The following is a 144,179-nucleotide window of genomic DNA, read 5'->3' as shown; positions in this document are numbered from 1 at the left end:
AATCCTCTGGTACTCATCCTTGTTTTTATACACATATACATGTAATGTATGTAAATATACAACAGTGTATTCAGGTTGGCATCACTACAAACACCAATAACTAATTCAGCAACAATATGCATGTATGTTTCCAGCGCTATCTTTAGAAGCTGCTATCTAATTTCCTTGGGATAGATTCACGGAAGTAGGATTGCTAGATTACAGTTTCTATGTACTTTGGATATTAATAGGCATTGCTTGTTTACTTCCAGTAGACTGTAGCTCCATGCCTATCCCAAGCAGCAATGTGTGAGACCCCATTTCTTCCTCACAGTCTCTGCTCAGAGCAGATATGATAGTTCCTTTTGATGTTTGCCAGTCTGGTGAATGCAAAAAGATCCCTCATTGTTATTTTAATTTGGATTTCTATGACTGTCAGTGAAGTGAACATATTTCAAGCCATTTGCATATGCCCTTCTATGAGTCGTATTTTGGTATAATTTGCTCTATTGGCTGTGATTTGGTCTATTTGTCAACTTCTAATTTCTCTGCACAGTAAAGAAATTAACAATTTAAATACTGTTTGAGCTACATTTCTATAAGTATATTGTTATCTGTTATATCTTTTCCAAGATGCATAACCTAGTTTTTTGAGGAATAAGTTACCATACTACACACTGTGAAAGTTACTGTTTTGGGTGCACAAGCCACTCATTGGTTTTTAAGTAACAGGCTTTGTAACCATCCCTGCTAATCTAATTCTGGAATATATTAATCACCTGAACAAGCTGCTGTCTTCCCTGGAAGCCACAATATGTTTCCTGTCTCTATGGATTGACCTAGTCTTGCTATCTCATAGAAACAAATCCTATAATATATGGCCTCTTTTTCTGCTTCATTCATTTAGCATGTTTTAAAAGTTCATCCACATTGAAGCATGAACTCTGGCCTGAGCTAATCACAGTCTGTTGATTTTGCTTCTTCATGTCTTACTCTGTAGATATATGACTGTTTCCACCTTTAGAGTGGATGGAATAGGTCTGCTATGAGCAGCTGGATTACTCTTTACACAAACAGGCTTTGAATTGGTTATGCACCAGAAGACTGCATCATGACCCTATGTGTAACTCTGAGTAACTGTTTCCAGGGTGGCTCCACTGTTTCCTGCTCCTCTAGTGTAGAGAGGCTACAGTTTCCACTTGATTGTCCTTATTACTATAGTTTCTTTTGTATGAAAATGAGAGCTACCTCCCTTATTAGATGTGAAATGGTATCTCATTGTGGGTTTGATTTGCATTTATTTACTTACCTAATGGTATAAGTATAGTTATTGGCGATTTGTGTGTCTTCAATGGAGAACTAGCTGCTCAAATCTTTTCACCTTTTGAGACTTTATTTTCACCCTTAGATTGAAGCATGTGTTCTATCATTGAGCCATAACCCATTTTTAAACTGGATTATCTTTGTTAGTGAACTACAAAAACAGTCTTTATATATTTATATATTATAGATACTATATGATAAATATTTTCCCATTCTCTATTTGTCTATAATGTCTTGATAATGTCCTTTTGAGGAAGCAAGATTTATCATTTTGGTAAAGTTTTTTTTGTTTTTTTTGTTTTTTTTTTTTGTTGTTGTTGTTTTGGTTGACTGCAGTTTGTTTGGTTGGTTTGGCTTGGGATTTTTTGTTTTTGTTGCTTTGTTTTGCTTTGTTTTTTATTTTGATGCTTTTAATTGGAGTTCTTTTAATATTTAAATATGAAAAAGTGGAATAATATTTATTATTTTTTTACACACACAAAGGTCTAAGAGATGAAATGTGCAGAGAAAATGAGCGCCTGTTCTATCCACAGTCCAAGTCTGGCTAAAATGACAGCCAGCCTTCCTTCTTTCCAGCACCCATAGGGGTATCTGGTGGCTGGTTTATATAATAGCATAATGGATTTTGTCAGTTCCACACTGTTTACATCTCTTAGACATTTCCATTCTTTAAAAAGAGAAGTCCTTAATGGTAGGGGTGCTCACTTCTTTCCCACAATGGGCATGTGAGAACTTCCTTAGGGGCGATTTACTAAAATAATAGAGTGGAATAGCCTTCCACATGGCTGTACTCCAACATAAGAATGAAAGCAGGAAATAAGTGGGAACGCTATGAAGGGCACAGGTGCAACTAGGGTCACTCCATAAGAAAAGGACAAAGTTCCCACCAGGTTTAAATAGGTCAATGTGCCAATGTTAAAAAGGGGGGGGGGTGCATAAGAGTAAGAAGTTCAAGCCATCAGCAGTTCAAACATAACTGAATTTCAAAGTGCTTCCATCAGGACAAAAACCGTGTCAACACTCTGGATCTTTCCAGGAAGTGGGAAATGCCCCTTGCATTCCTCCCGACAGACCTGTGTTAGGCCTTCAAAGTTTCTGCCATTGCTACAGTTGCTGTTACTGATCCATTTGTATGGTTTCTGTCTCAAAGACAATAGGAAGAACCCAGATCATGAAGGGAGTGGTCCTAATCCACAAAGCTGCCCTAGAAAGAACTATACATCTTCTGAGCCAGGAAGAACAGGAGATCAAAGGTGATCAAGGGTAGCACTGGTAGCAGACCAGATCCGCTGCAGAAACATCTCCGTTAGAGCCCAGAGTCTCTCAGACAGGCTCTCATCTAGCTCATCTAGGCATCCTTTTCCAGCTCCTTCTCAGCCTTCTCCATCTTGGATTTTTGGAGCAATTTATCAGGGACAGAGGATCCGAGCACAAGCTACAGCAACAGCTGGGGTCATGGCTATAGGACCCGGTTGGTCAGCTGTGTTTTTGACATCATAGATTTCATTTTAAGAAGCTAGTTTTACCATCCAGGAGCCCACAGGGTTCAGGAACAGTGGAGCAGCCAAGACAGGGTCCTTCCAGCCACCATCTGCACCCAGGAGCTGGGAGTGTTTTGCAGCCCTCTGTGCACAGGTCCAGCCAGGGGAAAGCTGATTTCCAGGGAGTGCTGACACAGACTTAAAGGCCCACATGAGGGACAAGCTCAAGCCAGAGACAGCATGACCAACTAACACCAGAGATAACCAGATAGTGAAAGGCAAGTACAAGAACCTTACCAACACAAACCAAGGCTACATGATATGCTCAGAACCCAGCTCTCCCACAACAGCAAGTGCTGGAAACCTCAACACACTGGAAAAGCAAGATTTGGATTTAAAATCACATCTCATGATGCTGATAGAGGACTTTAAGAATGACATAAATAACTCCCTTAACGAAATACAGGAGAACACAAGTAAACAGGTAGAAGCTCTTAAAAAGGAATCAAAAATCCCTTAAAGAATTACAGGAAAACACAATAAAACAGGTGAAATAATTGAACAAAACCATCCAGGATATGAAAATGGAAGTAGAAACAATAAGGAAATCACAAAGAGAGACAGCTCTGGAGATAGGAAACCTAAGAAAGAGATCAGGAGTCATAGTTGTGAGCATCATCAACAGATTACAAGATATAGAAGAGAGAATCTTGGGGGCAGAAGATACCATAGAAAACATCTACACAATAGGGAAAGAAAATGCAAAAGGCAAAAAGCTCCTAACCCAAAACATCCAGGAAATCTAGGACACAGTGAGAAGACCAAACCTAAGGATGATAGGGACAGAAGAGAGCAAAGATTTTCAACTTAAAGGGCCAGTAAATATCTTCAACAAAATTATAGAAGAAAACTTCCCTAACCTAAAGAAAGAGATGCCCATGAACATACAAGAAGCCTACAGAACTCCAAATAGACTGGACCAGAAAAGAAATTCTTCTTGTCACATAATAATCAAAACACAAAATGCATTAAACAAAGAAAGAATATTAAAAAGCAGTAAGGGAAAAAGGTCAAGGAACATATAAAGGCAGACCTATCAGAATTACACCAGACTTCTCACCAGAGACTATAAAAACCAGAAGATCCTGGGCAGATGTCATACAGACACAAAGAGAACAAAAATGCTAGCCTAGGCAACTATACCCCACAAAACTCTCAATTGCCATAGATGGGGAAACCAAGATATTCCATGACTAAACCAAATTTACACAGTATCTTTCCACAAATCCAGCCATTCAAAGGATAATAAATGGAAAACCCCAACACAAGGAGGGAAACTACACCCAAGAAATAGCAAGAAAAATATTCTTCTTCTAACAAACCAAAAAGAAGATAGTCACTTGAACATAATTCCACCTCTAACAGCAAAAATAACAGGAAGCAACAATCACTTTTCCTTAATATCTTTTCATATCAATGGACTCGAATCCCAAATAAAAAGACATAGGCTAACAGACTGGATACATAAACAGGACCCAACATTTTGCTGCATACAGGAAATTCACCTAAGTGACAAAGACAGACATTACCTCAGAATAAAAGACTGGAAAACAATTTTCCAAGCAAGTAGTCCCAAGAAACAAGATGAAGTAGCCATTCTAATATTGAATAAAAGTGACTTTCAACCAAAAGGTATCAGAAAAGAAAAGGAGGGACACTTTATACCCATCAAAGGTAAAATCTACCAAGATGAACTTTTAATTCTGAACATCTATGCTCCAAATGCAAGGACACCCACATTCATAAAAGAAACTTTGCTAAAGCTCAAAGCACATATTACAAGTCACACAATAATAGAAGACTTCAAAATCCCACTCCCATTACTGGACAGATCATGGAATCAGAAACTCAACAGAGACACAATGAAACGAACAGAAGTCATGAACCAAGTGGATTTAACAGATATCTATAGAATATTTTATCTGAAAGCAAAAGATTATATCTTATTCCCAAGCACCTCATGATGGCTTCTCCAAAATTGACCACATATTTGGTCACAAAACAGGCCTCAATAGATACAAGAAGATTGAAATAATCCCATGCACCCTATCAGATCATCTTGGACTAAGGCTGGTCTTCAATAACAACAAAAATAATAGAAAGCACACATACACATGGAAGCTGAAGAACACTCTACTCAATGATAACTTGGTCAAGGAAGAAATAAAGAAATAAATTAAAGACTTTTTAGAATTTAATGAAAATGAAGCTACAGCATACCCAAACTTATGGGACACAATGAAAGCAGTGCTAAGAGGAAAACTCATAGCTCTGTGTGCCTCCAAAAAGAAACTGGGGAGAGCATACATAAGCAGCTTTACAGCACAACTGAAAGCTCTAGAACAAAAAGAAGCAAATTCACCCAAGAGGAGTAGAAGGCAGGAAATAATCAAACTCAGTGCTGAAATCAATCAAGTAGAACCCAAAAGAACTATACAAAGAATCAACCAAACCAGGAACTAGTTCTTTGAGAAAATCAACAAAATAGATAAACCCTTAGCCAAACTAACCAGAGGGCACAGAGACCATAGCCAAATTAACAAAATCAGAAATGAAAGTGGCAACATAACAACAGAAACTGAGGAAATCCAAAAAATCATCAGACCCTACTACAAAAGCCTATACTCAACAAATCTGGAAAATCTGAATGAAATGGAAAAGTTTCTAGACAGACACCAGGTACCCAAACTAAATCAGGATCAGATAAATGATCTAAACAGTCCCATAAACCCTAAAGAAATAGAAGCAATCATTAATAGTCTCCTAACAACAACTACAAAATAATAAAATAAAAGCCTGGAACCAGTAGGGTTTAGTGCAGAGTACTATCAGACCTTCAAAGAAGACCCAATACCAATACTCTTCAAACTCTTCCACAAAATATAAACAGAAGGATCACCACCTAATTTGTTCTATGAAGCCACAAGTACTCTGATACCCAAACCACACAAAGACCCAACAAAGAAAGAGAACTTCAGACCAATTTCCCTTATGAATATTGACACAAAAATGCACAATAAAATTCTTGCCAACTGAATCCAAGCACACATCAAAATGATCATTCACCACAATCAATTAGGCTTCATCCCAGGGATCCAGGGATGGTTCAATATAAGGAAATCCATCAAGGTAATCCACTACATCAACAAACTCAAAAAAACCCACATGATCATTTCATTGGATGCTGAGAAAGCTTTTGACAAAATCCAAGACCACTTCATGATAAAAGTTTTGGAAAGATCAGGAATTCAAGGCCCATACCTAAACATGATAAAAGCAATATACAGCAAACCAGTAGCCAACATCAAACTAAATGGAGAGAAACTTAAAGCAATCTCAATAAAATCAGGATGTCCACTCTCTCCCTACCTGTTCAATATAGTACTTGAAGTCCTAGCCAAAGCAATTAGACAACAAAAGGAGGTCAAAGAAATACAAATTGGAAAGGAAGAAGTCAAAATATCATTATTTGCAGATGATATGATAGTACACTTAAGTGACCCAAAAATTCCACCAGAGAACTCCTAAACCTGATAAACAACTTCAGTAAAGATACAAAATTAAATCAAATAAATCAGTAGCCTTCCTCTACACAAAGGATAAACAGGCTGAGAAAGAAATTAGGGAAACAACACCCTTTACAATAATCAAGAATAGTATGAAATATCTTGATGTGACTCTAACTAAGCAAGTGAAAGGTCTGTATGGCAAGAACTTCAAGTCTCTGAAGAAAGAAATCAAAGATATCAGAAGATGGAAAGATGTTCCATGCTCATGGATTGGAAGGATTAATATAGTAAAAATGGCCATTTTTCTGAAAGCAATCTACAGATTCATTGCCATCCCCATCAAAATTCCAACTCAGTTCTTCATAGAGTTAGAAAGATCAATTTCCAAACTCATTTGGAATAACAAAAACAAAAAACAAAAAAACCAAGGATAGTGAAAATTATCCTCAACAATAAGAGAGCCTCTGGGGAATCACCATCCCTGACCTCAAGCTGCACTACAGAGCAATCATGATAAAAACTGCATGGTAATGATACAGTGACAAGCAGGTAGATCAATGGAATACAACTGAAGACCCAGAAATGAACCCACACACCTACAGTCACTAGATCCTTGACAAAGGAGCTAAAACCATCCAGTGGGAAAAAAAGACAGCATTTTAAACAAATGGTGCTGGTTCACCTGGAAGTTAGCATGTAGAAGAATGCAAATCAATTCATTCTTATCTCCTTGTACAAAGCTCAAGTCCAAATGGATCAAGGACCTCCACCTAAAACCAGATATCCTGAAACTAATAGAAAGGAAAGGGAGAAGATTCTCAAGCACATGAACACAGGGAAAATTTTCCTGAACAGAACACCAATAGCTTATGCTCTAAGATCAAGAATTGACAAATTGGACCTCATAAAATTGCAAAGCTTCTGTAAGGCAAAGGACACTGTCAATAGGACAAAATGGCAACCAACAGATTGAGGAAAGATCTTTACCAACCCTACATCTGATAGAGGGCTAATATCCATTATATACAAAGAACTCAAGAAGTTAGACTCCAGAGAACCAAATAACCCTATTAAAAATGGGGTACAGAGCTAAACAAAGAATTTTCAACTGAGGAATATTGAATGGCCGAGAAGCACCTAAAGAAATGTTCAACATCCTTAGTCATCGGGGAAATGCAAATCAAAACAATCCTGAGATTCCACCTCTCACCAGTCAGAATGGCTAAGATCAAAAACTCAGGTGACAGCAGATGCTGTTGAGGATGTAGAGAAAGAAAACTCCTCCATTGCTGGTGGGATTGCAAGCTGGTACAACCACTCTGGGAATCACTTTGGTGGTTCCTCAAAAAATTGGACATAGTACTACCTGAGGACCCAGCTATACCACTCCTGGGTATATACCCAGAAGATGATTCGACATGTAATAAGGACATATGCTACACTATGTTCATAGCAGCCTTATTTATAATAGCCAGTAGCTGGAAAGAACCCAGATGTTCCTCAAGAGAGGAATGGATACAGAAAATGTGATACATTTACACAATGGAATATTAGTCAGCTATTAAAAACAATGAATTCATGAAATTCTTGGGCAAATGGGTGGAACTAGAAAATATCATCCTGAGTGAGATAACCCAATCACAAAAGAACACACATGATATGCACTCATTGATAAGTGGATATTAGCCCACAAGTTCGGAATACACAAGATACAATTCACAGATCACATGAAGCTCAAGAAGGAAGACCAAAGTGTGGATACTTCCATTCTTCTCAGAAGGATGATCAAAATACCCATGGGAGGAGATATAGAGACAAAGTGTGGAGCAGAAACTTAAGGAAAGGCCATCTAGAGACTGTCCCACCTGGGGATCCATTTCATATACACTTACCAAACCCAGACTCTATTGAGGATGCCAACAAGAGCTTGCTGGCAGGAGCCTGATAAAGCTGTCTCCTGAGAGGCTCTGCCAGTGCCTGATGAATACAGAAGTGGATGCTCACAGCCATGCATTGGATGGAGTACAAGGTCCCCAATGGAGGATCTAGAGAAAGGACCCAAGGAGCTAAAGGGGTTTGAAGTCCCATAGGAGGAACAACAATGTGAACCTACCAGCACCCCCAGAGCTCCCAGGCATTAAACCACCAACCAAAGAGTACACATGGAGGGACCTATGGCTCCAGTCACATATATAGCAGAAGATGGTCCTATGGGATATCTGTGAGAAGAGAGGCCCCTGGTCCTGTGAAAGATCGATGCCCCAGTGTAGGGAAAAGCCAGGACAGGGAAGTGGAAGTGGGTTGGTTAGTGAGCACGGGGGAGGTAGGTTAGGATGGGGGGTGGGGGTGTTGGAGGGGAAACAAGGAAAGGGGATAACATTTGAAATGTAAATAAACAAAATACCTAATAAAAAAGAAGCTAGTTTTAATCCAGGATGTGAATACCCATATTTTCTTTTATGATGTTTCTAATTTTAGCTTTAATATATAGGCCTCTGATCTATTGTGATTTAATTTTCATATTTATGGAGTGAGGTGGGGCTACACTGTCATTCATTGGTCTGCACGTGGGTATCCAGCTGTCCCTATATCATGTGCTAAAAAGACAATTATTTTCATATCTTATTACTTTGGTGCCCTTGTTGAAAAACAGATGACCAAAGGTTTGTTTCTAGACTCTCCACTCTGCCTCTGGACAGCATCTTTGTCTTGCTGCTGCCCTCACAGGAAAGACTGTAGGTAGATTCCTGGTAGATGCTGCTTATACGGGAGTCTGTATTCCATTACCAATTTGCTCTTCATTTTTATCACAAGAGCATGTTGGAAATTTTTCTCAAGGATTTTTTTCTGCCTCTCTAGAGATGGGCTTTTTGCCTCTTATTCTATTAAAATGATATCACACTTGGCTTTTATATGCTAAGGTAACCTTGCATTCTTAGGATAAAACTTATTGTTTGGATTTTGTTTCTTTAATATTGCATTTTTCATTTCTGTGACCAAACACTTCCTAAGATGCAAAACAGGGAAGTGAAAGTTGAGTTTTGACTCACAGTTCAAGAGATGAATTCCATCTTGGCAGAGAAGGTATGGCAGCAAGAGATGCCTTGCTTGTATCTCTGTGTATCATGAAGCAGAAAAAGAGGCGTGTGGTCATTCTACACTTCTCCCTTTTTATTCAGTCCAAGATTCCAACCCATGAAAGATACAACCCACATGCAATAAGGCTCTCCTCTCCTCAATTAAGGTTCTCTGAAAATTCTCTCACTTACACACTCAAAAGTGGGCTCTCATTGTTTCTTTAGCCAATCAAGCTGATAATCACAATCAACTGTTCCACCATCCTCTGAATCAGTTCACCCCATAGTATGTATCATTCTAGAAATATGTCCTTTCATAAGTTATTTGGTTTATTCATCTACAATTTTTCTTGATATGTATTGATAGTAAAACCTGTTTTATTATCTAAGGTTAATAGTAACGCCCTATATTTTTAAAACTTACATTTTGTACTGGCTGGTTTTGTGTGTCAACTTGACATAAGCTAGGGTTATCAGATAAGAAAAAGCCTCAGTTGAGGAAATGTCTTCATGAGATCCAGCTATAGGTGTTTTCTCAATTAGTGATCAATGAGGAGGACCTAGCCCATTGTGGGTGGTGTCATCCTTGGGCTGGTAGTTCTGGGATCTATAAGAAAGCAAGCTAACCAAACAAGGGGAAGCAAACTAGTAAGCAGTATCCCTCCATGGCTTCTGCATCCACTCCTGCCTCCAAATTCCTACCCTGTGTGAGGTCCAGTCCTGACTTCCTTTGATGAGGAACAGCAATGTGGAAGTGTAAGCTGAATAAACCCTTTCCTCCCCAACTTGCTTCTTGGTCATGATGTTTGTGGAGGGATAGAAATCCTAACTAAGTCACATTTCATTGTGTGTGTACATATGCATGTGTGCATGTGTATGTCTGTCTGTCTGTGTATATTGTGCATGTGTGTATCTGTGTGTGTGTGTGTGTGTCTTCTGGCTTTATTTGGCAGAGTATTCAGTGAGTGTCTGTTAGGTGTGTCTACATAGTGTTAGTTCCTTGTTTTGTTAACTCATAGTTGAAAGTAGGGCATTGAAAACTCCAAGTTCTATTATCAATAGCCAGTTTCCCCTCTAATTCCTTATGAATCTTGCTCCATCTACATGGCAATTCAATTGTAAAATACATGTGTATTTATCTTGACTACCTCCTAAGTGCCCAGTAATAAATTTTGGTCTTCAAGTCCATTTTCTGATACTTGTAATCCACTCAAACTCTCTCTGCCCAACGCAGCTTCCCCTACACTTGAATTTTCAACCTCCTCGTCTTCTGAACTTAGAACGTATTTCTTATAGGCAGCACATGAGAAGGCTCATCTTAAAAATCTAGTCTGTCAATCTCCTCCTTTTGTTCAGAGTTTAATAACTTACTGTTAGTGTTTAATGTGTTTGCATGTAATATAACTAATGAGGTGTGATTCATGGCCGGTGTTATGCCCTCGGCTCTGGACATACGTGTGTCTTTCCTGTTACTCTGCCCCTCTGTCACTGTCCTAGTCTGTGCTAAGTGGCTATTTTCCTGTATACGGTCTTCATCCCCTCAGTACTTCTTCATTTCTATTTTTAGTGATTTTGAAGCAGTTGCCCTGCTGGCTGCTAGACTGCTGGTTTTCAGTCTGAGTGAAGAATGTTTACTTTTATGTCTGCTGCAGAGTTGAGAGAGCAGGTGATAGGAATAAGGACAGTAAAAATGCTGTAACGCCATGGCTCTTATAGGATCCCCACCCACTTTGGGGATAAATGCACCCTGGGTCTTTATAACGATTTCGTTAAGTTTCAGAGTTCTGCAAAAGTTTATTGAGGGGTGGGGCTGGAGAGATGGCTAAGTGGTTAGGATCACTGACTGCCCTTACATAGGACCTGGTTCAATTCCCAACACCTACAAGGCAGCTCACAGCTGTCTATAGCTCCAGTTCTAGAGACCTGACATCCTCACACAGACAAACATGCAGGCAAAACACCAATGCACATAAACTAAAAATAAGTAAACCATTAGAAAACATTGCATTTATTGAGATGGAACTTTTTGGAGCCTTTTACTGTTTCATTTTCTTTGACATTTTATTGTATCCCTTTCTTTAAGGAAAAACATTGATGTAGTTTCATATTAAAGTTTATTTTGATTTATGTATATTCAAATACACATGTATTTTGTTTCCATTCTGGATATTTTTCATTCATAAATCTTTCCCAACCTTAGACCATAGTTCACTCAAGTTATATAGAATGATTATTCATATTAAAACCATGTTAAAGACAATCCTTTATCAATATATCCTATCTACAATCTGTAAATATAATATGCATATTATACATAAATGACTGTGCATACTTATGTTGCATTTATTGACCTAATTAGTGCATATATGACTGTATTTATGAAATACTAACTATTTGGATAGATTTTCTTATATTGAACAGCATGTAGCATAAAATCTTCTTAGACAGACTGGTAAGATTGCTCAGTGGGTAAAGGTACTGGCTTAACAAGCATGGGGACTTGGGTTCAACCAGCATCCAGCAAGAAGGAGAAAACAAGCTCCAACCAGTTGTCTTTTAGCCTCCATGCACACGCTGTGGCACGTGCTGGTATGCATACACACATGCACGCATAATGCACAGTAAATAGAATGTAATATAAAAACTGATTATTAACAATAAGCTATTCTTTAGATCACTGTCATGTTTTGTTTACCAATGTTTCATGTTGTGTCTTGCCTAGTTCTTTTTTTGGCGCTTTGATAAACACTGTAACAAGAACAATGTAAGAGAGGAGGGCTTACAGCTCCAGACAATAAGTCCATCATGGTACATGCAGCAGCTAGGGATGGTGGCAAGCATGGTGGCATGGCCAGGAGTTGGCTGCTCATACTGCACCCACACTAAGGAATTAGAAGATGAGCAGGAGATAGGACCTGACTACAAAGCCTCAAAGCCCACCCCTAGTGACCTCTGGTGAAGCTCCTAAAAATCCTACAAACTTCCTAAGCAGTGGCAGCAGCTGGGGACCTAGTATTCAAACACATGAGTCTCCAAGGAGACAGTTCCGTTGCAACTACAGTAGCATCGCATTAAGAAATGATATTGGCACTTGTAATTCTCCTTTGCAGTTCTTGTTGGACTTCGTTATTAAGATGACCCAGGCGGGTTCTATTTCCTTTTATTGTCTAGGATGATTGGATTGCATTGGAACTGCTGCTGTTGAGTTATCTAAAACTCAGCTTGGAAGACCGGGGACTATCCCAGTAATAGCTCACTAATGAGATTATCAACTTCTCTAGTAATTGATCAAGTGGGGGTATCCATTTCTTCATTACTTCATAAATGGATTTTAGTTTAGGGGAGATTTTATAGATGCTTCCTCTTAAATAGATTTTAGATGTTTTCTCGAGTGGAATTCATTCACTCCCTCTGAGGTTTCAAATTCTGCTATTATCTATCTCAAGCATGTAAATATGATGTGACTCCTTTTCCATTTTTAATCTTATGTATTTTATGCTTCTTTTCTCTTATATTAATTGAGCTTCCAGGGGATGTGTACATTTTATTATTCTTTCTCAGAGAATAAAATCTGGATTGGTTTATCCTTTCTCATTTTTTATATTTCTATTTCACTGATTTCAGAGGAAATTAAAAAGAGATATTATTTCCTAGATGACAACTAAGAACATATAACAACGCATATAAATATAATGGTACTAGAAAGGCCATATTTAATTATTAAAAAAGATAATGAAAAATAAAAGAACTTAATGTTCATCTTATGCTGAAAAAAACTAAGAGTAAGATAAACCAATTGGGGGGAGGAATCAAGAAATAGGATGGTTGGAATGAAAGATAATTTTAAAGCTCCATGTCTTCCTTGCTGCGCCTTTCTCTCTCCTATGAGATGAAGGCCACTTTCTCAGCCTAAGCATTCTATCTGAAGCCATTTCTATCCTCTGGCTTTTTGCCCTAGTTGACACTCCCTTCATACTTCATGACCTACAAATGCCAAATTTGCTTGTCATTTCCAAAATGCATTCTTTTTGACACCATTGTCTCACATCCTGTTTGTTTATCCTATGTAAAATGCTTCCTACCTCATTTCTGCCCAGCAGGCATCTTCTAATCTTTTAAATCCCCAAAGAATGGTGCTGTGTTAGAAGTTTTGGCAACTTCCCTATCAAGTAGAATAGAATTTTCTTCCCCTACACTTGAACCCTTATATGCTCTCCTGTTGCCTATAGCTCAGTGCTGACTCCCACAAATGCAGGGCATCTGTATTACCAGTTCCTACGAGGATCCGCTAACTAAGGGCCTAGAAGTTATAAGGAAGTAAGAAAGAACATTTATTCAATTAACAGATTATAATAAGTGGTTATGATGACCATATATTGAATGGTCGCTAGCCATTCTTGACTGGGAAGCTTCTTCATGAGTTTATGCCTTCTTGCTCCACACTGGACTGTAGGGTAGTCATGAGCTTCTGTGTAGTGTTATGGGCTTCTAGCACATCAACAACATGACTTAAGCAACAGCTTTCTATTGGTGGCTTAAATGGTTTCTCCTTCAGGATTTTGAGCAGACTTTGGGCAGTATTTCCCCTTTGCCTTTTGATTTCGTTTATTCTCTCCCTTCATTGTGGCACATCATTCTTCCTGATGGCTTATTCAAAGTCTCTTCAATTGTCCCATTCTGCAAGAATTTTATTAGTTGGCTTACTCATCCTTCATTTTTTTCCCCTGAGTAGATGGATGGATCTCTGTGGCTTTCAATGTAAATTTTTACATGGAAGGAGTCTTTAGTCACTATCCCGGGCCCCTGGTGTCTCTTTGAATTCCATGTTTGTTACTGCCAGCTCAACTACCAGTCATGCACAGCTCAGATATATCTGCATGTGTGTCCATACAGCCCATCTCTGACTTCCCCAACTTTAAGAATGGTGTAAATATTCCCCCAAGTCAATGGCTCTGAATCATCTGGGCCTCTCTCTTGTTCAATGTTCATGGCACCACGTCTTGCTTATGTCTCTGAAATACTTTGCTCACTTCTCTCCTGCCCTCATTCCCGTGGAGAGAGTCCTACATCTATTCTCATTACTTTTTTTTTAGATTACAGTAATAACATTCTAATTGCTTCTCAGCATCCACTATCCTTCCATCTAATGTAGTCTTCGTTTTAGCTCTAAAGCATAAAACAAGTAGGCTTCCCACACTAAAACATTTTTGTCAGCTCCTTGGTGCCTGTTACCCAAAGGAGATAATATAAAGGCCTTAGTCTGAAGTTAAGACCCTCCAAAATATGTTGGGCTTGAATCTTTTTTGTTTGTTTGTTTGTTTGTTTAAAAGTTTTATTTTTGAGATTTCATACATGAATATTATATTTACATCATGCCCACCCTTCTGTCTCCCCTCTCCAACTCTTCCTGTTGTCCCCTCTACTCAAATTTACTTCCCCCTTATCTTTAATTATCATTGTCTCACACACACACACACACACACACACACACACACACAAACACACATACACACACACACACACAATGGGCTGAGTCCTCTTAGTGTTGCTGGTATATGCACATGTGTTTAGGAATGACCACTTGGGCTTGGATAACCAATGGAAGGGTTTATCCTTGGAGAAACTGAAATCTCCTTCTCTCAGAAGCCATGAGTTGGCTAAAATTTTTCATCTAGAGGTGGGGGCTTCTGAGACTCCCCCTATTTGTGTGGCATGTTAGGTTTAGTCACTATGCTTCTCTTGGTTCAGTCAACCCTAGTGTTGAGTTTCCTGAGCATAGCTTCCCTGTTATATATAAAAACAGTACTTCCTGGCAGACATCTTGGTCCCTGGCTCTGAAAATCTTTCCACCCTCTCTTGCATAATGTTCCCTGGACCCTAAGCATGAAGATTGTGTTATAGACATATCAGTGATGTTGGGTAGCAGACAATCTGTTATTCTTAGTATTTTGATCAGTTATGGATTTGCATAATCTCCCAAAGCAATATAGGTTATTGATGTTGCCTTTGGTTGTCTCCCAAAACTTGAAGGTAAGATTCTACTGGTAAACAACACACACACACACACTTCAGAATTAACCCAGAAGCCTCCACACTAAGGACTAGCTCTCATAATGGTGGAAGGTGTTATGCAAGCTTCCAAGAGAGAAAAGTAATCAATAGTCCCACCCATCTGTAAAACCTGTGAACCACAATGATAACCAGCCACAGCAAGATATCGCCAAGAGCATAATAGCAGAAATTAAATCTTGCAGACCATCTCATTAGACTTACACCCCACTCAATACTCAGGAACTTATTTTTGCCTAAGACTATATACATATACCTGACCAAATACTCCAATGAGGTCATGGATCCTAAAGGAGAGCCTACTATTGCCATTTTTCTAAACCACTGTTAACCCCAGCTACATTCTGAATACACTCAGCCTTCATCAAGAAAGCTCTTTTAGGGGTTGTATCTTTTCAATTTCATTTCCAATTTCTCCCTACTCTGTGCCTTGTACTTCAGGGTGTTTCCATTTCCTCATCCCAGGTCTGTAGCATCAGAGGCTCTGTCTACTGTAGCCCTAGTGTGCCTGCACCTCTAGCATACAATAAATAAGTGAGGGGACTTTTATTCCTCTTTGTCTAAGCTGGATACTTCTCTGTGTACTGGCTGGTTTTATTTGTCAACTTGACACAAGTTAGTCATCAGATAAGAAGGAACCTAAGTTGAGGAAATGTCTCCATGAGATCCAGCTATAGGAATTATCTCAATAACTGATCAATGAGGGAGGGCCCAGCCCATGGTTGGTGGTGCCGTCTCCAGGCTGGTAGTCCTGTGTTTTGTAAGAAATCAGGCTGGGCAAGCTATGGGAAGCAAGCCAGTAATCAGTATTCCTCCATGGCCTCTGCATCAGTTCCTGCCTCCAGGCTCCAGTCCTACCTGAATTCCTGTCTTGACTTCTTCTAGTGGTGAACTATGATCTGGAAGTGTAAGCCCAACAAACCCTTTGTTCCCCAACTTGCTTATTTTGGTCATGGTGTTTTATTGTGGCAATGGAAACGCTCACTAAAACATCCTGGGATGCCCTGTCCCTAGTCCTTCAGGCATGAATGTCAAATCACCACACTTTAAGGTCAAGCTCACGTATGAATTCTCCATGAAGGTTGATATATATAAGCCCTAACCAATTCCAAAACATGTGACTCTTTCTCTGTGTACCTACAGAACTTTCTTCAAAATGTCTATTTAGCACACCCCTCTGGTTATTGGAATACATATCTTTTTGATAGATTTGAATCCTTAAGGAAGAGGGTCCTGAGTCTTGTTTCTATAGAGTTTTGAACACTTAACTTCATAGAATGTCCATAAATTCTCAATAAATACTTGAGCTGGAAGAAGGTAGAGTTAGCTGGCTCCCTTTTGGTGATGTGCTGAGAGTCTGCCCATTCAGTCAGAGACCGTCCTCTGTGGGTCTCCTTTTCTCCCTGCCCCTCCTTGTTCCTCTTCATTGAGCTGTAGAATGGTGCAAGGTTAAAATACAAAGGAGAAACTGAGGCACAACAGTTGACATGACTTAGCAAAGGCCACACAGTAATGATGTGAGCCACGACTGGGACTGGAGTGACTGTCATTTTTAGCCCCGTGGCTTTCCACTTCCCTCTTCCCTCTCAGGAGCTGGTCACTTTGGCATCGTTTTCAACCAGTTGTCTCTCAATAGAAAAGCAATGTGTAGGGGAGTGGGAGAAACCTGTGTTCTAAGGAGCAATGCCATTAGGAGAGGAAGAATGGGTGGGGCTGAAAGAATGGGAAAGGAGGAAAAGAAGGGAGAAGAAAAAGGAGTGTGCACATTATTTTTCTGTTTCTGATTCTATTGCCATCTGCAAGGGCATTGGACTCCTGACAGTGAGCAAAGAAACCTAGGAATTTGAAAGAAGCTATGAAAACCGCTGTTCTTCCCCAAATTGGTCAGTTTACCCCTTAGAGCATGCCTAGCCCCTAGCCCTGCAAGCTGAGCCCTGGTGCCAGTCTCATAGAGTTCACGGTGGGTCTCCAGAAACCTTGTTCCCTAGACAGAAGAGAAATAACAGGCTTGCATTCCCTGCATTTTTTTAGATACATGACAACCTAAGACAGCCTCTGGCCCCCTGTGACCTAGATAAGAAACAAAGAATAGCTCCAGGGGATATCAAGTTTCAGCCATTCTCATATCAGATGAGGGGGGGCACCTTACCCTCAATAGACACAGTTTTATTGTAATTGCTTGAAATTTGAATAGCATGCCATAACCATCCCCATAAATTGGACTTCTTTAGATTTATTAAGCTATTCATTGAATGGTGGGTAATAAACATCCAGGATTAACAGCTCTGCAACTGCTCTGCGCCAGTTTCAGAGAGAGTTGCTAAACTCCCATAAAATAATTATGAATCAGTTTACCATGCTGACAATCCGTAATCGTCAAACATTCAGTGCAGACGCAGGGCCTTGTTTAAGTGCTCGCTCTTGTCTGCAGCTTTGACTCTTATGCCCCTGGCTGCTAGCTTTCCCTGTCTTCCATTTCTCTCTACCTTCTCCCAGGCTCTGAGGTGTCTTCTCCTCCCTTGCCACTCTGACTTCTGTCATTTAGGATATATAAAGGCTGACATATTGTGAAAGAAAAGCCAATAAGGTGGGGATGTAGGCTGTCTCTGCCATCCCTGGGACACTGGGCAAGTCACTTCTGATAGCTATTATCTCCTTGGCCATTATCTTATATTCCTAGTGCTGTAATGACATCTTTCACAAGAAGTAGCTAAGGAAGAAAGGGTTTATTGTGTCTCACATTTCAAAGGTTTGGTCCATGACAAGGACAGAGTCAAGTAGACAAGAGCTTAAAGCTGCGGTCACATTGCCTTTACAATCAGGAAGCAGAGCCTGAATGCATGGCTATTTCTTAGCCCCCCTTCTCTATGCAGCCAGTGATCTCGAATAGGGGATATGCTGCCCACAGTGGGCAGGTCCTCCCAACTCAAGATTAAGGTTATGAGGCTGCTCTTCCATTGGCACTTGGCACAGAGATCCAGTCTCCCCATGAGTCTAAGAGCTGTCAAGCTTATAATTCTAACCATCACAGCTGTCAAAATGGAAGGCTAGGCTACATATACTGAACACTGTTGGCAGCTTTGACTTTCTCCCGTTCTGTGTCTCCTGCACCCCCAGCTTCATTGACGGTCCGTTGGCTCTGCAGCTCACCTGTCCCCACCTAGCTGTCAAGCTTCTCAGTGACTGGCATGCCAGCTTGCAACTTTGTCACTCACTGTATCAACTCACTGAGCCCCCACCCCCACCCCAGTGTTATCTGGACTTTAACTTCTATTAGGTGAAAATATTTTTTTAAGTTGTGATAAAATATTCATAGCCTTAAGCTGTGTTAACCGTGATTAAGTGCAGAGTTTAGTGGCGTTTTGAGAACACTCTTGCCTTGCAAACATCATCATCATCCATCTTCAGGACTGTCCAAGACAGGCTAACTCTTCGTTTCCTCACTCCCCACTCTTGTCAACCTCCATTCCATGTCCTGTCTGATTCTGACCACAGTAAATTGAATCGTACAGAATTTTCCTTTGAATGACTTGCTTAGTTCAATTAATAGAATGTCTTCAGGGCTCCCCCGGGGTGTCAGATTTTCTTTCTTCTTAAGGTTGAACAACTCTGTATGTATTTTGTTTACCACCCACCCAGGTAGACATTCGTGTCACATGTTTCACTGGCTGTTCCAAACGATGCCACTACAAACATGTGGACAGACATCTGTCTGAATCACTGTTTCCAGCACTTCTGGGGCTACACTCAGAAGTAGAATCCCTGCACTCACTGTACGCTAGCACTGAATTTAATCTTGTGGAATCCCCTTCTATTTCCCCACAGTGAAGAATTTAAAACTTTCAATTAAGTTAGAATGCAAAGCTTAAGTTAATTTTTTTTCACTCAAAATTTAAGAGTACTTTCAAGTTTCAATTTCATAAATGTTTGGAAAAATATAGAGAAATCTGTAGAGTAAATAAATTTCTCATATTACTATTTAGAGACAAGCAGTTTTTACTTTTTGCTCTTGTTTTTTTTTTAACAGATTTTACTTTCTGAAGCATTCATATCTCATCTTTTTTTCTCTCTCTAAAAAAGACAATGGAATTCCCTGACTTTTTGTTTTACAGACAGAATTAGTTTGTGCCAGCTATAAAATCTTTTTTCTTTTTCTCTACATAATACTATAAACATTTAGCATTTTGTTAGGTATTATGTAGGTATGTAGGGTCATGTGTGGGAATGGCTATACAATACTTTGCTATTTAAATATACAATTATATATAAGGTACCACCAGTAAAGTAGATGAATAAAAATGTCCATTAAAATTTATTCCTGATACTACTCAGCTATTAAAAACAAAATATCATGAAATTTGCAGACAAAAGGATGTAACTAGAAAATATCACCTCAAGTGTGGCAACTCAGACCCAGAAATACATGTGACATGTACTAATGCATAAGTGGACATTAGTCAGAAAATACAGGATAACCATGCTACAATCCACAGACTCAAAGAAACTAAGTAATGAGGAGGCCCCAAGACAGGAGGTTTGAATTGTCCAGAAATGGAAATAAAATTGTCATTGACTGGAACTGGGTGGGAGAGGGGGTGAGGTGGAGAATGGGGATCAAGTGTGGAGAGAGAAAAGTTAGGAGAAGGCTAGGAAGGAGAACAGAAAACAGAGGGCGGCATCTATGGCTGGAGACCTAGGACAGGGAAGGCTTTCAGGAATCTATGGAGGTGACCCTAGCTGAGAGTTCTAACAGCTAGGGATATGGAGACTCAAGTGACCACCTCCTATAGCCAGGCTGGACTTCCAGTGGAAGAAAGAGTATGTCAACCCACCAACAAAACCTTCAACCCAAAATTTGTCCTGCCTATAAGATGTGCAGCAATAAAAATGGAACAGAGATTGGGGGACTGGCCAACCAATGACTGGCCCAACTTGTGGCCTATGCCATTGGAGAGATCCAACCCCTGACATTATTATTAATGATTACTGTACTGGAAAACAGTAGTCTGGCATAACTGTCTCCTGTGCGGCTTCACCTAGCATCTGATGGAAAGAGATCTCGAGACCCACAGCCAAACATCAGGCAGAGCTCAGTGAGTGGGAGATAGAATTGAGCAAACCAGAGTAGTCAAGGACACCACAAGAAGACCCCTACAGAGTCAACTAATCTGGGACCATGGGTGCTAACAAAGAATGATCCATTAACCAAAGAGCATGCAGTGGCTGGGCCTAGGTCTCCTACTCATTTGTAGCATATGTGTAGTTTGGTGTTCATGTGGTCCGATAACAATTGGAGCAGGGGCTGTCTCTGATTTAGTTGCCTGTCACTGGATCCTTTTCACCTACCTGAACTGCCTGGTTGTGTTGTAGTAAATATTTAAATCCTGGGCCAGAGTTCCTACCCTGCCTTAGGTTATTGAGTTCCTGGGTGAAAGACACACTCACAGCTTTTATGTTTACAATAAGTCCTAAACAGCACAATAGCAGAGCAGCTGCTTATCCTCCATGCTGTTAGAATCCACTTTCCTATTGATAACCCTGAGTTATTACTTACTATTTACTATGTTCCAATGGGGCTGCTTTTAACTCCAATTGTGCAGCCCTCAAGGCCACACACTCTCTTGACCTACTTAACCCATGGCTGCTTCTCCTTCCTTGCCTCCTGCACATTCTTCTTCCCCTTGTGGACTTCCTCAGACCCCAAGCCAACAAAAGCTAAATCTCACCTCTCTCTCTTCTGCCCAGTTATTGGCAGTCGGCATCTGTATTCACCAATCAGAATTAACTCGGGGACAGAGCCACAGGGGCTTCTTGTGGACTACAGTCTTTGGGTGCCTGCACTTAGCACTATAATAGACAGCAAAAGACAAAACCTTAACATGGTTAGGCCCCAGTGGGAGAAGTACTTAATCCTACTGGGACTTGATGTCCTAGGGCAGATTGGTACCCAAGGGGGTCTTCCCCTTCTCTGAGGAGAAGGGGAGGCAGAAATGAAGATGGGGAAATGCCACGGGGGGGGGGGGGGGCACAGGACATGGACTTGTGAGGGTGAGACTGGGAGGAGAGAAGGGAATGTGACTAGGATGTAAAGTTAAATAAATAAATAAATAAATAAATAAATAAATACGTAAATAAATAATTCCTGGGACTATAGAGCACTTGCTGTTCTTCAAAGACTCAGATTTGGTTACCAGCACACCCACTTCAGATGCTTAGAACTCCATCTCCTGAGACTATGACTCCCTTTTTTTGGCCTCCCTGGGTGCATACCAGCATTAAACTCACAAACATAAAAATAAGATAAAGAAAATAAATCTTTTCCAAATTACTCTAGCACAAAATTATTTTTCATTTATAGAAAAGTTGAGCAACTGTGGTAAAATCATGAAAGCAACCCGCTCTCTCCTCTCTGGTCCCTTTGATTTGAAGACAAAATAGTGGCCACAGCTCAGCCTGTTTCCCAGGAGACCTGCTGCATCCCAAGAAAACCAGAGCCATGGTGCCATTAGGGACTACCAGCTCTACCTGAAGTCTCAGACACCTGCTATCACCAGGGATCACCAGGCCAGCCAACACTAGAGACAGCCAGATTGCTAAAGGCCAGTGTAAGACAATACGGCACCATCAGATCCCAGCTCTCCTACTACAGCAAGTCCTGAATAGTCTAAGACCTTCAGCAAGACAATGACCTTAAATTGATCCATCTTCAGAAGAAGAGAGACCTTTAAGGAGAAAATAAATAAATCCCTTAAAGAAATACAGGAAAATACAATAAAACAGGTGAAGGAAATTAAAAAAAAACTGCTCAAGACTTGAAAATAAAAATAGACACAATAAAGAAAACACAAACCTAGGAGATGGAAAACCTAGGAAAGAGAACAGAAACTACAGATACAAACATCACCAACACAAAATACAAGAGGTGTAAGAGAGAATCTCAGGTGTAGAAGATACCATGAAAGAAACTGATACCTTGGTCATGGTCAAGAATATGCCAAATCTAAAAAATTTCTAATATAAAACATTCAGGAAATTTGAGACACTATGAAAAGACCAAACCTAAGAAAAATGGGAATCGAAGAAGGAGTTTTCAGAGTAAAAGTCCAGAAAATATCTTCAACAAAATCATAGAAGAAAATGTCTCTAACCTAAAAAAAGAAATAGCTATGAACATGCAAGAAGATTACAGAACACCAAATAGATTGGACTAGAGAAGAAAATGCTCCCACCACATAATAATCAAAACACTAAATGTATTTAAAGTCTTGGAGAAACTTGGAGGGATACACGATCCATACCTAAATACAATAAAGATAATACACAGCAAGCCAATAGCCAAGATCAAATTAAATGGAGAGAGACTTAAGGCAATTCCACTAAAATCAGAAACAAGCCCACTCTCTGTGTATCTCTTCAATATAGTACTTAAAGTTCTAGCTGGAATAATCAAACAACTAAAGGAGATCAAGAGGATACAAGAGGAAAGAAAGAAGTCTACAATTGTTTTCATATGATAAAATAGTATGTATAAGTGACACCCAAAACTCTACCAAAGTACTCCTACAGATAATAAACACCTTCAGGAAAGTGAGTGGATAAAAATTAGCTTTAAAAATCAGGATCCCTTCCTTATACAAATGATAAACAGGTTGAGAAAGAAATTAGGAAAATGACCTTGGGCGAGAACTTTTACAGTCAGTCCCACAGCACCCAGAGGAAGCTCAAATCCCAGGATCCCAGAAGCTTAGTCACACCAGAATTTCAGGGACCCAGAGGCAGCTTGACTCCCAGAAACTCTGGCACACATGGAATATCAGGATCACAGGATCCCAGAATCACAAGATCACAGAGAGAACTAGACTATGTGGAGTTCTGACACAACCAGGACTACAGGAAGGACAGGCTCCAGTGAGACATTGAGGACAGGTAACACTAGAGATATTCAGATGGCAGGAGGCAAGCATAAGAACATAAGCAACAGAAACCAAGGTTACTTGGTATCATCAGAACCCAATTCTCCCACCATAGCAAGTCCTGGATAAATCACCACACCAGAAAAGCAAGATTCAGATCTGAAAATCACTTCTCATGATGATTATAGAGGACTTTAAGAAGGACATAAATAACTCCCTTAAAGAAATACAGAACAAAGGTAAACAGGTAGAAGCCCATAAAGAGGAAACACAAGGATCCTTTAATGAATTACAGGAAAACACAATCAAACAGGCAAACAAAACCATCCAAGATCTAAAAATGGAAATAGAAACAAAAAAGAAATCACAAAGAGAAACAACCCTGAAGTTAGAAAATCTAGGAAAGAGATCAGGAGTCATAGACGCAAGCATCACCAAGAGAATGCAAGAGATTAAAGAGAGAATCTTGGGGGCAGAAGATACAATAGAAAACATTGACACAACAGTAAGAGAAAATGCAAAATGCAAAAGAACTCCTATTCCAAAACATCCAGGAAATCCAGGACTTAGTGAGAAGACCAAACCTAAGGATAATAGATAAGAGAGCAAAGATTTTCAACATAAAGGGCCAATAAATATCTTCAACAAAATTAGAGAAGAAAATTTCCTTGACCTAAAGAAAGAGATGCCCATGAACATACAAGAAGTCTACAGAACTCCAAATAGACTGGACCAGAAAAGAAATTCCTCCTGACACATAATAATTAGAACAACAAATATACTAAATAAAGATAGAATGTTAAAAGCAGTAAGGAAAAAAGGTCAAGTAACATATAAAAGCAGACCTATTAGAATTATACCAAAGTTCTCACCAGAGACTATAAAAGTTAGAAAGAAGATCCTGGGCAGATGTCATACAGCCACAAAGAGAACAAAAATGCCAGCCCAGGCAACTATACCCAGAAAAACTCTCAATTACCATAGATGGGGAAACCAAGATATTCCATGAAAAGACCAAATTTACACAATATCTTTCCACAAATTCAGCCCTACAAAGGATAATAGATGGAAAACACCAACATGAGAAAAAAGCAAGAAAGTAATCTTTCAGCAAACCTAAAAGAAGGTAGTCACATAAACATAATTCCACCTCTAACAACAAAAATAACAGGAAGTAAAAATCAATTTTCCTTAATATCTCTACCTATCAATGTACTAAATTCCTCTTTAAAAAGACATAGACTAGCAGACTAGATACATAAACAGGACCCAACATTTTGCTGCATACAAGAAACGTGCCTCAGTGACAAAGACAGACACTACCTCAGAGTAAAAGGCTGGAAGATAATTTTCCAAGAAATGGTCCCAAAACACAAGATGGAGTAATCATTCTAATATTGAATAAAATTAACTTTCAACCAAAAGTTATCAAAAAGGATAAGGAAGGACACTTCATACTGGTCAAAGGAAAATCTACCAAGATGAACTCTCAATTATGAACATCTATGCTCCAAATGCAAGGGCACCCATTTTCATAAAAGAAACTTTACTAAAGCTCAAAGTACACATTGTACCCCACACAATAATAGTGGAAGATTTCAACTCCCCACTCTCAGCAATGGGCAGATCCTGGAAACGGAAACTAAACAAAGACACGGTTAAACTAATGGAAGTTATGAACCAAATGGATCTAACAGATATTTATAGAACATTTCATCCTAAAGCAAAAGAATATACCTTCTTCTCAGCACATCATGGTACCTTCTTCAAAATTGACCATATAATTTGTCACAAAACAGGCCTCAACAGATACAAGAAGACTGAAATAATCCCATGCACCTTATCAGAACATCATGGACTAAGGCTTGTCTTAAATTCCAACAAGAAAACAATAGAAGACGTACATACACATGGAAGCTGAACAATGCTCTACTCAATGATAACTTGATCAAGGAAGAAATAAAGAAAGAAATTAAAGACTTTTTAGAATTTAATGAAAATGAAGAACCATTATACCAAAACCTATTGGACACAATGAAAGCAGTGGTAAAAGGAAAACTCATAGCTCTAAGTACCTCAAAAAGAAACTGGAGAAAGAGCTTACACTAGCAGCTTGGCAGCACACTAGAAAACTCTACAACAACAACAATAACAAAATACCAAAAAACAGAAACAAAAAAAATAGACCCAAGAAGAGTAGATGGCAGGAAATAATCAAACTCAGGCTGAAACCAACCAAGTAGAAACAAAAAGAACTATACTAATCTAGGAGCTGGTACTTTGAAAAAAATTAACAAGATAGATAAACCCTTAGCCATACTAACCAGAGGGCACAGAGACAGTATCTAAATTAATAAAAGCAGAAATGAAAAGGGAGACATAAAAACGGAAACCATGGAAATCCAAAATATCATCAGATCCTACTATAAAAGTTTATCCTCAACTAAATTGGAAAATCTGGATGAAATGGACAATTTTCTAGACACATATCAGGTGCCAAAGTTAAAACAGGATCAGATAAACTATTTAAATATACCCATAACCCCTAAAGAAATAGAAGCAGTCATTAATAGTCTCCCAACCAAAATATAAAAGCCCAGGACAGGAGGGCTTAGTGGAGAATTCTATCAGAACTTTAAAGAAGACCTAATACCAATACTCTTCAAATTATTCCACAAAATAGAAACAGAAGGATCACCACCCAATTTGTTCTATGAAGCCACAATTACACTCATACCTAAACCACACAAAGATCAAACAAAGAAAGAGAGCTTCAGACCAATCTTCCTTATGAACATTGATGCAAAAATACTCAATAAAATTCTTGCCAACTGAATCCAAGAACACATCAAAATGATCATTCACCACAATCAAGTAGGCTTCATCCCAGGGATCCAGGGATGGTTCAATATAAGGAAATCCATCAAGGTAATCCACTACATCAACAAACTCAAAAAAACCCACATGATCACTTCATTAGATGCTGAAAAGGCATTGACAAAATTCAGCATCCCTTCCTGTTAAAAGTCTAGGAAAGATCAGGAGTTCAAGGCCCATGCCTAAACATAGTAAAAGCGATATACAGCAAACCAGTAGCCAACATCAAACTAAATGGAGAGAAACTTGAAGCAATACCAATAAAATCAGGGACTAGACAAGGCTGCCCACTCTCTCCATATCTATTCAGTATAGTACTCAAAGTTCTAGCCAGAGCAATTAGACAATAAAAGTAGGTCAAAGAAATACAAATTGGAAAGGAAAAACTCAAAATATCACTATTTGCAGAACATATGGTCGTATACTTAAGTGACCCCAAAAGTTCCACTAGAGTACTCCTAAAACTGATAAACAACTTCAGCAAAGTGAATGGATACAAAATCAACTCCAACAAATCAGTAGTCTTCCTCTACTCAAAGGATAAACAAGCTGAGAAAGAAATTAGGAAAACAACACCCTTTACAATAGTCACAAATAATATTACATACTTCAGTGTGACGCTAACCAAGTAAGTGAAAGATATGTATGACAAGAACTTCAAGTCTCTGAAGAAAGAAATTGAAGACCTCAGGAGATGGAAAGATCTCCCATGCTCATGGATTCGCAGGATTATTATAGTAAAAATGACCATCCTGCCTAAAGCAATCTACAGATTCAATGCAATTCTCATCAAAATTCCAACTCAATTTTTCATAGAGTTAGAACAATTTCCAAATTCATCTGGAATAACAAAAAACCAGGATAGTGAAAACTATTCTCAACAATAAAAGAACTTCTGGGGGGGATCACTATCCCTGACCTCAAGCTGCATTGCAAAGCAATAGTGATAAAAACTGTAGGGTATTGATACAGAAACAGGCAGGAAGCTCAATGGAATAGAATTGAAGACCCAGAAATGAAACTGTACAGCTATGGTCACTTGATACTTGACAAAGGAGCTAAAACCATCCAGTGGAAAAAAAAGACAGCATATTTAACAAATGGTGCTGGTTCAACTGGTAGTCAGCATGTAGAAAAATGCAAATCAACCCATTCTTATCTCCCTATACAAATCTCAAGTCCAAGTGGATCAAGAACCTCCACATAAAACCAGATACACTGCAACTTATAGAGGAGAAATTGGGGAATAGCCTCAAACACATGGGCACAGGGGACAAATTTTTAAACATAACACCAACGGCTTATGCTCTAAGATCAACAATAGACAAATGGGACCTCATAAAATTGCAAAGTTTCTATAAGCCAAAGTACAGTGTCAGTAGGACAAAAAGGCAACCAACAGACTTGGAAAAGATTTTTACCAACCCTACATCTAATAGAGGGTTAATATCCATTATATACAAAAAACTCAAGAAGTGAGGCTCCAGAATATCAAATAACCCTATTAAAATATGGGGTACAGAGCTAAACAAAGGATTTTCAACTGAGGAATACTGAATGACTGAGAAGCACCTAATGAAATGTTCAACATCCTTAGTCATCAGGGAAATGCAAATCAAAACAACCCTGAGATTCTACCTCACACCAGTCAGAATGGCTAAGATCAAAAACTTAGGTGACATCAGATACTGTTGAGGATGTAGAGAAGGAGGACCACTCCTCCATTGCTGGTGGGATTGCAAGCTGGTACAGCCACTCTGGAAATCAGTTTGGCAGTTCCTCAGAAAATTGGACATAGTACTGCCTGAGAACCCAGCTACACCACTCCTGGGCATATACCCAGAAGATGCTCCAACATGTAATAAGGACACATGCTCCACTATGTTCATAACAGCCTTATTTATAATAGCCAGGAGCTAAAAAGACCCCAGATGTCCCTCAACAGAAGAATGGATACAGAAAATGTGGTATGTTTACACACTAAAGTACTACTCAGCTATTAAAATGATGAATTCATGAAATTAATCTCTTTTTTCCTGGACCCCACCCTCCTAATCAACACCCCAGTAGTGCAGAATGTTCTCTTTTTTTCCAATTTTTTATTAGGTATTTTCTTTATATACATTTCCAATGCTATCCCGAAAGTCCCCCATACCCTCCCCCCCACTCCCCTACCTACTCACTCCCACTTCTTGGCCCTGGCGTTCCCCTGTACTGGGGCATATAAAGTTTGCAGGGCCAAGGGGCCTCTCTTCTCAATGATGGCCGACTAGGCCATCTTCTGCTACATATGCAGGTAGAGATACGAGCTCTGGGGGTACTGGTTAGTTCATATTGTTCCACCTATTGAGTTGATCCCTATTTTTCTTCCTGCTCAAAACTAAAGTGGATCAAAGACCAGAACATAAAACAAGATTCACTAAATCTAATAGAAGAGAAAGTGAGAAATAGTTTTGACATTATTGGTACAGGAGACAACTTGAACAGAACACCAATGGCTCAGGCACTAAAATCAAAAATTAATAAATGGGACCTCATGAAACTGAACAATTTCTGTAAGACAAAGGACACTGACAATACGACAAAATGTCGGCCTACAGATTGAGGAAAAATAACCTTCACCAACTCTACATCTGACAGGGAGATAATTTCCAAAATACATAAAGAACTCAAGCAGTTAGACACCAGCAAACAAAATAACCCAATTTGAAAATGTGGTACAGAGTTAAACAGAGAATTCTCAACAGAGGAATCTCAAATGACTGAGAAGCACTTTCAAAAATGTTCAGCATCCTTAGTCATCAGGGAAATGCAAATCAAAATGACCCTGAGATTCCATCTTACATCCATAAGAATGGCTAAGATCAAAAACTTAAGCGACAACACATGCTGGCAAGGATGTGGAGGAAGGAGAACACTCCTCCATTGCTGGTGGGAATGCAAACTTGTACAACCACTCTGGAAATCAATTTGGTGATTTCTCAGAAATTTTGGAATAGTTTGACCTGAAGACCCATCTGTAACACTCCTGGGCATATAACCAAAAGATGTTCTGCCATACCACAAGAACACGTGCTCCACTATATTCATAGCAGCTCCTTTTGTAATAGCCAGAAACTGGAATCAACCCAGATGTCCTTCAACTGAAGAGTAGATACAGAATATGTGGTTCATTTACACAATAGAATACTACTCAGCTATGAAAACCAAGGACATTACGAATTTTTCAGGCAAATGGATGGAACTAGAAAATATCACCTTGAATGTATTTACTTGCAAGTGCATATTAGCCAAAAAAAAAAAAAGTACAGGGTATACACCTTACACTTCACAGACCTAAAGACACTAAACCAGAAGGAAGACCCAAGCAAGGATGTTTGAATCTTACTTAGAAGGGGAAATAAAATAGTCATAAGAGGCATATGGAGGGAGGAATCTGGGTGGGAGAAGGGGTGGGAAGGGAGATTGGGGGTGGGGAGCCCTCAGGATCAAGTGTGAAGAAAGGCAAGGAGAAAGGGCCAGAGGGCCAAGAAAATTAATGGAAACTGGTAGGTGGTGAACATCTCTAGGACATGTCAGAGACCCGGGATGGGAAGGCTCCCAGGAAGTCTATGGAGGTGACTTTAGCTGAGACCTTTAGCAGTGGGAATATGGAACCTGAAGTAGCCCACTTCCTGTAGCCTGGAAGGACCCCCAGTGGAGGGATAAGGACACCAACCCACTCACAAAATTTTCAACTCAAAATTTGTCCTGTCCACAAGAAATGCAGGGACATCAAATCTAAGTGGATCAAAGAACTTCACATAAAACCAGAGACACTGAAACTTATAGAGGAGAAAGTGGGGAAAAGCCTTGAAGATATTGGCACAGGGGAAAAATTCCTGAATAGAACAGCAATGGCTTGCACTGTAAGATCGAGAATTGACAAATGGGACCTCATGAAACTGCAAAGCTTCTGCAAGGCAAAAGACACCGTCAATAAGACAAAAAGACCACCAATAGATTGGGAAAGGATCTTTACCTATCCTAAATCAGATAGGGGACTAATATCCAATATATATAAAGAACTCAAGAAGGTGGACTCAAGAAAATCAAATAACCCCATTAAAAAATGGGGCTCAGAACTGAACAAAGAATTCTCACCTGAGGAATACCGAATGGCAGAGAAGCACCTGAAAAAATGTTCAACATCCTTAATCATCAGGGAAATACAAATCAAAACAACTCTGAGATTCCACCTCACACCAGTCAGAATGGCTAAGATCAAAAATTCAGGTGACAGCAGATGCTGGTGAGGATGTGGAGAAAGAGGAACACTCCTCCATTGTTGGTGGGATTGCAAGCTTGTACAACCACTCTGTAAATCAGTCTGGCGGTTCCTCAGAAAATTGGACATAGTACTACCGGAGGATCCAGCAATACCTCTTCTGGGCATATATCCAGAAGATGTCCCAACTGGTAAGAAGGACACATGCTCCACTATGTTCATAGCAGCCTTATTTATAATAGCCAGAAGCTGGAAAGAACCCAGATGCCCCTCAACAGAGGAATGGATACAGAAAATGTGGTACATTTACACAATGGAGTACTACTCAGCTATTAAAAAGAATGAATTTATGAAATTCCTAGGCAAATGGTTGGACCTGGAGGGCATCATCCTGAGTGAAGTAACCCAATCACAAAGGAACTCACACAATATGTACTCACTGATAAGTGGATATTAGCCCAAAACCTAGGATACCCAAGATATAAGATACAATTTGCTAAACACATGAAACTCAAGAAGAATGAAGACCAAAGTGTGGACACTGTGCCCCTTCTTAGAATTGGGAACAAAACACCCATGGAAGGAGTTACAGAGACAAAGTTTGGAGCTGTGACAAAAGGATGGACCATCTAGAGACTGCCATATCCAGGGATCCACCCCATAATCAGCTTCCAACCGCTGACACCATTGCATACACTAGCAAGATTTTTCTGAAAGGACCCAGATATAGCTGTCTCTTGTGAGACTATGCCGGGGCCTAACAAATACAGAAGTGGATGCTCACAGTCAGCTATTGGATGGATCACAGGGCTCCCAATGGAGGAGCTAGCGAAAGTACCAAGGAGCTAAGGGGATCTGCAACCCTATAGGTGGAACAACATTATGAGCTAACCAGTACCCCGGAGCTCTTGACTCTAGCTGCATATGTATCAAAAGATGGCCTAGTCGGTCATCACTGGAAAGAGAGGCCCATTGGACACACAAACTTTATATGCCCCAGTACAGGGGAATGCCAGGGCCAAAAAAATGGGAATGTGTGGGTAGGGAAGTGGGGGGAGGGGTATGGGGGACTTTTGGGATAGCATTGGAAATGTAATTGAGGAAAATACGTAATAAAAAAATATTAAAAATAAAAAAAAAAAAGAAAAGCAGGGACAAAAATAGAGCAGAGACTGAGGGAATGGCTAACTAATCATTGGCCAAACTTGAAACCCATTCCAAGGGCAAGCAGCAGTCCCTGACACTATTAGTGATACTGTTTTGCTTGCAGACAGGAGCCTAACATAACTGTCCTCTGAGAGGCTCCATGCAGCAGCTCACTGAAATAGAGCAGAGGCCACCAGCCAAACATTGTATGGAGCACAGAGTATCTTATGGAAGAGTTAGGGGAAGGAGCAAGGGACTCAGCAGGAATAGGAACTTCATAGGAAGACTAACAGAGTCAACTAACCTGGACCTTTGGGGGCTCTCTGAGACTGAAGCACTAACCAAAGAGCACACAGGGGCGCACCCCACCTTACCCATATCTTGCACATACGTAGCAAAAGTGCAGCTTATTCTTCATGCATGTCCCCCTACAACTGGAGCAGATGCTGTCCCTAAAGCTGTCTGTAGATCCCATTCCCCTAGCTAGGCTGTCTTGTCTGGCCTCAGTGGGAGAGGATGTACCTAGCCTTGCAGGGACTTGATGTGCAAGGGTGAGGGGGTGGGGTTGGGAGTGGGCTCCACCCTTTCAGAGAAGAAGGATAGAAAGAAATGGATAGGGATTGTGTAAGGGCGGGGGGGGGGGGGGTCAGGGACCGGGACCAGGGGGTGCAGTGATCGGAATGTAAAATGAATAAATAAATTAGTTAATGAAAAAATAGAAAAGAAAATAGTGATTGTCATCTTGAAGAAATATATGATGAAAATTTACAAGCAAACAAAGAGAAAATAACCTATCATCTTGATCTCTAATGTAAGTTACAGGCTTTGTATTGTGAGCCCTCCTCCTCCTCCTCTTCCTCCTCCTCCTCCTCCTCCTTCTTCTTTTCACATGATTATCATAAAACTTCGCATAATTGCCTGATGGTGAGGAAGCTTTATAAGCACTTGTCATCGTTTACTCTTAGTAAAATTAAATGCAATGGCCTTACGCTAATCCCCTGAGGGTGCATTTCATAATTTACCCACCTCCTGGCAATGAAGTGGGAGAACTAGTTTCCTGTCCATTATCCATGTGCTTTCACACTTTCTGAGGTTCCCCTCCCCCATTTCCTCCCTGGGGAATTATGAGGTTCTTTTTCTGGCATCAACACACCCCTCCTCCTGGAAACTCACTCATTTGATGTGACTCATTTCAACACTTTCAACCCTGTTAGCATGTAAATACATCTTCCAAAAGAGAAAAGACAGATAATAAACAGAAACCAATTTTAGGAGAAATCCCACAAATATACTGAGACTCATTCCTAAATGCACCACTTTAAATCAATTCTCTCCAAAACCAAGTTCTCATGGGTCATTCACCCCACTTAATGGACTTTACATGTGGATGCCCCCTACCCCCAACACCCTGCATCCTCACAAAAGAAGCTAATAGGCCATTTAAAAAGGATTTATCCCTGCATGCTAACCAAGGTTAGATCTTATTATCTGCATATTTTTCTTCTTAAACCTCTACTGAATTAAAAAAAAACACACAGTTTAAAAAGAAATTTCAGAAATGGAACATCGTCCGCGGGGAAATCAGGACATTACATCTCCATTGTCACATAACGGACCGGTTTGCAAACTGCGTCCAAGATTCAGACTGACAAAACCTTACTGAGTCTTCGCAAATAACATTAAATTGTCTCCTTAAAATAGATGACAGGAAACTTTGGGTCATTTACTTAGACTAATTCCTCTTTTAAAAAATGGCAATATGAAACTTTCTAGAATCTTTGTTTTCTCATAAAAATTTGACACTAAGCAACAATGCCCTCCTCCTTTCAGTAGTTCAGACCCAATTTTCTCTCAAGAACCAATGGAGGAAAGAGCTTTTAAACAGTGCCAGGCCCTGGGGGTGGGGGTGGGGGTGGGGAAGATCAATCTGTTTGTAGGCCCAGCTGCAATCGACCTGGTGATCCGAGCTGGGCACATTTACCTCAGTGCTGAGAGACTCAAGAAGCAACTATTTCCCCTAAACCTGTTAGTGGCTCACAGTAACATGATGCTCTTGCATTTGAGATTGGGGTTAATTCTTGGATGAGTTTTCTGATACACTTCAGAGTGGTGGCTCTCAACCTGTGGGCCACTTCCCCTTTCGGGGTCAAACAACCCTTTCACAGGGGTTGCCTAAGACCATTGGGAAACATAGATATTTACATTACAATTCATAACAATAGCAAAGCGACAGTTATGAAGTAGCAACAGAAATACTTTATGTTTGGGGGCTCACATCGCTAGGGAAGTTGAGAGGCACTGCTTCAGAGTCACATTCAGCAATGAATTTTTTTAAGGATTATTTTTATGTTCTGTGTATGAATGTTTTGCCACATGCATGTCTGTGCACTACATACATGTAGCACCCACATCAGACCCCCCCTTGAACTAGTGTTATAAATGGATGTTAGCTGCTATGTGGAGGGTGGGAAACAAACTCACATCTTCTGAAAGAACAGCAAGTGTTCTTAACCGCTGAGCAATCCCTCCAGCCTACAGATAGTGAATTCCTGAGAAGGAGGTTGTATTTCATTATGACTGTTTATGTTGTTTTATAACATAGAAAAACAGAACATTCCATTTACTAGCTGGCAAAGGAGAGAGGGCACAGTAGGGTACAGGAACTGCTCACCTGTTTTAATGACACATCTCAGGCAGGCGTGACAGCTCTGCTGGGGATCTTGGCTATCCAAGGCCAATGTGTGACATCTGTTGGCCATAGCCCTGACTTCTTTCAGATTCCTATGAGGTACATAAGTAAAACACTATGTGTCTAGGAGAAGTGTGTACCAAAACCTTTATTGGAAGCCCTAATACAGAAAACAGATTTATTTAAATATCCAAGCACGGGGTTCAGAGAAATGGTTCAGTGGACACTTGCTGAGTTGGGTCCTTAGGATCCACATGGTGGAAGAAGAGAACAACTCCTGCCGGTTGTCTTCCGGCCTCTACATAAAAACTACAGAATACATACATCCTATGTGCATATGCTCCACACATATGCATACAAAATAAGTAAACACAAAAATAAATCCAGAGAATCTCTTAGTAAGTTATATACATGTAACATATATGCCTATTATTGTGGTCATACAGACACACATAACATCAATGTAACTTCTGTAGGTATCTATCTTTGTAGAGTCCTACAGTGTTTGTCCTTTTTGTGGCTGGCTTATCCACTTAACATAGCATCTCCAAGATTCATCCATGCAGTAGCACATGTCAGGGTTCCCACCTTTTGAAGATGAAAATATTTCATTGTGCATATAAGCCACATTTTAGCCATCAATGGATACAGGGTTATTTTCATGGTTGAGTGTTGTAAATCCTACTATGGTTACCAATAGCTACTCAAATATCTCCTTGAGCTACTGCTCTCGCCAGCTTTTGTGTACCCACCCAGAAGGGGAATTTCAAAGTTATACAGTGTTTCTCGCTTTGCTCTACTGAGACACTCGCCATATCAGTCATGTGGTCCAGCCCAGCACAAGGTTCTAATTTCTCCAAATCATTGACAACACTATTTTCTGTCTGCTGTTGTTTGTGGGTACCAGTTATCTGAGAGGTGGTATTTCACCATGCTTTGGGTTCCCATTTCTCTGATGCCTTTGGATGGTAATGATCTTATCCTGTGTTGATTGGCCACTTCTCTACCTATTTTGGGGGAAACATTTGAGTCACTTGCCCATTTTTAAGCTGGAGCAACTCATTTAAAAAAATTAATTTGTGCTTCCAACTAAAATTTGAAGAAACAACTCCAATGACTGAGAAAAGATGAAAAAAATCTTCAAATGATTAATCCATGCCATCTGCCATTTTCCATCCCAGAGCCATCCATCTGGGCTTAGGAGCAGACTTTAAGGGTTTCACCCTAACTTTCCATTCGTTAGGGTGGAAAACTCACCATGCCTCTCCATAGGAAAACACCTCTGAGTTCACATTGCTTTACAATCATCAAAGTTAATTTCCACCCACATTTACGATAAGGCATTTTGCCAGCTAAATCGCTATGCTTGGCAATATATCAACAGATTAGAATTTCAGGATATTTTCCTGGAAAGAGAGATGTCTGTGGAAAGGCAGTTTCTACTCCAGGGTCCCTCACTGCTTTGTGGGCTACAGCTTGTACTGATGTGACATGCACACTAAAGAAAGAGAATGTAAACCTAGGCCAGAAGTCTCGGGTAAGGTTTGACCTGGCCAGAAAGTAACTTTTGACAGCATTTCCCACTAATAAAAAGAACTTACAGGCTGAAAAGAAGGGATTTATGAGAAGCTGTTGAAATGGGCACAGGGATTGTGTTGTTTCCATTCCCGCCCCACCCTCCTTCCTTATGGCCCTCTGCTCTTTCACAGTCTATGCCTGCCATTGAGCCCAGCACACATGCTTTGATCCCTTGATTAATGACACTTGTGGACTTATCCCAGTCTCAGAATAGCATCTATCTGAAAAATTCAAGAAACAATAAAAAACAAATGTCTAAACCAATTTTGGGGTCATGCCCTGGGCTGCGTCCTTCTCTGTGTCCGGAGGCAGGCATTTGCTCTTGTCTCCTGGTCCTGCCTTGGTCTTTGTTGTACTGAACCACTGTCTTGTCTTCTCGGTATTAGGTATAGATCTGTATATTGTTTCGTGGCTCAGGAAAATAAAACACTGCATTTAGTTACTGTCAAAGGGGGGAGAGAGAGAGAGAGAGAGAGAGAGAGAGAGAGAGAGAGAGAGAGAGAGAGAGAACAGGTAGAGAATAGGAGATCAAATTCAGACCTGTTTTAATGGCACATTGCAGGCAGGCACTCACAATGAGTAGGGAAAGCTCTACTGTAGATATTCAGTAAGGTCACTGTGTATTGAACCCCCAGGATCTTAAAGTCAAGACATATCAGCTTCTGAATAACTTGGTTTGTCTGTGTCTTTCCCAACCTCAGTTACTGATGATCATGTAGCACAAGCTAAAACAGAGAACTGGAGTCCAGAGATATTCTCCCCAGAAGGATCAATGGTAGAAATTTCTCCTCTAAGAAAACCTGAATGAATCTCCTGGCTGTCTATAAGAAAGTTCTACCCTGAGGATTTAAGCAGCAAAAACTTACTGCTCCAAACTTTGGGAAGACAGAAGTCTCTGGTCAAATTTTGGTAGCCCCTGTTCCCTCTTTGGGCTCTGGAGAGGGTGTTTCAGGCTCCACTCCTGGATCCTTATATGAATTTGCAAAATCAATACCTCATCCTTTACAGGACATTTTCTCAGATGTGTCGGCTTATCCCTGAGTCTATAGCAGCCATCTCCTGATAAGATGGACTGTCCCAGTGACCTCATTTTAACTTAGTTACCCCTGCAAAGATTCCTTCTCCATATGATGTCGCCTGCTAAGGCACTGAGGTGTCTTAAGGCTGCAGCGAATGGTTTTAGTTGTTTTGGTGGAGGAAGAGGAGGGCTATTGAATTCAACCTGAAACATGTCTCAACAGTCTGTTGAGACTTAGAGTTGTGGTCTGGATTCTGATAGGCTGATCCAGGCTTTTCATGAATGAATCTCTTCTCTCTCTCTCTCTCCCTCTCCCTCTCCCCCTCCCCCTCCCCCTCCCTCTCCCCCTCTCCCTCTCCCTCTCCCTGTCTCTTTCTCTTTCTCTCCCTCTCCCTCTCTATCCTCTCTCTCCCTCTCCCTCTCCCTCTCCCTCTCCCTCTCCCTCTCCCTCTCCCTCTCCCTCTGTCTCTCCCTCTCCCTCTCCCTCTGTCTCTCCCTCTCCCTCTCCCTCTCCCTCTCCCTCTCCCTCTCCCTCTCCCTCTCCCTCTCCATCTCCCTCTCCCTCTCCCTCTCCCTCTGTCTCTCTCTCTTACCATAAGATAAATTATAGGACACATGAAGCTCAGAATGTCCCTCACCTCTAAAGTCTTTCAGTTTGAAATTGTTCTTTTAAGGGTTTCTACTAAAGGTTTCCCCCAATAATGGATTGCACACATGAAAGACACTTGTGAGCTGGGGGTGATCTAGCAGCCAAAGAAGTGCTTGCCTTAAATGAATAAAAACCAGAGAGTTCAATACCCAGAACACACATAAAAACATAAGAAGTAGGGTATGATAGTATGTGACTATCTAGAGCAGGGGAGGCAGAGACAGGCAGATTCTTGGGGCTCACTCATCAGCCAGTCTAGCTGACTTAATGAACCCCAAAACAAAAAAGAAACCCTTTTCCCTCCACAAGATGGACAATCCTTGAAGAATGACAGCTGAGATTATACCTTACTTCTATATACATGTACACACAGACATACACACACAAACACATGCACACACACAAACACACACACACCACAAGTGAGCACAATAAAAAGACACATGAAGTCAGAAATAGAATACTTGTCCCCAAAGTCCCAAGACAAGGATCAAGAAACTTTAAGGTCGACAGCCACCACATAGGTTACCTTGTAAAGACAGATAGCACCCATTCAACCTTCTTCTGTACTGCCCTGCCTCTCAGTGCCTCCCCGTGCTAAATACAGCCTCCACTCCCCCAAGCCATCTTGTGCTAGACTTCTTAGCCTTTTCTGTCTCATCGCTGGTCCCTGAGCCGTTGCCTCCTCTCTTTATCACACCAGGAGAGCCACTCATGCAGAACTGCAAATGTTGTCCTTAGTGATAAAATTACCCTGTGTGGGCTGGGACATCCACCCCATACAGCCGGCAGCCCTCACCTGACAATGTGGCCCCCAGAAAATACCCAGCATCCTGGCTCAGAACAGTGATTAGCACAAGTGTGCATTTTGATTCTTTCTCTGCACACAGACACTTAAAGCCTGGTGAGTAGTAAGGATGGCCAGCTTTACATCACTGTCATCTAGGAGGAAGCTTGTGGGCGGGATGGTGCGAAGGTCCCCCTGCTGGGAACATATTTCCTGATTTCTTTTTCCTTTTTTTGTACTGAACTCCCTGCTCATTGTGGGAAATGTACAACTGTAGAAATAGATTTTTTTTTAAAAAAAAAGGCAGGGAGAAAAAAAAATCAGCCACAATCTTACTATAAAGAGGCAATTATGGTGACATCTTGACACCTTTTGCTTCTAGAATTTTTCTAAGCTGTTACAGCATAGTTGGGATCATATTGAATGTGTTATTTTGAGTCCCACTTTTATTTTGTACTTAATATCCTCACAGCATTCCTCTGAGGCTAGCTACTAATCAGCCCCCTAATGAATACTACTTGGAAGACTTATGACCTGTGAATAAAATACAATCTTTCCTCTTGGACTTAGTCCTCACACAGTCATGGGACTTCCTCAGACCCAGGAGGGTGGTGGTAGGTAGTTGGGGGTCTTGGGTGATATCATAATATTCCCCTCATATTTCAAGTCTCCCTATTCTTTAAAGGAAAATAGGTCAAGGCACTTCTTTATACTCTAGTGGGAAATATGGAAATCTGAGATTCCAGTCCAATAGCAAATGCAAACAATGTTCCTAGTAAGGGTGTTACCAATGCTTCCAGATTCTCAGCAACGAGGACTGAAGATAAATGGTTCAGTACTGCCCAAGTGTCCTGCAGTCATATGGAAAGAGAGAGACCAGGGCAGGAAAGCCCACTCAGGGTGGAGACCGAAAGTACAAGCTTGGTGGCCGGGGTGTTTTCCATTGTCCAAACCAAAAACTTTAGACCCCAGAGACGTTGCATTGAGCTCACATATGTTCCCATTTTAAAGATGAGCCAACTGGGACTGTGAGGCTCAAGAGGTTTTACAACATGCCCTGGTTGTCTCTAAAGGACATCCGCTTCCCTAAGATAGCTAGTTATTTTCATAGTGGGAGGCTACTACTCAAACAATAAAAATATATTAAACACATCCTTGAGGCATGGCTAGTCTCATGGATAATGGAATGGGTGACAGGTAAATGGTGAGTAATAAATGAGGTACCTAGTTCCCTACCCCCTCAGCATGGTTACACGAGTTACTGGTAAAGCTTTCTCTGGGCATTGTCTCAGTTTCCATTAGTTTAAGAGAACTACCTCATCAAAGGTCAGGGCCCCTCCCAAGGCCAACCAGCAATAGATTACCTGTCCACATTGGGGAGTCTACATATCTGCTTTTGCCCTTAGAGTAGGCAGGTTCCTTGGGGCTGCATGAACTGCCCATACCATAGGCTTTGCTTCAAGAACCTCTGTGATGACTTCTATTCCCACCTGTCTATTCTAGCCTGTATTCCTGCCTTCATTCTTTCATAGGCACTGGCCCTACCTAACAGCGCCTCCCCATAAACCCGTGCATGAACTCCCTCAGCCTTGGCCTCATAGGCCTTGACTATGATCACATCAACTAGTAAAGGAGCTATAGACCTGTGTATCTTTCTTGGAGCTCCTCCAACCATCATCTTCTCTTAGGGCTCAATGCTGGAGAGGAGCATTTTGTCTGTGAGAGAGAAGAGAGGGACTTTGGGGTGATGAGAAAGAACAGGGTTCAATGGGAAGGTGACTGTGATGCCTCTGGGTGGCCAGGCACCATAGTTTCAGTGATAAACTCCCAGAGCTGTCCCTGCTCACCAGGGCCAGAGTGAGAGAAACCAGAAGGCAAACAAAGAAAGAGCCTTCTCAACCCTCACTGCCTGTCCCTTGTTGACAGACGTGCCCTCATTCCATTGACATAATCCTGACTACTGCTTCAGGGCACAGCTCAGACATAAACATACATCTTTAAAACTTCCCTCAGGGACCTAAGGCCCAGCTAGAGCTGAGAAATATTTCTCTCTGGAGACCAACAGGCAGTGAACACACCAGCAGTCCACTGAAAATCTACTCCTCAAGTTTGCTCTGACTCCTGAGTGATCAGACTCTGACCTTGCCAGTGAACAGCACTTTCTGGGCAGAGCTCATTAGGGGAGACCTGTCTCCTGGTCTGCTGAAGACCAGATGATCCTTTAGGCCAGTGGTTCTCAGACTTCCTAATGCTGTATCCTTTTCATACATTTCTTGATAGTGTAGTGACTCCCAACCATAAAGTTATTTTTGCTGCCACCTCATAACTGTTTTGCTACTGTTTCAAATTGTAATGTAAATATCTGTGGGATTTTTTTTCATGGTCTTAGGTGACTCTTGTGAACAAGTCATTCGACTCACTCCGAAAGGGTTGTGACCCACAGATTGAGCGCTGCTGCTGCTCCAGCAGGACCTGTGTGCCCAGAAGGACCGCAGACATGTGTAGTAAACTAAGTAGCTAACTAGCCAGAAGCAGGATGCCCACAGGGATCCTTAAGGCAGGATCTTCTGGGATGCTGATTAGACCTGTAGATTCTCTGACCGCAAGCCAAGTATGATAAGAACCCCTAGGATGAGATCTAGGGATCCACATTGCTTACTAAACTCCCTGAGTGAGTCTTACCCACGTGACTTTGAGACCTGCTGCACAGAGCTTACTGCCAGGTACCTTTTGCCCTGAGCACTGTTTACCAACATGTAAGCTTTTACAACCTGTGTCTCAAAATAAAAATAATAATAATAAATCATCATGTATCCTGTTTCTGTGATTCCCAGAGCACACTGCATTTCCCAATTCCAATGCACAGTCAAGGACCTACACGGACGTATCAACTTGTCCATGAACATCTAAGCCTGAGAGTACTCTTCAGCTAATTTCTTTTAGCTCATTTTTCCCCCTGCTAGCTGGCATGATAAACATATCTCATGAATTGTTCCAAATATTTTTTTTGTCATTGTGTAATGGAATTGACAGTTTCGTATAATAAAAGGTTAACATAATGAGCTGAAAAAGAAATGAATGAAGCTTGATTGCTCTGTTCGGAGGCAGCGTTTGCAACTGAGCGCTCTGTGCTTAGTTTCAGGCTTGGCCCATTGTCTAATGATTGTCTTCTTGGGATGCTCAAATGGCTCTAACGATAACAAAAATAGATATTAATAGGCTTGTATACACTTGCCCAACAGTGTTCTCTTATCAAGAAGATAGAAATATTCCTCTGAACGCTGTGTAAAAGCAACAAGCATATGTGAGCGTGGTTGAAGCTTTCTTGTGGGGCGTGTGTGGGTCTTCTTCATACCCAGTTTCATATGCCACCTACCACTTCTTTAATTACTTGGTGATGACATGAGCATTCATATTAATGAAATTATTTTCATTATCTTTTGCAGTAAATGTCAGCCAGAAGCAGCCCCAGAAAGAGCCCCACGTGGACCCTGCACTGGCTCGGGCTTTAGCATCCTCTTCTTCCTTCTTAAAAACCTGATCGTCTGCTGATTCAGTTATCTATCTACCATTCCAGTAGTCCTCTCGGCATCCCTAAACCAGGTAGAGATTGAGACAGCTCCATCCCAACAGTCCTTTCTTTCTGTCCCCCAAAATGAGCACAGAATTCCCTTTTTCTAGTTTTCAGGTTAAACAGCGTAGGAACACCTAAGAAACCCAAGAGTCAATGAGAAGTTATACCATCCCACTCTGGCTGTCCAAGATCATCTTGTGAAGGGTACTGTGATGGTTAATTAGTTATCATTTTGACACAACCTAGAATCAGCTGGGAAGGGAGTCTCAATGAGGGATTGTCTAGAGGTTGGCTTCTGGACATGTCTGTGGAAGTTATGGTTGTGTTATGATAGGCCACTGTGGGTGGCACCATTAGCTAAGCAGAGGGGTTTGAACTCTATAGAGTAGAATGTGTGAGTTGAGCACAGGCACACTGATTGCTGTCTGTTCCTCACTATGGATGCAATGTGGCCAGCTCTCTCAAGGTCCTGCTGTATTGACTTCTCTAATATGATGGACTGTACTCTGGACCTAAGAGCTAAGAGCTAACACCTTTAAGTTGCCTTTGTCAGAATGTTATATTACAACAGGACAAGAAACTAAGACAGCTACTGAAGGGCTTTCCCATTTGGGAATTGGAGTCTCTCTCTTCAGAGGAAAAAAAATTCAGCTATCATATCACAGGCCAACATGTTCCATGTACTTTAAATGGTAGAAACCAATTCTAAGTGCAGTAGCATAGAGGTGGGGTCTAATATGTGGACTGGTGTTATTATCATGAGAGTAAGGTGGCTGTTGGAAGAGTGAATTTGCTATAAGAGTGACTTCATCTCTCTCGCTCTCTCACTATTGCAGGGATTGCCCTCCTGCTTCCTGCGATGGGATGATAAAGTATCTGGGTTCAGGATATTCTGCTACCTTGATATTGTACTTCCTATGATGGTGCCAGAACCACAAGCCAAATAAACTTCTATTGTTCATAAATCACTTACTCTATACATAGTCTGTTATGCCAGGAAAATAAAACTAGACCAAACATCTATCCAACTCTATCCCAGACAGGGCTTTTGCTCCCAGGACAAGACACAGAGCTGGTCCATGTGTCCTTAGGCTGTAACTTCAGTGCTCTCTCTCAGACCATGCCATCGTGGGTCTAAGTGACAACTCAAAACTATGGCAAGCTCCCAGGCACCTGCCCTGGTGTAGATACACTCCTCTCCAGGTGTCATCTCCCTGCTCCTTCAGCATAAGCAGGACTTATGTTCCATTGGAGTCCTGCACCATAGCCACTGTACCAACAGTTCTCAACCTGAATGTAGATCGTGATCTCTCCGGGGGTGGGGGGTGGGGTTGAAAGACCCTTTCACGGGGTAGCATGTCAGATATTCTGCATTGCACATATTTACATTACTATTGATAACACTATCAAAATTACAGTTGTGAAGTAAGCAACAAAAATGATTTTAGGGTTGGGGTCACCACAACACAAGAAACTGTATTAAAGGGTCTCAACATCAGGAAGGTGCAGTAGGCCATTAGGCACTTGATCATCTCCCAACTAGTCTGTGAGCTCCTTACAAGGCATGGCTAATATATCTTCCATATCTCAGACTCCTAGGAGATCTATGGCCTACAGTAGGTACACAATAAATCTAGGCAGCATGAACTGCACTATACCAAGAGGATTGGGGGGAGGGGAGTAATCGCTTTTCCTTCAGTTAATTCATCACTATAGCTCCCCATCAGCTCCTTTCTCTCTAGCTGGATTCTTCTGTCTCTGTAGGTATAGCAGCACATGGTAACACCGGAGGCAAATATATTGCCAGTCTCTCTATTTCCTCTGGAACTTCTTAATATACTCTGCTGTACTTAGTCTCAAAAGCTGATGAAAATGTACCCCCTTTTCCACTCAAGACTTTCCTGCTGTGGGCATTCCGAGGTTCTACTTACATGCTCTGGGTCTCCATTTTCACCCTTCCCATAAGCAAGTGATATTGCTTTCCACCTGAAGAATACAAGCTTCTGTACTCAGTTCTCCTAACTTCTTCCCTCCCGATACTAAGTCTTTTACTAAAGAGCAGCCATCAAAGTTAGATTGAGCTCAACTCTACTTTACCCACTTTGGGTTTCAGCAGTTCTATCACACCTGATGAAGACAACAGGCTAAGAATTAACAAACTTGTCCCAATCCCCCACAGATATGTGTTAAGGCCAGAACAGACTGACTTGAAAACTCAAGGACCTATAACTTCCTGCATCACTTCCAGACTCCACTCTGAGAACCCCAGCTTCATTTGCCTTGGTGAAATAATTGTTGCAGCCTAAGATAAATGAGTGGTCGACATCAGCAACTCTCGAATAGGACCACTTGATTTAGGAACTGCACTTCAAGCCGCATAGATTTACTGTGTATCTACTGTAGGCCAGGGATCTGCTAGGAGTTTGAGATATGGAAGATATATTATCCATGCCTTGTAAGTAACTCACAGACTAGTTGGGAGATGATCAAGTGCCTAATAGCCTACGTGGGAGAGCAAAAGATTGCATGGCAGAGGGAAGTGAGAGGAGACTGGAGAAAAGTCCATAGAGGGTAGGATCCCCCAGCCTTTGAAGTAAGAGTGGACTGAGTTTAAGTCATGATTGGCTAGTTAGAGCTGTGTGATTCTGAGTACAGGATTTAACCTTTACAATGTACACTCATCTCTCTCTCTTTCTGTGTATGTGTGTGTGTGTGTGTGTGTGAGAGAGAGAGAGAGAGAGAGAGAGAGAGAGAGAGAGGTATGTGTGTGTGTGTGTGTGTGTACACATGTGTGTTGCCTCTCTTGCAGGCTTAAGAAGATTAAATCATATAAGTCATAAAATACCATGAAAAAGTAATAACAGTAGTAGCAATGGCTAATATTTACTGAATTCTTGCTCCTGATAGGGAGTAAGAAGAGATGTAATGTTTGAACAATGCTTTGAAAGGTAATTCAGCTGGGCAGAGGAGCTGTAACACAGAGGAGCAATATAAAGTCACATGAACGTGGAAATACAAGACTTTCCTTGAGACTGTCAAGGCCTATGGTGGGGAATGGGCCATGGAGCATGGAGGGTGGAGGAGATGAGACTGAAGAAATGGTACTGGCTGTGTGAGCACGTGGAGCTTCCTCCAGATGCCGTGGTTCACTTCTCTACCACCCAGTACCTCACCTTTCCTCCCTAGGCAAAGGAGCATAAGCACAATTTATGATGTCAAAACACTCCAGGCAGGGCTGGGGAGATGATTCCGTGGGTATGATGGATGCCACACAAGCATGAGTATAGGAGTTAAGATTTCCCAGTTAGGGTTACCCACATAAATGTAAATACCAGATAATTACTTACAGAAATCCCTGGAGTGAGCCGGTGGGCTAGATAGCCATATTGGAACTTTGGGTTCAACTTAGAAACTTTGCCTCAATGAATAAAGTGTTAAGATTATTGATAAAGAGCCCAAATATCAACTTCGGGATTCCATGCACATGTACATGTGTGTACAGTTACAATGTGAATATAACATGTGGGTATTCCACACATGCAGAGCTACATACAAAAACTTCAAGGATAAAAAAAAAACCTTGTGTATAGCTAGAAGGGTACCGTTTTTGGGGGGTTGTTTGTTTGCTTTTTAAAGGAATATTCTAGCAATAGAAACCATAATGTTGGTCTGGTGAAGTGGATCAGCAGGTAAAAGCACTTGCGCCTCAGATTGTCAGGGTAGAAAGGGGAAACAAATGGCTAAAGGGTTTCTCTGACCTCCACATACGTACTGTGATATGTACACATGAACACATATGTGCATGTATGACCACATACACACGCATACACACACACACACAAATATAATTTTAATGAAAAATCAAAATTATTCAGTGTTCATAACTCTAAACCCAGTGGTTTCACTTTTAGGAGTTTATCATAAGAATCTCTCAGGACCATTTAGGGAGATTTATGCAAGCAGATTTGTAGTAGATAAAATTCAGAAGTGATTTAAATGTTCAGAAATGCAAGGTGAGTTCCTGTCACCAAACATGAGTCAGAAAGCTTGAAGCATGGGAAAACATGCCCACAGGTGAGTTTTGGGAAATGAGGAGGTAGGCTTTATGGGGGATGCTAGCAAGGAGGCAGGTCTATCTCAAGAGCCACCTTGCCCATCATTGGAAAAGTAGATGCATTTATATCAAGACCAGATGAAAGCTCACATGCAGAAATCAGCCTTTCCCAGGACTGGAGTCAATGTGGCACTAACCAGAATTGAGGGCAGAACTGTTACCTTTCCAAATAATGCTTTAAAATTAAATGTAATTAAAGTATAGTATATAATATAATTATATAATATAATGTGTAATTATAGTGTAGTTATAATAAACTAAAACATCATGCTTTCCCTTGCCTTTCCTTCTGTCCTATGTGACTCTCCACTGTGCTTTCTCAAGTTTACATCTTTTTTCTTTCATATATATGTATATATATATATGTGTGTATATATTTGTACATACATATGTGTGTATATATATTTGTACATACATGTATATATTCTATATATATGTATATATGTGTGTATACTCTCTTTTGTGCGTTCTCAAATTAACATATACCTTTCCTTTGTTTTATATATAGAAGAAGAAGAAGAAGAAGAAGAAGAAGAAGAAGAAGAAGAAGAAGAAGAAGAAGAAGAAGAAGAAGAAGAAGAAGAAGAAGAAGAAGTAATAGAGACAGTAAGTGGATCAGAGACCTGCACCCTGGGCAAGGCAGGCTTTCCCTGATACTCCAGAGGTGACAGAGCATGCTCCATGGAGACCCAGAAGACACCCCAGGACTCCAGAGACACAGAGGAGGCCTTTACCAAAAGAAGTCTCCAAGCCAGTACAACATGGTGTGAATTCTGAGTTGACCTCTTTCAAGTGTGACTGCAGCCTGGAATATTGGAAATTTCTCAATCCTGTATGGATAGCCCACTTAGAAAGAAAGACAGAAAGGAAATTAGAGTTGTCGCGTTGTTTTTAAACCACTCTGGATCCTTCTGCCCCTGTCGATTGATTCTGCCCCCTCAGTCATTTGTACACACTCTCATTTCTCCTCCATTGAATATGCAAATGGAATCTTGATTGTTGATGGGGTCCTGCCCTGCAAGGCATAGTAAGAACAGATCTGGGCCTGACTCCGGTCTGGGAATGCTGTCCAGAGCAGTAAGGCAGACAGGCTGAACTCTGTCTCTTCAAACTTTTCCGCACTAACAAACATCAGCTTCCTTTTTTGACTTCGTTATTTCCACCCACATGAAATTTGCTCGGTAATCTTGTTAGCTCTGTGGCAAGTGTTCCTTAGACCTGCTTACTGTGCCAAATGCTGCTCTTTGTCATATTTTTACACAGATATTTTTAATCCCAAAAATCAACATTGTTGTTTTGTTACAAAGGAAAACAGAACAGGGCTTATCTGAACCAACCAGACTAAGTACATTTTTACCATGAGGTGCCCTGAAAGATCAGTATGATAAGGAAGTGCCCAGGGGACTTCTGGGTACCTATTGTGCCCTATTGTGCTGTATCTTTTTTTTTAAAGGCAGTGTGTCTGTTTTATAGTTTTGGCTGTTCTGGAACTAACTATGTAGACCAGGCTGGTCTTGAACTCACAGAGATATACCTGCCTCTGCCCTTCCTAGTCCTGGGATTAAAAGTGTACTTTGTCATGCCCTGTCCCTAGCTGCTGATTTCCTGGGATTCCTATTGAGAAAAGTCACCAAGTGGAACCAGGATTTTTGCCTTCTACTCCCCTGCTTTGTCTACGCACACTCCACTACGCCCATCTTCCACCAGCTCTCTTGCACCTTCTCTCTACTCAACAGCAAGGCCTCCTGTGACTCTCTACTCAAAGAGCCTTCCCTGGGTAGGAACGTTATTGAAGGGGCTAATGGCCATCATAACACTCACAAATCATATGGCTGCCCCACGGCTGTCAGTTATGTATGTCTTTCTCATTCAAATAGTCGTGTTACCTGTCCATAGGCCGGGCTGCCACCATGACCCATGGTAATGATGTCCAGATCCTTGCTGCCACCAAGGGCCACATCTGGATCTAAGGCCCTATTGCACCCAAGGTCTATGTTGATGTCCATGACTCATGTTATCACCAAAAGTCATGTGGAGGTCTATGGTCTCTGCTGTCGCCTGAAATCATGTCCATATGCTTTGCAGCCACTGGAGTCCATACTGATGTGGGCTGCTTGAGCTGACACCTGAGGCCATGTTTGTGGTCCAGGCAGCCTCCAAAGGGCTTGTCTGCTCTCCCCCTTTCTCCTGTGCAGCGGGGGTGGGGGTGGGGGGTGGGGGGGTGGGCAGGGAGGGAGGGAGGTGTGTTTGTGGTCTGTTCTGTTGCTAGAAACTTTGTGGAGGCCCCAAATCCATGTTCCCACCGATTGTGGAGAGCAAGAGAGCTACTTAGGCTGTGATATCAATGACTGAGGGTCCACAGTTGAGAGGGAAGGACAACCCCTACAGTGTCAACCCCTACACCCACCCCACTCCACCTCCAAAAAGTAACAGCCCAGACAAGAAGCCACTGAAAAGAACCCTTAGATTGTGTGTCAGAGATGTTGAAGTGTATGTCTCCATGGCTTCTGGCAGAGGTGTGGGAGGGGAAGGACTGTTTAAGGGGCTGGCCACTGAGAGTTTGGCCATGCTCCAGTGAGTTTACAGATAACATAAAGTAGAGTTGGTTTTTTGTTGTTGTTGTTGTTGCTGATTTTTTCTTCTTTTGGAGGTGGGGAGATAACAAGCACTGGGGGGTGGAGGGGAGGCAGGGGGTTAACATGGAAGAACTGGGAAGGATTTATAATCAGGGTATGTGATGTGTACTCCCGGAGAGTCAATAAAAGTGTTATGTGGAAAAGGGGGCAGAGGGTCAAAGTACTGGGGTCTACAGTTATGTGTCCTGAGCACAGCACAGAGCGGGGTATAGGAAGCAGTGGTTTGTGAAGGGATAATAAAGGGACACAGTGAGAAAGTCCAACACAGAGCTGAAGGACTAAGATAAGAAGCTAGGAGAAGGAGCTAGGAAAGGCTGTTCATCTTGCACTCAAGCTTAGGCATGTGGAGAGCTGGCTGTAGACTGGGTCATTTACATGGTTAAGGAGGCTTTCAGGAAAGCAGTCTTTCCTTGGGAGGTAGGCTGACTCAAGAACTCTAGCCTGGGCTAAGTACAGGATGTAGCTCCTAAGCCCAGCCTGTCTCTGTTTTTATTCTGCCCTATGTTTCTTCTACAGGTTATTGAGCAAAAAAAAAAATGTCACAAGCACAGATGTGGAAGCAGCCATGACAGGGACAGCCAAGCCACTGCAGGAAGGATGGTGACACAACAGGCCATGGAAAACATAACTTCTTCATTCAGATTCTAGGGAAAGAGCCCCCAGAAGTCCAGGCGTGGCCACCACAGGATCTGTGTGGCTGTTACACAAAGATTATGACAGTGGTAGAAGGGGCTTCTAGAACCTTCGTACACAGCTGCCACCATACAGAGGAAAGGGATGGCTATGGGACCTCCCACTTGGGGACCAATGGGCTGCATGTCACAGCAGGTATCTGGTAAGGAGCTTGCCACATTCTTTTTGAGCAGGAAGTCTAGTTAAGATTTAATGGGAAGTGTCATCTGTTTTATAGCTTCAGAACAGAATTCTCTAGAAGCAAGGATCACTGAAAGCTGGCTGCTAGGGTTCATACAGGAAAAGGGAGGGAGACTACAAAGAGTCAAGAAGCCAGATTAGCAAACAGCCCCTTCATCTCAGCCATTCTAAATTCTCACAGCTGGACTATCAGCAAAAGGGACTTATCTTCTGACATCAAACACTCCATCAGGGGACATTTCCCTTTGAACTCAGTCACTCAGTGAATACTATAAGGACAAGGACTCTTGCTTTTAGGAGTAAAAATATTTCATGAAATGAGAGAAGAAGATCAGTAAGCCAGAAAAAAATAAACCAATTATTTTCCTAGAGGCACTATCTTAATATATGGTGGGGCTTTCTAAAACATTTTCTCTCTGCTCTTTTTTTTTTTTTCTGATATTGATGGCTTTCAACTGTTTTTAACTGCGTATTCAATCAGTAAAATTATTTGGAGCATGTACCACAAGCGTGCCTTTTTGTGCACTCTTATTCATAGTTATAGAAAGTGTGCTGTTTGTTGTGTTTTTTAGTGAAAATTCTAATAGAGCGTGCCCCGATAAACAAACAATATTCATTTCATTGATTGGTAAATTAAGGCTTAAGGGAAGGGGCTTCCCTAGATCTGCTAGTCAGAAGTTGTAGGGATGGTTTCAAGCCCACTGTAAGTCAAGCCATGACCAACCTTCTAGCTTACCCACTCTCTAATCTGTCTCCCATGGGCAGTCTAAGCCACATCTCTCAAGTGGTCACATTCTTCCTTCCATGTTCCAAATCCCCTTCTTCCCATCCCTATCAGTTTGCGAACAGACGTTCGTGTTCATTTCTGGTGAGTTCCACGTTTGTCCTTCCTTGCCCATTTTTCCCCATTACCTCCTATAACCCAGGCTGAACTGCAGTATCAGGGTTTTGCAACCAGGAGGCATGAGCTTCCCAGGCCCCATCCATTTTCCCACACTCCATTAAGCAGAGTTGATGCAGAGTCCATTTGCGGGTCTCACCATGCCCAGGGGTTAATGTATTCTGAAATTTATTTGTAAAAAGAAAATGTGTTCTTCAGCGGAAGGAGCATGAGATGTGACTTGCTCAGAGTGACCACTCCTGCCAGGGAAGACAGGGTGCTTGAGCTTCCAGAATGAGGACATAGGAGAGCTGTTTCCCTGGTTTTGTAAAATTACAGGAACAAAGTAAAGATGGAGCCATGTGAATACTCGAAAACAGTGAAAATCCAAGTCAGGCAGGCAAGAAATCAGTAGGTGTGTCAGAAGTGAGGTAGGATCAGGTAGGGATGGAGTCAAAGAGACTGGTAATCTGGGAGATCTCCCTGTTGAAAGCTAATACAACCCCCCCCACCCCCGTTTCTGTCTCCCCAGAGCCAAGGCTGAAAATACTGTTTAACTAAGGTGGGGCTGCAGTGCCAGCTGCACCTATATAAGGAAGTAACTGAGAGGAAGAAGCAGGCAGAACCTAGTACTGCCAGTTCCCTTGTATTCCCTCCAAAGGAACAGAGGTCTCCTCCACCGTCCCCTCTACCTCTCTCCAGGCCTCAAGACTGCTTGGCCAGTACAACTGCCTCATACTGGTGAGTTTCCTTCAGGAACACTGCTCAGGGTGCTACTCTATTGGATGCACCTGCAGAGGACACAGGTGAAGTGCAGGCAGCCATCTCTCAGGCTCTGGACCGAGGGAATCCTCCCACCATTCATGAACCTATGTGCTTCCCAGAAACCTTCCTGATGCTGGTTCTGGGTGCTGTGCCAGGGCTATGATGCAGGATTCAGGGGCTCTAAAAACCAGGCCTTTTCTATGCACCAAGTTCAAAGAGATTGATGCTTGGAATACTCAGGGGGAGGGGGAATTATGGTCCAAATACATGGTATTGAAAATCTATTTTCAACTTTTAGAAACTATTAGAGACAAACAGAAGATGAGTTTCATAGAGAAGCTTATCCCAATTTTGCCATGGGTCTTGGTCACTTAGTCACCTTTGCCTTTCATTCATACAGAGTCACAACCTTGAAGTTATGGTTGACCTTAAGAACATTCAGATGACAGAAATCATGACTTTCCTTCTCCTTCTCCTTCTCCTTCTCCTTCTCCTTCTCCTTCTCCTTCTCCACCTCCTTCTCCTTCTCCTTCCCCTTCTTCACCTCCTCTCCTTCTCCTCCTCCTTCTTTAATCTTTCTTTTGTGCCTACACAGGTATAAATATATGTGCTTGTGTGTGCACAAAGTTAAAAGGTCAATTTGATGTCTACCTTATTTATTTACTTATTTATTGTGTGTGTGTATGTGTGTGTGTGCATGTATACAGAAACAAGGGACCAACTTTAGATGCTTCATCAGGAGCTTCCTGCTTTGTTTTATGAATCAGCATCACTGGAACCCAACACTCAATGCTTCTGCTAGAACAATGGACAGTGAGTCCCAGGGACCTGCCTGTCTCTGCCTCTTTATAATCTCTGTTAAGATAAGTATATGTCACCAGGCCCAGCTTTCTACATAGATGCCAAGACTCAAAGTTGGATCCTCATGCTTTTGTGGCAAGCACTGTACTAACTGCCTAGCCCAGTAATCATGAGTTCTGTTTCCACTGATGATAGCTCCAGCAGTGTAGTTATTCAGTTTGTATTCACTAAAGGAAAGCACAGATCCCAGACACTGTTTTCTAATAATCTGGTGTACTAGCCCTAAGGTTGAAGTTGGGAAAGGTCTGAGCTCAACACAAAAGGCAGGTCACTACCACTGTGGAGGTTCTGGGAGCCTCCATCACCTCCTGCAGTCATAGTCACATAAGTGCCTCTGAGGCTGCTGAAGTTATCCTGTCTTAGAGATGTGATGCTGTTGTCAGGGAGACACTTCCAGCTGCTTAGGTCAACCTCAAACTTCCCAAATTAGAACAAAGGCAGATTTCGCTTTATGCTTAGAATGGAGTCACAAAGGACAGGTAGACCTCTGTTTATCCCCTAGAGGCATTGACTGGATCTTTAGTCAGCATACTCTCTTGAATTTCCCTACTGTGTACTGAGGCTCCACCCCATTACTTCCTAGGGAGAGGGGAGGCACCAGGAATATACAAAGTCTTATTTATGACTATATGAATGATGGGGTATAGTAAATGTGCTACTTGTGTAATGGGCAAGTGTTTAAAGTAGTGTAAGCTCATTATTCCTAATTTGTAGATGGAGAAGGTTGCTGTTAAGCTCCTACTAAATGTAATGACAGATCTAGAGTTCTGTCACATCTTGTTTTGTGCTCTGGTTCCTTGGTTGTGTTGAGTGACCCTCTTAAACAAACACCACAGTAGAGAAGGCTCCACAGGGAAGCGCACAGTGGAATGGCTTCCTCATTGGCACCAAGGGCAAATTTTGTGCCCTTCGCTGTCTTATCTGTTGGAAGTGTTCCCGTTTTCTCTTCACTTCAGATGTGATAGCCTTCCTACCACGTCCCTCTCAAGACTGAAAGTTTAGGTGAGGTTGTAAGCAAAGGATTTAGCAGTACACAGGTTGTGATTATTGCTCAGGAAAGCTGAGTCCTGTAGTGAGTGTACTTTATCTTAACCTCCCTATGAAGTGGCTACTGAAAATGATTAAGTGTTACAGTACTAACAGGTTAGGAGCTACCATCCCAGGGCAGCAAGAGTGAAGGCAATGGGAAGTAACAAGAGAATGACGGGAAAAAAGAAAGCCACCCATCCTGCTTCTCTTTACAGAAAGACATGGCCAGACACTTATCATTGAACTAGTTGTAGATCCTGTCTTTCCTTGCATAGAGACGAGGAAACGTGAAGCACACTTTGGCTCCCCTACTTTCCTTGGTCAGATGAACTCACTTTTCTGCATGCCTAGCTGTGTTATCTCATTCCTTGCCCTACACTGAGAAACCTATATCTAATCTTTGAGGGTTGGCACCTCATCCGAGTCCTGAAGCAATTAGCAGAGGCACTTCCTTGTCTTTGGTAGAAAAAGGAAACCAAAAAGACTGAGTATCTTAGTTTTTGTTGTGTTGTTGTGAAAGAATACTCTAACAAAAGCAATTTAAAGTGGGAAAGGAATTACTTTAGATCATGGTTCAATTCAATGTTATTGTCCCTCATTTTGGAAGAAGTCACAGCAACAGGAACTTGAAGTTACAATTCACATTATGTCTACAGTTGGAGGATGACAATAAATAACTGTGTGTTAGTACTCAGCTAACTTTTTCTACTCTTGTACAGTCCAGAATCCTCTGCCTAGGGAATAGTTACACCCACAGTGGGTGTGTCTTCTTACTTGAATTAAGATAGTCAAGATAACCCTCCATAAACATACCCAGAGGCCCATCTCCCAGGTGGCTATAACCTTTGTCAGCAATACAGTTGACAACAACCGTTCATACTCAGCACAGAGGTGCATGACTGAAATGAGCCATCTTCCAGAGTCTGAGGCCCCCTTGAGCTATATAAGATCTGTCTCCAAACAAAACAAAACAGACAAACAAGAAAGTGACAGAGACAGAGAGAGAGGCAGGGAGGGAGGGAGGGAGGGAGAGAGAGAGAGAGAGAGAGAGAGAGAGAGAGAGAGAGAGAGAGAGATTAAGATTCTCAATTCTCAAAAGACAAGATAACATGTAAGTTCAAAAAGAACTAAGTGATCATTTTGATATTTTATTAATTAGCAAATAAGGATTCTGTTGGCATGATGTTAGCAGGTTATTTCCCAGGGATCACCTCTTTCACCCCTGAGAGAACCATGAGGGTTTCAGATAGACGGGCCTAGACCATGCCCTGAGTGTTTGGAACAAGTCAGCTGGTGTGCATACCAAAGCTCTAAAATTTCACACAGTAGAGCATGCAGCAAGACAGCCAAAAGAAATCCTCGGGCTATAAGAAGCCCAGAGTACAGTTTGGCTTCTCTGCCATGCTCAAGACTCTGCCCACCCTACCCCAACCCATATTCACACCCCCTTTTGAGACATAATCTTCTTTTGAGACTTAATCTCGTGTAGCTCAGGCTGACCTCAGACTCTTGGTTAGGTACGTAAAGATGGCTTTGAATTTCTGATCCTCCTTCAAGTCCTGAAATTACAAAAAGAGATTACAGAAAGCACTGCCATGCTAAGTTTACCTAAGGTTTTGTGCATGGTAGGCAAATGTTTTACCAACTGAGCTGCATGCTCACCTTCATCTCTGCCTCTTGAATAGTGTTGTCTAAAACACAGTACATAGAGAGAGAACCAGCAATCAAGTATCAGTAATAAAGGAGACACAGAGAGAGTGAGAGAGAGAGAGAGAGAGAGAGAGAGAGAGAGAGAGAGAGAGACTAAGACACTCAAAGCAGCATTACAGCATTTGACTTCTAAGAACTGGGAGCTCTTCAGGATAATGGGTTGATGACAACATTTGGACTTGCTGCCTACTACTCTTCCCTTACTTGGAGGGTCATGACTCATGTCTGTATAAAAAACGCTATGAAAAGGCCAGAAGAAAGACAATTGAACCCACCACCACTTCCACTATTGAATGCCCATAGAAAACACTGCTTTCAACCATGGCACTTGGGGGTGAACCTGGATCTTCTGCCTTGATCCCTGAATTCTCAAGGGAATTTACTATGTTCTATTTTTTTCTTTTGCATAGTTGGGTTTTTTTGCATAAAAATTGCTCAACACAATGAGAAACTGAGAAGCATGTAGAAAGTTCATCAACTTGCAGAGCTCAGTCTCCCAGTAAACAGCAGGGAAAGTTCAGTGGGTCCTGGTTCCTCATTTTCATGATGAAGACAGCTAAATGTAGGATGCATAGTGGGCCTTTTAACCTTCTGTAGCTGTGATACATTCAAAATACATCTGTGAGCTAATTCGTTCAGTTCCCGCATTGACCCAGAAACAGTCTAACTGTCTTCGTTTGTTTAAATCTATATTTATTGCTTATATCCAGCAATGGATCCAATTTTTTAAAGATCCAGTATAGAGTACAAAGTAAGTTTGTCCCACTGCCTCCCCATCTGGTGGAGTCATACGTGGGAAGAATACTGTGTAATATCACAAATATCCTCCAACTAGCTGCAGGGTGGCATTAAGGCCAGCTCTGAAATCCCCAACATCCTTGAAACACTTAAGGTGCCATGTCTTGGAGGAGTAGTTCAGAGCTTTCTGAATCAACTGATCCCAAATGTTCTGGTAGACTTCTGTGCATATGGACCACCTTGGGGCCCTGTTCTAGTACCATTGTTTCCCTTGAACCTGTGCATGAAGTCTATCTGCCCACTCAGTGTGGTTGCTTTCCACACATGGAAACAGAGCCCCTGGGGCTCCCTGGCAACCTCTGTTGTTTTGAAAGGTGGTACAAGCAACAGAAAAGTCATGACAGTACCCCCACCTCTTCTCAGGGAGAGAGGTTAATGCTTACCTATCCTCTTGGGGCCTGTCCTGTCCATATCCATCCCAGTAGGAAAATGGCACGGTCCCCTTGGTTGAAGTGCCCTTGGCTGTTGGTCCTGCTTATTCCTCTTCATGTTAGGAAGGGCCAGATAGGGTCAGTGTTGAGCTGGGCTTCCAGTCCAGGGTTCTACCACACACTTGTGAGTCTAACACTAATCTCAAATATCCAAAATAGCCAGACCACAAGGTGGTATGTCAGGCCAACTGGGAAGAGGTCTACACCCAAACCATTTCTTTCTACTACTGTTTTTCCTTCTTACCCACAATCCTTCTCACAAGTAATCTAGCCCCACTTGGAAATCCTAGGGCTGGGGAGTGTGAATGGATGAAGAAAGGCACTCAGGCTGCCTTAGAGGCTTTGCTACCCTTCCAAGCTTGCTTGTCTCTGCCTTCCCTCCCTCATTACCATAGTCACACTCAAATTTATATATGTAGACTCATGTTCTAAGTCTGTTCTCTTTTGTATTGCTCTTTGACACACTTAATATAAAAGTTTTGTTTTCTGAAGACTTTAGTCCTCCCAGTGGTCCACACCTTGTCCCTGACCCCAGAGATGTGGCCTAACCTACATGGAAATGTGGCTTAGAACCTGGGACTATCATTAGGTATCCTAGATTGCTTCTCAGGAAAGGGTTATGGTTCCCTTGGTCAAAGTGCCCTTGGCGGTTTGTTCTGCTTATTCTTCCTCTTTATGTTAGAAAGGGCCAGATAGGGTCAGTGTTGGGTCAGGCTTCCAGTCCAGGGCTCTACTGCACACTTGTGAGTCTAACACTGGCCTCAGATGCCTAAAATAGCCAGGCCACAAGTTGGTATGTCAGGCCAACTGGGAAGAGGCCCATACCTTCTAACTTCACTGACTTTTCTCCTCCCCTATGTTGAAGCCAGAGGCAGAGATATAGTGGTAGGCAGTATCCTTCAAGAATTCCATCTTGGGGTGGATCACAGGAAATGTGTCTGCTTTCCAGGCTATACTTGAATGCTTGCTGTGGAGATGGGGCAGTCCTGGTGTTTCACAGATTCAGTACATAGGCTAACACAGGAGAATATGGGCTAATACAGAATGCCCAGGCCCCGCAGATCTTGTCCTTCCTGCATCTTGTCACTGCATGCCTTTGGTCTCTTCTCCATAGTTCCAGCTCCCACTGGGTGACTGTCTCTGGCTCCTTTTCTGTATCTGAACTCTTTCTGTCTGGGTTTTTTTTTTTTCTCTGTGTGCTCTCCCTGCCTTTGTCTGCATTTCTCATCTATTCTCTCTTTGTTTCATGTCAATGAGAGACTAAGAAGAAAGGCCAAAGGGTAATCTTTTAAGAATAAGTGGATTATATAAATATGACCTTAACTTCTATTAAAAAATATTTTTTTAAAGAAAGGGAAGGGAAGAAAGATTCTGAATCTAGTGTTGTCTGATTTGGTCTTTGAGGAGTGATCAGAGGGCTAGATCCTTCCTGGAGAACTTTGTTCAAAAACAAAAGCTCATTATGGCCTGGTATTTTAGCTTAGTGCATGCCCAGTACTAACTTCCTAAATCTTCCTAATATGCATAAGAGAAAAGTTGAATTAGCTAAGTTTGAGTGTGAAGCACAGGCTTTCTTCATAGATGAAAAAACCCTACTTTCAAAAGTCTAGGAATGTGGCAAATTCTGTACATTGTCTCTGGAATGCATTCACCTATAGAATCCAGAAAGAAGCCTACCTTGTTGGTAGAATAGAGCTGACAGTCTACCCAAGAGCTTTCTAGGTATCTTTCCTAACAGAGTGATAGCTATCAAAGATCCTTGTGAGAGAAGAGCACCGAGACAAATTTCCTTCCTTGTGGGTATTAGGACACAAACTTACTTAAACAGAATAACAAGGAACTCAACCATACTGTCTGGAAATATTTAGGGTGCATAAGAGCCCATATATATTCTTAAACTCAGAAATCAGACCATACATTTAAAGGGGAAAAAGAAACTTAGAAAAAAAAAGTCCAATTTGTTTAATCTTCCAAAGGGAGAAACTGAGTCTGGAGGAGATGAGAGAGGACACATAGAACCTGTCCATTCTCTCTGTCGCCTGGGGTTTCCTGAGATGTTTCCATCAGTTAAGCTCTAGGAATGCTCTGAGGCTGGGAAACTGGGAGGCTGTAAGTGTCAAAGGATGAGAGGCTGGTAGGCTGGGGAAAGCATGAGAGGCTAAGAGAAGAATGGGAAGATGGGAGAATGGAGGCTGGGTTCATGTGCCAGAACAGTGGGAAAGAGGGTGGTGTGGCCGCCATGCCTGCTGACCCACAGAAGGAATCTTCCTCACTCTGGGCTCCCATGCCAAGTTGTCAGTCTCCTTGGCAGCCAGCACTGAAGCTAAACCCCATCACTGGCAGACGATAGCTAGTTCTATTCTGAGCTCTCACTTCTCTGGCACCTGCTGCAGAGCTGAGATGCTTCACTGCTTCTAAATCCGAGCCTGATTTCTTTCATGTCTCCCACTCCCTTGGCCAGTTGGTAGATTAGAGATTATCTCAGAGGATGGGAGATACTTGCGTACTCCCATCCCTTTCAGGCCTGATTAAGGGGACAGCACATGGGTTACTCACAGGCAAGATTTCCAGCCTCGAAGCCAGGGCTAGCACAGAAACCCATAAGTGTTGCCCAGCTCCTCAAGTTTGACTTAGAGCCTCAGTTTCCTTTTCTGCAAATGGAACCCACTCTTATCTTTATGAAGATGTTGCTTGTCAGCATGACTGGATCTGTAATAAACTACAGATAAGATCATGGGCAGACCTGGAGGAGATTACCTTCATCACATTAATTGATGTGGGAAGGTCCATTTTAGCTGTGGATAGCGTTATTCCCTGGCAGGGGGCTCCCACACTGTATAAAATGGAGAAAGCGAACTGATCACATGCATGAACCCCTCTAATCGCAATGACGGGTGTGATGTAACTCACTGAAAGTCCCCTGCTGCCCCGAATCCCCACTGTGATAGACTATACCTTGAACTGTGAGCTAAAACAGTTCCTTTCTCTCTGAGGTTGCTTTTGTCAAAGTCTCTACACAGCAACAGGAGAAGAAACTACAAGAATCATGCTCTGAGGAGACGCCTGGGAGATGTAACCCCCCCATCCATGGCTTTTAGGGCTACAAGGGACTGGGATCTTCCTGTGGGGTCTGAGGCATGAACAGAACTCAGGCCAAGCCTCACCCAGAAGTTTAGCTCCATCTTCAAGACCTGTCCTCAGTGTCCACTCTCACACTGGCACGAGGTCCCTCAAGCTCTCCTGAGAGAATAAGTCTATGTGCAAAGGCCCCCCTTTTCCCACCTCACTATCCCTTGCTTCTTCTCTGTCCACATCCCTTTGCTTTCATTTTCTCTCTTTCTTCTTTCTTTCCCTCCTTCCTCTCTCCCATCTTTCTCTGAGCCTAGTCCTGCACTCTCCTTGGCTCTGTCTGACTGGCCTCTCTCTCTTCCTCCTTGCCTCCCTCCTTCTTTTTCTCTCACTACAGCTCTAAGGTATGTCAAGGTGGCAGATAGCTGGAAGTGGTTTGCTCTGGGTGTTTTTCCGCCAGAGAGTAGTTAAGTGCCTTATTTTCTCCACCCTGGTGACTAAATTATTCTCCGTGTGTTAAACAGTGTAATTAAACACACACACATGAGAGTGAGCGGGCTCCTTCCCCCCACCCTTCCTTGTTCCTTGTCAGCAGAGAGAGTGTCAGCCCCAGCCTTCAAGCTCTGTTAGTTTTAATTTGAGTTGTGGAATTAGTAATGGGTTTTGCTGTAACACTGTTGTGGGAAATAGATCGCTCCTTGTGCAGGGTTTGGGCACCATTTCAAATGAGTATTTGTTAAGGGGAAAGCCGTCCTTTGTCGTGTTCTGCAACATTACATCAGATTTATTTCCATTGTTCTGAAAAACACCAACCAGGAGAGGGCTATGCACATCACTCTTGGGCAAGCAACAATTGAACATGGCTTCCTGTTCCTGGCTGACTTGGAAAAAAATGTAAAGAACTCACCCTTTGTGGCTAGAATATTGCAAGTACTTCCTGTAGGCAGCTCTAGAACAGCCCAGGCACCTGTCACTGGGAAGCCTGAGGGAACAGCTTTCCTGAGCCTGTCATTGGCAGAAAATGACTGAGTGGGTTAGCGGTGGAAAATTGGATGCTGGAGGAACGTAATTGAATGGAGAGAGCCCAGCAGGGCAAAGTTGAGAGAGAACTGTGGGTGGCAAAGATTCGTCTGCATCCTTCCTCAGTCGTCCTCCTCTGCCTGATGAGTCCCTTGGAAGTTCTGTCATGTTCTTCCTTGTTCTGTGACATTTCACGTCATTAGCAGTCTTTTCCTTGGTGCTGTCCAATAAGGCAGCCACTAGTTGCACATAGATGGGCACAGTTAAATGCAATCTAAATGTAAATGAAATGAAATGGAATCAAATTAAAAGTCAGTCACTTGCCCGAAAGCAAGAGTTCAAGGGCCGCGTGTGACTAGCGATTCCTGTGTTGGGTGTGATTGTGTATTAGTCAGCATTCTCTAGGGTGACAAAAACCAAAGGAATGAATATATATTAAAATCAAGCTCATTAGACTGGCTTATGTGATAGTGATAGAGTAATCCAACAATGGCTGTCCCACAGCAGGCAGTCAAGAACCCAGTAGCTGCTCAGGGTCCAGAGATGGTCAACCTTCTGCTTTCCCAGAACAGGCGTGTTCTAGATTTGGGAACCAACCGGGATGCCAGGCTTGGGAACTTGACATTTCCATGCCCTTTCTCCTAGGAAACCCATTAAGATGCTAATCACGGTCTCTAGCTTCTTGCCTGCTTGGCTGGCCTGACTCCAGCCTGTATGACTTGTCTGTACAAGTTCAATAAAGTCTCCCCCTGCTCCAGGTCAAAAAGTCTGCCTGCAGGTGAAGTACTTGCCTTTCTAGACAAATTCCACTCTTTTTTTTTTTGGACACAACAGAGAGAGTAGCAATGGGCCATGTGAAATATAGCCTCCAGTGATAAATCCACACATCCAACACCCTAGGGGGCCAAGAGCACCTTACTATACCAGACCAGAGCCATTCCATCTAGAGCAACACATTAGTTTTGATCCATTTAACCAAGAAGTCAGATATACAAGCTTCTCAAAGTGCAATCTAGGGAAGAGAGAGCCTGCTCACTTTGCACGTGTACCGTTAGCCTTCGTATACGAAAACAGCTTTCTGAGCACCTGGGTCACACTTCATCCTCTTAGGCCTGAGGTCATTTAGAGCTTCGATTCTGTCAGCACTTGGGTGGATGTTCTTCTTGATATCCATTATTAAACATGATGAAAAAGTTACAAAGGCTCTTCCTTTAAATCTCAACACTGGTTTTTGGCAGCTGAGGTAAAAAAAAAAATTACAGTATAGGGATTCCTAGGTAGTCCAGCCTTGCTTATCTGCATCTCTGGGTCAGACTGTGAGCTGTGAATTCTGTTTACTGTGGTGCCTCTGTCTCACTGTGCGATATTGCATAGTGCACCCATATGGCAGTATGCACAGCCTGAACAAGCTAGGCTGCCGCTGCCTTACATGTGCAGAATAAGATGAGATTATTATCAAAATCCCAGTTGTCATTAAAAGACAGGAATGCACACACCTGCACATATGCACACCATACACACACATGCACATACAAACACATATATACACTCACACACACACACACACACACACACAAACATACCACTCTCTCACACATATACATACATGTACTTACATACACACGCATACCACACACACAACATTCACACACATAAATACACACATACCACAATATACACACACACATGTGCACACACAGATGCCCTCTTCTTTCATCATTATTTACTAAATGCTCAAAATGTCCCTTGAGTGTATTTCAGGTTTCTTCTTTCATGTGTTAGATTTGTTAAAGATGCCAGAGAGCTATAAAGATCCTTAAATCAGAAAAATGATAGTGTTAATTACAAATCAACTTTTAAAAAAGAAAGAAAACTCACACCATTTCTTTATATTAAATACCCACAACTGTTAACATTTGGCTCAGTTTATAAAAATCAAATTGATATTTTAATATGTTTGTGTAAATTAGAAGATGGATGTGTTCTTCAAATGACACTGAAAGAAGATAAAGCCACAACCTGGCTGAGGATACTTATGCCATATATACCCAATCAAAGATGCATATGCTGAGAAGATAAGGAAGTCCTAGGAATCAATGAGAAGGACAAGCCAGTGGATAAATGTGCATAGGATATGAATATTCATTTCTCAGGGGACAGAGTACAAATGGAGAAGAAATATATTGAAAAATGTTCAATCTTACCACTAATCAGGGAAACAAATTAAGACCACATGGAGTTGCTATATGCTCACACGAGACGGATACTAATGAGGGGCTTGTCAATACTCAGAATCACTGAAGGTATAGCACTGGAGGCTGGAAAATAACATAGCTGAATTAGACTGCATGTGTGCATATTCTACACCCAAAACTTCCACTCTGAGCGATCTAACCGGGAGACACTTAGGACAAGATAAGCTAAGCATATTTATAGCATAACGTTGCGTTAAAGCAAAGAGAAGAACTTCCATTGTCAATGGAGAGAGTGCGGTATACATTGTAGGTTAAGGTGAGGCGGGGAGGGAAATGAAGTACAATTATTTCTTAACTTATGGGATTAAGAAAGGAAGTGGATGGAGATCATATACGCTGTGTACAGAGTCTAATTTTAAGTACTTTAGGTACAACCTACACATAGCTGTTCGTATTTAAAGTACAAACATTGATGGAATTGACACATGTGATGTCCTCACCACACTCAAGGCGAGCATCAGTGTCACCCTCAAGAGCTGTAATGCATTCACGGTTACCTCTCCATTGATGTGTGACCTCCAAACATTTTCTGCCACAATCACATTAGTTAAATGCATGCATGCAATGTGCTCTCTTGCGCTGCTTTCCTTCACTCAACATGATGAGTTTGAGACTTAGCTATGTTGTTAGGTGTTATAACAAGTATATCTCCCATTAAAGAAACCTTACCATCTTTCCATCCATTCAAATGTTTGCATCCTCAGTACTGTTAGATGCGGCTTGGCCAATCCTTTTTATGCCCACTGACATTCATCCCTTATACCCCAAGGTCCTAATTAATATCCCTCAATAACTTCAGACCTGCAAACTTCTTAGATTATGTAATCAGTGCCGAGAGAGCTGTTGGATCAAACTGGAGTTAGCCAACTACTGCTGCCAACTGATCTAAGTTCCCTACCACCCCTATCCAGACTGATATGAAGGTAACCTAGCCCCTAGTACTCTTGTGTCTGGAGATGAAATCATAAGGAAGAAGTTAGTTATGAAAGACCATGGCCTTGTATAGCAAGGAATTGAGAACACAGAACTGGTCCTCTCTTCTAGCCTCCAGATGGAATCAAGACAATAAAATCTGTTGCTGGTGGGCCCAGTGTGTGACGTTTTGTGATACAGCCCAAGATGACTAAAACAGTCTCCCCCTCAGCAGAGGAGTGTAGAGAAGGTTGGCCTCTAGCCTGATTCATAGCTGTTAAGGTCAGCAGAAGGGAAGGCTTCGTGCCCACCCCCACATACACCTTCCTGAAGCCTGACTCATTGGCTTACACAATTTCTCAGTTTCTACTCATGCCACCATTGATCTTCCTCTCTTGTGCCATTTTTCTTGCTCCCAAGAGAGTCTCAACAGCCAGCCAAACTTGTCCCTGAGCATCAGGCAAGGTTTTCAGTCCTTGCACTTTTTTCTGTTTCTCAGAACAGTGGAGTTGAGTCTTCTCTTGTTTTGCTTCCTCTTTACAGTGTGGGGCAATTGGGGGAGAGAAGAAAGAAAAGAAACCCCAAAGTGACAAAGGAGAAATTTCAAAGGTTCTTTCTGGACATAATAGTAGACACGTCGTCAAGCTCTACAGACGAACAATTTGGAAAGGAGGAGATGCTCTAAGTGTGAAGCATGTGTGTGTGCGCACACGCATGTGTGTATACAAGGGTGCCTATGTGTTAGCTGAATGAACCTCCTTCTCTGTCCTTTCTGTTACCCACCAAGATTCTCCCCTAGAGACGGACATAAAGTCTTACCCTGACTGCAGTGCATTGACAACTGACACTGCCGGGAAAGGGAGAGTCAGTTTTCACAAAGGGTGTAGCCTCTGGTCAGTCAATCATGCAGCAGGTGATGGCCCTACCCAAGTGGGTGTGGGCAGCACACACTGGACTCAGCACAAAGGACAGAAAATGAGCATACAGAATTGAATGAGTAGGAGATAGAGGTGAATCTGGGAGAAGACAGGAGGGAGATATGATCAAAATAGAGTCTTTGAAACTCTCAAAGAAATAATAAAAATATTGTTTTAAATAAACGGGATTTAAAAGCCAGATCCTTTCCCAGAGTGTCCTATGTCCTCCAGCAGCAGATGTCCACCTGCCACTGTGACACTAGACAGCCCCAGCGAGGGAGCAAAGAGTGCAGAACAAATAGGAGAGGTGTGAACACCCTCCAACCTGCATTTGTCAGACCCCTGAGACCCGAGCCTGCCCTTGAGAACAAGCAAGTCCCTTGTCTTAGAAGATGTCAGGCCGCTACATAACCCATTCATGCTCAAATGATAATGGCCATTGTAGTAATAACGCTACCCATCGACTGCTTTCTGTTTACCACTAATGGTGTTACATATTCTATGAGCACAGTTTCTTCTGAGTCCCAGAATGACCCTGTTATGCATGTAGAAAAAAGTGGTCTCCATTTTACAAATCAGGACAGTGACTTTTAAATGGGCATGCCTAAAGTCTGGCCAACCCACTACCTAATAGTGGGCTTGGGGGCTCTCTAGAGTGAGCCAAGGGCTCATCGCCCACTTAGAAGATCTGCGAATGATTCGGACAGAGAAATGGAACTATATCCTTTAAACTTTAATTTTTACATGCAATTATGGGCTCCTTATTAACAATCCCATAATTGTGTTATTAAGGGTAACTACAGTGTGGTTTTTATAAGCTAAAATTAGGTCACTGCTAGACTCTCTCACACACTCCAATTCAGTGTTTGATGGAGAGGCAGGAGGCTGGGTAGTGCTGTGTTGGTTCCCTGGTCTCTGAGCACGCACACAGTTGGCAAACCCACAATTCCCTACCTCTTCATTATTGGGTGTCACTGCCATTCTCCTGAATTGACAAGCAATTTCTATCACTGTTTTTCTGCTCTTGAATGATAGCTTGCTCTTACCTCAGCTCTGGCAGTGTTATTTAATTTGTTGCGGGCTCTCTGTATAACCTCATTGCAGATGCGGAGGCATACAGAATATTTTGGTCTGTTTTTTTTTCTTCCCCAATAACTAAATTGAAGAAACACATATATCATGCTACTGAAAAAAAGCTCAAATTGCCTATATTTAACCATTATTTTAACCTCAGGTTAAACTATATGGCTCTGACTAGATTTAACTATTTTCAATCTGTAACAATGCTAGTTTTACAGAGCTCAGTCTAATAATGCCAATGTAAATTATTCCTATCTTACGTGGGAGAAAATTATAAGTACAATTTCCCTCCGAATGTGCTGGAACAATGACACTTAACTGGTGAGATTCTGCCTGAGAATTTGTGCTATCTCGGTAATTTGCCACATACCACTACCAAGTAACTGCAAGATAATTGCAAAGTTATTTTAAGTTTGCATATGTTTTTCTAGGATTCACAAGTCGTGGCTGTCAGTTCCCTTATAAGTTAGGTCTCTATGTTCTCTCATTCTCTTTCACTGGATTTCTTCACTGTGAAACAGTAGTGAATAGGAACTGTGGACATCAGGATCTTGTGTGCCAACCTGAGTAGACCTTGGTCAAAAAAGCTTCAACAGCAAAACTTTAAGACTTGCAAGAGCTAGTCATATCCCACTAATAAGGTGAATTTGTGACTGAATTGGAGGCCAGCTTCACAGATAGAGGGTGTGAGGTCTGTGTGGTGGGGTTGCATCAGTTATACCTGCATAGTTTGCTGGACAAGAACCCTAAACCTTTATTGACAATGTTTCAAGAAAGTTAGATAGCATTTAATGAACCCCTACTGTATACCAACTTCTTGGTTGGGCCAAATCTTATGTAATACCATTACAAACCCTATAAGTTTGGTACAATCAATCCATTTAGTTGGCAATCTAATAGATTGGTTCCTAGACACCGATGCTAGTTCAATATTGTACATCCAGGATGTAGCTGGCAAAACCCATGTGGCCATTCATGACACCACATCCCCTCTCCTCCTTGTCCAATTCATCATCTAATTGTCTAGGTTCTGCCTGTAAAACAGCCCTGGGCTTTGTCAACCCTCTACTGTCTTCTCCACTAATGCTCCAACACTATCTCTCCCAAGGACAGATGCAGTGGCCTCCAACCTCCTCCAGTCTGCATGAATTCTCACCTTCATCTGGCCACCTACTTTATCTACAGATGCTATCAGAATACAGCATATATGCCAACACACACACACACACATGCATGTACATTCTTGCAGGTGATTGTCAAAACCTCAAACAAAGAAAACAAATGAAAAAAAACCCATATTTTGACTTTTGCCAATCTACTTTTCTAGCTATTTCCCCCACTACTTAACTATTCCAGCCCCAACTAAACCCCACTAAACCTTCCAAATTACTTCCTACTCTCCTACACCCTATGACTTCACAAGCCAGTTTCTGGGGCCCGTGTGCACTTGCTACCTCGGGCAGCTACAACCACTTAAAAAATTACCCAACATTTCTGCTGCTGGTAAATTCTCCCTTCAAGGCCTGATTCAAATGTCACCACCTATGGGAATGTCCTCCCAGACTGTCAGGAGAGTTATACCCCCTCCTCCTTACAGCCACGGGCTTTGTACACAGTTTTAATTGAGCAGTGTCTGTTGAATGATGGCTGGTTGTTGAAATGTCTAATTCATCTTCCTCAGTTGGTAATGAGCCCCTCGGGATAAAGATCATGATGTATTTATCTTTGGATTGCCGACATTCAGAAGAGTGCATGGCACAAGGTCAGTGCTCAATAAATGTTCATTAAATGGACAAATACCCTCAGAGTCTCTGGTGCACATGAGAACACACGGAGAAGCTAATTCAGTTCACCAAGCTGAACACGAACAAGAAATACGGATATTAACTTTTACTTGAGGCTTGCCCACCCAGGGGCTCTATATGTCAGGAATAGCAGAGATCTTAGTCTCAGATCTGATAGAAGTGGGAGGCATCGCAATGTTCTGGCACTCATCATTTTCCTTTCTCTCAACAGAAAGAAAGGACTTCAGACATCTTTCTAGAGCTAGTCATGGCACATGATGCAGAGACCTCCGTGGTCAAGTTCAAGAATCAGGACTTCAGGACCTTACGGGATCATTGCCTGAGCAGGGGTCAGCTGTTTATAGATGATACATTCCCTGCTGCGGCATCTTCCATAGGCGAGAAGCTACTCAGGGGGAAGCACCTTTCGAAACTGGAGTGGAAACGACCAACTTCAAAGGTGAGTGAGCCCCATCTAGGGGCACAGAAAGCTCTGCAAATCTGGAGGCTGTCCACCATGGCATCTCCTTGAGAAAAGACAGTGGTCCAGCCTCATACCCAGCAGGAAAGAAAAGATAAGATTCATCTAATTTCTCTGCTGCAGTCTTAACATCCAGTCCAAGAAATGGGAGAGCTCTGTGCTCAGAGGCAGAGCCTGAACCATGGCTTCTAACGCAGTTCTGATACTGACTGCAGCTAGATTAAAACATCTCAATCCTATGACTGGGAAAATGGCATGTCATGGTTATGGAGGCTGTGCTGGTTGGTCTCTAGGGTCTCTCCGCCTCCTTAATTGAACCTATCTATCAGTCTGTCGCCCTTTATTCTCTTCAGGTGTCAGTGTCTTTATGTTCCTTTCTTCTTACCCACCAGAATTTACTCAAAAGGAATATATCATGTCAGTCATTTATACTACAGGATGAATTTAAATAATTGCTCTGTCTCTCTCTCTTATAATCACATTCTTAGTTTTATAAAAGGCTTGGTCATCCATAAAAGGACTTCAGACATCACAGAAACCTGTGACTTCAGGGTGGGTCATGCAAGGTGCCATTTGAATTGCCCTGACCTCCGCACCTCGGAAAATGGCTATTAACGCTACCTTGCAGCAAGGTGAGCCCTGCTGGCTTCTAGAACTATCTCAGTTCTGAAGCATGAAGCTCGGTAGGGAACATTGCAGTGGACTGAAGTTTCCCATGGTCTCCTTGGGACTCTTATAAGTGTAAAGGAGCTATAGGGCAAATGCTTTGGGGTGCCCGATGCTTCCTTCCCATGCCTCCAGAGCTGCAAGCCCAGCCCAAAACAAGAAACTAGTACAAAGGCTAGCAAGAACAGTTCTCAGGCACTGCTTATGTGCTGAGTACGGAACTAGGCATATTGAGTAGCACCAGACTGGGTTGTACAGATGGTGATTTCTGGTGACGCCCTGGAAAGCATGGAGTATCTGTCTTGTCCAAAACTATGCAAATAATAATTTTAGTTACACACATGGGAAAAAGAACTCAAAATACCAAGCTCTGAAGGGAAAAGCTCTTGACTTAGCTGGGATAGTCATATCTCTAGAGAAGAAAAGGGACAAGGGAAACTAGGTAGGGTTTCAATGCTAGTTCAAGAGAGCTGGGTGCATTAATAAGTCTTGTGTGGTTGGTCCCATTGGCCCTTTGCAGTAGGTCCTCAGTCATGGCTCTCGTCTTTTGTCTTTACCACCTAAGGAGGTGAAAAAGTCTATTTAAAGAAATTCTGTTTTTTTTTTAATTAGGTATTTTCCTCATTTACATTTCCAATGCTATCCCAAAAGTCCCCCATAACCTCCCCCGCACTCCCCTACCCACCCACTCCCACTTTTTGCCCTGGCATTCCCCTGTACTGGGGCATATAAAGTTTGCAAGTCCAATGGGCATCTCTTTCTAGTGATGGCCGACTAGGCCATCTTCTGATACATATGCAGCTAGAGTCAAGAGCTCCCGGGTACTGGTTAGTTCATAATGTTGTTCCACCTATAGGGTTGCAGATCCCTTTAGCTCCTTGGGTATTTTCTCTACCTCCTCCATTGGGGGCCCTGTGATCCATCCAATAGCTGACTGTGAGCATCCACTTATGTGTTTGCTAGGCCCCGGCGTAGTCTCACTAGAGACAGCTATATCAGGGTCCTATCAGCACAATCTTGCTAGTGTATGCAATGGTGTCAGCGTTTGGAGGCTGATTATGGGATGGATCCCTGGATATGGCAGTCTCTAGATGGTCTATCCTTTTGTCTCAGCTCCAAACTTTGCCTCTGTAACTCCTTCCATGGGTGTTTTGTTCCCAATTCTAAGAAGTGGCACTTTCCCTCCTCTGTTATTTTGAAAGATGAGATTCATTTAGAAAATATTTTTGTTTCCCTCACAAAGGTGCTGAGTAGTCTATGTGAGTCCTTATTTTTAGTGTTGAGACATTTATAACACTCCTGTTCAGAAAGGGCTGAGAGTGTCTAATTATCTAATTCCATCAGAATCACAACCTGGGGAGCAAGGAGAAACTACAGCAAGTAGAAATAACTCATACAGACTCAGACCAGTAATCCAAAGTAAAGGCAGCTAGAAGCGATATTCATTTTTTCCCGTCATGCTTCACACCCTGGGACTTACCAATACTCTAGCCATTGTTCATTTCAGCATATATTCTCAAATATATTTTTTAATGTGTTCCTTTCCAAATTCAGCAATACTGGAGTTTGTATAATAGTTTCTAAAACCTTCCATGTCGCTTATCTTACTTGCAGCATTTATGATTTTTAATGTCATGGGAAAGAAAACAGGTTAGGACAGGTCATGAAGCTTGACTGAAGGGACATGGTTAGGGAGAGAAGGAGAGACAGACCCAGGAGGGAGATCAAGACTCCTAAGGCTACATGCTACACTTTTGCCCACACAAACTCTCCTGCCTAATAAGGCTTTTGTTAGAATTTAGAGAAATAAATAAATGCAGGCGTGAGTGGGGGACTGTCTACAGATGACCTGTTCAGGTTTCAAGCTCATGTGTACAAATGAGAAACCTTTTGTTGACTGATTTCCCACCTAGGCTAGCAAAGAGAAAACCTGGGTATATACTTCTTCACTACTGTGTTATCAGTGGCTACTGTAGCTTGCAGATGCAACTACACGGAAGGCCCTGCATGCAAGAGCCACAACTAACCTGGACCAGGCCTCAGAGTAAGGCCAAGACACACACAGTATTATGGTTTTAAACTCTTTGAAAGATTTTTTAAAACTATCACGAGGAACTATCATTAATCCAATTCTATCATATAAAATGGAGAAACAGAAGAATGGTCAGTCTGAAGTCACACAGCTAGACAATTGAATACCTAAATGTGTGACCTCACAATATATTGTCCCCTATAAGGTGTCATTGTGACCTTATCTTATGTGTTATATTCTTGGCTTTTGGTTGCCCAAGATAAATTGTGAAGATGTTCTATCATGTAACAGGTGACAGAAGGTACGAGCGTAATTATGCCAACATCTAATTGCTATTGAGCCAAAAAAAAAAAAAATCTGTGATGCTAACACATCAGAATTCTCTCAGAAAAATAAGGAAGGAAGTATATTGCCACCTGCCCAAAGAAAAGCCTAGTCACCATCTGGAAGGGCTGTGTGACAAGATGATGAGTCTAAGTGTTGCCGACTGAACATCAAATGTTCCCAGAGGCTTGGGTGCTGAATGCTTCATCTCTAGCTCACGGCAGTATTTTGGATGATTCTGGAAATGTTAGGGGGTAGGGCTTAGTAGGAGGAAGCAGGTCACTGAGGGACACGCCTTTGAAGTTTATACCTGGTCTCCAGTGCCTGGCTGTTCTCTGCTCCCTGTCCACCTCCTCCAACACCCTTGTCACTACATGACACTATACTAAGGGTACCGATAAACCAGCTTCCCAAACGGTGTTCCAGAGTAAACCCTTCCTCTTCTAAGTTGTCCCCAGGTATTTTAGCTGGTATTTCTTAGCATCTATAACTTTGTAATCAATACTTTGTAACAAATTTCTCCTTGTAAATTCATCAACAGGTTATATATAGATATATTAATATACTTAAGCATATATTGCCAATATGGATATTGATAAATCTTCAAGACTGTGTAATTACATTAGTGCTACATAGATATGCCGTGAAAAGGTAATGTTTTACTATTCACGTTCTTGTACACAAGACCAGTACTTTGTGTGGGAATTCATGAGAAGTCTTCAAAGAAAATACTGCGAGGCAAATGCTCTTATAGAGGGATGATAGCTCTAAAGATGGCGGAGAACAGTTACTTTCATGGTGCCACTTCTGGTAGCATGTTTCCCAAGATTTGCATTACATGGGTTTCCCACATTCCTCATTTAACAGAGAGTACCCAAACCTGACTTGGAGAAAGAGCCTAGACCTATGTCATTATGATTACTTAATTTAACAGTTACTTAGTTTGATGATTATTGGTGGCTTATGTATTATTCAGATTTTCCAAATACATAACAAAATTTATAACATATACTTATATTGTACATATCTATGTAGCACTAATGTAATTACACAGTCTTGAAGATTTATCAATATCCATATTGGCAATATATGCTTAAGTATATTAATATATCTATATATAACCTGTTGATGAATTTACAAGGAGAAATTTGTTACAAAGTATTGATTACAAAGTTATAGATGCTAAGTAATACCATGATATGCAGTCTTCCACCTAGAGACATAGGAAAGTTTTATGCCGGGGGTCTAAGAGCCAGGAAACCCATAAATGTGATTTCCCGTCTGGGACCAGGAGAAAATCATTTTGTAGTCTCAAGCTGGGAACAAATTCTTTCTCCCCTTTGTTATAGTCAGGCACTTGATGGATTTATCAGTTCGAATGTTCCCACCCACACTTGGAAGGTAGACTGATTTACTGAGTCCACCAATTCAAATATGAATATCACCCACCCCTTCTTTGACAGACACACCCAGAGAGAATATTTACTAGATAAATGACTCCCTGTGATACAGTTCAATTGTCACATATTAACTACTACAACTTCCTTCGGCATACCTAACATTTCTGAGCCTCGAAGATTCTGTCTGTCTCACAGAATCACATTCTTCAAGCTGGGAAAGACTGTAGCTACTAGGGTATTGGGAAGAGAAAAGAGACTCGCATGACAAACTGACCTGGAACATACCACTAAACTCCTCTGAGCCTGATTCCTTGCCGCTGATGGCCCTCAGAGTTACCACAGGATTCCTTTTGATCTTGAATGCTACCTCTGACTGACCTACTGATTCATAGGTGTGGAAGGCCAGGCTCCACAGTTTCAGGTCTACAAAGCTGCCAGCTGATTCTGAGTCACCATCGTGTGGTAGTTCAGCACAGATCTGTTCTAGGATCTTATCACAAGCGCTTCTCCCACTGCCCTGGCTGGCCAAGGCCACTTGTTAATCTGGGACTTTCCCAGGCCAGAGCTTGCTCTTTCTTGGCCATAGTTCTGTATGGGCCTTTTCTCTGGGAAGCCAGATGTACAGCATGAGGATCCTCACAGTGTCCTTTCTCACCCTCCCTTTCTCATTGAGGGTTAAAGTTCTCAGGCCCAGCAAAAGGCATGAGGGAGTTGTAGATACTGTGGCTACCTTTGATATTATCAGTCCCACTGTTTTCTAGGAAACGATATTAACTATTAATTTCAGGTCTATTCTGTCCCTAACTAGCTACTTTTCTATATTCTTTCCTTTCTTTTCTTTTCATCGACAAGACAGCCCAGCTATAAAGACATATCCCACATACAAGCAACAGCTGGGATAGCCCGGGCTCTAGTTGTTCAGGACCCACATGAAGGTCAAGCTGCACATCTGCTATATATGAATGGGGAGGCCTAGGTTCAGCTCCTGTATTTTCTTTAGTTGATAGTTCAGACTCTGAGAGCCCCAAGGGTCTAGGTTAGTTGAGTGTGTTGGTCTCCCCGTGGAGGTCCTATCCCCTTCAGGCCTACAATCCTTCCTCCCGTTCTTCAGTAAGAATCCCCAAGCTCCATCCACTGTTTGACTCTAAGTGTCTGTATCTGTCAGAGTCAGCTGCTGAATGGAGCCTCTCTGAGAGCATCATGCCCCTGTATGCAAGCATAGCAGAATAGCATTAATAGTGTTGGGAATTGGTGCTTGCTCATGGGATTGGTTTCAAGTTGGGACAGTTCTTAGCTGGCCATCCCTCGGCCTCTGCTCCATCCCCTGTGCCTGCATTACTTATAGACAGGATAAATTTTGGGTTGAAAGTTTTGTGGGTAGGTTGGTGTCTCTATCACTCCACTGGGATTCCTGCATGGTTACAGGAGGTGGCCTCTTCAGGGTCCATATTCCCAATGTAATGAATCACAGCTAAGATCACCCTCATTGATTCTTGGGCACCTTCTTTGCTCCAGGCCATGTCTCAGCCTGGAAATGCCCCCCACCACCTCACCCCTGAAGGATGAAGATTTCCATTTATTGTCATGGCCATCTAGCCATCTCTCATGTCCTTCCTCCCACATGATCCTGAATCTCGAATTTCCCTCCCCATTCCCCCTCCCTCCTAATTCCCTCTATTCATCTGCCTCTTATCACTATTTTATTCCTCCTTCTAAGTGAGATTCAAGTTTCCTTGCTTGGGCCTTCCTTCTTGTTTAGCTTCTTTGGGTCTGTGGAGTATTTTATAGCTAATATCTACTTATAAGTGAGTATATACCATATATGTCCTTTGGGGACTGGGTTATCTCACTCAATATGATACCCTCAAGTTCCATCCATTTGCCTGCAAAATTCATGATATCTTGGTTTTTAATAGCTGAATAGTATTCCATTGTGTAAATGTGCCACATTTTCTTTATCCATTCTTCAGTTGAGAGACATCTATGTTGTCTCCAGTTTCTGTCATGGCTATTGTAAACAGTTTTGTTTCCCTAATTTCTTTCTTGGCTCATTTATCATTTGTATAAAGGAGGGCTACTGATTTCTTTGAGTTAATTTTATACCCTGCCACTTTGCTGAAAATGTTTATTAGTTGTAGGAGGTCTCTGGTAAAATTTTTGGGGTCACATGTGTATACTATCATACACTCCACCAATAGCGATTCTTGAACTTCTCCTTTCCAATTTTCATCCCCTTGATCTCCTTTAGATATTTTATTGCTCTGGCTAGAACGTCAAGCACTATATTGAATAGATGGGGAGAGAATGGACAGCCTATTCTTGTCCCTGGTTTTAGTGGAAATGTTTTAAGTTTCTCTCCATTTGGATTGATGCTGACTATTGACTTACTAAATATTGGGTTTATTATGTTTAGATATGTGCCCTGCATCACGGATTTCTCTAGTACCTTTATCATGAAGGGGTGTTGGATTTTATCAAAGGCTTTTTCTGCATCTAATGAGATAATCATGTGATTGTTTTTCTTTCAGTTTGTTTATATGGTGAATTATGTTGACAGACTTTCATATACTGAACTATCCCTGAATCCCTGGGATGATGCCTACCTTATTTTGATGGATGTCTTTGATGTGTTCTTGGATTCAGTTTGCGAGTGTTGTATCAAGTATTTTTGCATCCATGTCCATAAGAGGAATTAGTCTGAAGTTTCTCTCTCTCTCTCTCTCTCTCTCTCTCTCTCTCTCTCTCTCTCTCTCTCTCTCTCTCTCTTTCTCTCTCTCTCTGTCTCTCTCTGTCTCTGTCTCTCTTGTTGAGTCTTTATGGGGTTTAACATAAAGTCTAACAGGGGGACTGTGCCTCATAGAATGAGTCTGGCAGTGTTCCTTCTGTTTCTGTTTTGTGGAATACTTTGAGGAATATTGGAATTAGCTCTTCTTTAAATGTTTGGCAAAATTCTGCACCAAAACCATCTGACCCTGGGCTTCTTCTATTCTTCTTTTTTTCTTTTTCTCTTTTCTTTTTTCTTTTTTTGATTGGGATGATTTTAATGACTGCTTCTATTTCTTTAGGGGTTATGGGGCTGTTTAGATAGTTTACTTGATCTTCTATTTCTGTAGGGTTTTGGGTCCTGCATCTGCTCTGCCACAGGGCACAGCGTCTTGGGGAGGCGGGAGTTTGACTGTGCTTACCCCTTGCCATGCTGGGCAGGTGCTGGGCTTTAGAGGAGTGCCAAGGCACCTCTCGGGGGTGGGAAAGCACAGTCTGAGTCTTGGGACAGCAAGAACTGTAGGGTGAGGGATGAGAATGGAATCTGGGCCTGTTGACTGGGTGGGGAGTGGGGAGGGAAGGCTCCAGCTGATCCCTGATGGTGGTTGTGGCTATGACTGTAGAGAGGCCTTCTACAGGAGATTAGACAGTGGCTCTGTAGGCAAAGGCCTTCTCCATGGCTCCCCCCAGCAGATCTGCATGAAGAGACAGTCTCTGGTTCCAAATCATTTATTGTCATGGTGCAAAATGGATGACTTCTTAGTGTGGGCCCGAGATTAAATACCTTTTTTCAGGGAGGAATGTCTGGGAAGGAAAGCTTTGCTAAGCCCTCCAGGCCTCTGGGTACATCATTAGAATAGTGCTGTCTTGAGTTTAGGTGACCACAGGTAACATCCTTTTCCTATTGTCTTGGTCTGAGATGTTAGGGATGCCTCATCTGCATGTGGTGGGCTTGGGAAGTTGCACTTATGTGACTAATGGTAACAAATCTATTGGGGAGAGGCGCTGCAGCTAGTGACAGGGCCCTGGTGCCTGGGAACAAGCAAAGCTTCTACCATCCCTTCAAGGTCTCTGGGGCTTCTGGCCTTAGCTCACCTGGGGACCAGGCTACCTCTCACAGTCCACTTCTCCAAATATTTCATTAAGATTTTCCAATTTTGTGGACTAGATTTTTGAAGTAAGACCTAATGATTGTTTGAACTTCTTCAGTGTCTTTTGGCTTGTCTCTCTTTTCATTATTGATTTTGTTTATTTGGATACTGTCTCTCAGTCTCTTGCTTAGTTAGGCTAAGGGTTGGTCTAACTTGTTGACTTTCGCAAAGAACCAGCTCTTGACTTTGTATTTGTATCTTGCTTCTTTGTATTGTTTTCTTCTTGCTTGCTTCTTTTGTACTTTTCTAGAGCTTTCAGGTGTACTTTCAAATTACTGATGTAAAACCTTTCTAATTTCTTTATGGATGCATTTGGAGCTATGAACTTTCTTCTTAAGACTACTTTCATTGTGTCTCATAAATTTGGGTATGTTGTGCCTTCATTTTCATTGAATTCTAGAAAGTCTTTAATTTCTTTCTTTATTTATTCCCTGAGATCATTAAGTAGAGAGTTGTTGAATTTCTAAGAGTGTGTAGCCTTTCCAGTGCTTCTGATATTGAAGTCCAGCTTCAATTAACAGTTCAGTCCATGGTGGTCTGGTAAGATACTAGGTGTTGTTTCAGTTTTCTTGTATCTGTTGAAGTTTGCTTTGTGACAGATTATATGGTCAAATTTTGGAGAAGGATCCATGAGGTGCTGAGAAGAAGGTATATTCTTTTGTGTTTGGGTGAAATATTTTATCCATATCTGTTAAGACCATTTGATTCATAATGTGTATTGGTTTCACTGTTTCTCTGTTTAGTTTTTGTCTGGATATCCATCAATTGGTGACAGTGGGGTTTTGAAGTCTCGCACTATTAATGTGTGGGGTTTGATGTGCAATTTAACAAGATTTAGCAATGTTTCTTTTACAAATGTGAGTGATTGTGGTTAGGGCATAGATGTTCAGAATTGAGTTACCATCTTGGTAGATTTTTCCTTTGATGAGTATGATGTGTCCTTCCCTGTCTCTTTTGATTAATTTTGGTTGAAAGTCTATTTTATTAGATAGTAAGATGGCTACTTCATCTTGCTTCCTGGCTCCATTTGCTTGGAAATTTTTTATCCAGTCCTTTACTCTGAGGTAATGTTGATCTTTGTTCCTGAGGTGTGTTTCTTGTATGCAGCAGAATGATGGATCCTGTTCTCTCATCCATTCTCTTAAATCTGTGTCTTTTTATTAGAGAATTGAGTCTATTGATGTTGAGAAACATTAATGACCAGTGAGTGTTATTTCCTGTTATTCTGATGTTAGCATGAGTGTATGAGTATGTGTGTGTGATTTTTTTGCTGGTATGGGATTACTTATTTTCCTATGTTTTCTTGGGTGCAGATATCCTTCCTTAGTTCGAGTTTTCCTTTTAGTATTTTTTTGTAGGGCCAGATTTGTGGATAGATAGCTTTTAGAGTCTCTGTTGAGAGATTAGGTGCCATTCTGGTGGTCTGCCTTTGTACATTAACTGGCCTTTTTTTCTCTTAGTATTCTTTCATTGTTCTATAGATTCTTTGTTTTGATTATTATGTGCCAGGAGGATTTTTTTCTGTTCCAGTCTAGTTGGATTCTATAAGCTCCTTGTATGTTTATAGGCATCTCTTTCTTTAGGCTGGAAAAGTTTTCTTCTATGATTTTTTTAAAAGTATATTTTTGGGCCTTGAAGCTGGGACTCTTCACCCTCTTCTCTTCCTATTACTCTTAGGTTAGGTTTTTTTTGTGGGACCCCAGATTTCCTGGATGTTTCTTGTCCGGAACTTTTTTAGATTTAGCATTTTCTTTGACCAATGTATCAATTTCTTCTGTTGTATCTTCTATGCCTGGAATTCTCTCTTCCATCTCCTGTGTCTGTCCATGATAGTGATGTTTGCATCTGTTGTTCCTGGTCTCATCCCTAGGTTTTCCATCTTCAGAAATTCCTCAGTTGGTGTTCTCATTGTTGCGTCGATTTCCAGTTTCAGGTCTTGCACAGTTTTATTTCCTTCCTTCATCTGTTTAATTATATTCTCCTGTATTGTTTAAGGAATTTACTTGTTTCCTCTTTAAAAACCTCTATCTGATTGTATTTTTCCTATATTTATTTAAGGGATTTATACATTTCCTCTTTAATGGCCTCTATCATCTGTATAAGATTGGATTGAAGGTCATTTTCTTGTGTTTTGGTTGTATTAGGATATCCAGGGCTTGCTGTAGTGGGGTAGCTGTGCTTTGGCGGTATCATGTTGCACTAGCACTTGTTGACTGTGTTCCTTTGAGGGCCTTTAGCCATATAGATGGCTTTGGCCCCTGGATGTTCTTGTTGTAGTCCATAGCGGGAGGGAGGTGAACCTCAATGGTCCTGGTGTGGCAGGTCTGTGATGGATATCCTTGGGCCATATGGTTCCAGACCTGCAGTTCTGGATGGTTCAGGAGCTTCAGGTCTGATGAAGGTAGACTGAGAGGTGGGAGGAGAATGGAGGTCTCCCTGGGATGGCAGGTTGCTTAGTGCAGCTTGGCTTGTCCCAGAGATGTCAGAGAGGAAGGAAGATGGGTGGGGGAGGGACGCTTGCCTGAATGGTTCAGGAGTCTGATGGTGGTGAAGAAGAGGCAGCAGGAGAATGGAGGTCCCCCTGGGATAACAGGCTGCTCTGGGTAGTTTGGCTTATCCCAGAGCTTCACTGGCTTCTTAATTGGCAGTACAGTTTTTGTTTTTTTTTAACACTGAAACTGTAGATTACACAAGACATGTTTATCCCCTGAAAGTGTGGGAGAATTCAGCAGGAAAAGTATATAGATGGGTATACTAGGATGATAGCCTTTGAAATCTTAAAAATATTGACCAAGGTTATTGATCCAGGGGGTATAATTTACTAATTTAAGCTATTTTGTCATTAATTTTTTTCAGAAAGTTATTAGTATTTTTAATTGATCGCCATAAAATTTCCGGCTGTGTTTTTATATTTCCAAAGGCCATTTTTATTTCTAATTTTATCTGAGTTTTCTTAGCATGTTTATCAAAGGTCAGTTCTATGTAAAGCCACTATTTTGAGCAGAACAATTTATCTACCTTATTATTCTTGCTGTATTTCTGGCTTATTTTATAACTTACAGGTTGCTTTCCTTATCACTTCCTTCCTCCCATTTCTGTCCCTTTCTTTCTATTATCTATGAATTGACTGCTTAATTTATGTTTGATTCTGTCTTGTTTAATAATGAATGCATCCGAGGCTATGGGTTTGTCTATGAGCATAGCCATTTTAATTTCACAGCTATCACACAGGAGAAAGAAATCAATAATTATTGAACAACACACCCTGTCAGATGCTATGTTAAGTGTTCCACATCCTTCCTCATTTGCAGAATGGAAGGACTCATCCTGCTTTTTGAGTCTGTGGGGATCCCGCAGGGACTAGTAGAGGGGTACCACAGCTAGTGCTGCACGGGTGTATTATAAATGGTGGTCATCACCCTGCTTCAGAGTCCGATTCTCCCAACTGTCCCTCCATTTTGTCATCATGTTGCCAATTGAGTTATAGCAATGAAGGAAGTTTTCAAGGTCTCCGGGTCACCTGAGGAGAAATGTCAAGGCAAGATTCCATATGCAATCTGTCTGCAGAAACCCTCCAGACACAACACTCTCCTGTGCAGGTCACGGGACCACAAGCAGCAGCAGAGGAGCAAAGCAGTGGATAAAGATGGGCCATGCTCCTGCCTGAAACCTATGTGGTCTCCACCTGCTCCAGGTACATGTGCACACACGTGTGAACGTATGTCTGTGGCATGTGCACATGGAAGCCAAAGGGCAACTTCAGATGTCACCCATCCTTAGCTACCATCCACCTTGACTTTTATAGTAAGGTCTTGCACTTTCAGCTGAAGTTTACCAAGTAGGCTAGGCTAGTTGGTGAGCAAGCCCCAGGGATCCTCCTGTGTCTGCCTCCCTGCTGCTGGGATTATGAGAAGGCTCCACCACATCTGGCTTTTTACCACATATACTTCATCTAGTTTTATTTATGTTTAGAGTATTTTTAATGTTTGAAAGTATAATACATCATCATTTCCTCTTTCTCTTTGCTCCATCTATCCCCTCCCATGCACCTCCCTTTCTTTTCTCTCAAATTCAAGGCTTTCTCCTTTGTTACATACATATACACACACATTCCTGAAATATCAATGCAACCTAATCGATCCTATAATATCACTTATAGATATATGATTTGGATCTTACCATTCAGTGTTGGATAAGCATTTGAGGGACTCTTCCTTGTAGAAGACTGTTTCTTCCACTCTCAGCATTCTTTGGCTGCCTGTAGTGTTTTGGAGACCTCATGACTCTTCCTCCTTCCATGTTAGCATGTCTACTGGTACCATTTTTGTTTAGTTCATGTTTAGGCATCCATACTGAAGAAATTTCATAGGTATAGCTTCTCTGGATTTCTAGGAGTTATAGTCTTACAGCAAACTTTCTGTTCTGGCAATTACAATCTTTCCATTCCCTTCTTCCCCCAGTGACGCCCAAGCCTTAGGTGTTGGGTTTGCCTTGTAGATATATCCCTTAGAACTGGGCACCATGTGATCTCTTGTTTTCTGCATTTTGATGAGTTGCGGTTTTCTTCAATGATCTCCATCTATTGCAAAGAAAAGTTTCTTTGATGAGGGGTGAGCACTATACTTATCTGTGACTATAAGGACAAATGTTTAGTTAGGTATTAGTGGGGCAATGGGGCTATGCACAGACAGCCTGGTATCCAGTCGAGTTGAGGTCTTGAACCCCGGTGGTACCCATGGGTGGTAATTTCCACCTACATGGGACAGAAGGTGTTCCTTCATGTCTCCTGGACCCCTGGCTCCTGTCAAAGTTACCGCCCCCACAGCCCCAGCAGGAGAAGCGTGTGGCTAGCAGTCACGTATGTCCCAAGCTTCTGGCCTTCTGGCTAGACTCCTCCTCACAGTTACCTAGCAACAGCAAAATAACACAGCCCATTATAAGAGGGTCTGCTTGGCCCCACCTCGCTCTCTTAAGCTTTTACTTTCCTTATTCTCTCTCTAAGCTTTTACCTCTCTCTCTCTAAGCCTTCACCTTTCATACTCTCTAGCTCCTTTTCTCTCTTTCCCTTCCCCTTTCTCTCCTCTTGGCCATGGTCAGCCTCTCTCTCTTTTTATCTTCTCTTTTCCCCCCTGCTTTCCTACAATTAAGCTCTGAAACTATAGACTGTCTTTGTTCCTCAAGGCCTACTGTGCTTGGAGATGGGATAGGCTTTCTTCTAGCAAGCCATGCCTAACCTCCCATTAGAAGGCCTTCCTACACTCCAGTCAAGGCCCGGACTAAAGACACTTGCCTGCGTGGGAAACACCCATGTCCCCCCTCTCCCTCTGCCTTCTTTCCTTATCTCCGGGGCCTAGTGTGACCTGGGACCCCTATTCTGTTCTCAGCTCCTCCGCCATATCCAGCATAGGATGCCGGAGACTGAGAACATGGTACAGGGGCTGCTCCTTGTCCACCCCCCTGCCATGTGGCGTCAGTAGCTTCACACAGCCAGATGCCCCTGGGCCCGTGGAAAGCGTCCAGCAGTCCTCCCACATCCACCCTCCCAGAGCACAGGAACTCTGGCTGGACGTGGACTCTCTCCCTCCCTGCTTTTCCCCTACACCCACGGCCCCTCAGGTATTGTGCTGGTTTAGTAAAGTAGTGGTTATAGGTTCTCCTCCAAGATCCATGACTTCATTATCCCCTGGCAATTGGCTAGGCTTGGGTACCAGGTATGCTCTTCTGTTGAGTAGGCCTTTAACATGAGGCCCTGGGACCAAACTCAGATCATCATGCATACTTGAAAGGCAAGTACTTTACTGCTGAGCTACATCCCCAGGCTTCCACCTTCTTTTTCTATTCCTGTGAGTGGAGCTTTAGTACTGAATGTTTTCAGTCAGATAGTAGTCCTCTTTTGAGACTTGTAATTCCTTTTCCTAGTAGAAGTGACAAGCATGGTCATTGAAGTGCCCCCACATGTTTTAAAAGGAACTCTGTAGCCAGTGTACAGGACCATGGACCCTCAGGGCAGTTTTTCTTGCTTGTGTGAATTAGAAAGCTTTCCAAGTATACCCTGTCCATGCTTATAATGGAGAGCCCCATAGGATAGCGCCTCCCCTGGCATCTGATGGGGTCAGTTCACTGTTGGCAAAACAAGTGAAGGCTGCCACTTGCTTGAGAAACAGATGCAAGCGGGTGCACCTTCACATATCCTTGGTCCTCATTGTTACTGGGAAGTATATGAAGAATTGAAGGGTTGTACATGGTGTAGGTCACTGTCCTTCCATGGCTGCTAAGACCCTGCTCTCTACAGACTTACATGTCAATGTGAAAGGGAACAAAAGCAGAACAATTACCAAATTATTCAAGTATATACAGTAGATGAAGAGCCACACTGGGAAGTCACAGAGCAAAACCCCTGGGTTCCTTGAAGGAGAAACAAATCCAGAAGAATGACAGGCCCTGGAGAAGGAGCCAAAGCTTTATTCTGGTGTGTCCTAGAAGTGCCCGAAGATCACACGTAGGAACTCTCATAATAATCCTATCTGCTGAGAGTCTTCCAAACTCATCCAGACACTGTCACACATTGACACTATAGTATTCCCCTTCAGTAGCCAGTGGTGTAGTGTGTGGGCTAGATGCCAAGGAAGGGTAGAGGTCTCCCAGACTCAGTCTGTGAGTAGGTGGGGGTGGGGTGGGCAAAGACCTGAGAAATTCAAAGCATGTGTCCTCTGTAGCACATGCGTGGTGTCTAGAGTTGGCAATGGCCAAGCTGATCTCTGAGGCAGGCTGTTTCCACAGAGAGAAGCTTTCCCTGGAAACACTGCCGTCCTGATATTTCTCAAAGTCTCATCTGATAAATGGATATCATTCACTTTTATTTGTTTATAACCTTCTAATAAAACACAGGCTTGTTGGGAGCAGACAGGCTGAGTACTTGATAGAAAGATCTTCAGACCTTATTTATGATGCTTCCTTGTGTGGTTTCTTTGTGCATTTATTGCCTGTCTTGTCAACTGTGTACCCACCCCCTTTGACGCCTGCTTTCCTGGGAACGATAAAACCTGGAGAACAAAGGAAAGTTTCCTAATTCATTTTTTAAGCACCTATTTAAGAATTAACCTCTATCCCTCAAGGGCAAATATCAACAAAATGATATTGTTGATACCACACTAATGCAAATAGGGACCGAGGCTTATGGCTTTTCCTTGTCTTTTGTAAGGATTTACCCTTCTACCCCCCTCACTTCATTCTGGAAGGTGCAAGCAGATTTGACATCCACCAAGGAATAGCAGGTAAGATTCCATAGTTCCCATCCCAGTGTTTTGCCTTGGTCGTCACATGGGAAATCATTGTCTTAAGCCAAGCTCAGGAATACCTATCCTGTATCTATCTCCTATCTATGTATACCTACCCTGTATACTGCTACCAGCCTGTAATCTGCCCATTTTAGGATTTCCCCTAACTGGAGAAAGGTGTCTGGGGGGTATCTTTGTGATTTCTGTGCTGAGCACAGTGGTTGGCATAAAAAAAAAAAGCATTCAGAAAATTGATGGCTTTGGCAGTGAAGGAGGGGCACTGAGAGGGAGAAATGGAGTATTTAGAAGAGCTCACACTGATACCGATGGAGAAGGCCAAGGCTACTCATCCCTCTAGGGGAAATAAAGTCAACTCCTGCATGGGCTAGAGAGTCCCCTGACAGAAACGAGCAGGACAAACATTAGCTAAGGAAAACACCAGTGTGTTTTCTGCAATTGTATAAAGTATCATAGCTGACTATGTTGAGTGATTTTTAAAAATTACAATGATGCCAGCCCTGGGAAATTCTAGGAAAAAGAATCAGAGAGCAAGTTGGACCCCTTAATTGCCAAAACCTGTCTGGGATTTCCCTAGCATTCCTCATCAGACCATACCCCACCCCTGCCCCCTAATACCTACACCACCAGCATTAGCACCTCTTTTCCATCTTGCTTGGAACTGGCTCAGTAAATCTTGTTCCCCAGTTTTTCTCCCTCGAGCCTATACTGGGCAAAAATTCAGTATAGGTTGACTATCCTTAGCCCAAATTTTAATGGGTGCAAACTCTGGAATGTTTTCAGTACTACACAAGAAGAAAATTATATACCTGATCTCACATGGGAAGTCACAGTCAAAACACGTGTGTGAAAAATAAGGCTTAAGAAAAATAAGTCTGAGTATATGAGGGAGATGTATGGGAAACACAAAGGAAATCACATTTAGATTTGGGTCTCATTCCCATATAGTTTATTATGTATGTGAAAATAATCCAAAATTTAAAATAATTTAAAAATGTCTGGTCTCAAAGATTTCAGATTGATGTTCACTCTGTACTCATAGGGAGATTTGATATACAGAACCCATAAAATTTAGGGGGTGGGGTTTCCAGGCACAATGAGCTGCTTCTTATAGTTTTATCCTTCCCAGGAGACTGCTGGTTCCTGGCAGCACTGGGCTCCCTGACCCAGAACCCGCAGTGTCTGCAGAAGATCCTGATGGACCAAAGCTATTCGCACCAGTATGCTGGGATTTTCCAGTTCCGGGTATGTATACCACAAGTGTACTCTCCTATGATGAGAAACTGATGGGTCGTGAATGGGCCTGGGAGCCTGAGATGAAGGTGACATCTGTCAGTCAGTATTCCTCCTCCTTTGGTTTGGTTTTTTGGTTTTTTGTTTGTTTTTGTTTGTTTGTTTGTTTGTTTGTTTGTTTGTTTTGGTTTTGTTTTGTTTTAATGGCCCAGTCACACCTAGAGAAGAGGAGAGCTAAGATGTTTGCATGGAAGTCAAACTGTTAGAAACAGGATGTAGAGGAGTCCCTTGGGCATGCTCTGTGGGTACATAACAGTTAGTGAAAGAATCACTGACCTAAAGGTGATGAGCACTGAGTTCTTGCCTTTGGTTCCTGTGCCACGCTGTGGTATTCATGACCGGGTTGGGAATCACAGCATCTGGGAGGAGAAGTTCTGCTTCGGTTTTTTTCATTCCTCTTTGCTCAAATACCTTGCTAATCTTTGCACATTTCTCTTCCATGGGGATTTTAAAACAATTTTGTCTAATTAAACAGAAAAGCCACTGTGATGTAGAATAGAACAGCATGTAATTTATGTATTCATTTGGAAAAATTACATTTTTATTGTTTTAATTATTCCTTTCCAGAAAAAAAGGTCTATCTTTCCATTTATTCAGGACTGATTTTATGCCTGCCCATAAAATGTTACAGTTACGTTTTCGTATTGGTGCTGTATTCTTCTTGCTAAATTTATGCTCAAATAGTTTACAACTGTGCGGCCAATGTGAAGTTCTTTTGGCTTTTCTTCCCCACTATCCAAGCAGATATTGCTGGGGGAAAAAAAGAGAGAAACAACCACCTCTTTCATAGTAAACTCTCTGAACACCTCACCGAATTCTCTCTCTTTTTTCTGTGATTGAATCTGGATTATTTTACTTACCTAATGATGTGATATTCAAGCAGGTGCAGTATTTTCTCCTCATTTTATGACCATAGTCATTATTTTTCTCTTTTGCTCTGTCACAGCCCTTGAATCAGAGTGACAGGAGTCAAACTCATACCTCCTATGGATTTTAGTAAGGGACTTTCCTGATGCTATCAGCTCTAGTTTGCTAAGAGTTTCCCTAGACTTTGTGTGCCTGTGCTATGTCTGAAGTTACTTTCTGTGTTATGTTATTTTTAAATCATGTTTGAGTTACACTATCTTTGTGATGCTACTACATTCTTGGTTATTTGAAATAGTTTGAGTAATGTTTGCTAATCAAACATTCAGCAAAGTAGAACAAAAGGGAAGCATACAGACAACAGACAGATCTTTCCAAAAAAAAAAAAATGACTTCTTTAACTCTTCTACAGCTATTAATTGGTTTGCATAACTTGTTTCTTTTGGACTTATTTATTTTTCAGCTTTATTTTTGAGATTACATAATTATAGAATTTCTCCTTTTCCTTTCCTCCCTCCAAACCCTCCCCTTGCTCTCTGTCAAACTCATGGCCTCTTTTGTTGAGTGTGTGTGTGTGTGTGTGTGTGTGTGTGTGTGTGTGTGTGTGTGAACCAGCTTTCAGAGTACCAGAAAGCACCATGCAAACTTCCAAAGGAGGGGGACAACCAACAGTCCTACCCAACTATGATGCCCATGAACCGTCACAATGACCAGCACCGCACAATAACCCTAAGGGGTGCAGTAGTGGCACACGCACCTTGGCAGTAACCAACAACTCCCTAATTGGACTTAGACCTGCTCAACAAGAGGAAAAGCATACCTGGTACCGGAAACCTAGCTAACTAATCAGTGCTAAGGAAGTCATTTGTCTTGGAGAAGAATATGCAACCACGACTTTGCTAAATCAGTGCGATTCCTAACAACAATCTAAACATTTGTCCTCATACCCACAGATAACTGGAGTGATTTATTACTTCTATAATTATTAAATATCACAATATGACTAAAGCTGCTCCTGGGAGTCTCTGATAGTTCATTTAATATCTTGTTAAGTATGGGCCAGTAAGATGTTTCTGCAGGTCAGAGTCAAGCAAGCCTGATGACCTATGTTCCAGACCCAGGACCTAACGGGCAGAAGGAGGAAACCTACTGCAGCAGAGTCCTCTGACCTGCATACATGTGCAGGCGCACATAGAGCCTCTTAGGTCTTTCTTTATGCTTTATCAACCTCACTTTCACTGATACCGGTATTCAGGGCTTATTGCTTGGCAACCTCTTCTGCCCTTGTTTGCTTTTTTTTACCTTGAGATTTTGTGTACTTAACTTCAGCAGAGAGAAGTAGTGCCTTGCATCATCTTCCCAAGTTACATGAGAGTATATCTGGTCTCAGTGAAGAGCATCTTACTATGATCTGGATTATTCTGTCGCATTGCTTTCCCTCAAAGTTCTCATTGTCCCTTTGACTTATAATTTCCATTGCTGTACAATAGCCAGTCAACTTTACATGTAACATGTGCTGTCAAACCCTAACTCTCTAATAGACTGACTCTCTCTCTCTCTCTCTCTCTCTCTCTCTCTCTCTCTCTCTCTCCCTCTCTCTCATTCAGAAATTTCTCTAGGATACATTCAGATGTGTATAATTCTAAAATTACTCTTAGGAAATGGAGAGTATGAACACATACTGTTCATACAGCAGATCGAGTTTAGTTCCTAGCATCCACATTGAATGGTTTCAACCATCCATAACTCCAGCTCCTGGGTAAATGATGTCATCTTTGGATTCACACACACATACACAGACATGCATATATACATATAATAAAAATTTAATATCTAAACTAAAAGGAATATTCTTGGGCTAGGGAGATAGCTCAATCATGGCAGTATGCACACACATAGACATATATAGACACACATATGTGCACATACACATATATGTATAATACATACATACTCTTTCCTGATGGTGAATAAGACATTCAGCCTATAGACCAGGCTCCTCCTTTAGCTACTTTTCACTCCATCATCGCTGTACCTCCTTTTTATTCATTTTCCCACTTCCCAAAATCCAACTAGACAATACTAGGTCTTCTGAAAGCCTCGCTAGTGATGTTGTGCTGATAGTGATCCAAAAACCACACTAAGAACAATGTAGAACAACCAGAACTGAACTGAGCACGGGCTCCTCATAAGACTGCCAGCATTGCTGGGTGGATAGACTAACCATGACACGCTCTGCCCTTCTAGGTAACAAAGAAAGCTGGAAAATTACCCCAGGAACTTTGGTTGGTATGATGACTCTGCCTCTACACTTATCATAAGTCTGGTGGCCGGTGTTTAGTCCCCCAAGACCCACAGAGTGAAAGGGGAAAGCTGTCTCCAACAAGATGTCCTCTGACCTCCACATACATACTGTGCTACACACACACACACACACACACACACACACACACACACACACACACACACACAATGTAGTAAAAGCTCCCTAGTATCTACGGACCTCTGTAGGTCTCTTCTTAATACTGTGAACTTAGACTCCACTTCTAGAAAACACACAGTGCCCATGCACCTAGGATGCTTTGCCCAGAAAAATTCTTTCCATGTCAAGCACACCTGCATGGTTTTTGAAGGGTTTAAGTACTATCCATATGTCTATCTTCTTCACCCAGGAAACACAGGCCATGGCTACATTCCTGACCATCAGTCAGCTTACTTTTTTGTCTATATTGAATATTATTTATGCACATATATCAATACTTTATAAAATACACACACACACACACACACACACACACACACACACCTGGCAACAGTCATTCTATCCGGTGTTCTTGCATAGAAAAAGCATGTTTGATCAGTCCTAGTAATGAGAGAAGAATGAGATGATCATGATTCCTAAGATAAAACTGGCCAAAACCGGCCCCCTTGTCCCAGAGCACCCTTGTTTGTTTATCATGACGCCTTTCTGGGTGCTAAACAGAACAGTCATAAAAGTTGATAAGTCACAGTTCCTCAGAATCACACTGTCCCTCTCAGTCTCATTTGATCTCAACCTTAGCCTTCTAGGTAATTCTTTTATCTTACCATTTGACAAATGGGAACTGACTCAAGATAAAGTAAGTGTGTTGCCTAGTAACTGTTATTAAATAATAAGAGGCAAAAACCAAACACCAGGCACCATTCTACCAACTGGACAGTATCCACTCTATCTATACACAAGTAGTCCAAAGTTGAATGAATGGCCTTCTTGAGTACCCTTTGGGACTATAATTAACTTTCCTTAATGACCCTCAATAGCATCCCTATTTTCCGAACTTTATTCCAACACAGCTTACTGGTTGCTTCAGGAGGACCATTCATCCAGTTGTATCACAGCCAGTTGTAGTACCCTGGCTTGTTAAAGACCATGAAAACATCTTTTCCTTGTTTCCACTGACATCTCAGTCTCTGTCTCCATCCCTGCTCTGTTATCGTGTCCTCCGGTGTGTACGACCATCCTGAGTCATCCAGCTTTGCAAAGGGTGGTGTGGGTGAACACTCACATCCACCCACTTTAGCAAGCTCCCCTGGGAGAGACATACCCTCATCCAATTCAGCCCTACACTGCAAGTCCTGATGCTCCATCCAGTCCAATGGAAACCAACAAAGACACTTAGAAGGCTGGCTTTGTAATGAATGTTCCTCATTTGCTGATGTCCCCGGGTGAACCGCTTAGAGTTGAATACTAAAGATGAAAGTGGTCTGCTTTGGAGAGGAACATCTGGCACATTTATGCTCTTAGCAGTAAGAGCGCTGGGCACTTTCACTTCTCTCTTACAATAGCAAGGCCAGTGTGACACGAGGACAGAAAGGTCAGAGTTAGGCTGTCACTGTTCAGTCCTCCTGAGCCAGCCACAGAGTTCTGCCTCCAGGCCTTCCGCCCATTCTGTCTTCATTATTTGAGGTGCATTTGCAATATGCCTGTCATGCTTCCTTCCCAGAGCCCTGAGCTCTGGGTCAGCTGTCCTGCCTTGTCACAGCCCTGTACCTGCCACTCCTCTTGTTATTTAACATATGTTCCCCCTGCTGCCCTGTGTGTGCAAAAAAAGATCTGGAGTCTCCTGTGTCTGTTTGAAGCTCACAAAGGATATGTCAAAATAAAGCTACAGTTAATTGCAAAGTACACCCCACGCATCCTTCTTCCCTGCCTGGATTTCCCTGAGCTGCTTGCCCTTTTCTTTCTTGATTTGTACCACACTAGTTTTTCCTTTTGCCCTTGGAGATGACATACATATGCCCTTTGGGCTGGGTTTTGCTCTGGATGGAGTTTGTTGCTGGGTGATAGAAGCTGTGTTCCAACAATATTTTGGCCTTGGTCGGAAAGATGCAGAAGCCCCTTACTGAGCTCCTGTGTCTGAGGGGGGAAGATATCCCAGGGGCAGGGCAATGCTGAGACACAGGAGCTCAGGGACCTCACACATATCCTCGTCTTTCTTCCAGTTCTGGCAGTGTGGCCAGTGGGTGGAAGTAGTGATAGATGACCAATTGCCCGTCATAGGCGATAACTTCCTTTTTGTGCATCCTCGAGGAGGCAACAAGGAATTTTGGCCCTGCCTGATGGAGAAAGCCTATGCCAAGTAAGTGTGGGCAAGTGTCTGCCCTGTTTCAATGTTGGCTCACCTGCCCTGTGTCTTGCCCTTACAGATGCTTCCTGCCCCCTGGCCCTGCAGCTTGAATATCTTTTATCAATGCAATTAATGTCCTGAAGGTGGAGGGGGGTGGCCCACACCTTTGATCCCAGCATTGGGAAACTGAATGGGGCATATCTTTGAAGCCAACTTGGTCTACAAAGTGATACCCAGGCCAGCCATGGCTACCTAGTGAAACCTTGTATCAAAACAAATAAATAAACAATGTCCATTTGAGCATTAAAGCTTTTGTTACAAAGCGAAACAATTTCGTAAGTGATTGCCAAATGCAAGGTTTGGTCCTGAGGCTGTGAGGAGGGACACACAGACACAGAGTTAGGTGTGGAATCGGTAGCCCCAAGCTCATGTAACATAGATGATAGACAGATATAAGAATCCAGATGAAATATGGCATTTGAACTAGAATGGTTCCAGCATCCTCCCATGGGTATTAGAAACCGCAATGCTCAACATCCTTCCATAAAATAGAATAGTATTTGCATATAAACTATATAATCCTATATGCCCTAAATCATCTACATATATATTATATATAATATCTAACATGATGTAAACCCTATGCAAAAAGTTGTAATACTATATTGTTTAGGAAATGATGACAAGGGATCTTTGTTTCATGCTCCGTACTGATGAAATTGGTTTCCAACATTTTCAATTCATGGTTGATTTAATAGTGGGTACAAATGTTTCAGAGTCAAAGGACTGACTATAATCCTGCTCGTAGCCTGATGGGGGAAGTGATCCTGACTCCCTGGCTCACAGAGAGACAAGCTGAGGTTGCTGAAAGAGTGATTGACATTAGAGTGGGGATGAAAGCACAGGTAGGACTCTACAGTGAGGGAAGAGTTATGGGTAGGGCCAGTGAAAAGCAGACAGATAAAAACTTTGGAGAAACACTTCAAGCTGTGGTCCAGGAACTAAGGGCTGTGTGTGGCTGCTATGAGATTAGGTTGGGGGATGGTATATGAGCAGCACTTTTTCCTTCTCTTAGGGTCCACACAGGATGTTCAGGGACAAGCTCAGAATTTGCGGGTACCTCAGATCACATGTTTTCCTTGGGCTTCAAGGGTTGCTTATTCAGCAGATGCCCACTGAACATTTTGCCATACGCCAGGCACTGTGTTTGGCACTGCCATAGACACTTGAGCAGTCTGACTCAAGTGAGTGTGTATAATATGCATACACACATCTATACAGAGCAAAGCACTGTTCTTTTATTATTATTATTATTATTATTATTATTATTATTATTATTATTACATATTTTCCTCAATTACATTTCCAATACTCTCCCAAAAGTCCCCCATACCCTCCTCCCCCCCCCACTTCCCTACCCACCCATTCCCATTTTTTGGCCCTGGCGTTCCCCTGTACTGGGGCATATAAAGTTTGCAAGTCCAATGGGCCTCTCTTTCCAGTGATGGCCGACTAGGCCATCTTTTGATACATATGCAGCTAGAGTCAAGAGCTCCGGGGTACTGGTTAGCTGATAATGTTGTTCCACCTATAGGGTTGCAGATCCCTTTAGCTCCTTGGGTACTTTCTCTAGCTCCTCCATTGGGAGCCCTGTGATCCATCCACTAGCTGACTGTGAGCATCCACTTCGGTATTTGCTAGGCCCCGGCATAGTCTCACAAGAGACAGCTATATCTGGGACCTTTCAGCAAAATCTTGCTAGTGTATGCAATGGTGTCAGCGGTTGGAAGCTGATTATGGGGTGGATCCATGAATATGGCAGTCTCTAGATGGTCCATTCTTTCGTCACAGCTCCAAACTTTGTCTCTGTAACTCCTTCCATGGGTGTTTTGTTCCCAATTCTAAGAAGGGGCACAGTGTCCCCACTTTGGTTTTCATTCTTCTTGAGTTTCATGCGTTTAGCAAATTGTATCTTATATCTTGGGTATCCTAAGTTTTGGGCTAATATCCACTTATCAGTGAGTACATATTGTGTGAGTTCCTTTGTGAATGTGTTACCTCACTCAGGATGATGCCCTCCAGGTCCATCCATTTGCCTAGGAATTTCATAAATTCATTCTTTTTAATAGCTGAGTAGTACTCCATTGTGTAAATGTACCACATTTTCTGTGTCCATTCCTCTGTTGAGGGGCATCTGGGTTCTTTCCAGCTTCTGGCTATTATAAATAAGGCTGTTATGAACATAGTGGAGCATGTGTCCTTCTTACCGGTTGGGACATCTTCTGGATATATGCCCAGGAGAGGTATTGCTGGATCCTCCGGTAGTACTATGTCCAATTTTCTAAGGAACCGCCAGACTGATTTCCAGAGTGGTTGTACAAGCTTGCAATCCCACCAGCAATGGAGGAGTGTTCCTCTTTCTCCACATCCTCGCCAGCATCTGCTGTCACCTGAATTTTTGATCTTAGCCATTCTGACTGGTGTGAGGTGGAATCTCAGAGTTGTTTTTATTTGCATTTCCCTGATGATTAAGGATGTTGAACATTTTTTCAGGTGCTTCTCTGCCATTCGGTATTCCTCAGGTGAGAATTCTTTGTTCAACTCTGAGCTCCATTTTTTAATGGGGTTATTTGATTTTCTGGAGTCCACCTTCTTGAGTTCTTTATATATATTTGATATTAGTCCCCTATCTGATTTAGGATAGGTAAAGATCCTTTCCCAATCTGTTGGTGGTCTTTTTGTCTTATTGACGGTGTCTTTTGCCTTGCAGCTTTGCAGTTTCATGAGGTCCCATTTGTCAATTCTCGATCTTACAGTGCAAGCCATTGCTGTTCTATTCAGGAATTTTTCCCCTGTGCCAATATCTTCAAGGCTTTTCCCCACTTTCTCCTCTATAAGTTTCAGTGTCTCTGGTTTTATGTGAAGTTCCTTGATCCACTTAGATTTGACCTTAGTACAAGGAGATAGGAATGGATCAATTCGCATTCTTCTACTTGATAACAACCAGTTGTGCCAGCACCATTTGTTGAAAATGCTGTCTTTCTTCCACTGGAGGGTTTTAGGTCCCTTGCCGAAGATCAAGTGACCATAGGTGGTCGGGTTCATTTCTGGGTCTTCAATTATATTCCATTGGTCTACTTGTCTGTCTCTATACCAGTACCATGCAGTTTTTATCACAATTGCTCTGTAGTAAAGCTTTAGGTCTGGCATGGTGATTCCACCAGAGGTTCTTTTATCCTTGAGAAGAGTTTTTGCTATCCTAGGTTTTTTGTTATTCCAGATGAATTTGCAGATTGCTCTTTCTAATTCGTTGAAAAATTGATTTGGAATTTTGATGGGGATTGCATTGAATCTGCAGATTGCTTTTGGCAAGATAGCCATTTTTACAATGTTAATCCTGGCAAGGCACTGTTCTAAAGGCTCTTATTATGACCAAGAGAGATTCAGCCTTTCTATAACCAAAAGAAAATGCAAGTTTTAAGATAAGACAGAATCCCTCCATGCTTTTAGACTGAAAAAGCCAAAGCAAGGCCAAGTGACTGCCAGTATGTGGGGATTTAGGAAACAGCCTTGAAGGCTTTGCCCTGAGGAAAGGTTGCAAGGGCCACTTGGCTACTCTTGGATTACTCACAAGCATATGTCACACACAGGGAGAGCCTCCCAGAGGGGCTCTAGGAGGACAGGTTTGGGAAGTTCCCAATGGCACTGAAGGTATGGTGTGAAGTCCCCATGCCAGGAGACACAGGTATCATAGGGTAGGTGTGCAACCTGACAGCCTCACAGCAGTCAGAAGCCACACGTGCAATCTCTGCCCAGGATAATCCTCAAACAGTGAGCTCTGAACAAAAAGGTCAAGAGACACTGAGCAGTGTCTGTCTCTCTGTCTCTCTCTGTGTCTCTCTCTGTCTCTCTGTGTCTCTACCTGTCTCTGTCTCTCTGTTTATCTCTCTCTCTCTCTCTCTCTCTCTCTCTCTCTCTCTCTCTCTCTCTCTCTCTCCAGTCTTTTCCTTTGACCCTATCTCCTGCTCCTTTTAAGATTTCAGTCGCAGAGACAATATGGCCAAGTTCACATTGGGTTCCCCCATTGGCTTTCTCAACCATTTCCAGGGCTCAGTGGCGAACCCTGTGAGCAGGAGCTATGGACAGGACTGTTTACCCAGAAGGACGGCATGGGCACAGACATAGAAAGCAACACTTCACAGAGGGACAGAGGGGTGTACATCAGCAGACACATAGAGAAGAACACTTCAGAGAGGGGGAAGGGTCCATGGAGTCATAGCTCACAGGTGAAAGACACCAGGCAACTCACATACTTGAGAAAAGGGACAGAAGAAACAGGCATAGGGTTGGAAGGCTCTTCATTCACCCATGAAGTAATTGAGCCTCCAACCAATCATGAGACCATAGATGCAAGTAGCTGAATCCCTTGATCCCTTATTCCTGTGCCTTGGACTCCATGCAGTGGGACTGCAGACTGGCTGGATTCACAATCTAGATGAAGACATTCCTCCAGACCTCTTTGTGTCTTTGTGTCTTTGTGCTTGCTTTCTTTCTTTCTTTCTTTCTTTCTTTCTTTCTTCCTTCCTTCCTTCCTTTCTCTCTCTCTCTCTCTCTCTCTCTCTCTCTCTTTCTCTCTTTCTTTCTTCCCCTCTCTCTCTCTCTCTCTCTTTTTTTAAAAAGGCAATTTGTGAAGAACTAAAGTTGTTTCTCCCTTCTATTGTTAAAGGGGGCCTTGCTTTCCCATTGGAGAAGGAAGTCCTGATCACAACCAGGGCTGTTGAACCAGAGCAGATGTTCTGGGAGGTTAATTCACGTCTGAGCTACTTACACAAACATTGTCATTATCTTTCCAGGATAGATCCCATCCTTACCACTTCTGGGCTTCATCCCTCACCCTCCTTTATAAAAAGAGGTAGCCTGGTGTTTCGCTGGGAGGATTAGAAGGCTCGAGGATGGAAGTGATGATTTTGACCTCATTTTGTTAAACGACAGACCTAAAGCAATCATTCAGCTTGAAAAGGAATGGGAAACTAGGACCAAATCCCACATTCTGTTGCCTAGAGAAATCTAACTGGGGATAAAATGTTTCAAACTATTAAAGCTGCTAAAAGCTTTGCCCCTACACCTATCCACCCAAGGACAGTCACAGAACACAAAGCAAAGGCCAGCATTGCAGAGTCAGAGCTAGTGGAGGCCTCTGAGCACCGAGCCCTCCCTCCTGTTAAGAAATAAGAAAGTCTCAGTGAAGGCACACTGCTTGCCCAAGGTCACACGGTGGTCAAGACCAAGCTGAGACCAATACCTGACTATGTAGTTACTTTCTTCCTGCCACTTCTTGATGTTGGCAGTCCACAGAACGAGATCGGTCTTCTGATTTGGTGCCTGACACAGGGACCCCACACACAAACGTGGAGCATACAGCTGTTTCTGGAAGAGGCCACTGTCCCTCTGAGATCCTGGAAACAGCCCAGTGAGCATGTAGACTCACAGCTCCTACTTATTACTGTGCTGGGGAGTCTGGAAGTAAATTAATCAGATCGGCCAAGTGTCAGGCAGAGCAATCTATGTTTGGAGATTGAAGAGATGGGAACAAGATCTGGCAGGCTGCATCTCAGCCAATGCAGTCTTTGTGGATAAAAACTTCAGCAACTCAGTTTCCTGTAGGGCTGAGGCTTAGACACCTGGATTCTTCTACCAAAGCATGAAAACAGTCATTTCCTCAAGGTGATGCTGAAGTGAGGGATAGGACAAGGCTCACTCAGAAGTCCTGGGTTCAGGTGACAAAGCATAGTGACAACTGTGGTGAGCAACTCTCACTCTTTCTCCATCTTGCTCTGTCTGTCTGTCTGTCTGTCTGTCTCTCTCTGTGTGTGTGTCTGTCTGTCTGTCTGTCAGTCTGTCTTTCTCTGTCTCTCGCCTGTCTCTCTGTGTGTGTCTTTCTGTCTTTCTTTCAGTCTGTCTCTCTATGTGTCTGTTTTTGTCTCCCTTTGTCTCTATCTCTCTGTCTCCTTCTCTGTCTCTCTGTGTCTCTCTGTCTCTCTATTTGTCTATTTCTTGATACTTCTCTGTTTTTTTCCTCTGTCTTTGTCTCTTTCTCTGTCTCTCTTTCAGTCTGTCTCTGTGCTTGCGTGTCTGTCTTTCTTTGTCTCCTTTTGTCTGTCTCTCTCTGACTCATCTGTCTCTCTGTGTCTCTGTCTCTCTCTTCATATGTCTGTTTTTCTCTGTGTTTCTGTCTTTCTCTTTGTTTCTGTCTTTCTCTTTGTCTCTGTCTTTCTCTGTCTCCTCTCATCTGTCTCTCTGTCTTTCTCTGTCTCTCCCTCCCTCCCTCTCTCTCTCTCTCTCTCTCTCTCTCTCTCTCTCTCTCTCCCTCCCTCCCTCCCTCTCTCTCTCTCCCACTCCCTGACAGCAAAGGGGAGTGAGAATAGTGGCCATGCTCCCAATGTATCAGCAGGATCCATAAGCTTGCATTTGTGAAAAAGAAACCTAGCTCCTTGTCAAAGTGTCCTACTACTACTAAGACAGGCTTTGCTGGCATGGAGGACAGACACTGAGAGAAGGTTCTGAAAGGCATGAGGAGAAGTGCTGCCTGTGGCAGGGTAGACCCAGAGCCCTTCCCTTATGTGTGGTATCTCTGTGGTAACAGCAGAATAATGTGGGTTACAGACCTCAGATGAAGCCCAGAGCCAACAAGGTGGAGTACATCAGTGAAGAGGGGTCAAAAGCCCCAGGTGCTTCTGTGGCACAATCACCTTGTGGGATCTGCTTAGAACTGGAAGGGACCACAGGCAGGATAGACCATTGCAGTAAAGTGCTGACAGATTCTGCAGTGGTCCTTGTGAACTTTGCTGTCCTCAGCAAAGACGTGTGACATTAAAAGACAGATCTTCAGACCTAACTGGGTATAGCCCTGATCAAAGGGACCCTATGCCATTGGCTGAGCAAACACTGTGGAGAGAAAGATTTTTAAGCCAATCAGAGCCAGAGATCACAGGGAGGTGAGAGAGGGATAAGATCAGAACTCATTTTAAACAGCATGGGTAAATGTCACATGAGTGTCCCTGTAGATTTGCCCTTTGAGTCTGTGGATCCTTAGGTTTTTTTCTAAGCCACCCTTGGCAGGTTTGCCTGGGACACAGTGGCCTCATGACCCATATTTGCTGACATGATTTTTCTGGCACTCTGTGCAGTACCCGGAAGAGAGTGGTCAGTGACTGAGGTGGAAAGAGGATGAGCAAAGAGCATCTGAGGGTCCAATATGACCCACTCTGTCCTACCGTATCTAGTGGAAAGTCCGAGAACAAAATGGAAAGGGTTATCTCCAAGGCCAAAGCCTTTTTTATAAACAGAAGCAAGGATGGACCCAGGCCCGGACTCTCACTGATTTCATAGTAGTAGAAGAAAAACCTCATGGGTATGACCATCACCCATGACAGGCTCGGCATCTGCTTGCCAATGGGAGACAGCTGCACAGGGATCTGACAGGGAGAGAGGGGAGAGCAGCTCCTACATCCAGAAGACTGCCCACAACCCCCTTCTTCTTTCCTCCATGTCTTGCCATCCCATGGCTGTAGTTTAGGTACCTACAATTCACCACACTGAGAGTCTGGCCCAGCTTCAGTGATTGTTCCGGTGCCCTTTCCCCAGCCCAATTGTCTACTCTTCTAGATCCATCCATCTTCAGATTCTAAAAGCCTCTCCAGTTTGGTATTTCCTCCTACAAATACCCTTGACATTCTCTTTACCTGCATGAACCTCAACTGAGTCGAGGACACCTAAACTGGGATCAGTTTGTCTTCTGTCTCCCATCATTAATTATCTGGTCTTGTAGCAAATAGATACTCTAGGAGGTCACTGACACGAGATCGTGTGATTTCTGTGATCACTGACAATTCCTTCTAAAGAGATTATGTCCTGATACCAAGCACTGAGGTAGAGGACAAAACAGATATGGAACAGGGAGAAGGAGACTCACAGACCGTTGTGCCTTCTGATGTTGGCCATGGCCAGAGGTCCTTCTCTATGCTACCCATATTTGCTTATGATGCTTACTTAAGTCAGTGTATGTACATGCCCTGCTCCTCAAATAAACAAAGGGAGCCTGAGAAAAAGCTCTTTCCTTCCAGGTATTGAGAGCTGGTGAGCAGGAGCCAAGTATAGAATCTGGGTAGTGTGTAGTGGGGTCACGAAACATGCTCAGAGTTGCTAAGCCAGGTCCTGCCACCACACAGCTAGGGGATGGTGATCAGTGTCAAATGTTGAGGTCTGAAGTAAAAGCAGGAAGAAAGCCAGGCTGGGGCAATGAGCCTAGGTATTTCTGAGGTGCAGGCACAGAGGCAGAAGGCCAAAGGCTGTGAGGGTGGGAGAGGTATCTAGGGTAGAGGTTTGAGGTTATGCGTGCCCAGACTTATCTCTTCCTATGCCAACTTCACTAAAGGCTTTCTCCCTCCTAATTTCCATGAAGAAGAGGGATATTGTAAGCAAGAGCTCTGCATTAGTTTTCCCAGAGTGAGAGCAAGGGCTGATCATTGCCAGGCTGGACTTGGGTTTGTTAATTGTGAGTTCTTTGGTGGTAGGAATATGGTCTTTTTTAGCTTCGAGCATGTATGTACCTAAGGTGGTCTTGCACATGCCGCTGCCTACGGTATTTTCAGACCAAGGAGGGAGCAACAAAGCAGATTCTTATCAAAATAGCATTCAATGTTTTCTAAGGACTAGCTGGCCTTGGTCTTCTCTTCTCCTGAGAGGGCCATGGGTCCCCTGTAGATGGGGAAGTCCCTCAAATAGGCAACATGCACAGGGTTGATGTACAAGCTCTTGCTCCAGGGATAACCTGACCTCCCCCTTCCCCTACAGGCTACTTGGCTCCTATTCCCAATTACACTATGGCTACCTTCCTGATGCCCTGGTGGACCTCACAGGAGGAGTGGTCACCATCATCAACCTGCACTCCTCTCCATTTGACCTACTGACGACAGTGAAGACCGCAATCCAAGCAGGCTCAATGGTGGCCTGTGCCACCGAAAATGGGGTGAGTAGATGGGGGCTTCCTTGGTACCCAACAGGTTTTTCTTCCTAGAAGTGTCCATATGTATCTTCTCTCTGAGGCAGGGATTCCAAACACATATCATAGACAAGGAAATGAGAACTAAGCGAAGTTTCCGAGTCACACAGTTCAGGGTACTGTGCACAATCCGAATGCAGCTAACCACCAAATCCTCAGATATTGCTCCCTCCTGACCAGGAGCAGCATGTGTCCCTGGGTGACCAGAAGGATTGACAGGTGTTAGAGAAAGCAACCATAGCTACTAGTAGTTCTATTGTGTTTTCTTTATATTTATAAAGAGCTCTGATTCTCACCAGTCATAGAAGTAGCAGGTCTCATAGGTCATGTAAGGTCCAAATTACTTGAGTCTATTCTAAAACATCTGGTTCCCCATCTACATGATACTTCCTGTACCCTTAAACATTGTGGCCAAGTCACACCGTTCCTTGCAGAGGGAGGTCGTTGGGGCGGGGAGATCCTGCTGACATGGGTTATGTCATGAGCAAGACAGCATATGTCCTCAGAGACTGTGAGTTTCATAGTCAGTGGGGTAGGAAACTCCTGAGCATGAACTATTGAGACCTCTCACCTAATAGCCTCCACTCATAACTCACAAGAAGTGTTATACTCTCTCTCTCTCTCTCTCTCTCTCTCTCTCTCTCTCACACACACACACACACACACACACACACACACACACACACACACACACCTTTCCTCCTGGGTGGCGACTCACTAATTCAGCTGTGCTACTGTCTGAATGGATTTTTTAAAATGTCTCCAAAGAACTCTGTCTGCTCTACCTTTCTGCAGCTGACAGAAGAGGCCAAAGTGATGGAGAATGGACTGGTGAGCCAGCACGCATACACAGTGACTGGAGCTGAGAAGGTAACACTGGCCTGCTGGCCTGCTGGCCTGCTGGCCTGCTGGCCTGCTGGCCTGCTGGCCTGCTGGCCTGGCATCTGTCCCCTGAGATCCTCTACACGGGAACCAGAATCAGATGCCTGAAGCAAGCCCAGTAACTGACAAAAGTGTTTCTTTCTCTCACCCCACCGTAGCTTCCACCACTAGCAATCTCAATTCCTTCTCCAAAGTTATGGTGCCTGGGGTCCTTCTCCCTGCCTTGCTCTCGGTAACGTTATCATGGAATGGCATCCACTCCATAGGGAGCTAGGATCAATCACCCAATTGACTCTTTATCCTGAAACTCATTTTATTGGTGACCTATGAACTAAACTGATAGAACACAGATCCTCTAAACTTCGGGTGCTTAAACAAGATAGCATTTATTTCTCTCTTGGGTAAGCAGGTGATTCTGGGTCAGTGGGTGTCTTAGTCACTGTTCCATTACTGTGAAGAGACGCCACAACCAAGGCCACTCTAGAAAAGAAAGCGTTTAACTGAAGCGTACTTAGTTTTAGAAAGTTATAACATGATCATCATGATGAGAAACAGAATCAGACAGGCATAGTGCTGGGACAATAGTGAGGGGAGGGAGAGAGGGAGGGAGGGAGGGAGGGAGGGAGGGAGGGAGGGAGGGAGAGAGAGAGAGAGAGAGAGAGAGAGAGAGAGAGAGAGAGCGCACCTCCTAATCCTTCTCAAACAGTTCCACTAATTAGGGATCAATAATTCAAATATATGAGCTTATGGTTAATTCTAACATCCAGAGTAGGGGCTTCTACCTGTAAATTCAAGACACATTTTTTTACCCTTGTCTTGTAACTTGGGAAAAGAAAGAGGCCAGGGGCCAGTCTTTGCTCACTATAGTGGACAACAATGAGAAAAAACATCCACCCCTACACACACACACACACACACACACACACACACACACACACTCACACACAGACACACACCATTGGCTTGCATTTAATCCTCTAGCCATAGTGACTCCAAGGAGGCTGGATGGAGTCTGGCTGCTTCTATCTTTTCAGATGCTACTTGGCTCCATGGGGAGAAGTGCAGTCTATACCAGAAATGACTACAAATGAATGAAAATGTGTGTGGTTTCTGGATAACATATGATACATCTAGAAAACACTACCAAAGTCCAACTTCCCCCATTCTGAAATGATGAAGCTAAGAGCTGATGGGAGAAGCATCTTTCTGAAGGTCAAAAAGATAGTGACCTGTGAGATAGCTGCCTGGCACCTGGTCTCCCCAGTTGGCATCTGAAGTCACAAAACATCTGTGCAGTGACAATATTTCCTGATCCACCCCCAAGGGTTTCCCACAGCATTCCCTGTTACTGCACTTCTTCTTTTTCTTCTTCTTCTTCTTCTTCTTCTTCTTCTTCTTCTTCTTCTTCTTCTTCTTCTTCTTCTTCTTCTTCTTCTTCTTCTTCTTCTTCTTCTTCTTCTTTTGTTTTTTTGTTTGTTTGTTTTTTGAGACAGGGTTTCTCTGTATAGCCCTGGCTGTTCTGGAACTCACTTTGTAGACCAGGCTGGCCTCGAACTCAGAAATCTGCCTGCCTCTGCCTCTGCCTCCTGAGTGCTGGGATTAAAAGTGTGTGCCACCTCGTTCAGCGTTACTGCACTTCTTGCTACTCTTGAGGTCAAATATGGCTTCTGTGCCCTAAGAGATATCAAAATTCAAGGCAGATATCTCACAGGTGCCTGTGAACTAGGGAATGCAGAGTGTTAAGTGTCCTCTGTGGCCTTATCAACCTGTCCTATCTCTTCTGTGCAATCTGTCTCTCCCATCCATCAAAGTAAAGCCAGTTGCCCTGGTGTTTTGTGTCCTAGTTCACAGCATGGAAGACTATTCTGTCCCCTACCTGCCTCCAAACAGGTAAACCAGGATCAATATACTTGAAGATAGTGGGCATCTAACAAATGCTTGTCAAATGGATGGATGCAATTGCATGCATGAAGGAACGCATTTGCCCTTGGCCTGAGAGGATGGTATTGCTATTCTTCTATCACAGAATATATGAGAGAGCTCTAGAAGGAATCTCCATGAGCAAGCTCGCAGAGGCTGCAGACTCCAGTCCACCGAACTGTGCATCAGACACTACTCTACTCTCCCAACCACTTCTATGAATTGCCAATGCCAACAGTCAATACTAGCACCACACTGGCCATGTGCAGACATTCCATTCCTCTAGCCCTGCTATCCCAGATGTGGACAAGTCTTAGGTTTGCAAATAGATTTTATCTCATGTGGCAACTTTGATCACTCAGCCACGCTGAGTTTCTATGTTAACAAGATTTTGATGTTTGACTACAGAACTGGAAAAAGAGAGCTATAGTTAGTGGCATATGTGCTAGGATGAAAGTGGCCTGAACAGAGTACCTGACCTGGGATGACAGCTGGTCAAGACCATGTGACCTGTAAACCACTTGGTGGTCTACCCTGCCCTGCTTTTCTGAGCAGGTCTCACATCATACAATATACCTACAGGAGATGTCCTGTGCAAACTAATACACTTGGAGGCTGCATCTCAGCATCTCTGCCTCCTACAGATGCAGTGTACATTAACAGTTTAAAGGCTCTAAGAGGGCATGCATTGGTGCTGCTTGGTTTTAATCAATCATTAACAATGAAACCACTTTTTCTGGCATAGAGCAATTATTAGTCAATGGAACTAGTATTCATTAGAGAAAATACATCCAAGGAGCTGCCGTTTAGACTTGATAATCTGGGCTACATCTTGCCCCGTGACACCTTTGCTGAGAAGGCTGACCAAGGTCAGGAGGATGGTCAGAGCAGTGAAGCTGTGAACCACCCCATTTTTACCCCTACCCATGACCTTAGCTTTGAACATGACCTCGACACCCTTGGCCACAGCCAACTTAGCTATCAATTGGGCAACGTCATAAAGGACACACAGGCTTTTCATAAAGGCTTTGACTTTGTTAGAAACTTCCTTCCCATCAGGAACAAAAAGGCTATAACTCAGAGCCACAAGTGCTAAGATTAAACCAGCCTGTAAATGTAGCATGCTTTTTAATCTGCTCAGCCTTCCTCCAGGCAGGACACAGACAGGAAGATAAATGAAATTGGCATTTTTTATTATGCACCTAGCTCTGTTGGCAACTCCCCTGGGCCAAGGGGTGAGTGTTTATCTGCATGCCTCATTTAGCCCTGCTCTAAGCCCTCTGAATCACGGGCTACATCTCCTCCCTATGCCCAACTGAGCCCCTGACTCTGCTGGGCACCAAGTGGGGCTCATTAAGCTCTGCAGTACACCAGGTAACCGTTTCTTATGCCCCTGCTTGGTGAGTGCCGGCAGGTGCTGACAGCTGAGGATGGGCTTGGGATAGGTCAGAGAGGATGGGAGCCTAGGTGTGTGCCAGGAGCCTCTGCCATCTGGAGATACTGCAAACCTTCTAATGCATCCTGGTGAGAGATGGGGCAGAGCTAGAAAGAAACACAAAAGACCTTTTCCAGGCCCAGGCCCAGGCCCAGGCCCAGGCTATGTGCCAGGCTGCTTCTTCAGAGCTGTACCTGTCAATGACCACATGGGCCTAAACACGGGACTCAAGGGTTATGTCTGAGGCCAAGGATACAGCCTCATACAGGAGTCTATCCATATCTAGTTCCAAAATGTAAAGCCTAGGCCTAAGGGACTGACATCAGTTAGGAAGGAATTCTCCCTTTGCCTGCCACTTGCTTACTCGGTGGTCTTGCAAGAGTTGCTTCACCTCTATAATTCTGTCTCTTCCTCTGAAAGGCATAGATTAGAGAAATACTCACCCCAGAGAACTGAGAGAAAGCTGGCTGGGATGTCTGCACTGTTTCTCCTTGTCCAGTAATAGGCCATTCGATTTTTCAGCTGCCTCTAACATGGAGTGGGTGGGCAGCTCCCTCTTTCTCTAGGTCTTCCATCTCCTTAGACAGCATTAGCATGGATCAATAGCCCAGATACAACTCAATCATGTTCCCGTCCCCGTCTCTAGGGTGAGGGCTCCCAGCTCCCAGAACTGGGCTGATGGTTGGCTGTTCTTTGTTCTGATGTTCCCATAGCCCTACCATCTACCTACAAGTGATACCCTGCATGTTGGTGGCAGGGATCAAGAAGAAGGGAGTTCAGGCTATTAGAGGCCACCTTCTCATAGACTGGGGTCTCTGGCCAGAGGCAAGATGTGGAATGAAAAGAGCTAGCCTTGACTATCCTAGCTCCAAGGATGCCTCTATCTTCCTCACATCGGCACTCTCACTCACAACAAGACTGCACTGCAGTCCCAGGTGGGTGGCTGGCAGGTGGGATAAGAGATGCCTTCTGTGTGACAGATTAGAAGAGGCAGGGGACCACAAAGCTATCACCTACCCTACAGACAAATGCAGCAGCCCCAGCTAGGCATCTGCAGTTACATCTGAATTCACCCACTTCCAGGAGACAGCACCCAACAAAATGGAGCTACCCTGCACCTGCTGGGGGCTGAGCAAAACAAGGGTCTTTTTCATCTCCTGCCTCCCTTTCTCTCTCCCTCTCTCATTCCAACTCCATGCAGGCAGCAAGAGAGACATTGATTTTCTTCTTCTTCTTCTTCTTCTTCTTCTTCTTCTTCTTCTTCTTCTTCTTCTTCTTCTTCTTCTTCTTCTTCTTCTTCTTCTCCTCCTCCTCCTCCTCCTCCTCCTCCTCCTCCTCCTCCTCCTTCTCCTTCTCTCCTCCTCCTCCACCTCCTCCTCCTCCTCCTCCTCCTCCTCCTCCTCCTTCTCCTCCTCCTCCTTCTCCTTCTCTCCTCCTCATCCTCCTCCTCGTCCTCCTCCTCGTCCTCGTCCTCCTCCTCCACCTCCTCCTCCTCCTGCTCCTCCTCCTCCTCCTGCTCCTCCTCCTCCTCCTCTTCCTCTTCCTGCTCCTCCTCCTCCTCCTGCTTGTCCTCCTCCTCCTCCTCCTGCTCCTCCTCCTCCTGCTCCTCCTACTCCTCCTCCTCCTCCTACTTCTCCTCCTCCTCCTCCTCCTTCTTCTTCCTCTTCTTCTTCTTCTTCTTCTTCTTCTTCTTCTTCTTCTTCTTCTTCTTCTTCTTCTTCTTCTTCTTCTTCTTCTTCTTCTTCTTCTTTTCATTTTTCTCCTGGCCACAGCCAAAGGAGGTCAGAAGTTAAATTAGTAAAAGCAGCTGTGTTCATATTTCAGCTCTCTGTCCACTTTCACCAGAGAGCCATGACTGTTGCTCTTCCTGTTCTTCCTTTACAGATTCAGTACCAGGGGCGTTGGGAAGACATCATCCGCCTTTGGAACCCCTGGGGCAAGACAGAATGGAAAGGACGCTGGAAAGATGGGTATGAGTGGAGCGTGGGCAGGTGGAGATTCTTCACTGAGAACCTGGGCAGGCTCTGGCCAGCCCACTGCAGCCCTCACCACAGGTCTGACCAGTTCATCACTAGTTATGGCTCTGGGTGCACGTAGACACCCAGAGTATCATTTTCCAGGCATCTATTAGGCACCTATCATATACGTGTCACAAAATATACACTGGATTGGGTGTGTGCTCTGATGTATACTCAAATGGTAAAACCTGTGTCTGTCTTCTGAAAGTCTTTGAGGCGCATGAGTACCCAAGATTAGCAAAGAGGGTAGGAGGCAGTATGGGACCCAAGTTTCCTCTTGGGAAGAGACAGCTGGAGAATGAAAGCATCCTTCCTAGTGGACAGGATTCCTTGGACTCGGATGCTGATGGTGCCGCCGGATAAGCTCAGAGTTGGTTCATGCCAGGTAGAGCTGAGACAATGGCCTGGGTGATTTTTTTCCTGAGTAGTCTCAGATGCTCAACCTTGACCCTGACCTGGGTTTGGTGTACCTACACTGCCAAGCTCCTTGCTTCTGGTGGTGGCTGCTGGGTAGCTAAGTCTTCAACCTCCTGATGGATGAGTATCCACTCCACAACTTCTCCCAGGTTCTGGAAAGGTTGTTCTCAGCTGCCGTAGCCTGACCTCTGGTGCCTGGCCACCTGTTGTGAACAATTAAACATATTGTCATAGTTTCTGCTTATGAGACAAACATTCAATATTTGTCTTTGTCCCTCCCATTATCTTCTTTTCCTCCCACGGCAGTCACCAGAGCCATGGTGACTGAGAGGGAGAAGACAATAGAAGAACAGAATCAGAAGTACTTTATTTGCTTCTCTTGGTGACCAGTAGGACTGGGCCTGTCAGTTTCTACTCAGGATCTGTGCAGACCTGTAAAAAGCATCACAGCCCAGCGGCTGCAGCCTCATGACCAGCGGGGGTGGGAGCATGATCAGAAAGGAAATTCAGTGTGTCAGACAGACAGAACGGGCCCCAACAAGTAGTGAAAATCAATACAGTGTGAGGCAGTGAGCTCTGGAAGGCACATGCCGACAGCCAGTGTTGCTGGACCAGCTGCCAGCACCCCAGCTGGACTCCCTGGGCCAAGCTGAGGCAAGACCCCCTGATTCAGTGTGGGCTCTGGACTAGCAGGCACTCAGCAAATAGTGTGAGATGAAGGGTTGTGCGATGGAGGATGAGGGGGAGAGGGATGGAAGTTGGAGAGGGAAGGGGAGGAGAGAGGAAGAGGAACATCAGGAGAGACCTATAGAATAAGCCTGGCTGGAACCTCTAAGATGCCACCTAGAGGATGGGAGGAGGAGGAACAGGTAAGGGGAAAAGCAGCCAGCTGAAATATGAAAAGCAGCCATGCACCAAGGCTGCCTGCACATCACCTTCATTCTTTCCCTTCTTCATCTCTCTTGCCTTATTCTTACTGTCTTTTCTTCTTCCTTACATCCTGGGGATTAAACACCACAGGACTGGTGCATGCCAGGCAAGCTCTTAACCACTTCACTATAGCCCCCTTCAGTGTCTGTGTGGAGCAGGGTCTTCCTTTATTGCTCAGCCTCAGCTTTACTCAATCTGTAGCCCAAGCTACCCTTGAACTTGCCGACCTTTCACCTCAGCCTCTGGGGGAGCTAAGATTGCACACCGGTGCCCCCAAACCTGGCTCATCCTTTATGGTTTCTGAGTAACCTCTGGCTGTCCCCAGTTCACCATGCCCAGCACCCTAAGCTGCCTACTGTGGGCCCAAAGGATATTTTCATTGACCCACAGAAGTAGCACAAGTCAGACCATTGGCATTCCCTGGGGTGAACAGAGGCAATACACTGGAAATGGTTAATATTTCCCTTGTGTCTTCCACGACCAGTGAAGGCCACAAAAGGACATCAGAGCTCAGAGAAGGAAAAGATACTGGGTGGGGCATATTCAGGGAACGCATGGCTGATGGCAATGAACAGAAGACGTCCTTGTTGCAAGGGCACGGGGTGTGTTTCAAAAGAGACACTAGGTAGGACTCCCCTCCCTCCCTAGCCAGGAAACTGCTGGGCCGCAGCCGAGGAAGAGAATGGGAAGAGTGGTCCTGGAGCTCGGATTTACACCCAGCAGGAAAGAGCATGAATGAGTGGAGCCTCTGAGCAGGAGTGTTCGTGCAGAGCAGTGTCCGGCCTGTAGGATGAAGCCCCTTTGCTGAGAGCAGAGGGTCAGCCCCTCTCACCAGAACCAGGCTAGAAGGAAGCAGTGGCAACCCGCACAATCACCGTCTCCATGCAGGTGGTCGATTTCTCCCCCACTCCTTAGGAATGGAGACGGATGGCGAGAGCCGCATGGTCTAATCTCAGCCATAATTGAAATTTCAGTCGCACACACTTAAAGGCAAACTCGCATGAATCAATAGCGTATTGATTTACACTACATTTATTTTCCCTTACACACTGCAGAAAATGTAATTATCGCTTAATTATAAAATTGCCATTTTACAATAACACATCTGACTGCCTCAGCCAGCAGCCGGAAGCCTGGGTGGTGGTCTCTGCCTTGCTGTCCTGACACGGAAGTGACCCGAGCTCGTGATATAGGTTCCTCTATGGGAAAGATCTCATTAAACATTTGTGCCTCTGGGGCCTATAGCCTGTGGTGCTTGCTGCTACTTTGAAGCTCAAACTGGAGGAGGAACAGCTGTTCCCCTTTGCCTAGAGGGGTCTCTTTTTCCGGCTCACCCCAGGACTTGCTTCTGGAATACACCCTCTCTAGAGTTTAGTTTAGCTAAGCAAAAGGGAAAAAAATCATTGCATGGAGTAGGTGCAGTAGTGTGTGTTGGATACCTGTGATGGCCACTGCTCTCTAGGCACTAGAGTCTCAAAAGATAAATAAGAAGCAATGGGCACAGTATCGACATAGAGCACTAGATCTGTGGAAGCCCAAAGGAAGAGCCAGGTCTCAGTGTGAAGCCGGCGAGCTTGAGCCAGGCTTCTCATACAGAGTACCCTTTGAGTGAAGAGGAGGGTGAGAGGACAGTAGGTCAGCATTGAGAGGCGTGTTCCTGATACAGGAGCATCATGGTGAAAGCAAGCAGGCATATGTGTGGGGTTGGGGTGGGGGGCGGTAACCCTCTCTAAGGAAATGAAGATATTCGAGCAATGGCTGAAACAGGAAGTTCACAGGTAGGGGTGGGGCAGGAGCAGCCCAGTTAAACCTGGGGAGGTTGGCAGAAGCTGAGGAGTTTGAAATTCCCTTGGGGGTGGGGAGGAGTTGGATGCTACCAACAGGCAGTAAGCAAGGGAGGGAGAGGACCAAGCACCTGCTTTGGTGGCAGGGTGGAGGATGGGAAGAAAATGGGAAGAACGATGCTCAGGGAGACCAACTGCTGTCCATGAAGGGGGGGAAGGTGGGCTGGACTGCGGTTACAGAGGGAGGAGTCGGCCCAGGCCATCTGTGAGAGGGGCCTAGGAGGTAGAGTTAATAAGTGAATAATATTTAGTACTGTCAAGGTTGAGACAGCAAAAAGCTTGTGTTCGAGCTTGGTGACAGGAGGGGGAAGAATAGGAGATGGTTTTTATTAGTGTACATCAATTATTCAAATTAATGGCATCTTTATACATGTATAACATGTATTTTGATAGTTCTCCCACTTTATCACCCCTTGTGACCTCCATCCCCTTCCCCATTGTTAATGTATGGGATCAGCCAAGGCACCCGCCAACAGACAAGCTGGTAAACAACATGTGACATGTATACATAATGGAGCTTTGTTTGGTCATAAAGAAGAACAAAATCATGCTATTAAGCAGGGAAGTTGACGGAACTGGAGAATATCATCCATTATGATATGCTGCAGATCCTGGAGGCTTGATATCAGGGTTTTCTCTCAAATATAACTAATTATAGATTGTAGCAAAAGTGGTTGGGGCATTTGAGGTCACCATGGCCTCTGGCAGGGGTGTGGGAGAGCTCACCCTTGGTTCTCTATCCATACCTAGGTCCAAGGAGTGGAGAGAAACCCATGACCCACGGAAAAGCCAGCTGTATGAGAACAAGGAAGATGGCGAGTTTTGGTAATTACCCTTCTTTAAGGATGTTTGGAGTATTTATTTCTCAAGCCCTCCATCCCAACTGCTCCTTAAACTTGCACGAGGATGGAAAGTAATGTTGCAAAAACCCACACAGAGGGAACCTATAGTCTTTACCAAGTCACAAAAGCTTTGAGTGGCAGGCGTTATGGCCTCCCTTCTGGATGTGAAGGTTATCTTGGAGATGAGAGACTGGGCTCTCCTGGAAGCCCAGGGAGGGGAAGGGCTAGTTGCTCAGAAGTTTGGATTTGGAGGTATGATTGTCAACCCTGTCTTCCATCATCTGGGGACACAGCAGCTACAGTTTGCTTTGACAACACTCTGCAACAGAGTAACTGAAAGTGAATCTACCAGCCTGGCCCTGGGTGGAATATCATTGTCCTTGATTAGACGCTATTCAGCATTCCATGTCTTGAAAGCACGTGCCATGTCTTATGTGCACATCCTACAGAAGATGGGCGTTTCTTGGGTCCTCTGGTTGGCTTAGTGATGCATGGTAGCGAGACTTAGCATGTGTCCATGAAAAGGATGGGAAGCAGCTGGACAGATCTGTACAGCGAGTGTGGCTGGGACCTTGGATTCTCCCTGGAGAACAGGAGAAAGAAAGGGAACTGGAGAGAGCTTGGCTATGACAGCACACACAAGACCTGCACAGGTTCAAGCGAAACAAAATCTCAGCAGTGGGAAGAGGACGCAGACACAAAGCCCCACCCTTAAGCAAAAGCTGTTTTCTCCAATGGAGTGTCCATAGGCCAGGGTAAGCGCTTTGCCAAGAAGTAGCAGACCAGAATAAAATCAACCCCACTTTGGGGTGTGCTTTCTGTTTTGTTTTCATTTGTTTGTTTTTTAGTTGTCTGCTTCGGGTTTCCCTTCTTGTTGTGTTCATCTTTTGTGTAAGAAAGAGGAAGAACATAGTGTTGGGGACATAATGTTGTGGAGGTAGGTGGGCGGGGAGGAGCTGGAGGAGGAGTGAGAACACAGTCAAAATATACTGTATGAAAACAAATTCAAATCATTTTTAAAAGAAGACATTTAGCATAAGTGAGATACGGAAAGAAAGTCTGGGTCTGAGTTACTCAGAATCAGAGAGACAAATGTCAATTAGAAGGGCAAATCTTCCTCAATATCTCTAGGTTAATCCTAGCAAAAGGCTAGGTTTTCACTGTGGCATCCATGTGTTTCTTTAAAGACCTCAGCAATAAGTTTGCAATGAGCAAAGGCAAGATTGCTTGCTAACAGTTCGAAGGACTAAGAGCAGAGAGAACCTGGCCTTTGTCCCACTGACCCTAAAAGGACTTGGTTGGATTAATGGGTTTGGAAAGTAGTTTCGCCAGGTGACACACAACACCCAGTCTTGTATCTGCTACTGTCCTCTCCAGCATTGGAGGGTAGTCTCAGGGCGAAAAGGCATGACACTGAAGGTGCCAGAGATAAGACTTTGGTCTTTGGGAAAGCCTATGGTAAGTCACACATGGGGACTTCCTCTGATTGGACAGATGTAGGGAAGTGGTGGGAAGCTGGAACTGAGGACACGGCCGGAAGTGACTTGGGCTGTGTGTCTGTTTTCCACAGGATGTCCTGTCAAGATTTCCAGGAGAACTTCTCCTGCCTGTTCATATGTAACCAGATCCCGATCACCATGGATCATGGAGTCACACCCAATGAGAGCTGGCGACAAATGAGGTTTACAAACCAAGTGATCTCAAGAAACAGAGCAGGTGCTCATTCTGCCAGGCCTGTACCTGTCAGCCCTGGCTCTATCCCAACTTTTCTCTGACTCTTGTGTCTGGTTAGACCACTGGCCTGATGCGAGAGCAAAGGAGTTAGCCTCAAGAGGCAACTACCCTTGAAGCATGATGGCTGCTAATGGGGGTGGGTGGGAAAATCACTGTTCCTGGCATCCAGCGGATCCTGCCAGTCAGCTTCACCCATATCCAAGGTGGAGAGCTGGCTCTCCAGTAAACATCCAAGACAGGAGGAAAGGTTGTGGAAAGTGCATGGGAAAGGAAGTCAAAGACTCATTGACTTTACATTGTCATTTCCATACACTATCTTGTTGTTAGGGAGTGAAACTATTTTCTGTCTTCAACCTCCACAGCTGTAAACAATATAAACTGCAACCCCTTCTTACCCCCTTGATGCTGCAGAGCACCACCCATATACGGGGTGAATAATGCTGTCCTGCTCATAAGATAGCAGAGGTAGGAAGCTCTCTCATGACCCTTTGCTGTCTAACCTGCTCCCTGTTTAAGCTGCTTCCTGTTGCATAGAGTCCAAGTGAGCTAGCAAATTCTCCATAAAACTGGCTGTAAAAAAACATATATATGTGTGTGTGAGGGAGAATATATATTCACACCTGCTTGTCCAGAAAGATTTCCTTCAATGACCCTAGACCTTAAGGTGTGCTTCCTTCTGTTCTCCGGGCTCTTGAGATCACTCTGTTACTCAGAGAGCCTTGTCACCAAGGAGGCCAGGAGTGGACTATACAAAACTGCTAAGTCCATTCTTATTCGGCTCCCCCAAGCAGTGCCTGCCTGACTACACTACGAAGCCCCTTTCCTTGGACATCATGAGAATCAGTGAACTAGTTCGGCTTACACAGCAAGGCCGTTTATAGGAACACCTTTACAAGGAGGAGAAGGAAGGAATAATCAATTGAGTGCCTGCTATATGCTGCTGAGGACATTCTAATCATCATCTACTTCAGTACTCAGAGAAAGGCCATGACCGTGATGGTCTTCTCTGTCTCCCTACTCACCTTTCAGAGCTCATCTGTTGTGACCCAGGCCTTTTGAAGACTATCCACTCATCTATAGCCTGGCTTTCCTGCACCACTTTACGCAGTTGAGTCTAATAGTTTCCATGTGAGCTTGACTCTTGCTTCAGCTGGGATAAGTGTACTGAGACATAAGAGCAGTGCACATGACCAGCCGACCACCTATTTCCTCCTGTCTTCTCTGATGCTTGGTGATTGATGCCATTCAAGGCTCTAATGTTTATTTATTGCCAGGACAATAAGTTCATGCACATTTGGGGATCCTGTACTGTTACTAACTAGCCCTAGACCATGGTGATGGGCTCTTACAATCCCAGTGCTGAGGAAAGATAGATTCCTGGGGCTCACTAGCCAGCCAGCCTAGACTGCTGGCAAGTCCTAGGCCAGTGAGATTCTCTATGTCTCAACACAACACAACACAACACAACACAACACAACATAAAACACTGGGCAGAACATGGAGAATGAAAACTTGAGGTTGGCCTCTGGCCTCCACAAACATGTGTACACACACCTGGATACACACACACACACAGAGAGAGAGAGAGAGAGAGAGAGAGAGAGAGAGAGAGAGAGAGGGAGGAATGGGGCTGAATTTATAGTTTAGGAGACACATTTGCTCAACTAACCCTAATACTACCTTCTCTGTTTTTAAGAGGAAGAGACTGAGGCTTCAAATGTAAAGAACATATTTCATAGCTTCTGACTATGTCTGTGGCAGCCTGGGCCTTAGCTTTCCAAACAGAGTTTAAACTCAACCCCATAAGCAGTGTCCTGGGGGCCCTAGGGGTGTTCTGAGCTCCAGTAATAGCTCTTTCCTTTCCAGGAGGACATGGGAGGGATATGCAGTATGTCTTTAGTGTTCAAGAGCACACTGCTGGGAATAATGTCGTGGTGGCCTTCACAATCATGCCACAAAGCCTGAATACAGAAGAGGAGAGATTTCCACTACAGTTCCAGGTATTCAAGGTAAGCATTGTGCTTTGGCTTTTGTTCTTTGTAGATGCTGTGTACACTTTGGGCTAGGTAGAGACACTGGCCAAACTGGAAGATTTAGTAATAAAAATCCCAAAGGCATTGATATGTCCAGCTCTAATGTCTTAAGGATCAGACTTGACTATTTTTATATTTATTCTTAGTTATTGATTTATCTATGTGTAGGTACATGCACATGTGAGTGTGGGTGCTCATGGAGTCTAGAGGAGGGTTGGATCCCTCTTGAGCTAGCCTTATGGGCAGTTGAGAGCTGCACTATGCAGGTGCTGGGGACAGAACTCGGCAAGAGCAGCGTTTGTTCTCAACCCCGAGTCATCCCTCCAGCCTCTTGACCATGTTTTAAGTGGCAGCTGTCCCTTACCTCTGCCACTTGGATGGTATAGCTTTTCCAGGTGTGCTTCACAAGCTACTGTCTGGGTCTCAAGAAGCATTCAAGTCTAAGATTCTATAATTATGCAGATTCTTTGAGCAGCTCCATAGCCCCTGAATCAGAGAATTTTACATGCAGAGTCTATCAGTTTGCATTTTAACAAGTTCCTCAGAGACTGCCTACCTGGGTCATTTTTGAAGATCATTAATAAAAATTTGAAGAAAAGCTTAAGACACACACACATTTAAATTCAATTGGTGAATTTTTTTTCCTCTTATGTCTAGGGTCTAGGCTCTAGACCAAAGCCCAGATACAGCTCAGTGGTTGACATAGAAGACCTGTTTGGCTGTTCATCCAAAACTGGGTTTTCCCTTCAGCCCAGATTCCTGTACTCTATTGACTGCCAACCAGCTCCCTCACTTCCCCCAATGCTAGCACATACACATACCATGAAATAATTAACTAAGAAACTATTTTTTTAAAAAACCTACCATTTAAAAGAGGGGAAAAAACTACAAATAAAATCTAATGGCTCTCCTGTCTCTTCTCCTAAGAAATTCAAAGCATCCCAGAGGCAGACTGAGTGATTCTCATTTCATCCATCCCATAGCCTTGTTATACAAATAAGACTATGAATCCCTGAGTAGTTCCCTCTTCTTACATTAGAGTTGAAGAAACTGGCACGCAGGTGTGTGAAATGGCATGCCAGCGTTCATGGTGAAGCTGAGACTGGCCACCAGATGCTCCTGAGGCCTGCAGTCAGATGCACCTGTCACACAGCTCAAAAGCCTATTGACACACTCTAGTCTAGCCTATAGACTAGAGATGGACTTACCATCCCAGAACAACTTCTGTTGCTCACTGGGACAAAGCAAATTACAAAGGCATTGGTCTCAGCCCATTTGTGGCCAGACAAGTTCCCTACCTCCTCTGCTCATGGGGCAACTGTCCTGCCCACAGTTGTGGCTCTTGCTAGTGAGGAGGCTTCATGGAAGTGGCACAGTAGAGTCACAAGCATGTTTTCATCTAGTGTCTCAAGACTATGGTTATCCCCACTTTTATAGATACGAAATCCAAAGCTCAGAGAAAAGGAAATATCTTCCCAACTGCTATGGTGATGGGTAGAGCTTAATCCCAGAACCTGTAGGCCCAGGCCCACAGTTCTCATCAGGGCTTAGATACTTCCCTTTCTCATGGTACCCAGAGCAACAGGAGAATCAAGGACTTGGGCTCTGGAATGAGAGCCCATTGGGTTCTACTCACTTAACATAGTTCACCCTTACTTATTCCTACATCTTTTACTGAATTCTTCAAGAGTCAAGGCTCCAACAGAAGAGACTATTGGGATTCAACACAATGCTTTTGAGTTGTCTCAGGCCTGCCTAGACTATCAAAGAACATCATCTAAGGATGCAATAATGGACAGCTGTCATTTGAGTTGCCACCCAGCACCTGCCTCCATGCTGGTGGGAGGAAACTCACAGGTTTCTACCGCAGTAGTTAAGGAATCCAAATATTCCGGTCTTCAGCCCTTGGATGCTGAAGGCAAAGACTTGTGACGTGGGTGTTTTCACTGGAGTGTACCTTTTACCTCCATTCCAGACACCTTGCCATACACACATACCCAGTCACACCCATGCTTGACTAGTAACTCCACAAAAGAGGTAGAAATGAACACGCAAAAACTTACAGCAAATCTTTGAGCCCAGACATAGCCATATAGGCCAGTCTGTAGGGTCAGGTCTAGCTGTGGAGCCACCTTGTACAGCTTCTACCTACCTTTTGAGCTTCATTTTCTAGATGACCCCACCCACAATCAAAGGACAAACATGCTTATCGTTCAGGAACTACAGTGAGGTTGTAATCAACTCTCTTTCTAACATTTCTCCAAGCTTCCTTCTCTCCTTTGTACAGAGATAAATTATTTCTCAGCTGCCCCTCAGACCAGAGGCTTCCTCAGACTTCCTGTGATCACATTCGTCCTTCTAGGACCCTGATTGAGTCAAATGCCAATGACCAATCTAGATCTCATTATAAGATACTTGGGGGACTGGAAAGGTTGCTCAGTGGTTAAGAGTGCTTACTGCTCTTGTAGAGAACCTAGGTTGGGTTGCTAGTACCCACATAGTAGCTTGCAACTTTCTATAGTTCTAGTTTCATGGTTTTCAATGCTTTATTCCTTTTGGGCACTGGGCATGCACTTGGTATATAACTGTATATGCTGGCAAACACACATAAACAAAATTTTTAATGTTTTCTCTTAAAAAGATGTTTCGGTTCTTTTTGTATTCCAGCCAGAAACAAACAGTGAGTTTGCCAGCATCCAGGCTTATGGGACTCCCTAGGGGTGAGCAATTGTAATGCTGATGCAGCTGAAATGGGGCTCCAAGCTTAGTGGGAGCCTGCAACTCCCCAGAAGCTGTGGGCACACTGTTCTGTCAGATACCAGTGGTGTGTGAACAGGCAAGAAAAGGCCAGGACAGATAAAAAGGGATGAGAGGACATGCTCTTCTGTCCCCATTCCCTAGAGGTTCCCACACAGGCCAAAGTTTGACACCTCACTCTCAGTATCCATGACTAAAATGTCTGATCACACCCACCAAGTGGTTGGTCTGCATTACAGGACCTCAGCTCACAGTAGAAAAGAATCAGAACCCAGGCTAACAGGGAAGGCTCACTCCTGGTGGGGAGTGGGGCATCACTGCAAAGGAAGCAACACAGCTTGCCCTGTTCCTCCCTAGCCTTCATTTCCACACATATGGAATAGTACTGGAGCACCCGTTCAAAGGACTGTAGTGAATACCCTGTATATCATCACACCGAAGGACTCTAAACATTGCAGAGGGCCATAAAGATAGAACTGTGTCCTTCCACTAGGTGGAAAGAGAGGAACATAGATGTTCCCCCATTCATATGTACACATACATTCTCCACAAGGTTATGGGTATCCATAGAACAAACTCCTATATGTTTACCGTTGTCTAAGGAGATCAGAGAGGCTGTCTTGTCATTGGTGCTCTCCATATTACAGCATTTGCTCTCGACTTTGGGAAATCTGCCCTTGACTGAGATTATGTCTTCTCTCTGGTCCTGTCATGTCCTCCCATTTCCTCCTATATCACCATCATAGCTATGAACAATAACCACGAAGACAGAGAGGGGACAGTACCCAGTCTTAGATAATCTCCCTCCTTTAGTTTTCTCCCTTTGGCTGCTCCCTACAACAGGATAGCTTTCCTTTTCTACAACTTTGCACAATAAATGAAGAATGTGCCCCCACTCCCAGCACCTGCTCTGTGTGCCAGACAGGCTGACCACAGAAGAAATAGCATGGGCCCTGAGGTATGATGGGAGACCCAGTTGTCTTTCTGTTGTGCCTGCTTCCTGAGCCTTTTTCTCTGTCTTCCACAGGTGCCCCAGGTATGTCTCACTGATGTCTTCATTGACTTCTCACACCTCTGACGCTGCCCTTTGGTAAACCATTATATCTTGTCCAACTGTTGAACCTACCCACCTACCCAGGTCTACAAATCCATTCTTGCTGCATCTTGAATCAGCAGTCATCTTAGTGTCTCTAAAGAGATCAACAAACTGGGATTTGGCATGGAGGGTTTGGCATCTTGGTTATATGGTTGGACCTCGCAGGATTCTCTCTTTAATATCCAAGTTGCAGGGTGCTGCAACTGTAAAAGCACCCTGATGCATTTGGTTCTCATAGAGAAGCTTGGTCCAGCTGGTTCCCATGCACTGAAGATGAGGGTAATAGTACAGAGTAAATAGGAAGGACCTTCAGATGCTTGAATTAGTCCCCAAACTACCATAAGCTGGTGCTCACAGGCTTCATACAGCTTCAAGGCATACCCCTACCTCTTCTCATAAGCAAATAGATATCTTTTTTATTTTAATCCAATAACCTGACCTGACCTGATCAAGTATCGATTAGAGAAAAAAAGTCTGAAGACTCTAAGGAAGGATGGAAAGGGACAATGGAGTTCAGAGGGTCTGACCTCACAGGCACAGACCTGGCCTTGCAATGTCTATGAACTCTGAGTACCTTCCTCTACTGCCAAGAGGAAAATACAGTGTATGGAGAAAGTACAGGATGTGGTCATAGCCAGCAGATGGTAACAGTGCCCAACCCCAAAGCTACTACTACAAGGCCCCAAGAAATAGACAATGTCTAGAGTAGCCAATCCAAGAGCAGAAGGACTCAAAACTCCATACGGAAAGTGGGCAGCAAAGAGGTCTGTCCCTTAGTCATGACTCAGCCACAAAGCTGGGACTTAGAATCTGCTTAGGTCCCTGGTACCCCCACCATCAGAAGAAAACTTAGAAGGGCTCTAAGGGAAGCTCTCAAATGAGTGGGATGGATCCAATCCAGTTCTCTGAGCTGGAGAACACAACACAGCGGGGATCTGAGCCAGAAGAGGGCAAAAACTCTACCATTAGAGGGACTACAGGGTCAGCTCTGTAGCTGCGTGGCCCTGAATCTGCATGATGCAGCCCCTCTAAGTCCCGGGCCAAGGTCTCCTTTCACTCCCTGGTCACAGTGCTCACTGTCACTGAGCAAGCCCACTCTGAACAGGGCTTTAAAAGGGGGGGAGGGTGATGGGGGTGGGGAGCAGCAGGTAAGTAGGGCCATCGAACTTAGCTTGTAGGAGGAAGGCTGTTCACACACCTCTGCACACACATTTATACCTAGTGCCAGAGGGCATAGCTGCTCTTTTGGAAAAGAACCAGCCCTAACATCCATTACTGCTGTCAAAAGGACACAAGCAAACCAGGTCCCCAGTCCACAGTGGCTGCTTTTGAAAGAAGCAGAACTGCAGTGGGGGGTCCCATTTGCCCTCTGCTGTACTCCCAGGACAGTGGCCTAGTCCTTGCCTAAGTCTCATTGCTATCTCCTGATAGAAACTTCCCCATTGCCCCTGTTCTTCCCCCAAGGCAGAGCCTATCAATAACCATTTCATGCTGCATAACCATTCTAAATGGAATCGCCATGCTCATATGTAGTAGGAAAATTTGTTTAGTAAGGGGTTTTTATTATATAATATGTATGTGACATCTGGTAATAGGAAATGCGTTATATTTATTGTTTTATCTGTAAGAAAATTTGAAATAAAAGGGAAAATGATTGAGACCCATTATTTTCCAATGAGAAGGAATCCCGGGGCTCTTGCTGGGGAGATGAAAGCGAGGGAGAGGAGAAAATTCAACCCTGCAGTTGTATGGCAGCATATGATTAAAGGTTTAGTGGAGACATAGCTTTGGGGACGCCAGAAGAAATTCAACACTGGAACAATGTCACTAGTCCCCATGTCTTGTTTGTGCATAAATAAGAGAGAAAACAAGAACCCCAGGATGCTATTAGATTAGTGAGATAAAATCACCTGTCAAATTTTTGCGCATCCACTGTAGTGTCTAGAGTCTGCCAACTCCAGCCTTCTGACATTGCAACATGATTTTGTCATCTACAAATGTGTCAGGCCACATCCATAGCTGGGACTCACGTGGCCACAGATAACGGGCAGGGTGGGACACACCTGGCAGATAAGATACTGTTGTGTGTGTGTGGGGGGGGGGGGGACGTGGTATTTTAAATTTTGAATCTGAGTCAGCACTATGTCCTTTTCCGGAGCTTATAATGCTGTTCCGGTGAGCAGAGAAGGGCATAGAAGGGAATTTCCTGTCCTAGTGGTATAGAAGGGGCTTTCTCATAATAATCTCATTTCTTCTAGTTCCAGAATGTCCAGGGAAGATTGCCTCCTGCATTTTTCTCCCCATTTAGAAGTGCTGCCCAAGGCACAAAGTATGTGTCCAAGTGCAACTTCACAAAGTCCTTCCACCTGAATCCTGGTACCTATGTAGTGGTTACCACAGCAAACGGAAAAGAAGTGGAATTCCTACTCCGAATATTCCTCAAAATGCCAGACAAGCACAGGTATAGAAGCACTGGGGTCTTGAGTGATTTGTCTACTTCAGTGTGCCTTTGTGAGCAGTGCTCTGTGCATTGTGTGTTAGCACACAGTATGCCAGGGACACAAGATGAGTCTTGCTCTTGAGATGCCAACCAAAATGGGAAATGAGAAAGCCCATGAACTAAAAACTTGACCTCAACAGCAATGTAAAAATCATACAAAAGGACTGAGTCAAGGGATGGCTTCTGACCACAGGGATTAGGAATGGCTTCTCGGAGTAAACAGCACTTGAGCTGGTCCTTGAAGGCAAACAGAAATTATTAACTTCAAGGAGAAGACCATACATGTGGGAAAAAAGAGCCTAAGAAGAAACAAGGACATAGTGCAGCCTTGGGCTTACTGAATAAGCGCTGTCAGTTGTGTGTACAGAAAAATCATACTGTGTGTTACATTCATTCATTTGAAATATGGCCAGAATGCAGGGTAGACCAGGAAGATGGCCTGACCTGAAAACAGGCCTCGATTCTAGAGGACCTTGAATAATGTTAAGTCATAGGTTATATCTACAGATCCTGTCCCTCTGAGCCTGAGGTAGGTGTTACTATAGTCATAGAGATCTATATAAATACAGTGGATATGTAAGGGTCTGCCAATTCAAGACAGACCATGAGTCAAAGGTCATCTGTATCCTGGCACCCATGTGCATCTCAGTATGAACAAGTCAATGGTGAGAATCCCAGACTATGCCCACCCCAAGTGAGCATATGATCATTGGGCGTCTGTTGCCATGGCGACCTTCTTCTCATCCTTGTGGGAGATGTTATTTGTTATTGAGTGTCCTTCACAGGTAGACCTCTGGGAATACAGTGTGGGTCATTTTCGTCATGCTGTCCCTCTGGTTTTCTAGGGATCCAAGCAGCAATTTCAACCTCAGAGCCCTCAAGGTAAGTGTGCAGATCTTGCGTGCCATCTTTGTTAGCTATGTCACATCCCCCAAGAGCGTCTTCCTCCTTCCTGGTCTTACTATTGGCTATGGAAAATGGAGACAATATGATAGGCTATTGGAAGCTCTAAGAGGTGGGGCAGAAGTCCAGTCCTCCAATACCAGACCGAACCCAAGTATCTTCTTTCTAACAAACTTTAGTTTTCAACCTCCTTTAAAGTTTGATTTCCTTTACCTCAGTCCTGCAACTACCAGGTGAATCTGTTGTCTTGGATTCAGGCATCCTTCAGTCAGGCCAGCTCTTACTAAAACAAGGTTGTACCAGATGAGTGGCCTCTTTCCCAGAAATTTAATATGACTGTTTTCCCTTTGATCCAGGAAAGTCTTCCAGAAAATGGATCCCGAAATAGCATTTCCTACACATACATGGATCAGGTATGCTATCTTGCAACCATGAACCTCACCGTGGTGAATGGGGAAAAGTCTAGGGACTGAAACATCTCCAGTTGCTTATTGGAAATGCACAAAGGCAAAGGACTTGATCATATTAGCCCCTTCCTATCCCTGGACCATCCCCAGATACTCTGGTTGCCAAGCTCTGGAGACAAGTGATGTCCCAATGTGGGTGGAATCCCATTGGAACATAAAGCTTAGGCAAGGAGAAGATAATTATGAGCTGTGTGTAAAGGATATATTGTGGCTTAAGCCTTTAGACAAGCAGTTGGCAGAAATCTTTCTTTCTGGGGCTCGGCCATTCCCCCCACCCCAAACCTGGCACTGTTCCTCCCTGGAGCTGGCCAGCTTCAGAAAGCCCCAACAGCTCTCTTCCTGCCAAGCCACCTATGTGCACACGGGGCTTTCCTAATGGTTTAATAAACTGTAATAAAGAACTCCTTGACTCCTCGGGATAAAAGAGCTGCCAATGGTTTCGTGGGATGGGCCTTTTTACCATTAATAACAGTGTCGGTGTGGGAAGCAGAAAATGATATAGATGCTTTTGTGTACCATGGGCCAAGCAGAAGCTGAAGGAAGGAAGGATGCCTGCCCCCTGCCTCTGTACTCAGAGGGCTAATAGCATGGTGGTATCTCAGATGTAGATTGGACCCACACACCAGAAGGAGAGGGGGATGGATGGATAGTGTGGCTAGAATGAGGGGTGACTGTTGGCAAGAGCAGCCCTTCCACACTTGTCCAGGATTCAGGACAGTTCTCACTGAAACAAGGCTGACCCAGAAGACCACTGTCCCTGTCTGTGAGTTCCTGAAGGCAGAGACAACTTCATATGCATTTCTTGTCCCCAGCCACTGATCACTGTCCTTGGCCCAGAGGAGGTGCTCAATCATTTCTGTCAGATTGAATTAAGACAGATTAGCTCCCCTGGAGCAGATGCCTGAGCCTGGGTTAGCTTCTCTGAGGTGGTCAGCAGGACCTGATTAGGATGCCTAAGACCAGGCTTCTTCAGGGCAGGTGGTACATTTTCAGACAGGGTCACACACCTTGTACTTCTAAAATAAAAATATAATCTGCCGTATGATAGGATGGTCCAGACTCCCTAATCAGGACTTTTCCAAGCACCAGCGAAACGTTTGGCACCCTCTAGAGTGATTGTTAGCTGGTATTGGACATTGGTCAGAATTAGAATAAGGCAGACGGGGCATTGTGCCTAGGTCACCTCTTAGGCAGGTATCCTTGACCAAAGCACCCCTGGCACCATCCTGTGCAACCTGCAAACCATGCTCAGAGGTTGTGGCTCCCAAGACATTTTAAAGCAAAGCATTTCTCATGCATTCGCTATAACCTCTCTCCTGGTCCCTCACATTGGCTTTAACTAGACATATTCATACAGTACTTACCAACACCCATTGATGCTAGTCACTTTTATTAGCCACTGCAGTTGTGATAGCATAAACAGACGTGCCTGTCAGAAAGGACTCATGTTGGGACTGGAGAGATGGCTCAGCAGTTAAGAGCACTGACTGCTTTTCTGAAGATCCCGAGTTCAAATCCCAGCAACCACATGGTGGCTCACAACCATCCGTAATGAGATCTGATGCCCTCTTCTGGTGCGTCTGAAGACAGCTACAGGGTACTTAGACATAATAATAAATAAATCTTTAAATCTAATCTCCAGGATTAGACAGAGCAGATCTAACCACCATCCTTTATGAGTGCAATTGGCACACAGTTTCCAAACTCCTAGGACATTTCCTGCAAATACCTCTACCTCTCAAAGCTTTGATGCTCCACAGTCCCTACATGCAATCCTTGGGGAACTTGTCTGAACAGTCATCATTGTTATGCCTGCTATGAGTCTGTGAATGCTTCTAACAGGTGATAGAGTTACATCCCAGGACCACGTGTGCCCTAGGTGTAATATGGAGAAGGAAGTAGATGTGGTCCACACTCAGTTCAGTTGGCTAGTGGATAATCCTGTGAAAGTGAGTCCTTCCTTACCGTATCAACTTCTGTAAGGGGTCCAGAATCTTTGGAAGAAAAACTCAGTTAATGATAGGCACATAAAGACAACTTCTCTGATATCCCCCAAACTATAAGGTTAGAAAAATGGCCAGAGGACCAGCATCAGACACAAACAGCTTAGAGTTTATGCTTCTCTCTGTGGGGCTTTGCAAAGACAGGATATGAGGCTGCTCTCTTGCTTTTGGAGCAAGGTGGTGCTGTCAATGTTAGGAGGAGAAGGGACAGTGTGTGGAGGCTGTGAAGGCTGTCTTCTGTGAGGAGCAGCTCTCAGAAGGCCGCTAGGAAGCACTTTCTGAGACATGGACTGCCGCTCTACAACTCCACCACTGAGAGACCTAACTCCAGCACCAGCTCCCTGAAGCACAACAGCCATACTTCTCTATAAAGCTGTCATCAAAGGCACTACCCACCAGGCTGCCCAGTGCCTGTCTGCTGGAAAGGGTTAAGAGCATGACCCCACCCCAAGAGCAGACCTAGAAAATGTCCTCTTTATCCATAACTGTAGTTCTGTTTTTAATCTAAGGGAAGTTATGACACCCTCCTTTTTCCCTCAGTACCTGAAAGACTAAGTATTATCTTCCCCGACAGCAGCTTCTAGTAGCCTAGATTTTGAGTACGGTTAGCTCCAGTTGTCACACACATACGTATACAAAGTCATCACACATCTCATGGTCTTTCTGAAAGTGGAGAATACACCTAAAGGGCTGCACTGGTCATCCTGCTATGGTCCTCCTGATGGGGACCCTCAGTGTCAGCCATAAAGATAAAGGGAACAAGAAACACTTGTCCCATAATAAATGGAGGGAGACAGTATGAGGAGCTCACGCCAGCATCCCAGTGTCAGGATCAACCATTATGATGGATATTCAAGGAGGGAGTTATCAACATAGCCAGAACCCAGGGCAGGCCCAGGACAAAGAACAGGTAGACGTGCTATGGAAAGGAAGGGCTCAGAAGTCAGAGAGCTGTTACAGACTTTTGGAGATGTGTTCCTTGGTTACTGACTCCCATCTCACAACCCATTTTTCTCCTGCGTTTTGAACCAGGGGCTGGACATTGATGCCACCCAACTTCAGAGCCTTCTCAATCAGGAGTTCCTAACAGGTACATCAGCTCGAAGGCCTGCTGCCCGCCGCGCCCCCCGCCCCTTATCCCCATGTGTCCTCCCTCAGTGACATGTCAGTCTTCTTCCTCAGGGCCTCCAGGGGACACTTTCTCCTTGGACCAGTGCCAAAGCATCATGGCCCTGATGGATGTATCCTTTGCAATCAATCCCCTCCTCCTGCAGCCCGAGGAACCCACCTCCCCCTGTGGGCTTGCCTGGGATTCTAATTACATACCAGCTCCCTCTGAACCTAGCTTATCATCACAGCCATAGCAGTAGTCACTACTGACTGGGTATCACAAGGAAGTGCATTTGTAATGCTTGCAACAGCCCTTGAGATGCAACAGCTATTATCCCGCTGAACAACAGAAGACACAGGGGCCGCAGAGGTTAACTATGTTCACCTATCTAACACAGCTGGTTGGAGGTTATGCATGGATTTGAAATAGACGTTGAAGCATCCAAGTCCCGTGTTCGAACCTCAGCCGATGCTACCTTCTGCAGTCAGAGCTATTTTCCCTTCGCCCTTTCCTCCAACACTGGAGCAGGCTTCACTGCTTGGATTCCTTACTCAAAAGGCTCCTAATTGAAAAAGATAAGTATCCAAACCTCACAAACCTTCTTGTTCTGCAGAGCACAGTAGTGGAACTCTTTATGGCTCACGTGGCTGTTTTGTCCCTGTAGACAATGATCTTGGTCTAGCTTCATGGCCGTGAGGAGCACAGGACCAAGAACCAAACTTTAACTGTGTTTATTCTCGTCCCAACACCCTCTCCAAGAACCCTTCCTCCTGTACTGACCCCCCTCCCCAGACAGGAGAAACACTGGCCATGTAGGAGGGATCCCAAACCTGGCAGCTCCTCCCCAGGCTGTAGCTGTCTCCAGAGAGAGACAGATCACCCCCCTTTCACATGGTTAACAAGGCTCGATTGTGAATTCGAAGCCAGCCATTGTCGAACAAGAAGGCTTCTTGATGGAATCATAAATCAGCCCTGTCTCGGCTGGCTGTGGTCTGGAGTCACTGGAGACACACAGAAGAATCCAAATGGCCCTTGCAGCCCTGTGGCCGGGCACCCAACTGCGGGAGGAGGAGAAAGGGGTAGAAAAGACCTGTGCATTGTACTGAGAGACTGCAAATAGAGCCTCCCCTGGGGTCCAGGGCTAGGGTAGTATGGTAGCTCTCAGAGTTCAATTATTTTTTCCCTGCATTAGTTGCCTGTCAAAAGGGGTGGCCGGGAAGCATTTATAAACAGGAAGCAATCCAGCGACACAGGGCCCAGGGATGCCACATTTACCTATCCACACTATTTCTGTATTTGCATATTCCTCCTCCCCACTCCTGCCAGGGAGCCCAGCCAAATGGTGGTTGGGGCCCCTCTCTCTATCTCTTCTGCTAGATATAACTGAAATTGATGCCTCGCTCTCAGAGATCTTTCCTTCTAACAATACATTTTATTTTGGAAAACAAATCTAAACCAGGTCACCTTCAGATAGAGTGGGAGCCAGCTGGCAAGGGGCCAGCGTGGCGCTGGGTTACTAGCTGAAGGATGGAGTGGCTCTGGCTTCATTAGCAGGACAAACAGCTCCCCTTCCCCACTGCCACCCTGGAGAGCTTAGCCCTTAACACCCCCTCCAGCTGAAAGTGAATGGGCGGCTAGATCAGGAAGAGTTTGCAAGACTCCGAAGTCGCCTTATCCACTGCCAGGTATGGTCACATTGTCTGTGGCATGACTAACTTATTTAACCCGGGTGAGCAAGTGTTTATTCGGTGTCCCACACTGGGGTATGAAAGGATGGGAAATGTCACCCCATCCTCAAAGTCACCTCATATTTGGCTTAGAGAGACATACAGACCACCGGGCCTGAAGTACCGGAGTGGCGGGACCAAGAATGTTCTATGAAGCTGGGGAAAGAGGTTACTTTGGACGGTGTCTAGAACTGCCATGCTATAGATGGAAACACTCATTAGTCTGAACCCATGTCTTTCTATATCGATGCTTCTCTGGGAGGATCTACCAAAACAAACCCAGTTGGCTTATGGCCTGGGTATGGCCTTCATTGTCCTCAGGACAAAGTCTAACACCTCAAAGCAGCGCACAGACCTCCTGAGTTAAGACTCTATTTTTAAGTCTAGAAGAGGCCATTTGTACTCATTCTACTTCCTCTGAAACACAACTCTAAGATGCCTCGCTGTCCCCTATAAATGCCAAGCCTTTGTTCCTCTGCCCCCCTCTCCCTCTCCCATCTGCATGCCCCAAGCCTGGTCATTGCTCATCCATCCTAAGGATGAAGGCAGCTTCAGGCATGCCTTCCCTGCCAAGTCTTTCTTGCCAGAGTCCCTATGACCTGATTATTGTTGATTCTGACTCCTCAGTCACCTTCTGAGACACCTTCTGGCAGACACCTGTAGGGCAAGCCACGTTGTTTGCTTTAATATTTTGCACTTAAAAAGAACTTTTCCTTATTTTAAAAGTGATGTCTACTGACAGTAGAAAACATAGGTGAGGAAAAAAAATAAACGCAGGAAAGAAAACATTAGCTTGCCAAAGGGGAAGTATTAAGACCCAGTTAATGGGTTCCAGAATGTATTCTGTAATAGGCATGTTTATACAAACTAAATAAAAGTATAATCCAGCCAGGCATGATGACACACATCTGTAACCCTAGAAATTAGGAAGCTGAGGTGGGAAGATTATGAGTTTAAAGCCAGCTTTGGCTTCATAGAGGAAACCCTATGTTAAATGAATGAGTTCATAAGTAAATAACGTAATCAGTCAGTCAGTCGTATATACACGTATACACAACTCTTTAAAAAGATAAATAGCACCAATATATCATATGGCTAATCATGTCATTGTTTCTGAACATTTTCAAAGGCTGAATCAGTATTCCTGTGCAGCTCTGCCAAGATCTTTGACAGACACTAGAATGTTTAACAGGAACCTCCTACCATTGCATTGCTGGGTCCTCCAGGGCAGGCTCTTCCTCGTGTTCATCTTGCCCCTCCCCCAGAGAGCTCCCAGAGTGTTTAACATAGTGGCATTCAGAATCGCTCGATAATGACGTAGCTAGTCAGCTACTAAATGAATGAGGTTATGTAATAGAAATCACTTGGTGTCTGCCTTCAAACCTACCAGAAACCAAATAAAGCCAGGACGAGGCTCTCAAGCCATCATCTGACAGCCATTGGCCTCCCCACATCCCCACTGCCACCCCCACTCCACAGTCGGCCTTGCCTTGCATAGCTGGGATTTGCTATTTTGACATGGAAAAGCCCCATGTGGGCCAGCAGAGTATAGATGGTAGTCAGCTTTCTGCTCAGTCCTGGGTAGCTGCCCGCTTAATCCAGGACCGGGTCTGAACCTGCCAGAGGGACAATTTCCTTGTCTAGGAAGTGTGCTGTAGGCCAGGAATACAATGAGCATTGTGCAGAGAGAAACCGTCTGTCTTCAGTGAATGCAACCAGTGGACTCAACAGTTGCTGCTGCTTCTGCTATAGTCACTACCTCTTGCACTCGTGCTTGGGCCAGGACATGGCTCTAACCTGCTTCTGGTCTTTTCTGTGTAGCACTCATTAATGTATAAGCGAGGGGATTTGTATGTGAGCATGCACACTTAGGTATCAGCAAATGCTAAGCACACTTAGGAATTAGTAATGATCTGTACTTTATAGGTATTTGCTCACTGGCTTCTTATAACAAGCCTAGGCGGTAGGCACTGTAACCAGCCCTGTACTGCAAATGTGGAAACTGAGGTCTAGAAAGATGAGGTCACTTGGCGAAGGTCAGTTATAGAGCTGGACAGTGGCTGAGCTGGAACTTAAACCCCGGCAGATCATCTCTTAAGTCCGTACTCTCAACCACTACTGAACACAGACTCATCAGAGCAGTGGTTCTCAACCTGTGGATCATGCATGGCCCCTTTGACAAAACATCTCCAGAAAATGTTTACTTTATGATTCATAAAAAATAGCCAAATTACCATTATGAAGTAACAATGAAAAAAATTTATGGTTGGGGGCTCACCACAACACAAGGAACCATATGAAAGAGTCACAGCTTTAGGAGGGTGGGGAAGCGATGCTGTGGAGAGACCTTGTACGTCTCCAATGGCAGTTGACCGTCCCATGTGTCTGGAGTGAGAAGAGATGGGAAATGGTGGGAGGAGGGGAGCGTCAGGCCCAGTCATGAGCAGACTGAGGGACTTAAGGAGTGTGGTCATCCCTGCCTGCCCTTCCCTCCTCCACCTCTCTGCAGGCTGCTCCTTGTACACCTCAGTAAGGCCTCCTCTGGGGATGAACAATAGACTGACAGGACCTCTCCCATCCACATCCTCTGGTCCTCACAGCCTTCTTGCTTCTTTTACCCCCTCAGCATATTTTCCAGAGCATCCAGAGACGCCCTGGAGTTCTCCTCAGCTCAGACTTATGGAAAGTCATAGAGAATACAGGTAACCTGGGACCATGAGCCTGGATGACAGGGGGCCTATGGGGCACTGTGAGGCCCATATTCCCAGCATGCAATATGCAAGACTGGCATGGTGAGACTGGGTAGCTGGGGGGGGGGGCTATAACTTATGTGTCTTCCCCTACCTAGATTGATCTTTCTGGGCTTCCAGCACCAGACTCAGATCTCAGCTCCCTGCCCACAAACTGAGCAGTCCTGTAGCCATAGATTTCTTCACCCACCTTTTCTCTCCAACACGGCTCTGGTTGATGGGGGGAAAGGGGGAGGAGAGGAGAGAGGAAAGGGGAGAGAGGGGACGGGAGGGGGAAGGGATGGGAAGGGGAGGGGGAGAGGGAGAGGATGTACAAGACTGACAACCTACAAGGAATGGAGGGGATCTCATCTCACAGAAGGTCCAAGGCTAAATTAAACCAAATGGCATGTGCTGGATTCAAGTAGGCACAAGCTTTCTGTCCTGGAATAATGATAACAATATCTTAGGGTGCATAAGTGCTTCATAGTTGACCAAGGACTGTTCACTTCATCTTCTTTCACTGTCTCCACTTGGCTGAGAACTGGGAAGGGCAGGAGTCATTACCTCCACTTACCTGTGGGGAAGATGTACCACATAAAGGTTACGGAAGGAAAAAGCCCCCTTCCCTAATAAGCCATAGAATCATGTTCCCCCAGGTTAACTCTGGAGATAGTGCCTCTGTAATAATTCTTCCTGTGCCCCTGACATGGAAAGTGGTAGAGATACAAGACGCTGTTCTCGGTTTGAGCATAGCTCTTCCCCTTAATTTTGATTGTCAGCAGCTGTACCCCAGCATCACGGGTCTACAGTGTAGCAGAAGGCTAAGATGCTCAGAGCTGAGATGCCCTACAGTGGCCTGCGTGGCTTGCTAGAACTGGAAAGATTGAGCTATCTCCACATTTCAGATTCAGGAGGTCTTGGGACGGGGGTGGGGGGGGTGGTACTGAAGAAGGTACATTTCCAGCAAGTTCTAAGGCATCCTATCTGTGGCTGACACATGAGGTCACACTTGGAGAACCACTGAAGCACCAGTTAAAGATGACATCATCAAAGGAGCCTAATGACCACAGAACAAAACAAGAGAGGGAAGTAGAGACCACTTCCAGTTCATCTCAGAAGCTTTCAGAAGCAGGGCAGGTGGCTATCAGGAAAACTCAGGCCCAATCTGAAGGCAGATCGGCTCCTGTTTTATCAGCTCTACTACAAAATTCCATTGTGAGCTGCATGAGGCTCACAGGCCACCAAGCGCATCCCTGCATAGGTAGATCATCCTCCAATTGTCTGTCTGCTCACCAGAGCAACAACTGCTGGCCATTCTGCACTTGTCACCTGTGTGGTTGGTGCCTGCCTGGAGCTTATAACTAAAGATGCAAACGACAAGGTCAAAGAAACAGGGCAAGATGCCTATCATCTTCCCAGATGAGGCAAAGTTCTGAGTTGTGATCTCCCTTCTGTGCCCCAGTTTTTCCTTGCATGGACCCTGTATTGGCTAGTATTGTGTCAACTTGACACAGCTGGAGTTATCACAGAGAAAGGAGCTTCAGTTGAGGAAATGCCTCCATGAGATCCAACTGTAAGGCATTTTCTCAATTAGTGATCAAGGGGGCAAGGCCCCTTGTGGGTGGGACCATCTCTGGGCTGGTTGTCTTGGGTTCTATAAGAGAGCAGGCTGAGCAAGCCAGTAAAGAACATCCCTCCATGGCCTCTGCATCAGCTCCTGCTTTCTGACCTGCTTGAGTTCCAGTCCTGCATCCTTTGGTGATCAACAGCAGTATGGAAATGTAAGCCAAATAAACCCTTTCCTCCCCAACTTGCTTCTTGGTCATGATGTTTGTGCAGGAATAGAAACCCTGACTAAGACAAATTGGTACCAGGAGTGGGGTATTCCTGTGACAACCTGACCATGTTCTGGGGAGGACTGTGGAAGGACTTTGGAACTTTGGGCTTGAAGATCCATCCATTGTTAAGAGCTCTGTCAGATGTTGTGTAGGAGCTTGGAAGATAATGTTGAGAACACTGCAGAAGATGGAGGTCTGGTTTGTGAAATTTCAGAGGGAAAATTAAAGACTCTTTTCAGGGCCATTGCTGTTTTGATTGTGAAGATTCTGTAGTTCTGGTTAGCTGGGGCTGAAGAATCAGCTGTGATTAACAAGATACCAGAACTACTAAAGCAAAAACTTTGCATTACTGGGACTATTGATGCTGGTTAGCTGGAGCTAAGAAATTAGCGGTGATTAAGAAGAGACCAGCATCATTGAGGTGACATCTTCTGGGAAGTGTTTTCTGAGAGCACAGTGGCTGCGTTCCAGATATAGCCAAAGTTGTACCTTGTGCTCTGGCTGGACTTGGTAACGTGTAAGGGTCACCCAGGTGGTACTGGTTTTGAAGGCATGAAGGAATTGAGCAGAGCAGCTGAGGCTTGGCACTGTGAGAGGCCATGGAAGGGCATTGGTGAAAGTGCAGCCTCAGTTGCAATTGATGGCCCAGGACTGAAGGGGTCATGCAGTGTTTTGGAGATGCCAGTACCATGAGATGACCACCAAGAGCAGCAGCAGCAGTGGAGTAGAGGCATCTGGAGCCTAGAGGATGACGCGTGTGCTACAAAGGGCATGGCTGGAGAAGTGACCCAAGCCCTTGGAGGAGCCCAGAAGATCGTGAGTTGGATCCCAGACATTGGACGGTTGGAGATTGATTTTTGCTTTTGATTGTGACTGTGCCCTGATATTTTCCCTCTTGAAGGAAGAAACTGTTTTAGTGATGCCCACAGTTAAGAGACTTTTAATTTAAAAAGACTTTGGATTTTTAAAAGAGATGGATATTTTAAAGAGATTGAAATTTTAAGAATATGTAAAGACTGTGGGACATTTAAAGTTATTTAGACCTTGGGGATGAATAAGAATGTAAGGGTTGAGGCTTACTAGTGATGTGTTTGTGTGTCAAGTTGACAAGGGGTCAGTTGTATTGGCTAGTTTTGTGTCAACTTGACACAGCTGGAGTTATCACAGAGAAAGGAGCTTCAGTTGAGGAAATGCCTCCATGAGATCCAACTGTAAGGCATTTTCTCAATTAGTGATCAAGGGGGCAAGGCCCCTTGTGGGTGGGACCATCTCTGGGCTGGTTGTCTTGGGTTCTATAAGAGAGCAGGCTGAGCAAGCCAGTAAAGAACATCCCTCCATGGCCTCTGCATCAGCTCCTGCTTTCTGACCTGCTTGAGTTCCAGTCCTGCATCCTTTGGTGATCAACAGCAGTATGGAAATGTAAGCCGAATAAACCCTTTCCTCCCCAACTTGCTTCTTGGTCATGATGTTTGTGCAGGAATAGAAACCCTGACTAAGACAGACCCATTAGAAATGAATCTCCCTCTTACACGGAGACCTGCCGAAATAGAAGACCCATATACAGGACTTATAGAGAGTCATGACATCTAGTTGGAATATACTTTAATACAATCACCAGGGGAAAAAAAAACCTGGCAGAGGCAGGACTGAACCAAAGCCCTTAGGTGTCCTGGCACCTCTATGCTACATGAGGATTATCTAACTATTGGAAAAGACAATGTGTTTTCAGAGGAGTAGTCAGTGCTTTGAGTCTCTTGAGTTGGTCTCTGACCGATCTGCAGGCTTGTGATGGTAGGGCACAGTAGCCAACACTCAAAAGAAAAAGGAGAGACCCTGAGTGAGGTGGGCCTGGCTGACATACTGGACTTGAGTGGGTGATAAGATAGATGGCTGCTGGACCATCTTAGTAGGTTTCTTGGGTCTCACGAGGCAGAGGACCACCCCATCTCCAGTCTCCTCTCAGCTCACCAACTTATCTTCCCATCTCAGACTTCCTTGTAGGAATTTTCATCAGCAGCGAGCTGCTGAGTCTCATGGCACTCAGGTACAGCGATAGCTCTGGCCGGGTCAGCTTCCCCACTCTTGTCTGCTTCCTGATACGGCTGGAAACCATGGCAAGTAAGTGACCCTGGGGGCATTCTGAAGACCTTCCCGGTGACCAATAAACTCAATAGACGGCCTAGGAAATCACTGATGCCCGAGTACCTGGGTGAAGAAACCAGGCTGGTGTCCTGCCTGAGACTCTCATGATCTAAGAGGGCCAAGGCACTGAGACTTCAAGTAGTGTTGTGGCAAGGAATAGGGCAGAGGGGTGAGGTCTGCATAAGCCTTACATAAACTGCTGTGAGATTCATGTATGAAAGAAACCAGTCAACCAAGAAGAAGACTGGAAACCTCCCCAAGCAAAGCCAGCATATATTATATAGTACAATCTCCAAAAGGGGGGAAAAAACATAGTATTATGCAAATGTATGAGGTAATTGGTGGTATAGAGAGGACAGAGAAAGGTATGCTATCTTTCTAGTACCCGGCTATTGAGCTCCTAACCTTCCTCCAAGTTCTGACCTACTCTTGAAAGTTGGCTTACTTTTACTGTTACTATGATAAAAGATGCTGACCTAGGCAACTGATGGGGAAAGAGGTTTATTCTGGCTGAATAGTTTACAGTCAGGGAGCCAGAGTTTGAAACAACTGGTTGTGTCACATCTACAACTAGGAAGAAAGCAGTAAATGCATGTTGCTCTTTAGCTCTCTGTCTCTACTTACACAGTTCAGGATCCCAGCCAGGGGACAGTGCCAGCCACGGTGGTCTTCCCTACCACAATTAATACACTCAAGATACTCCTCCATAGGCATGTCCATAGGGCCATTTCTTCTGGTGACTCTAGGCTCGGTAACATTGACAATGAACTCTGACTACCATCACAGGTGTATATTCTTTCTCAATAAACTTTCTCTGCCTCTGCTCTTATCCATGTGTCCTTTTTTGTTGTGTTGTTTTTAATCCTCAGACACAAGGACCTAGAAATTCCAGAGAGTACCAGACTCTGATAACCACCAGTGACAGTACTGTTAACTGTGTCCCTGTCTTCCTTTCTGCACTCTTTTCTGTCCCTACATCCCAACTCTCTTTTTGTCTCCTCACCTTATTCAGGCTCTGTCTCAGGAACAAGGTTAATTTAAACCACCCTCTCCAGGTTATGCTTAGAACTAAATCTACTCTTTAGTTATGCAATGGAGGATTTGAGTCTCTACTGAAAGAATTTTATAAAAGTGAATACATGCGGGCAGAAGGTCTTTCTTCCAGCTATAAAAATCCAAAGTTGGAGGCCAGAGGTGTCCACACATTTAAGCAGAATAGCTTTTTATAAAATAAAATTTTATTTTAAAAAAGGCCACAGAACAGTTCAAAACAGCTGTTGGGAGTGAGGGAAAGGTAGAGTGGGGTTCAGAAACACCCCCGAACCCTGATATCTCAATAGCCATGGGTCACATCTAAAAAGTCCAAGGCTCCTAGTGAAGATAGAGAGAACACAGCCCTGAGAAGTTGCAATAGAAACCTGAGTTCTGAAATAGATTAGAGAGATCCTAACTGTGTCCATTTAAAAAATATCTCCCAACACACAAGGCAAAGAAAAAGGAAGCAAGGTATGTGATATCTGGAAAGGGAAAGACATGAATAACATATTTGTTTTGGGAGAACCCTGAGATGCCCCTCCCACCCCTACCCCCCATTCTCCAACCCCCCCCCCAAAGGAAACTGAAGAAACAGTGAGGAGGAGAGAGGAAGGCACAGTCTGGGCACACCTAGGACTGATGTCCTCTAAGCCAATCAAAACCTTTCTTTGTCTCCCCAGAGGCATTTCGCAACCTCTCCAAGGATGGCAAAGGCATCTACCTGACAGAAACAGAGGTGAGGCACCTCCCTTCCCAGGACCAGGCGCAGCCCCAGGCAACATTCTCCTGATCCAGTTCCAAGGGGCATTTTTCTCCCCGGGGTAGTGAACAGTCCATCAAAGGCCAGCCAGGCTGGGGAGGGGAAGCTGCCTCCAATTACTGCCTTTATATATTGCAGGCTGCCAGGCTGCTTTAGGATCCTGGCAGAGAGATTTTATTTTTTTCCAATAGCTTAATAAAGCAGAGGATTATGTGGGAGTCATAAATCCAAAAGGGAAGTAAAGAACAATCCGCCAAGCTCACTGTACATTAAGCCAGAATTTTAGAGCCACCTAACCAGCCAGCTGATCAACTCACATATACCTCTCTCTGCTGGGCTATTTAGAAAATGATAGGTAGCCTTCAATTGCTCAGCTGGTAGAGTGCAGGATTGTAGAGGAGTTACCTAGAAAGCAGGGGGGAGATGTGTTGTGACAGAACACTGAGGGTAGAATTAGCTGGAAAAAGGAATTGATGCTGAACTGAGATCCTCTGAGGGAGATGGTATATGTCTGCCCTGTCCCATATTAAAGGAACTGGCTTTAAGAATTGGTTCCACTGGGCTGGGGCTCAGTCAGGAAAGAACTAAACATACAAACCCGAGAACCTGAGAGTAGATCCATAGCACCCACACAAGAACCCAGGCATGGTGGCACGCGCCTCTAATCCTACAGCCCTGGAAAGGCAGAGGACGGGAGGATCCCTGAAATGTGATGGCCAACTAGCCTACCCCAATCAGAAAACTCTAGGTTCAATGGAGACTCCTGGTGTCAACTTTTGCCCCCCAAACTCACATATTGTATATACACATGCATCTACACATACAAAGACTCACACACCGAAGAGGAAGGAGGGGAAAGGAAGAGAGACTATTTGTTCTAATGATTTTATTTCTCAGTGGATGAACCTGGTCATGTACAGCTGAGGGGAGAAACCCAGCAGAGGCCTCTGGACCAGGTAAGACATGGCAGCATTAGAGTCCTTTCTCCTCCCTGTGAACATTTCCCCCACTTTCTGTAAGAAGGACACTTGAGATTCCTGGAAATGCCCTCTCTGAGGCTTCAGAAAGTGTATCTTCGGGAGCCGAGGCCCCATTGCTCCTTGCTCCTGAGTTTCAAGGCCAAATGCTCAGATTTCGTCCAGACACGTTCATGAAGAAAGCAGTCCGAAAGTCGTGAAAGCGAAATTTACAACATTTAATTAATGTTCCCGGTGATGACTCATTCCAGACAGAGACTAGAAATGGTGAAAATAGAATACCATGGAGCAACGCGGACGGTTGACCTTGGGGGAAAAAGAGAGCCAGCCGCCAAGCTCTACCACTGCCTTGCTGGCTTTAGGCAGTGGTGGATGTGGATAGTTGTTGGCATGTATACGTCTAGCTTGTGGTTGCCATTCCCTCTTTGACCTTTATGGAATACACCAGGGTTACAGAACATCTACAGTCACATTGCCCAATCCTGCCATAGCAGAAATTCCGGCTGAGTGTTCTAGAATCCTGAAGAGCTTGCGAGTTTGTGCTCCTGCTGTCTGGGAATCTTCGAGTGCTATGTATTCCTTATGTAAAGACAAGCATCTTGTTCACTGGAGATTTCGATCCATCCCTCCATAGAAACTCTCCTCCCTGGGCCTCTGCAGAGAAGAGAGAGACACACAGAGAGAGACAGAAAGAGAAAGATACAGACAGAAACAGAGAGACAGAGATAGAGACAAAGAGGAAGAGAGGCAGAAAGAGAGAGACAGACAGACTAGACATGCCAGAACTTGAGATCCTTGAAGATATTTCTTTTGATTGACCCAAAGTCTCTCTTCTTCAGTTATCACTGTTGGTTCTTCATGCAATGAAGAACTATTGATTCTACTTCTCCTGTGATCAATACCCCCTTTGTTACTTACTTGTTCCTATGACAAAATGCTTGACAGCAGTGACTTACAGAAGGGAAGGTTCATTTCTGCTCATAGTTTGAAAGGACACAGTATATGGAACAGGGAAAGTATGATAGCAAGCCAGCCCGCGCTTTGCATCACAATCAGGAAGCAGAGAAAGAAGAGCTCTCATACTCAACTGGCTTTCTTCTTCTTCCCCCATCCTTTCTGTTCATGATGGGACCCAATTCCTGGGGTAGTCCCCCTCAACACATTCAGAACATGTCTCACCACCTCAGACAGTCTCTCTAGAAATACCCTCACAGACACACCCAAAACTACATCCCATTAATCCCGTAGGTGTGTCTTACTCTAATCAAGTTGATAATCAGAATTCACCAGCACACCCTCTGGAATTCTGTTACTGCTGTAAATAGTACTTGATAATCTATGAATCACGTTGAAACTAGAAGGGTACTCTGCATCAAGATGTAATATTTAAGCATCAGGACTTCCTGATGAACACTTGATGGTTGCTAGTGATTTCAAATCGACAAGCCCATTTTACCCAACTATATTGAATTTCCTTTTCACTCTTTAAAAGAAAGATAATTTCTAATTTTATTGTGCCTATCACAATCTACATACTTTTAATGCAAAGAATGCCTCCTTAGCTATATCTTTAAACTAATTTGGCTGACAGGATCTACATTTTTGAAACTTTAAAGTCACTTGATTGTCTCTATCTTGTCTCTTTTGGGGAGTTCTAATTCTCTTTTTGCTGACTGTTTTTCAGTCTCCTGTTCTGAAAGCTGAAGGAGGAAGTATAATATAAGGCACATATGTATTTCATATGTATTTATCTCTCTCGTTAATGCTGGTCATTACCCCACCTGTGTTCCCTCTTCCTTGCTTTGTCACTCTGACATCATAACATTGCACATGTCCCTTTACACATGGCTTATGAGTTGAACTGAGGAGCTAGGAACAGGAAAATGAAGGCATTATGACTGAAAAGGTACAACCCCACCTGCTTTGGTAACAGCCTTCCTTCTCTGGAGTTTTGCTACACAGCATCTTCCTCTGGGGGTGTCCTGTATCCCATTGCCATCCACCTTTGCAGGGGCTTGATTGAATAAATTCTCTGCTCTACCTTCTGAATGCTAACACTGCCCCCCAGATTTTCTATGCCTCACCCACACATGTGTATCTTTTGAATTTCTCCCACCTCACAATCCCTTCCAGCTACTATTACCCCTCTCTTCTCTTCCCATTACAGCCAAATTTCACATAGTCATTAACTATCTCCACATCCTCACTTCCTACTCTCTCTTCAAACTACTTCAGTTTGGATTTCTTAGAAATCGTCTGTCTCCCTGAATTTGGCATTGGCTTTTGATCTTATTTTTTCTGTATCCATTCACATCCCTCCAATCAATTTTCTGAATCCAATTATGCTCTTAAAAATTCAAATCCATTTACTGCATCCCAAGTTAAAAACCCTTCAACATCTCCCCTTCTTGCTGTACAAGGCAAGTCTAGAGTCATTAATGTCAGTCCCCGGGGCCTGTACCATCTACCCCTGCCCATCCATCTGGTCTCTCCTTGTCCCTTCCTCTACCTTCACCATACCTGGGTAATATCATTACCACCCATGCTATTATTCCTAGCCTCAGATCTCAGGCCATACTGTCTGCTCTATCCTGGTTATTAGTAGCCCAACACTTGTCCTTTCTTGCTGTAGCCCAACTCGCAACTTGCATAAAGTTTCTCACATACCCTTTTCCCAGTTATAAAACTCAACACATAGTTTTCTTGTTACCAGTTCCTTTCTCTCTTTTTTAGTGAGGTTTGTCAAAATGCAATTCACACCATACAGTCTACCCACTTAAAGGATGGAGTCCAAGCTGGGCGCGGGGATTGGGGGTGGGGGGTGGGGGGGTGGGGGGCACACCTAGAGGACTTAGAACACAGGAAGCAAAGGCAGGACAATCACAAGTTCCTATCCAGCCTAGGCTACATTGTGAATTCCAGGCCAGCTACATGATGATACACAGATACACACACACACACACACACACACACACACACACAATCTTGTTTGCATTTGTGATTTTAGTACCATTATAGGCCTCCATTTATTCCATTCCACTTATTGCAGCTCATTCCAATAGTATAATTTTAGAGTATTTTTCTTCTGCATATAAAGTTCTTACTCCCCTGGAAGTCACTCCCCAGCTGCATCCAACCTTTAGCCTCGGGCAAGCACTAATCTACATTCTTGCTCTGTGTAGACTTGCCTCTTCTGCGTGTTGAATCATGTAAGTGGAATCCATGAGTGGCCCTTGGTAACTTTGTCTTTCACTAAGCAAAATGTGTACAGGGTCCTCCAACATGGAAGCATACCATAACTTCTTCACTCCATTTTAATTCCAAGAAGTATCTCATTGATGCCACACACCATATTTGATTCAACAGAGGGTAGATGTTGAAGTTATCTCTGCTTCATAGCTAGCACTAATAATCGTACTGTGAATGTTTGTGGGTAAGCATTGAGACAGACATGTTTTCACTTCTCTTGGTTGCACAGCCAGGGTTGGGCCTGGCGGACCACATGGTAACTCTGAGTGACATTTTGAGGCACAGTTTGCCTTTTGTATCTTCCTACCGGTGACGAATGGGAGTTTGAGCAGCACTTGGTGCTGTTGGTCTTTATGGGCTTGAACTGGTACCTCACTGTGGGTTTGATTGGCACTTCCTTGATATCAAATGATGCTGAGTCTCTTTCCCATTGGTTATGGGCTACTTGTATGTTTTCTCCGGAGAATTCTATTCAAATCCTTTCTGCATTTTGAAACTGGGGTATATTTTAGTATCTTTTTGTTACTGAGCTGTGAGAGTTATTTTCTTATTTTCATTACTAACCCTTTATCATGTTATTTGTCAATTTTCTCCTGCTGTTTAGCTTGTCTTTTCATTTTCTTAAAAATATTTTATTTTTCAATTAGAACAGTTTTCATATAATATGCTTTATCATATTTTCCCCTCGATCCCCCGACTCCTCCCAGAGCCTTCCCACTTTGTGTTTTTACGAGGGTATTGTTTTGTTTTTGTCTTGACGATCTGGGAGGTATCATTTGACTTCGTGAGCGTCTAAGTTTGATGAGGCCTACCATGTCTACTTTTCTTTAGTTATTTATACTTTTGCTGGTAGGGCTCCAGGTCCACTGTCTAGCCTTGGGCCACAAATGTTTACTTCTACTTCGCTTGTCACATATGTAGCTTTTGTCATAGACTTCTGAACTATTTTTGAGGGTTTCTTTGGGTTTTTTGTTTTGTTTTGTTTTGTTTGCCTGTGCAAAGCAGGAGTCTAGTTTCATTCTTTTACATGTGGACACCTGGTCTTCTGTGCACTCATTTAAAGCTATAAATCGTATCTGAATGTAGTTTTATTTTCTATTTCCCAAACTATATCCACTTATCACTTTGGAATTTTGTCTTGATTTGGTTTGATTTGGAGGTTTGGATTTTTTTCCCCTTCCTCACTGATCCTAGATAGGACTACTACTACAATTCTGAACCGATATTTAAAAAGCAGACAGAAGGACAGATGTTCTTATGTTCCTCAAAGATGACAAGTCTTTCACTGTCCCATCTGACGTTAAACGTGAAGGTTTCTACTTTTAGGAGCTGGGAGTGCAGTATTTTTAATGTTACAACAACGACTGTTTACTCTTGTCCTAATTTTACAAGTGAGAAAGTTGCTCAGGTTGCAAGGCTGGTTAATCATGAGGCTGAGGTTTAAAAACTAGGTCTGTGATTTCCATATTTTTCTCTGGTGCTTTTCCAGCCATGAGGCACAGAGGTTGGATTACGCTGTGTTTGAGTCTGTCTGCTGTTCAGAAAGCATTGCATCCAAACTTCATGCAGAAATGAGTACGTCCAGGATACTGCACACTTGTGCGAATGATTGGGTTTTTCTCTTTTTATTGTTTGAGAACCTCATACACGTATATAAAATATTTTGATCAAATCTACCTCCCGTTGCCTCCCCTATAATTCCTCCCAGGCCTCTCCAAAAGTCTACCTAGTGCTGTCTATGTGTGTTTGGGTATAGGACCATCTACTGGAACCTGAGTAGCCTCTCAGAGAGCGTGTCTCTGAAGAAAACAGACCCTGTCTTGCTCTCCTGGCAGTCTGAGATAGTCCCCCTCTCACCACTCGCCAATAGCTCCTTAGCTAGGGGTGAAACTTTGTGACAACTCCATGTTGGGATTTTGTCTGCCTTGACCTTGCCCAGGTCTTGGGCAAACCATCTCAGCTGCTCTGAGTTCACCTGCACAGCTGCCCTGTGGTGTCTGGAGACCAGTATTTCAGAACAGTGCTCCACCGCCTCTGGCTTTTACATTTTTTCTGCCCTCTTTTCTGAGATGACCTCTGGGCCTTGGGAGGAGCGGCTGTGGTATGGTTGTTCCATTTAACTTTGAGTTTTTAATGGATACCATCTATCAGGTTAAGGAACCTCCTCTCTGTTTGTAGTTGGTGAATACTCTTCTAGCTCTTTGCTTGATGACTCTATCTCCTGCTAGATGCTAAGCCTAGCTCTGACTTATTTGTTGCACAAATAAGCACAAAATAAAGTGTAGGCATTCCGTAACCATTTCCCAGGTGGCAGAAGAAATCGTGCATTCATCTTTAAATTTCATTTTAATTAAAACATAATTACATCATTTCCCTACTTCTTATCCTCCCTCTAATCTCTCCCCTGTCCCCTCCTCACTTCCTCTCACATTTATAGCTCCTTCTTTTATTATAATTACATACATGAATGCATACATAAATGCACAAATATATAACCATGACCTGCTGAGTCTGTTGAGTGTTACTTGTGAGTGTATGACTTCAGGTACAGCCAATCAGTGGGCTCATCCCTGAGAGAGAATAAGGTTCCCTCTCTCAGTGGTCATTAGTGTCCTGTGTGAGATGTGGGACAATGTAAAGTTTCCTCCTTCCATGCTAGCATGTCTATCGATCTTGTCGCTGTTTAGGTCTTGTTGAGTCTGCCATATTGTTGCTGGGATGAAAGGATGTGCCATGCTTACTGCATGACCTTCTTCCCAAGAGAAGGAAGTGATGGCACCGTCATCGGGCCATTCTATTTCTGGGTCACATTCTGTAAACTATATAAGAAGCCTTTCATGTACGCTAGACTTGCTGATCAGCTTGGCTTGTACCACCATTGTTAGATATTAGAATTGTTTATTAGAATCTATTTGTTTTGAGGAAGGCATGTACCTCCACTGCCGAATTGCAGGCAGTGTTTTTGTTAAAAGGTTAAGGTCAGAAGGTGCTGGGGGCGTACTGGGTCAGGTGAGCATGTTGATCTTAACTGACTCCAGAGTCTAGAGCTTTAGTGCACTGTGGATCGGATCGCATCTTGTTGAAAGCTTGTCCAGCTAATGCCATCTGTGTCCATGTTGGCTTGCTGACAATACAGCAGGAGAGTGCCTTCTAACAAATTAGTACTTCTACCATCTCCACTGCACAGCAATCTTTAATCTGTTTGCAAGTGGAAAATAGGCAGCAACAGCCTTGATCTTTCTTATTGTTATCTACAACTCCTCAGAGTGGGCCCACTTCTACCCCAACAAATGCTTCTCTCCTAACCTTCAGGCCAAGGAATTCCTTCTTAGACGCCTGGGTAGACTTTGGGTGGAAGACTGTCATTACAAAATAGATGAGACCATCATTAGTTTGGATCAAACTCTCCCATGTAGGTCATATTAACAATTGGGGCTGGAAAGATGGCTCAGTGGTTAAGAGTACTGACTGCTCTTCTAAGACTCCTGAGCTCAATTCCCAGCAACCATGTAGTGGCTCATTTTAAGATCTGGGAGCCAGGCATGGTGGCACAGCCTTTAATCCCAGCACTTGGGAGGCAGAGCCAGGTGAATCTCTGTGAATTCCAGGCCAGCCTGGTCTTGAATGAACTGTCCAGCCAGGACAGCAAGAGCTACAGAGAGCTCCCACCTTGATAAAACAAAGAACGAAAAATAATGAAATAAATTGGGAGTCTGGATTTGCAGCTGGTAATATGACAATTACTAGATCCCACTAAGAACCACAGCCACCTTAGAAGATCGTCGTCTAGCTTTCTGAACTGGCTTTTGAAGAGAAATGTACTCAATCAGGAAACTAACATGCACACTCTGAGAGCATGATCAGAGGGTGGGGGTGGGGATCTGGATGTTCGAGACCCACCAGTGGGAAAACAACCGAGCTAGACATCGTGTAGAGGGCAACCATTCCTAGGGGAGCGAAAGGGGGAGTCGAAAGAAGGGGGAATCAATAAAATTCCTTAGGTGGCTTCATCGTGCAGAAAGCTTTGCAATTCTGCTGGAGACTTTGGTAAGAATTATTAAGATAATGACGGATTAGGCAGACCAAAAAAAAAAAAAAATGAGGTAATTAGTAACTCCTGGAAGAACAAAAAGTTACAGAAAGAAGAAAATGTGATCCAAGAGTGTTTCCTCACTTTGCAGTGAGCAGTACATATATAATTGTAATAAAGTAGAAATTAAATATTGATTTAACAAAAAGTGTGGCCTAAATATATTAGAAGGATGAAGAGAGAGACGATAGAGATATAAAAGTGGGCAAGGAACACCCAGCCCTGTCGTCCATCACAGAAATCGATGGGCTTTTAAAATTGGCAAGTGAGGGAGCTGCTGCCTAAGTTTGCAGTTTAGAAATGTGGGCTGAAGCTTCCAGAGCAATTCTGAGGAAATCTGGGGACAGGAAGGATGTAGCAATCTGCCCCTTTTCCTTCATGGCTTGTAGCAATGATTGAGTTTTCAAATTATATGTATAAGATTGAATTCTTACTAGAAAATCAATACAACGGGTAGAAAACAATCCTGAAAGTAAAATATTTAGGACTTGAAAGAAGGGGAGAGCAACTGGGAAGGAAAGCCAGGGACCCTAACACCCATGGGCAAGGACATGTTATATTTGCAGGAGAGATGTCTATGCAAGGTTGTCACTTAATCTGAGCCACACACACTTGAGACAACAGCAGACTGAAGCATGCAGAGGGCAGAGGGCAGAGGGGTCCATCTGGTTTGTCCACAGGAGGACAAAACAGGGGCTGACTCCATGACACTTTTGACTGCTGCAGGCACACACAGGGCTATTATTTTGGGTGAGCTGTGGTTTGAATTCCAGCTGCAGGCAGAGTGGCGCAAATGGGGTAGTGTCTTTTGTGGATCTTGAGGATAAAGCCATTCCCATCTACTGGGAGGGGGGTACCTTCTGAGGGGACCAGTCACGCTCACAGTGGGAAATTCCCAGGCCTATTATCTGTTCCACATAGTAGGAATGGGGTTGGGCCTCCATGCTCACTTGAAGACAGGAACAAACTTTGCTCTCCCTGGGCCCTTTGCTATGAGATTCTGTGTCTTTCTCTAGGACATGTTCCCAGTGGTCACTCGAGGAAACGGCTGTCCCCATGGAGCTGTGCCAACCCCTACGGTCTGCAGCTAAACCTGGTATTTGAAATGGAGTCAAAGATGCCTTCGAAGAGCCTAGACTGAGGTCCTGGCTGAGGCAGGCTCCGATCAACCCTAGGTCATCAGAGCACGTGCTGATATCAGCAGGCACTTGCAGGAAAACAAAACAGGAAACGTTCACTCCTGCTGACATTCCATCCCCTTCCCACACTCTCCCTGGATCCATTTCTTGGGAAAACCAGTCTGATCCAGTTTATGCACCCCCCAGGTGGTGTTGCTGACCCAGGAATGGTCTACTCAGTGCCATTTGCCAAATAACCACATTCTTTTGTAGCTGCAGCAGAGTTGTTTCACAGCTAAATGGCCAAATAAAATTTATTTCTACGAAAAATTCTTGGTGTGAAAGACCCTTGGATCTGGTTTTAAAAGTACAACTGGGGATGGGAATGCTATGCCAAAAAGTAGGCACCTGCTCCTCCTCCTCCTCCCCCTCCCCCTCCCCCTCCCCTCCCCTCCCCCTCCCCCTCCCCCTCTCCCTCTCCCTCTCCCTCTCACTCTCCCTCTCCCTCTCCCTCCCCTCCTCTTCCTCCTTCTCCTCGTTCACCACGTGGTC

The 144,179-nt window shown here is 43.6% G+C and overlaps 1 protein-coding gene across 4 annotated transcripts; it reads left to right on the top strand.

The window, feature by feature from the left end:
• The first annotated feature begins 51,031 nt into the window (after positions 1–51,031).
• Capn13 (calpain 13) lies at positions 51,032–143,957 on the top strand. Of its 4 annotated transcripts, NM_001033444.2 has the most exons (23): positions 51,117–51,240; positions 67,363–67,590; positions 83,149–83,221; positions 84,372–84,487; positions 89,882–90,018; positions 98,860–99,034; positions 99,863–99,937; positions 105,189–105,274; positions 109,264–109,338; positions 110,926–111,071; positions 112,956–113,098; positions 116,907–116,915; positions 119,234–119,436; positions 120,321–120,357; positions 120,735–120,791; positions 123,881–123,938; positions 124,031–124,089; positions 125,576–125,644; positions 128,313–128,388; positions 132,246–132,374; positions 134,114–134,169; positions 135,091–135,149; positions 143,526–143,949. In NM_001033444.2, exons 2-22 carry the CDS (start codon positions 67,399–67,401, stop codon positions 135,115–135,117), a joined length of 1,998 nt encoding a protein of 665 aa, NP_001028616.1. In that variant the 5' UTR covers positions 51,117–51,240; positions 67,363–67,398; the 3' UTR covers positions 135,118–135,149; positions 143,526–143,949. The 4 variants fall into 4 exon arrangements, 3 of the variants coding, with proteins under 3 accessions (XP_006524598.1, NP_001028616.1, XP_017173037.1); XM_017317548.2 differs by lacking the exons at positions 51,117–51,240; positions 67,363–67,590; positions 83,149–83,221; positions 89,882–90,018 and having other exon boundaries at positions 84,383–84,487; positions 143,526–143,957; XR_001782085.2 differs by lacking the exons at positions 124,031–124,089; positions 128,313–128,388; positions 132,246–132,374; ... (1 more) ...; positions 135,091–135,149; positions 143,526–143,949 and adding an exon at positions 124,357–124,538 and having other exon boundaries at positions 51,032–51,240.
• Positions 143,958–144,179: the final 222 nt, after the last annotated feature.

The sequence above is a fragment of the Mus musculus genome, chromosome 17 (assembly GCF_000001635.26).
Source record: "Mus musculus strain C57BL/6J chromosome 17, GRCm38.p6 C57BL/6J".
Taxonomy (NCBI): Eukaryota; Metazoa; Chordata; class Mammalia; order Rodentia; family Muridae; genus Mus; species Mus musculus.
The sequence above is the reverse complement of the archived record's forward strand: the minus strand, read 5'-3'. Positions and strand labels throughout refer to the sequence as shown.

Coding starts and splice junctions, on each gene's coding strand:
- Capn13 (NM_001033444.2), top strand. CDS start 67,399: ATGGCACATGATGCAGAGACCTCCGTGGTCAAGTTCAAGAATCAGGAC. Junction 67,591..83,148: donor GGAAACGACCAACTTCAAAG/GTGAGTGAGCCC, acceptor GTCTTTTGTAAG/GATTTACCCTTCTACCCCCC. Junction 125,645..128,312: donor GTCGCCTTATCCACTGCCAG/GTATGGTCACAT, acceptor TTACCCCCTCAG/CATATTTTCCAGAGCATCCA.